Source organism: Oryza sativa, chromosome 11, assembly GCF_034140825.1.
Source record: "Oryza sativa Japonica Group chromosome 11, ASM3414082v1".
Taxonomy (NCBI): Eukaryota; Viridiplantae; Streptophyta; class Magnoliopsida; order Poales; family Poaceae; genus Oryza; species Oryza sativa.
The window spans coordinates 17,282,395-17,407,978 of record NC_089045.1 but is presented as its reverse complement, the minus strand read 5'-3'; the positions used below and the strand labels follow the sequence as shown (position 1 = coordinate 17,407,978).

Below are 125,584 nucleotides of genomic sequence, written 5' to 3'. Positions count from 1 at the left end.
TAACAAAGGAAAAGGTTCACACCACCCGGTGACATTCGAAAATAAATGCACAGTTAAAATAAATAGAGAATTTAAATATAGAATCAACATGCTCAAAGGATTGTGTTTAGGATCTGTGTGACTTGCCTTGCAATAATCGGTCTTCAATTAATCTTCTTGAACACTTCCGACGCACTCACGAACCTTCGCAACGACGGAAACGACAAGCTAACACGCAAAACGAAGAAAAAGACTAAGAAAAACCAAATAAACAGTACAAAACAAGCATAAACAGTACATGTGGATATTTTTAACATGTAGATTTTGATTTTAGATGAATTTAGCAACTTGAACCACTCGAATCCGAGTTACGATGATTTAGTTATGAATTTCCGAAGTTTAATCGATTTTCATCTAATAAAGAAAACCTAGAAAAAGGGATTTATGACGTCATCACTGACGTCATCATCGCCGGCCATGGCACGGTTGTCACGACCACCGGCAAAAGAGGGCTCGGTTGGGCCATCCGAGGACACCTACGCGTAGAGGACGACGACGCGAACTCACCGGTGCAAAGAACAACGACGGACGACGACGAACGACGGCCGGCGACGAGGTTCAATGGCGGCACGGTTCGGCTTGACGGCGGCGATGGCGCTCCGGTGGTCTTCGGCGGCTGCGAAGGGGCGGACGGGGTTCCTCTCCTCCGTGCGCACCCGACGACGGCGACGGACGGCAGCGGCGACGGCTACCGCGGCAGCGCAACGCGGCCGGAGGATCGCCGGCAACGGCGGCGGCTAGAGCAAGGCGGCGGCGGCTCTACGGGCGACGGGGGAGCTCGGGAGTTGGGGCAAACGAAAGAGGACGACCAGGGGATGCTATTTATAGGCTTGGATTGAAGAGATCGGACTCCAACCGAGAGGAATCGAAGCCGGAAAAACCGAGGGTTAGTTGGAGAGATAAACTCGAAAACGAATTCGATTCCGCGTTGATTTCTTCGGGATAAAGTCCGATTCTTGGGGGAAAAGATAGAGGAGGATAAGAGGAATATTTCCCCTCAACTAATTTTGCAAGCGGAGCATGGGATGCGGCGGATTTGGTGGAGGAAGCGGCGTCGGCTAGAGCACAGGACGGCAGCTCGGGCTTCTGTCCAAGCTTGAAGATGAACAGTATACGGGACGCAATTAGACTTTCGTCTTGGGCTGGCTGAAAAACAAAGGAAAGAAAGAAAGAGAAGGGGAGCTCGGCTGGGCCGACTTGGGCTGCACAGCACGCGCGCGAAGGAGAGAGATGTTGGGCTGAAATCAGCCCAACGGCTTAGGAGAGGATTTAACAACTTTCCAATTAAAATAATCACTGAAATGATCTTTGAATTGTTAAAAATACTTCCAATGCTCAAATAGTTTCAAGAAAAATCCTGAAAATACTTGGACACTCAAAGTACTTAAAAAAATTATAAGCAGACCATTTAATGATTAATTTAATATGTGAATAATTACTGAAATGTTCTTTGTATGGTTAAAATTAAGAGTTGAGCTCCGAAAAATCCGAAAAAATTCCAGAGAATATAATTAACCATGGAGAATTTAATAGAAATTAAATCCAGCCATGCTTTTTATTTAGAAAATTTTATTTCCCACATTTAACTTCTCTTGTAAATTAATGAACATTTAATATAACTTCTAATAATAATTTATTAAATAATTTATAAATCCTGAAACGAAAATCAGGATGTGACAGGAGGGGAGTGAGAATGACATGTTGGGCCCACGCGGACCCCTCCATTTTAATTATTTTTTGTTGTAACTGACATGTGGGCCTACAATTTTTATTATTTTCCAGATCACATTGCCACGTCTTTGCCACGTTGGATGAAGACTTAGTTAAAGGAGCCACGTAGGCATCACGTCAACCAAAACCGGGGTCAGCACTACCGAGGGATCTCGTTTGCACTAGTTTTGTAAATTGGGGATGTGTTGTTTCCGGTTTTTTGGTTCAAGGATGAAAATCGTATTCGGTGTAAGTTAAGGGACCTCGAATAAACTTATTCCTTTTGGGTACATGACATCTCATATCGGTGTTTGCTGTGTCGGCCTTATGCCAGCATCCTGCATCATTATTGGTGTTACTTCTGTTATTATTGATATGTCTGTTGAAAGTTGGAACCATGTATTTATTGTATCTCTCTGTATCCTCTTTGATGAACTAATGGTTTGTGTACATTTCTGAATTCTTATTTATAGCCTTATGGTCCAGCTTCAGACATCTGAGACTGATAGCTCAGTCAATAAATTCAGACAACTCATCTCACCTCGTGAATTGTGCAGTAATTTAGATAGTTTAAGCATTATGGATATGATTTCGTTACTAGAGGTGTAATAGCGTGTTACATCGGGTATATTATATAGGGTATCGTATGGGATGTTCGGGCACTAATAAAAAAACTAATTATAAAATCTGCCAGTAGTCCGCGAGAAAAATTTATTAAGCCTAATTAATCCGTCATTAATAAATGTTTTACTGTAGCACCACATTGTCAAATCATGGAGCAATTAGGCTTAAAAGATTTGTCTCACAAATTAGTCACAATCTATACAATTAGTTATTTTTCAGCCTGTATTTAATACTTCATACATGTGTTCAAACGTTCGATGTGATAGGGTAAAATATTTTAGGGTGGGATTTAAACAGGCCCATAATCTAACTTTTTTATTATTATGAACAAAACAAGGACCATAATTGAGGTACAAAATGTGCCTTTTTTTCTCTTTTACTTATATCATCAAAAATATATTTTCTCACATTATCCTTATATCATCGCAAACCATCCTTTTTCCATTATTTTGTGTTCTAACATGCCAAAATCATTTTGTATTTACCTTCTCGATATTCGATAGACATGGAAGTATTATTTGTATTCGTCTTCGTCCTTCATTATAATGTTCACATTATGGCTTACTTTTCCATAGTGAGAACTATTCACAGTCCAGAAATTATACAGAGGCCAATTTGAGTATTTCTGTACCAACTATTTGCCTTAATATTTATGTGCTATTAATGAAGCACCGATATGATAGGTTCTCTAGTTACGAGTGTATATTTAGTACTCCTGTATGTTGATTATTTCATTTGGCAATTTTCAGGTAATTATAAATCATCTGCATAAGCAGTGTTATCCCCCGACCAGTGATTGACCCGGTCAGGTCTTCGGTTGAACCGTAGGTTTTCTTTGCATACGTTCATTCAGGGATTATGGGCTTGCTTACTTTGACGTTACTACCAATCCTATTAAATTTTGATATGAGTAAATTGCATATTCACGGTACATCAACTTAGTAAGTTGGTGCAATTTAGTGAAGGAATTTGAGAAATAAGCATGCTATGACAACAACATGCTAAGTGGATGCAACGTAGTACAACAACTTAATAAATGAGTTTATGGGTACGACTATTTGAAAGGTGGGTGTGATTTTGATGCAATAACTTGAGAAGTGGTGTAAAAACTTAATTATGTATTTTTGGCTATATGTAAACAGTTTTTACTTACCCAGTTGTTAATAAACTTATGTAGATTTGTACAAGCATATTTTCTTTGTCATTCTAGTAACTAAAAGTCTGAGTAAAAAAATTTAAAAGTAAAAAAAATTACTGTGTAGAAATTTTCTAGTTGATATTTGAGATGGTAAAAAAAAATCTAAATCAATGGTGCAAATTAGGTGAACAATATATTCTTACAGATTACATCAAACATTATAAGATTAATTATATCTACGGAATTGCTATGTGATGACATATTAACATCGTGAAAAAACTTACATAGCACTCATTAACCAAGGTAGCACATATCTAGCCAAGTTATTGCACCAAAATATTAAATTATCAAATTCTTGTATTAAAGTGCACCCACTTGCTAAGTTATTGCACTTTAGACGTCACATTCTTCTTGTCCTAAATAGAACCCACGTATCAACGTGTTGTACTGTGGGTGTAATTTACTCTTTTGATAAAGTAAAAAACTGAACTTATACATATATAGCAATGCTATCTTACCAATATTTGGTAACTTTACGGCTTACTCGGTTTGGAGGAATTTGAATCCATAGGAATAGGAAAAATGAAGGAATATAAATGTTTGTACACATCAATCTATTGGAATTTTTCTAAGAGATTTGACTGGATGGAATAATTCTTATGTTTCCTCTATATAACTTGTAGAAAAGGAATTTTTTTTCTTTGGTTTTCTTATACTTCAATCATATAAATTGAATGACACTCATAAGAATTGATCTTTAGGAATCCAAATTCTTTGTTTTTCCTCCAAAACGAACAAGCCCTTACAAGATTTCACTATTGAAAATTCCCTCAAATTGTAAGGTTTTAAACTAAACATATCCAACAGTATTAAAATTTGATAATGTACAAATGTGGCAAATTTTAGTAGGGTAAAAAGTGGCTACAAAGTTAACAAGCCCTTATATATGATTGGTTGGTTGTATCACGTGGGTCAGAAAAGACTAGGTAGTTCTATGGGTTTTCGCTGGTCTAAATCGACTCGACTCCAGAGATATTCCCTTCGTCCTAAAAAAACTCAACTTCTGGAATTTGAGTTTTATCTCATAAAAAATCAACTTCTAACACTCTATCTACTCTCAGCATATAAAACGACAAGTTTTATCCCTTAAATACCCTATACCTACCTATCACTATTACTACTTTTTCTAATAATGATAGGTATTTTGGTCATTTTTACTCTCCACTACTTTCTTAGGATTATAGGGTTTGATATTTTGTGGGACTGAGGGAGAAGTCTAATAGCCTGGACTGAACAGGTGAAGGTGTTAGGTCTGGCCAAATCGTGGTCCTAGCGTTTCGAGTGACTTGAAACGATAATTTACTCGTTATTCTTTAAAATGATTTTCAAATTACTAAACTGTTATTGTGTGAAAAAAATTATATAGAAATTTCTTTAAAAATTATATTAATCTAATTTTAAGTTTGTAATAACTAATATTTGATTAAAATTATACGCTAATGACTTATCTAGTTTTTTCTCAGCCAACACTGCTGGAGAGATGCACATCTCTCCCAGTTCGTAACCCCCTTTATTCCCGGGTAACGAACCGGAAGAAAAAATCCGGGATTAAAAATGGATTTTTAGTCCCGGTTGGAGACTCCAACCGGGAGTAAAAATAAAAGCGCCACGTAGCGCTTTCTCTTTCTCTTTTCTTTTTTTATTTTTTTTGCTACTTTCATATTGATTTTGCACTGAAGTCAATAATAAATTCATCCACACAGACAAAATCATTCAACATCACAGATTCATTTGTAACTTCATAGAAATATCTGAAAATCATCCACAAATTTACATCACAAAATCATCCACAAATCCACAAATCCGTCAGCGGCCGCCTCCCATCCGCGCCGCCTTCTCCCTGCGCCCGCCGCCTCTACCACCGCGCCGTCGCCACGCGGGGCCGCTGTCACCCGCCACGCACAGGCCGCCGCCTCCCTCTACCGCTACGCGGGCTGCCGTCGCCCACCACGGTCACCGCCTGCTGCTGCTCACCCCGCCGGGCGCGGCCCTACCGCCGCTGGCCGCCTGCCCGCTGCCGCGGATGACAGGAGGGGAGGGGACGAGAGGAGGAAGGGATCTGAGGTGTTGGAGGCTCTCAAATCCAATCTTATCTAGATATTTTGGTGAGGAGGAAAGTCTCGTCTGGGACTTAACCGAACAAATATGGTAGAGAAATATTTACTCACGGTTAGAGTTACCAGCCGGAACTAAAGATGGATTTTCAGTCCCGGGAGTAAAGATCTAAATAATCTTTAATCCCGGTTGGTAGTACCAACTGGGACTAAAGTGGTGATCTTTAGTCTCGGTTGGTATCAACCGGGACTAAAGCTCCTCGGCCCCCTGACAGGGGATGAATCAGGACTAAATATCATCTTTAGTTTTTAACCAGGACTAAATATCAAAAAAATTTAAACCGGGACTGAAGAACACCAACCGGGATTAAAGATCAATTTTTCTTTAACTGGGACTAAAAACATTTTTTGTTAGAACCAAAACTATTATGAAAATCAGCCGACCCAGTAAAGATCACTTCTCCTGTAGTGCAAAATGCTAAGTAGAACTTACCCTAATAACACAATACACCAGTACTGTACAAGGTTAAAAGACCCATAAAATTGTCCTGAATTACATGAAAAATAATAAAAGTGAACAGCGATCAATATTTATGCGTATAATATGATATTTAACAAGTTAGTATCTGAATGCATTTACTTTCGGCTGCAAAATGCAAATTACAAGTTGCTTTTAGAAGAAGCTTGCACATATATTTTCACGCCAAAATTGGAAGTTTGGTTGAAATTGGAATGATGTGACGAAAAAGTTGAAAGTTTGTGTGTGTAAGAAAGTTTTGATGTGATGGAAAAGTTGGAAGATCGAAGAAAAATTTTGGAACTAAACTCGGCCTTATATAGACTTTACGCCTTTACTTGCCAGGAAAATGCTCTCTGTTGTACCTGGGCACATTTTATAGGTGTATGCTATAAAATTGTGCACATCTTATGAGTGTGTTAAGTTCACGCTAAAATTGGAAATTTGGTTGAAATTGAAACGACGTGATGAAAAAGTTAAAAGTTTATGTATGTAGAAAAGTTTTATGTGACGAAAAAGTTAAAAATTTGAAGAAAAAGTTTGGAAATAAACTCGGCCTAGGTATCTACATATGTGAAAGCAACAAGCTTTCTCAAAAAGCCAGGTCATGTGAATAATAATAGCCTTAGGATGAGAGTAGGAATAAAATTGGACCGTTGGATCCATTTGTGTTATACCAATCACACATCAGGAAAGTTCCAGATTAATAGGTCCTATGCATCGATCGGTGTATATACATATAGTTTCATATGGTAGTAGTGAAAGCAAAACTAGTATAGATGGAGAGCACCAGCAGCTCGTCTCATTGACCCGCAACTACAGAAATCCATCCACCGTAGTGCCAATTCTATTAGGCCCTGTTTAGTTCAAAAATAAAAAATTTTATGCTACCATATCGAATAAATTGGACACATGCATGGATTATTAAATGTAGGCAAAAAAAACCAATTACACAAATTACGTGTAAATTGCGAGATGAATCTTTTAAGTCTTATTCTGCCATGATTTGACAATATGATTCAACAGTAAACATTTGCTATTGATGGATTAATTAGGCTTAATAAATTCGTCTCGCAGTTTCCTAACGGAATCTCTACGTTTAATACTTCAAATGTGTGTCCGTATATCCGATGTGACAACCAAACCCAAAAATTTTCCCCAGTTAAACAAGGCCCTACTCCCTTCATCTCAAAATATAGCTACCTTTAATATATATAATTTATCCTACTTCACATATTCCTTCATCTCAACCAACTACAACCATTTTCTATTTAATTTCATCATATACTTCTTTATCTTAATCAACCATAACCTTCACAGTTTCTATCAAAAACAAAAATAAAACACAACCCTCCCATTTAATTTTATTGCCCTCTCCTTAATCCCTTCAAAAAAACATAAAGGTATCTACTCTCTATCTACAAATATAAGCATCACAAATGTTTAAAATTTATTCAAAAATATAAGGATTTATATAATAACTTACCTTCAATCTAACCTCCCATTAAAGAAAAAATATCTTACTCTCGACTATTTTCTCAACTCCTATCATTTCTCGGTAAAGGGATATAAAGTTTTATATGATCGAACATAATCTTTCTTAAACAATATAAAAATCCTTATATTTGAAAACAGAGAGAATAGTCTCACAAAAATTATCCTGTAATTATCAAGATCAGTCGTCAACTCCTATATGCTGGTTATGCCAGCGCTCAGGGTCGCGCGAAGCGGGACTGGGTGGCTAGTTTAGGTGCTTCTAGCTGCAACAACAAAAAATGCGAACGCTAGCTGCAACAAAATCACTGCAATGAAAGTAAATCTCTGATACCGATTTCTGGGTCTAGGCTCTTGTTTTTCATTAGGCGCGTGGCACCCTACAAATTTAGTTAGAGCTCACTCAAAAACTGCCATGTGTGATGGGTGAAGTATTCGCATCGAAAGAGATCGGGAAAAAAAACGTAAACGTTTGCCTGCGTGCGTGTGCGGGATGGGCTTTGCATCTAGCTAGACTGTGCGACCTTGGGCCTGGGCCTGGCCCTGGCGCCCCACGGCCTTTTCTGCAATATGTACCGCAGTCCGCAGTACTGGTGCATGGCCTCTTCACGCAGCGGTAAGCATGTTCGTTCAAAAGAAAAGGGAAGAAAAACAGCGTGAAGGACTGAAGTGTATAGAGCCAGTATAGAACAAAATAATAGTAATAAAAAGAAAAGGAGAAAAACTAAAAATAATAGGATTATGCAATCAACTACAATTACTCAAATGAGGGAAAGTCACTTCATGTTAGCATCATGTGTTTCTAGAAAATTAGAAAAAATAGTGAAATTAAATGGAAAAAAATATAGCAGCAGCAAGGATTGTGTTAGGACAATCGAAAGCCTCCAAATAAATACAATCTAGAATGTTTACTTCAAACGAGGAAAATACCTAAAATTCTATAGAATGGAAAGAATAAAAAGTGAAATTAGATGAACAGATGTATTCTCTGTTAACCGACAAGTTCAGCACTACTTTCCTATTAATTCAGAGCATTTTGTTTTTCCTTTATTAATCCTCACCTTATACTTTTTCTGGATGCTAGGAATCCATTTATTTTGGAACATGGGTAAGTAACGACAATAATTTTGCTATATTTTTTGTTTGTGAAACACAATGTAGATGATATACACACGAGCACCTTTTAAGACTAGGCCGTCAGACATATATTTGGATTGATAAAGATCGGTAGGTTGCCTATCATTGAAACAACAAATAGTGGTAAAATGTAAGAACTCGTTCTAAGTCTATAAGTCTATTGACCTGAACCTGTATAGGCACGGAACCTAACCAGCTGAGCTGCATTAGAATAGCTGGATATATAAAAACAAGATAAGTATCTTTACCATGTCGATGTCCCTTTCTCTAAATAAAACCAGTATAAATAAACAGGTAACCGAAGACACATTATATGTATTTCGGACTAATTATACAAACTATATGACTTGCAAGTTTATAACAATCGCGTTGAATATTAATAAAAACACATTTTTTTCACTAATATATATGATCTTTAATTATTTCTTAACGTAAATATTCCGTTCAGCATGATAAGACCACAAATTAGGATAATTTTACTATTCTAACTTTCTTTTACAAACATAAAATTTGAAAAAAAAATTAAATAATCATTTTAAACCTATTATTTCTAAAAGAAAATATACACATGCTATAAACTAGCTAGCGTGCCAACGGGCACGCTCATTTTCTAGTGTTTTCCTAAATGTAGAACTGGTGTAACAGAAAGCAGTTTTTATAGAGCGCTGTAGTTCTTTAAAATTGTAGCAATGCCATACTGGAATTTTTGCAGGGTGGAGTTGTAGCTGGGTCAATGTTGCCTGCATAGTGCATTTAATACAGTCCACTACTGATCAGTACTTTGCCAGGAACATCAATGCATCTGCATCTACCAGTTCGGAATATGCACGTAAGTTTCCGGTACACACCTCGTACGCAACTAGCAAATATCATACTTCCTCCGTTTTATAATGTAAGTTATTCTAGCATTTTTCATATTTATATTGATGTTAATAAATTTATCTAGATATATATGTCTAGATTCATTAACATATAGAATGACTTACATTATGAAACGGAGGGAGTATAAAATTTTAGAAAAAAACACACATATTTCCACTAATATATATATCTAGATGTGAAATCTTATCTTCAAATTCATTATGTTTTAGCCTTAAAAAGACAAAATTATGACATTTTTACCCTCAAAATTATCAGATTTTTCACAAATATAATGAATTTGAATAGTAGGAGATTTTACAAATATGTGTAATACTATTAGACGTAAATGTCTATTTTTTTATAAATTTTTTATGACATTTACTAGTTGGTGTTAATGAATCGTGAAAAGGAAGTTTGTATGCATAAGATATGTCCCCTAACTAGTTCTCTTTAGGTGTTGATATGATACTCCCTCCGTCCTAAAATATAAGAACCTTGTACTGGATGGGACACATCCTAATACAACGAAACTGGACAGGAGTATGTCCAGATTCGTCGTATTAGGATGTGTCCCATCTAATATAAGGTTGCTACATTTTAGGACGGAGGGAGTATATAATATCTCTCTCCCTTGATGTTATCACGAACTCCTACATGACTTATAATGGATGTGCTCACTTGAAATCAAGATTTCTAACTTTTCACTGCCCTTTCTCAAGACAGAAAAAATGGAAGAGCAGAGGCCCAAGGCCAGCGAGAACAAGCCTGTGATGACAGAATGAGCATCTCCTGAAACAGCATTTGATGCTTAAGGGTGTGTTTAGTTCACGCTAAAATTAGAAGTTTGGTTGAAATTGAAACGATGTGATGAAAAAATTGAAATTTTATGTGTAAAAAAGTTTTGATGTGATAAGAAAATTGAAAGTTTAAAAAAAAGTTTGGAACTAAACTCGGCCAAACGAACTTTCGCTAGCTTAAAACGAAAGCTTCCTGAGATTTTTCATGCACGGTATAGTGTCCCTTTCTAGCCTGTAGAATTTTGGATGCTCTGGTTGAACGTGCACCGACTGTTGCTGTTACAGTGAGATGGATTGGATCCCTCAGCTACCTATGAATCCCTGATCCTCTCTGATCAATGAGAGATGCATATGATTGAGAGCCTTTTTTCCAGACATCATCCTGTTCCTGGTTGGTGCATCCGTACCAGGGGTGGGGTGCCACTGCCATGGTGTTCATCTCTCATTTTCTCTCCCATCTCTTAGATATAAGATATAGATTTTATCTCAATTTATGTTAACATGATTTTAAGCAGTTAAACATCATATTTCGTAGAAGATGTTGTTTTAAAATATTAGATAATTATATTTTTTAAGTTTAAAATAATTATAACTTAATCAATAATATGCTAATGGTTTTTTCGTTTTACGTGTCCATATAGGGTCGAAGCAGGCCACAAGTATCCAGAGATTCTAGAGGAGGAGGCAGGAAAGCGGAAAAGTGAGTTTTTAGGCCGGCTCCTCGTCCGTCTCGATCCGTTGCATGGAAGAATGGCATCCTAAGCCTTCTAATTCGATGCATTGTTGCATGGCATCATTTGGCCTGAGATTTGTGTGTTTGCTGCCATGTGTGGTGATGTCGCTGTCGTTTTCGACGAGGCCACGTTGCATGTGAAGAGGTAGTGAAGCTCAAGCTGAAGGGTTCTTGGTTTGTTTGGCTGGCTGGTGTTATGGGTTTGTTGGAATTGTGCCATGTTTTGGGTACTGTTTTTCTTGCAAGCGAAGTTGGAGAGCTGGATTGATAGGTGAAATACTTAAAGAACTGTGGCCCTGAGGTATCAGTCCTGCTAGTTTCTTCAGATTCAGAAACAATTCTCCTCTGCTACTGTTCAAATGTGAATAAATGTGGTAGAAACAAGAAGATTATATTACCTGCCAGCACCAAATGAGATGGCCCATGATGGTGTCCTCTCTTTCAATTCACCAAGAGATGTTTAGAGACCTGAGGCCTTGTTTAGTTCGCAAAAAGAAAACTTATAGACGTCACATCAGACGTTTAACCGGATATCGGAAGGGGTTTTCGGACACGAATGAAAAAACTAATTTCATAACTCGCCTGGAAACCGCGAGACGAATTTATTAAGTATAATTAATCCGTCATTTACACATGTTGGAAGGGGTTTTCGGACACGAATGAAAAAACTAATTTCATAACTCGTCTGGAAACCGTGAGATGAATTTATTAAGTCTAATTAATCTGTCATTTACACATGTAGGTTACTGTAGCACTTATGGCTAATCATGGGCTAATTAGGTTTAAAAGATTCGTCTCGTGATTTTCTATGGAAACTGTGCAATTATTATTTTTTAATCTATATTTAGTGCTTCATGTATGTGTCCAAAGATTCGATGTGATGTTTTTGGAAAAAAAAAATTTAAAACTGGCCTGAGTATTGATTTTTAGTTGCTGAATGACCACACATCATCAGGACATCTCTACCCAACAATGTAGGTAGTAAACAAATACTATCAAAGCTGTTTGGTCAGGTAAATCATTAGGTTGGTTAAGTCTCCATTACACATAACTGAACTTGTTGATTGATTGGTGATGCAGCTGAACAGTCAGGTCATCACTAGCCTACTACCACCCACGTCCTAAAATACAAACATTCTTAGATGAGCACGGATGTTAAAAAAAATACGTAGAAATGATTAGAGAAACAATATAATTGGTTGAAAAGAAAAAAAATAGATAAAAACAATTAAATGGCTAATGGTTATGATTTATCGAGAGAAGAAGTAAATAAAAGAAATAGCTCTATTTTAAAATAGCACACTGTACTACAATAACTATATTTTGAGATAACTATATGCGTTTAGTTTCCCCCTATTCCTAACTTTTCATCACATCATATCACATAAAAACTTTCCTACAAACATAAACTTTCACAAATTTTTTTAAACTCTCAACTTTCTTCGAACTTCCAACCTTTTTTAGAAACTAAACACACCCGAAATGAACCAACAGGTTATTGAGACATTTGTCAGTTGGGTCTACGGTTAGGCACACCTCCAGGATCACTGCATCTGTAGTTGCATTATTGAAGCTGCAGGGAACAGTGTGTGTGCGTCAGTGGTCACACAGGCAGGAGAAGCCGTGGGAACGGATACATGTAGCACACCATACGGCCGGCCCCATAATTAGAGGGACTTGTGCCTCTGCCAACTGACGTGTGGGCTCACGAGGGTGGGTCCCACGTGACAGTGACACATGTCCATCTTTACTCTACGTCGGAGGAACTGCTTCCCAATACGGCCATGCATTTTGGTTGGTCTCTTCAGGAAATGGAGCATTGCTATATGTTTGTAAGTTGCCTGCTGGTCCTGCTATTGGCATTGTGAAGACACTGTTTTAGACATTTCCTTTTTCTTGCTCATAGATCTGATCTGGGGTTTATGGTGAGTTGGTGACAGTACATACAAACCAAAAAAAAACAAGAAGAAGAAATACATGGATAAAGGTTTTAACATTATCAAATTTCGGTAGGGTAAAAGAACTACCCGACCTCGACGAAGTGTAACACATTGTGAGGCGCTAACTGTTGCCGACATGTGCTCGAAATCTTCACTGATCTAAGTTCAATTATTTGCTTTGATATTGACCTTTTTGGCGGAAAACAAAAAGGTTAGAGGCAGAGGGTACAAATCTATAAAAGCGAGTACTACTGATTAGCGACGAAATTCAGAAAAACAAGAGTCTTAGAGCACCCACAATGATAAATTAAAGTGCTCTCTATAAAATATATACATCTCAGCAATAGACTAGATTAATAGTAAACCACCTCAATAGTATGTCTACATGGGTATCTATAACTCTCTAATGTATTGTCTCGTTTTTCTCTATAGACTATCTCCAGGTTAGTAGATAGCTTTGTTCTCTCTCTTCATTTAATCTCTTCCAAGTAGAAAAATATGCTGATATGAATCTCTTGTAGAGAGCCTATAAATAACCATTACGGGTGACCTTATCAATTATCACCCTACTCTGTGTACTCCAAATCGGCAGGTACTGATCACCGTGATCTCTGGGAAATGAAATTTGACAACATGTAACCCTATAACCACTAACCTTTTGCCTTTTGGTTGCACGGCTCTAGGCCTTTTTGACAATGCTAGGGAAATTTTAATGCAGAGTTATGGCAGCATTATGGGCTTGATTAGTTGGTGTTAATTCGTCTTTGTTGTTCTGTCCAAGTTGTTCTTGCATAAGGTAGTTGAGGAATGAGGATTGGAATGAGGAACAATTTGGCCAAGCAAAAAGCTTCTGATGACTTTTTTTTTCTTTTTCTCTGCTTTTATATTTTGGAGCGTCTCTGTTACTACTACTGTACCATGGCAGTACATTGAAGTGACACACTCTCTCTCTCAGACAGACAGGTGATGTACCTTGACAGTGTAATGACACGCGGTAAGTGACTTTGTTGACTGTAATTTTTTCCTCCGTGAGTTAATAGCACCTTTAGGCCATGTCGAAACTGACATACTGAATTCTAAGAGCGTTCACAGAGCGTCACCCACTTTCACTGTTCCTCAAATACCACCTAGATTAGGAACACTATTAGCCACACCCTTCGCAGTGCAGGTTTATTGTCGCGGGTCCCACCATCTCTCTCAAGTTCCTTCTTTTCGCCTCCGCCAGGGGTCCCACCATCTCTCTCCTTCCTTCTTTTCGCCCCTCTTTTCGCCTTCCCCTAGCGGAGGAAGCGAGGCTAACGTAGCGACGCTGGTACCGGCAACGGGCAGCGGCGCACGAGCAGAAGATGACAGGAGCTCGGCAGCGCTGTAGGTATCGGCGGCGGCGCAGCCCAAGCGGCGCCAGCGATGGCGGGAGCTCGGCGGCACACGAGCGAAGGACGACACGCGGGAGCTCGACGGCGCTACGAACGAGAGATGGCAGGAACTCGGCGGGGCGGATCTGGCCTCCTCTTCCTCCGGCGCCAACAGCGAGGTTAGGTGCCGCCGCCACCGCCTCCTCTTCCTCTGGCGCCGCCCCATCAAGCTCACCAAATCCGGCCTCAAGTTCACCGGATCTGGCGAGTGGCACCATTTTGGGGGCTCGGCGCGGTTTGCTCGGGGCGGTGGCCTCGCCGGTGACCGAGAGGAGGAGAACGTTGGAGGGGAATAGCATCATGGCAGCGCGCGAAACCACGGAGCGACGAGGCGATGACCTCCACAACGCCGCGCCCCCGCCTTTCTCCCCGTGCCGCATACCTCGATTCCAGCGAAGTTCGTGTGACCAGTTTTGGCTCCGCGGCTGGCTGACGTGTCGTCGAATATTCGGTTCTCGGCAACAAGGCTGAACGACACATCCTCCCACTGTGAACGCCCTAAGAGAAACTGAACCGTATAAATTACTGAAAATATGTCTGAATGCTTTACATGAGAAATATAAGAAAATTAACAATTTTGGTAGCAGTCTCTAATGGGTAGTAGAATCAATCTTAGTCCTATTTTCTAGATATATGGTACATATCTATCTACACTGCCATATCACCTAACAGTAGTAAAATAGTTTATTTATGCTGGCACTAATAGCCATAAATCAATGGTTTAAATTGTTTCTACTAATGATAATAATAAATATTTGGCAGTGCTTCAAAGAAGATTATAGATTTGTAGAAAGGAGTGATCTTCTTGGCCTCCTTAGGAACACAAACCTTACCAAAAAAAAATTGCAGGACTTTCACATGGATTAGTTCAATCCTGTAAGAACTAAGAGAAAATTCATGTGCTACAAAGGATCCATTGAAACAGTCCCTAGAATATTCGCCATTGAATTCCTCCATTTTTTTCTAGGATATTCTTATGCTAAAGAAAACCTAATTCATAAACATGCACGTGATTGGCATCTTGCAAACACTACATAACCGCATAATGATAGGAAGTTAGGGTTAGTGTTAGGGTCAAGGAGGTGGAGGGGGGAGGGCCTGAGGGGAAAGCTGGGAGGTGGAAGTGGTGGATCGAGCTTAGAAGCATGGCATGGGAGATGGCGCACAAGTGGTAGGCAGTCGGTGTCAGGAAGGGTGGGAGGCGAGGCGGTGGTAATGGCGATGGCGATGCCACCAAAGCCTTGGGTCGGTCGCACGTGGGGGGCAAAGCGAGTCAACAGGTAGGGGAGGAGGCCGACCAGGCAGAGCCGTGCCGACACATTGATGCTTTTCGACGCCAGCAAGGCCAGGCGGTGATGGTGGAGGAATAGGAAATCGAAGCTAATTTGTGTTTGGATAACACGAGAGAAGGAGCAGAGGGAGTTCGTCAGAGATATCTTCGCCATTCCCATTGTCCCTGTCACCACAGAAAACAGTGTGTAAAGAAGATAAGGCAGAGAGAGGAGTAGGGGCTAATGGATTGGGCTATCGCAACGTGTTCGCGGTCTACGAACACCCGCCATTAGACTTACCTTTATTGAAACCATGGGATACTAGCAAACACTAAATACCATTAATTACTATAAGTACGTAAAACATCTTGCTTTAGAGCGTTTTGACGAACTGTCAGAAACATTTTGGCGGCTTATCAGTTGGGCCCATTTGTCTGTCTCAGTTGGTAAAAGTACTCCCGTAATAGTGTCTGTACTTTGTACTGGTCCACAGTAATAGCATTCATTGTAGTTGTAGTTCACACATGGAGCTTCAGACCAAAAAAAAAATAGTTTACAAGAATTAAATAAGTCTCGTCTTATGAAGTGCTGTAATTCGGGCGCCAATGCAGAAGTTATAAAGCAGACATAGAAAAAAATTGCAATTATTTCATTGAAAATAAAGATTTGCAATCTTTTGGAACTCGAAACGGAAAGGACCATTTAAAATTTGGACTTCAAATGGGTGGTAGGAGTAGAACGTTTTGACCTTTGAACGACGAAGTCTTGTCGTGAAGGGATTGCGTACAAGAGCTTCGTGGCCTTTGAGCTACGCAATTCCTACTGCTGAATGAAGGCAAACCTCGAAGTCCTGAACAAGAGCAAAGGAAAACCAAAATCAGTTACTCTGATGTCTAAAATAGTAATCCCTCCGGCCATGAAAATAAGACGTATTTAATTTATTTTATTTCGTTTGGACGAGACGTGGACCAATTATAAAAAACATAATCTTAAATAATTCTAAATAATGACATTATTTTTATGCAACAAAAATTATGTCCATTTAAAGTAATTATTAATCAAAGCCTAATCGTAACAATGTTTTAAATAGCGGAATAAGACATTTAGCGGTTAGTTTTCTCAAACAGATATAGCAGCTTAATTGTACATGAGAGCAAATAGCTAGAACCATTTACAAATGGCTATAGCCGGAGAGATTGTAACAACACAAAATACACCTCTATAATTTTCAACGGAGTGAGTATCCGACATCGTGCAAATTCTTGAAATTTACAACTTCCTGTTAAATTCGAACAATGTGGAGATTTTCGGCTACAGTGGAATTTCTTACATGTACTCGGGGTAACCTTAAATCCGAAAATCCCAAAAGATTCAAACCATGGTGGAGCCAACCATTTGTAATCCTTATTATTACTAGTAGTATTATATTTCCGTATAATTACACATGGCGCGAACCCGTGCCACTGCCACACCCTCCCGCCAAATCACCACAAAACCCACCCGCACACAGCCACTCTCTCTCATCTCATCATCATCATCAAATTTGCCTCTCTTTTTTACTCCTCTTCATCTCTTTCCCCCTCCATGCCAAAGATCGCCACTGTGCGACACCACATGGCACCACGCCGCAACGCGCCATGCTGCCTCCACTGATTGCGTGCGCGTCCAGGCCAAGCTCCGTGGCACCCATGGCCGCGCCTAGGTAGCAGCTACTAGCCGACGAAGCCAAGCCACGCCCCACCGAGCGAAGAAGACGACAATGGTGGCGCCGCGCCAGTGCGCCGACAGTGGCGGCGATGGCGGTGATGATGGCGACCTCCTCGAACGCGACGCGCCGCTGCGGCTGGCGCTGTCCGTGCTCCACGACCTGCTCGGCGTGGCCGCCTTCGCCGCGTCCCACCCGCTCCACGCCGCGTACGCGCTCTTCTTCGCGCGCCACCTCCTCGCGCTCGCCTGCTTCTTCTCCCCGCTCCTCGCCACCACCGCGCTCCTCCTCGCCGTCCTCGTCACCGTCGCCCCCTGCGCCGGCGCCCGCCGCGGGGGGGACTCGCCGCCGGAGCCGTGCTCGCTCGGGTGGACCTTCGGCATTGCCGTCGGCGCGCTCCGCGCCGAGCTCAGGCCGGACCCGGACGGCGCTGGCGGTGGCGCCGTCGCGCTCCTTGCCCAGCTCTGCTCCTTCGTCCTCGGCCCCGGCGACGCCGCCTCCGTGCTCCGCGTCGGCGAGATCATGGGTGAGCTCTGCGACACCGGCGATTCTTGCCTCATTCTAGAACACAAGCCAGCCGTGCTGTTCGACCACACCGAGCTCGAGCTCCCATGGCATCAGGCCGCCATTGACGCCCAAATCTCCATGGATCAAGAGGTTCTTGACGAGATCAAGGACGGAATCGAGGAGAAGAAGGTCGTTCTCGAGGATCTAAACCAGCTAAGTGCTCCGCATTTTTCTTCAGAGAATTGTTCATCGAGGAGCGACACGTCGGTGCAAGACATTCAGCGACAGAGCTTTGGTTCGTCATCAGATGGCGATGGGTTCAGTGATGGCGTTGAGGAGAAGAGACTGGAGTGTGACCCTGTCTCAGTGGAGATCAAGAAATGCGAGCCTCCCGCGAAATCGCTTTCTTCGGTTTCTCGGAGAATCTTGCAGTGGGAGGCGCAGGCTTCTGGCAATTTCAAGAAAGTTCTTGATGAAATGGAGGAGAATTCGGTGGATTTCAGTTTGGAGAAAGCCTCGTTCCTGGATTTCAAGGAATGCAACAAATTGGATGGTGGAGCTTACACTGAAAAATGCGAAGTTGAAGAAATTGCTTCTGTTGCAGAGTCTGGCATGCACCAAGAAGAACAAGTATTCAAGGATGTGAAAGAATGCGTGCAATCTGAAGCTGAAACCTGCACTGAGAAATGCAGCAAGGACCAGCAATCTGAAGAAAGCGTAGTGGTGGTTCAGTCTGAAGAAGAATGGCAAGAAGAGAACCTCAAAATTGTTCTTCCTGAGCCAGAAATGCAAGATCAGGAGTACAAAGATGTGGAACCTGTCAAAGAATTGCAGGATCAGGAGTACAAATTTCTGCAACCTGAAGAAGAAGAAGAACAGCAAGAACAAGATTCTGAAAATGATGCACAACCTGAAGAACAGTTACAAGAGCAAGATTGTGACAATGGCGTGCAACCTGAAGAAGAAGAAGAATCGCAGGAGCACGAGATGCGACTGCAAGAATCGCACGATGATCAGGAGGAGGAGTTCAAGGACGCGGCGGACCAAGAATCTCCAAGGGAGGATCCCCTCCGGCCGTCGACGTCGATCGCGCGGCGGGTGCACTCGCGGACGTCGTCGGAGCACCTCCTCGTCGTCGGCGAGGGGTCGCCGCGGAAGGAGAAGGAGTGGAAGCGGACGTTGGCGTGCAAGCTCTACGAGGAACGGATGCAGCTCAAGCTCCGCCGCGACCGCGCCGTCGTCGAGTCGTCCAGCGACAACATGGACATGCTCTGGGAGGCCTACGAGGTCGGCGGCGGCGGCGGCGGCGCCACCTCCACCAAGGGCGGCGCCAGCAAGGCGAAACGCAAGCAAGAACGAGCCACCGTCGAACGCAAGCAAGAACACGCGACCGCCGACGAGGAAGACGACGACGACGACGGCGACGAGGAGGAAGGCTCGGTGAGGCAGCTCTGCTGCCTCCAGGCTCTCAAGTTCTCGACGAGGAAGATGAGCTTCGGCGGCGGCGGCGGCAAGCCGAGCCTGGCCAAGATCTCCAAGGTGCTGAGGAGGGTGGCCGCGTTGTCGAGGTCCGGATCGCGGCGAAGCACCAAAGGTTGAAGAAGAAGAAGAAGAAGAAGAAGAAACACCAGCAATGGCGATGAATCCATCCAATCCACCATGGACTCAATGCGTTGCATCAACCAGCAATGGATTGCTCACTGTATTTGTGCTCCTTTTTAATTGCTCGAATTTTTCTTCTTTTTCTTTTTCTTTTTCTTTTTCTTTTTTGAAGTTTGTGTAGATATATGATATATGTGTACCCAATGGTTTCAGAGAGATTGGGTCTGGTAATTACAGGGCTGTCACTCTGGCATGCTCAATGTAATAAAGCTTAATTGGGTGTGTGTTACTTTTGTTAGCTTTGTGTAAATTTCTCCATGGGAGGGACTATGGGTAAGGCTTTGGTGTCTAGTTCAGATTTCAAGGAGGCAAAAGGCAGGCTATGCATCATTTCTTTCTTTGCTTTCTGTGCTCAACTGATATATATACATATATAAATTCTGAAAACAAGAATGGCCAATCTTGCTCATATGATTTATGCAGATTCAGTGCCATTTCAACGCAAAGATTTTTAACATCCTAAATGAAAATCCACATATTTTTGACCCGACTTCTCAAATAGCAAATGCGCTCCTGATTGATCACTTTGTTTTTATATAGTTCAAATGTTTTATATCACCGGACTATACCATCAAACAAAGCCAATAAGTTTTTTTTTACTTTAGATAAAAAAGTATATCCTTGAAAACCGATTCTAAGAATATAGTACAATTGCATGTAATACCAAATTCGTACAAAAGCATCATATACTATTACTAATATACTAATAGTGAAGCCAATTGGAACGTACGAAGATAACCAGTACTGAGTTAGGCTTTATTTTTTTTGGTTATTGAAAATTATCATCGTGGCAACACCATGTTGATCACTTTTGAGTTACAATATCTGGGTTCATCCTGAATTCTTACAGTCTTAACACAATGGCAGTGACAATTATCTGAAACACAGAGGGAGTGGCAAAATGGCATTGTTTGCTAGTAGAACAAAACTCTGAAGGCAGCATTTGCTGTCACTTCTCATTGCTCCTTGCATCCCCTCAGCTCTGCATGTCTCACAGTTGCAATAATTCAAGGGCAGCAAAAGGGTACAAGGAAGGGACCAAGCTTTGGTTCTTCATCCTCCCTAATCTTTTGTGCATCACTGTGTGTCCTCCTTTTCGGAAGCACCTCTCTGTTGCAATTGAAGGCTTTTTCTTTATCATCATCCAGGCCCATCCTCTCTCTCTCTCTCAGCCTCAGAAGTGAGTGAGCTCTCTGTTCCCGCTGACACTGGACACTGCTGGCCCTGGGCAGCAGCTCAGCATGCTCCTCCTGCAAACATTATCAGTGGTGTTGGGCTTTTACGACACCTGTTGCTAATCTGCATTTTGCACGAGTTGTGCCGCTTCCAAGGCTCCAATTACAAAATCATGTCAATTTTATTAGGAACTATAATGTTATCCATTTGATTGATTGAGTCCACATATCAATCATAAAAAGAGGGCAAAGTTACAGTTTTATATTAAAATCATTAAATATATGATCCGTATTTTAGAATGTAATAGTTCTTTACCTACTAGCATTACTATTTTTTCCTCTTTATATATCTTTTGCAAGAGCCGGCGCCGCATGGGAGGTTACAATGGTCCATTGTATCCCATGCATTGTAATTATCTTCTCTATATTAATCATTGCCGGTTGATATGCCCTTGTTTTTTTAAGGTTGACATGCCCTTGTTTTTTGTAAGGATTTTTCACATAAAAAATGTGTCTCCATTGTGCATCTGCTTTCATAACAAAAATTGTTTGTTATTGTTGTAGTTTTGTGGATATTAAGTTAGAATTACACTTAAGTATTATTTTTGATAAAATGTTTGTAGTTTTGTGAATTTTGCACACTTGACAACTCCCTGTCACACGTGCGCATGAATAAACCCTCGTTGGGGCGCCTACATGCCCTAATTGTAGTCTCGTAGATAATCTACACCGAGCTTATATAAGTAACACAAGGCACGTATAAATAAGATGGAGATGATGTTGAGATGTTAAGTGCAGAGAAAGTTAGAATGATTTTTCCGTGTGGTCTTAAGTTGGAGGATTGGTGGAACCCTATTTGTGTTCTCTCTTTCACAATGGTTCGCCATGGTATTAGTGCAATTTAATGCCTCTATAAAATCTATCCTCTCTCTTCTTTGACATTAAAAATGCTGTCAATTTGTATTTTATACGTAGTGATATCTTGCGGCCTCATCTTTTCGCTTATGCTTATATTTATCAGTCAAAATTTGAATTTTCAACCATAATTTTTCAACCTTTATTGTATTGCACTGGTAACTAGAATATGGCATACAATAAGTTCTGAAAAATGCAAAGCTGTTTGTTGGATCTATTAAGGACACCCTATATATATTGTAGAACCAGTACCCTATAAAGGTGGCTGGCCTTAGGATGGTCGTAGTATTTTTGCATAAATAGGATGAGTAAAAGAGATTATTGCTGGAATTATTGGTGTACCTTGCGGTACATGATTATTGTAGGCTATATCTACTGTCGACGTAAGGTCAGACCAATCATGCATGTTGTTGTTCACATAGAAGCAGCTTGCTGAATGCAAACTTGGCCTGTGCATGCGTGTCCTAGCTTGCATAGGAACAGCAGGTCTACACACATGTACAGTCAGGGAAAAGTGCATGGATGCTCAAAAGTTGATATCTGTCTGTCCGTCATCGTGTAATTTTGACAGAGTTGACTTTTTTTAAAACTTTGACCATTGGTAACTTTGACCCTCGTATAATGCCGTGTTTAGTTTGTGTGCCAATTTTTTTAAATATACGGACACACATTTGAAGTATTAAACATAGACTAATAACAAAAACAAATTACAGATTCCGCCTGTAAACTGCGAGACGATTTTATTAAGCCTAATTAATCCGTTATTAGCAAATGTTTACAGTAGCATCACATTGTCAAATCATGGTATAATTAGGCTCAAAAGATTCGTCTCGCAATTTACATGTAAACTGTGCAATTAATTTTTTTCGTCCACATTTAATGCTCCATGTATATGTCCAAACTTTTGATGTGTCGGAATTTTTAGAAGTTTGAAGGAAACTGAACACTGTCTAAGGCCCCGTTTGGCACAGCTCCAGCTCCCAACTCCAACTTACCTAGAATTGGAGCTGTGCCAAATGGTACATATTCTTTATTTTTCAGAGTGGAGCTAGCAGAGTTGCTCCATAAATTTGTACTACGGGGGTGGAGCTAGGTTTGTGCTGCTCCACAACTCGACTACACCCCAAAAGACCCACAACACTTTAATTTTTCAATGTATTTACACAAAAATACCACTGAACTACCCCTCTACACACCTCTCCCTCGTTCTCTCTCTTCCACATCTTCCTCCCGACCACTCTCTCTTCCTCCGTCTTCCTCCCGACGCGGCGACCGGCGGAGGGCTATGGTGGCGGCGTCCGCGGGCGCGCGTCAGAGTGGTGAAGCGGCACACGGCGGCAGCAGCCAGCAGGTCGCGGTGACGGGGACGCACAGGGTCACAGGTGGCGGCGGCGCGCGAGGTCGCAGGCGGCGGCGGCCCAGGCGGCGGCGGCCCGGGCGGCGGCGCGCGAGGTCACAGGCGGCACGACGTCGGAGGTGTGCCGGCTGACCGGCTGCGGCGCGAGTGCGGAGCGACGTCGGCGGCGTGTGGAAGGACCGGTGGCGGCGTGCGTGCGGCAGGGGCGCCACAAGGTGTTCGATAAAATGTCGATAAGGGAGGTCGTGGCGTGGAGCTGACAAATCTAGCCAAACACTTTGACACCAACCTCAGCTTCTATTGGATCCAGCTGTTGGTATTTCTTACGATCACAGATAAATCCGCAAGCGCACAGAATACCGCTGTAGCACTTCACCTTCGGGTGACCCAAAAAAGATATCGAACTCAGGGAACGTGTGTAATCTACCTAAGGCTAAGACTATCCAAGGACAACAACTGATGGTAGGTAGGCTAGGCTAGAGATGACTTTCTATGAGTTTTAATTATCTAAACTAAGCAAAGGTAATTTTTCAACTGATGGTAGGTAGGCTAGGTTAGAGAGGATTTTCTATGAGTTTTAATTATCTAAGCTAAGCAAAGGTAATTTCCTATTTGTTGCTTCGGGTGCCGACCCCTGCTAGTCTGCTAGCATTGTTTCGGCTATAGCTCTATGATGTATCCGAACGTGGAGGATTAGGATTACTTGGACGGGATTCAGGGCTGTCACCACCTGCCGCCTACCTCTGACAAATCTGTGGGATACACAACAAACAAAGGTATCTCTAACCTAGACACCATGTCTAAGTTATTAATTACTACTCTAATATTTGCGCAGGAACTTCCTTCTCTATCCGGAGTCCTAGTACGAGAGCACTTAGTATGAATACTAAACAATGAACCCGCAAAGATGGAAATATATCTTACTCAGACTAAATAATTAAATAACATAAGAAAGGAACACGAATGCTTACTTTATAGAAGTTCTCCGAACCTAGAGCAGAGTGTACCGACAGCTCCGGTACTCCTCCAGAATTCCTCCTAGGAAGCTACACTCGTTGAGGTAGAAGTCGGATGAGCGCTAAACTTCCGGGCACTCCTCCAGAGCTTCCCCTCACTCTCTACCTTATTCTAATGTACAAAAGATACAATAGAGCCTCTTGTAATTCAGCTCAAAGTTGTGTGTCTTGGAATGAAAGTGCAGACCTCCTTATATAGGCTCCAAATGACGGTTAGGGGTATGGGAAATGACCAAAACACCCTGCAACTGCCATAGGGGAGGAATCCAAGCCGTCCACGTGGAAGCAGACGGTGAAAGGTCGCATAACGGGTTTGGCCGAACTGGTTGGTTCGGCCGAACCCAAAAAGTGTCCTCCCGGCCTCTCCTTTGGCTGGTAGGTTGCTTAATGGGCCTCTAATAACCTGCACTATGTTTTGGCCCAATTCTAAATGGTTTTTATTGACTTATGGGGCCTCTAATCCGTGTAAACGTGTCTTGGATGTGCAGAGGTGCATTTTGTCGTATGACGGATGTGTTTTCACCTCAAATTACCTGCATACACATATTGCACCAACACTAGTGGTAATGATTAGTAATAATACCTACCACTAAGTTGGATACCATGTTTTATTTCATTATATATATGCAGGTATTGACGGTCAGATATTATGATTTAAGGACCGTCAACAACACCCCCACACTTAACCTTTGCTCATCCCGAGTGAAGGCTATGGACTCTACAATAGAGTTATGACTTCCTTACTAACAATCATGCAAACAAATTATTCAAAGTCATACCTGTACTTGTGGATCTTTGTAGTGTCTACCATGCAGTCCTGGGCAATTGAGAAATGGAACAATCTTGATTCAAGTCACCCTAACTTTTCAGGAAGAACAACTTGGGGTTTTTTTCAAGTAAGACGAATATTATAACTTTGCTTTGCTCCTCCATTGATTCTCTCGATCACTCAAAGTGTATGATTCCTCACAAAGGCATATGATTGTGCCTTTTCTTTTCCTACCATCTAATAAGGCTTATGTGGAGTTCAGGGTATGGAAAAGAGTAGAGCATTGCTTGCATCACATATATTGCAAAGTAAAATAATGGATCCACGGAAATACAAGACATACTTTCTGGTCAAGAATGTGCATGTGTATGTGTATGGTAAATTTGTGAGTGGAAAAAGGAAAATGAAAATAACTCCTTTTGTATGCCTCCTCCTCCATTTATTTTCTCTTTTGAAATTTGGGAGAGTGCATGGCTATCTTTTTTTTTCTTTTTTTTTTCTCATCATCATGCTCCATACTTGTATGAGCACTTTTTTTTCATAGCCATGCCCCTCTCTCTCTCTCTTTTTTTTAAAGAACTTTGGAGGAAGAGGCACAAATGACATGGAGTATTTATTTTGTGGACTATGGATGAAATGAATGACAAATGAGGAATGCTAACTTCCAGTGTATAAGTCAAGCATATGTGCGTGTATGTGGGGTGTGTGTGATCTTGACCATGAAAGTATGAAAAGCATTTCACTAGGGTCACAAAACTTGACAACGCTTTATGAAATGACAAGCAGCGTATGTAGCAAGCTAATCATGAATGATCAACCTATGGCTCTAATAGGAATAAAAAGATCAATGAGGAATTTAGCATCATTATATGTTTTTTTTTCTTTTTATAAAATTCCCAAGTGTACAACATGAAGAGCAAGATTTCTATCATCAGACTATATCACATTCATCAATTACCTTGATAGCATGGGATCCCTATTGGATTTGTCACTACAAGAAACAAGTAATGAGCAAAGAATAATAGGCATGCATGTTATTTTCAGGGAGACCATGAACTCTAATTGTACCATCCCTAGCTTGAGTTTAATTATCTTCGATATTTTAGAATTGATAATCAAATTAAACTCAAGATAGAATGGATGTCCCGAGGAAATTGTGCAAACCTGAGCCCTGTATAAAACAGAGAACGATTCATGATAGAGGTGGTTCAGTTGAACTGGAGGTTCGACTGTCCCCTCATTGGTTCTGACTGCATCAATTCCCCTTGTGTGGTTCGTCATGGCTGATCACTCCTAGGGTGATCTTGCTTTGGTTTCGGCGTTGATGTGCAAGATCACCCCCACACATGTCTTTGTACCTGGGGCTCTTTATTGGACACAAAAAAGAAAAACAAAGACGAGTGAAGCAAAAAGGACTCACTTGGTTGGAAGACCAAGGAGCCACATTTATTTATTTTGTTTTATTTTCTTGTATTTTCTTTTTTTATGGCAACGATGGATTTGGCAGGATGAAAACATGGGATGAGGATGCACAAGTTGTTGAGGATTCTTATCAGATAGGTCTTACCAAGCTTTGAACCTCAATTGAATGCAAACTGTTTTTCATATGTTCTGCTTGGTTCCATGTGCATCTCTTTCCCATGGACAAAGGAGCGTGATATAAGTGTTTGAAGTTATTGTACACTGCTCCTTGATTGTCATTTTATTTCCTGCAAAAGGTTAGTGGACAAAAAAAAAATACTCGAAGCACTACAAAGATTTTATCATAGCCTCAAGATTAATTGTTCATATCCATGCTAAAATGAAATTAGATTTAAAACTTAAGAAGCATGGATCCCACAAGTTTGCCAAGATTTTATTTTATTTTGAGAGACAGTCCTTTTATTCTGAAACATTTTTTTTTCAAATTTTTATTATTCACCAAATTTTCATTTAAGCACAACTCATACATGGCTGAGGTAAATTTGCATGATCATGCTAAATGAGCAATTAGTAATATACGCACCGTGCACCTTGATAGGTGATATGTGTCTCCTTTGCATGTTAGCAATTGATTTGTTCCCGGCCCTGACCTACCTCTATTGTGAATTGAACTTGAGGACTCACCCATCAATTTGAAAACTTTCCTGCAGGGGTTAGTCCACAGAAGATATATATCCAATGTCTATGAACAAATTAACTATGAGAGTTCATTAATCAAACTCGACTCCATGTCTAATTTGATTAAAGTAGACTAGTTTAACCTAAGCACCATGCTTAATTTAAAAAGCCTATGGATGTCTCGCGAAAACACCCAAAACAGAGCATACGCAAAAAGACATAAGAAACATAACCATGTATACTCAAGTCTCATTCAAAGAGAGATAAGTATGAGTAAAAGATGTGGTGAATTTTTCTGCCTTTCGTATACCTGAGTGCACTTACTGCCAACATGATGTGTATGTTGAAATCTCTGGAGCGGTGGTATGGCCACATATGATTGTTGATTTCTCCTCCACCTCAATGCAGATTGTACCGGAGGAAGGCGCTTTGACCATACCAACTCAGGCAAGCAGTTTGGTCATGCACACACCTCGGGTGCAAGAACCTTATGCCTTGAAGGCGTGATTCGTTGGCACAGAGACGTAGGATGCATCTATTTCTGGGCAAATATGCAAGTGCCAACTAGAGTGGAGCAGCAAACACCTAGAAAAGAAGAGGGCATCTCCTCTTGCCTACATGCGTGTAGGTGTTGCGGGAGCGAGAAGTTGTGCACAGCTAGCTAGGAGTGGATAAAGTCTAAACCAAGGTGGCACATGAGCTTGAGAGAGGGACTGGGAGTAGGCAGCATGATTGCTACTAGCGAGGTGTATCGCCATATTTCAAAGACACGCACATAATGCGGTCTTTGATCCAAATGCAGCTCGTCAGCTCTCTTGCTCTTTTCTTCTTCTCCCATTTTTTCTTCTTCTTTTCTTCTGTCTCTCTTTTCTCCTCCTTTGTTTTATTATCTTTTTTTAGCAAGCTAGGACTAACACCAACTTCAAACTAAGATGGCCCTAGTTGATGGAACTCGTCATGAAAAGCTCGTCGACCTTCCCCCCCACACTTGGACTTTTGTGTCGCAAGACATCAAAACCAAGTGTGTGATGTCGGATTCTCCTATAGAGTGTGTTCCAATACCAAGGATCACCAAAGTGTACAGTTGATGTAGCTACCGTGTTCTTAGGCATTGCATGACCCTCGTTCTTAATCTCAATCTGAAATGATTAGTGACCAAGAATACCCGAAGGTGCATATTATCCTAAGAACTGGTTCTTGCTTTTATTATTAAGGAAACTTACCATGATAATCCAGGGTATCTCCTGACAGTGCTTTGTTTATGGTCAAAAGCTTGACCATCGGAACATCGCTCTGCAAGATTAGTGCCACAAACAAGTACGAGATTTGCAGTATTATGATAAATATAAGCATCCACAACCATCCTTCTAAACATGTTAGAAATGAGAACCGAAAGGTGGTTGTGGTCCTCAAACAGGGAAGTGGTACTAATCAAACAGGACTCTGGGGATTTCTTAAGCGAGCATGAATTAAGGGGAATTTCAAAATAAAAACTTTCATGCTCATATGTGGAATGTTTTCTCTCGTCCTCCAGAGTCGATGTCTCAAGCTTGTCCGTGGCCTGAAGGTTCTCCTTCACAACTGATGCATCGTGCAAGAATCGGGTTGTTTCTTGGTGATAAACAAGAAAAACGTTCTGAGGGCCAGAGGGACAAGGCTTAGGCTTGATCGAGGGTGATGAGAGTCGTTCAGTTTCATGAAGATGGGAAATAGGTCCAGAAGAAACGAACGAAGATACAAACATCACCTCCTCGAACGGCTCATTCTTGGGATGAGCCTTCTTTTCGCTGGAATAATTCAGGGTATTCTCATAATTTTCATAAAGATCACCCCTGAATTGGAATGGAATTTCCGGGGAATGAATTTCTTCTTCCTCCGGCTCCAGCGACTGGAATGAGGATTCGACAGTTGAGTCGGGTTTCGACTCCATGTGCAGAGGATCCTCATGGATAATCTCGATCTCCGGGATGGCTTCGCTTTGGCCGAAAGAATCGTTCTCTAAGATCAAATCTAAGAGTTCTCTTCCTTCGGCAGTTGTCTTGTGTGCGAACGATCCTCCGGGGGAAATATCGAGATTTGCGGCAGACTCCTTATCTAACCCGTATCGAAAATGTTGTAACAACACATGATCGGGTAGAGACAAGTCTGGGCCAGACTGAGTTAACAGTGAAAACCTGGCCCAAGCTGCACCGAGAGATTCCTTCTCGTTCTGTCAGAACGAAAGGATGTCTAATCGAAGATTGATTACACGGGTTAATGGAAAGAAAGCAAGGCAGAATCTACACTTAAGCTCCTCCCATTTACCGTGGAATTTCTTGACAGACAAAGTGTACCATTGTTTCGCTTCATCTCTAAGAGAAAAAGGAAACAACTTCCACTTTAGAGTTTCATGTGTCATGCCTACGATGGATAGACATGAACACACTAGCTCAAAGTCCCGAAGATGGAGGTACGGGTTTTCACCAACACTACCAGAGAAGGTTTGATCTCGAATGATGGCTATAAGGCCAGGACTGATTTCGTAGCCATCAGAAAGGATTGGTTTTGAAGAACAGGACGGCTCACAAAGATCAGCCCGAGGAGCAGAAAGGTTTTGAATTGCGGGTTGCTCCATCAAGGAAAGGAATAAGAGAAGAAGAAATAAAAATAAAGATACGAGTATGACCTAGACTCGGATAAATTAGCAACCGTTCCCCGGCAACGGCGCCAGAAATGCTTGTTGGTATTTCTTACGATCATAGATAAATCCGCAAGCGCACGGAATACCGCTGTAGCACTTCACCTTCGGGTGACCCCAAAAGGATATCGAACTCAGGGAACGTGTGTAATCTACCTAATTATCTAAGCTAAGCAAAGGTAATTTCCTATCTGTTGCTTCGGGCGCCGACCCCTGCTAGTCTGCTAGCATTGTTTCGGCTATAGCTCTATGATGTATCCGAACGTGGAGAATTACTTGGACGGGATTCAAGGCTGTCACCACCTGCCGCCTACATCTGACAAATCCATGGGATACACAACAAACAAAGGTAATCTCTAACCTAGACAACACGTCTAAGTTATTAATTACTACTCTAATACTTGCACAAGAACTTCCTTCTCTATCCAGAGTCCTAGTACTAGAGCACTTAGTATGAATACTAAACAATGAACCCGCAAAGATGGAAATATATCTTACTCAGACTAAATAATTAAATAACATAAGAAAGGAACACGAATGCTTACTTTATAGAAGAAGTTCTCCGAACCCGGAGCAGAGTGTACCGACAGCTCCGGTACTCCTCCAGAATTCCTCCTAGGAAGCTACACTCGTTGAGGTAGAAGTCGGATGAGCGCCAAACTTCCGGGCACTCCTCCGGTGCTTCTCCCCACTCTCTACCTTATTCTAATGTACAAAAGATACAATAGAGCCTCTTGTAATTCAACTCAAAGTTGTGTGTCTTGGAATAAGAGTGAAGACCTCCTTATATAAGCTCCAAATGATGGTTAGGGGTATGGGAAATGACCAAAACACCCTGCAACCGCCATAGAGGAGGAATCCAAGCCATCCACGTGGAAGCAGACGGTGAACGGCCGCATAACGGGTTTGGCCGAACCCAAAAAGTGTCCTCCCGGCCTCTCCTTTGGCCGGTAGGTTGCTTAATGGGCCCCCAATAACCTGCACTATGTTTTGGCCCAATTCTAAATGGTTTTTATTGGCTTATGGAGCCTCTAATCCGTGTAAACGTGTCCTGGATATGCAGAGGTGCATTTTGTCATATCACGGATGTGTTTTCACCTCAAATTACCTGCATACACATATTTCACCAACACTAGTGGAAATGATTAGTAATAATACCTACCACTAAGTTGGATACCATGTTTTATTTCATTATATGCAAGTACTGACGGTCATATATTATGATTTAAGGACCGTCAACACCAGCTCCCACTGGAGTTGGAGTTTGGAGCACTACCGAACGGGGCCTAAGTAAGGTTTGTGTATATAGCTATACCGCTATATCGTGCAACAGACTTCAACAATTATATTTAAAATATTCGTAACCTCATTAATAAAATTTAGCTATAAAGTTTGGATGCAAATATATAGTGTGGTGGTAGCTGGTAAGTATCTTTTTTTGTAAAAAGAAATGGTGATAAGTATATCTGAGAATGGAAAAGTGCCCCTTTTCATTTAGAATTCATGTTTGATAGTGAAAGTTGCTCAAAAAAATCTGGCAAAGATTTTTTTTTTAAGATAATGGAATGAAACATCCCGGCCTTTGCTCAAAAGAGCTACATCCCATTATTACAAGAGTAGCACACTAAAAGAGCTTAGTCCAAAATAAAGCAAATATACCAACCACGAATAAAAGAAAAGCAAACAAGACAAAGAGAACTACTCGAGTCTGTTGGTGAATCTCTAGCCATGGTTGGCGAAAAGTTGCATAACCGTCGTCTCAAGATTACGACATGCAACATTCAAGAACTCTCCATCTTCCTCACACTTTTGCAGTTGAGCCCACAGCCGAAGCCAATATGTTGCTCTGAAAATTACCTGCATATAGGAAACAGATGATGATTTATCAAAAACTCTATCATTCCTACTCAAACACAGAGCCCAACATAAAGCAGAGGCACCAACAAGTATCAGTTTACTCTTTTTCTTGTCCACCCCCAAAGCCAACCATAAAAAATATCAGATATGCTTCTAGGAAGGTATAATCCAAAAGAAAACTGAACAGCTCTCCAAATAAACTTCGCATAATGACAATCTATGAACAAATGATGAATAGTCTCATTTTTCATACAGAAACTGCATCTTAAACTCCCATTAAAATTCCTTCTTGCTAGATTATGTTTAGTTAACACAACTCCCTTTAGCAAGTACCACATAAAGATCTTAATCTTTAACGGCATCTTAAGCTTCCAAATGAACTTATTTCTATCAATGTAACCGTTATTTATTAAATGTAAGTACATTGATCTAACCGAGAACTGACCATTCTGATGATAATTCCATCTAAAACAATCAGAAGAATCATCCAACTGGATATGAGCAATAGAAGCACACAATTCATACCAACATGTTAGATTATGTCCAACTAAAGCTCTCCTAAAGAAAACATTAAGCGGAACAGAGCCCATAACACTTGCAATAGAAGCAGTTTTCCTTCTGACAATAGCCTATAAAGATGGATATTTATCTCTGAAGGCCCTATTCCCTAGCCATTTATCCTCCCAAAATCTTGTTTGTTCCCTATTATTCACAATCCAAGAACCCATACTTAAAAAAGTATTTTTGACATTCATGAGTCCCTACCAAAAATGAGAATCACCTTGTTTTCTGTCAACTTGTGTTATAGACTTATTATAAAGATACTTTCTCTTCAATAAATCTTGCCAAACACCATTCTCATTAATTAACTTGTATAACCATTTACTCAAGAGACATTTCTTTTGAATCTCTAAATTATGAACACCCAAATCGCCCTGGTCTTTGGGTTGACAAATTATATCTCATCTAGTTAATCTTTACTTTTTTCTTATGATCATCCCCTTGCCAAAAGAAACGTGATCTAAAATAATTAATCTTTTGAAGAACCCCTTTCGGTATCTAAAAGAATGATATTATAAACATAGCTAAACTTGAAAGGACTGAATTGATCAAAACCAATCTACCCCCGACAGACAAAAGTTTACCTTTCCAACTACTAAGTTTTTTTTCTCAATTCTTTGCTCAATAACTTTCCAATCTTTGTTACTCAACTTCCTAAAATGCATTGAAATCCCAAGATATTTAAAAAGAAAAAACCCCAGCTTACAACGAAAAATACTAGAATATCGATCATAACACTCATTTGCCTGGCCAAAACAAAATAACTCAATTTTATGAAAGTTAATTTTCAAGCCAGATAAATTCTCAAACACAAATAAGATCAATTTTAGATTCTTTGCTTGTTGTAAATCTTGCTCCAAGAAAATGATAGTATCATCTGCATATTGCAACATAGACAAACCATCATATACTAAATGAGGGATTACCCCATTAAGAAAATCACTATCTTTAGCCCTTTTAATTAGCAAAGCTAACATATCAGCTACTATGTTAAAGAGAATTGGTGATAAAGGATCCCCTTGTCTAAGACCTTTATGTGTTTGAAAGTTGTCACCAATTTGATCCTTAGCTTTAATACCAGCATGTCCCCCTTGGATAAAAGAGGATATCCACTCACACCATTTGGGAGAGAAACCCTTCATCCTCAAAGTCTGTTGAACAAATGACCATTTTATCTTATCATATGCTTTCTCAAAATCAATGTTAAAAATTACTCCACTCATATTTGTACGATGCAATTCATGTAATGTCTCATACAAAATAACCACACCTGCATGATGTTTCTCCCAGGAATAAAAGCAAAGATGGTGGCATAACATATTTTTTGAGACCCTCTAGCGTGCACGTATGTGCGATGCGTGTAGCATAATAACCCTCTAATGCCGTTATGTCAAAGTCCATTTCTTTATGTAATTTAAGCAAAGTCCATTTTTTTTACTCTTGTATAAAAAACGGCTTTGTAGTTTATGGTGAAAAATGGAATTTAAGCGACGTTCAATGAGTTAAAACGGACTCTACCATTAATTAGTTTTGTGATTGTGCTAGTGTTTTAAGGAGGGTCTAAACAGAGGAATTTTTATCCTAAGTAGAGGCTTAAAAAAGGATGGTTACTATTAACACATTTAAGCGCTGTCAGATTTGGGGCAATCTATGTATTCGATTATTTTTCAATTGTAATTAATTAATTATTTAGTGTTCGTAAGCCGGACTGTGCAAACATGCATATTAAACTAAACCGGTTAGATTTCTTATATTGAAACTTATGTGCTTAAATTTAAGTACTAGATTTAACACTGATGCTTTCATGTACAACTAATCATTTTTCATTCTTTCCGTGTTTGCCGACGTAGCCATCGATAATGAAACATCTCCGATGACTTTATTAATCTCAAAATATCCCGGATTAATCTCTTGGAGGAGTTTCTATAGGTAGAGCGTACATGTGTATATTGAGTTTCCACAGGTAGAGCGTGCATAGGTATATTAATTAGTGTGTGTTTTTCTGTATATGGAAGCATATGCGTCTGTAAAAAGATATTAAGCATTTAACAAACGCTTTGCAGGTAGAGGACAGAAAAGATTGATAGCCCAGCCCAGCGTCGCCACTGGGCCCTTTGGTACCATTTCATGACTCGGCCGATCTGCTAGGAGGTTCGTCCGTTCGTGAATGGAATAAGTTCATCTGAGATCTGTAAACTTGTCGACGAATCCGATTTTCGTCCTTCAACCAGAAAACCAGATACAACGCGTCTCTCAATTGTTAAAACCAGTGTAAATGAGGTCCCTCGGCGGTTTTTACTGACGTGACGCCTACGTTGCTAATTTGACTCGGTCTTCATTTGACGTGGCATTGACGTGGCGTTTATGTGACAATTCGATCTGCAAGACAGCAAAGGTAGCCAGTAGCCATGTACATAATTTTTTAAACAAAAATCTTCTCGAGGAAGTGATATGTTGATCCCAACGATAACTCCTTTCTCCTTCTCCTCTCAGAACCCTCTCCGATCCCTCCTCGTCTCCGGTGGTTCGCCGCCGGCGATGGGGGAAGAGAGGTTGGGGGCTCCTTTTCTTTGTAGATCCGTCGTCGGACTTGTCCTGTGTGTCAAATTTTCTTGTAGTTGAGAGTTTCCTTTGGTGCTCGAGGTTGTAGTCGACGCTAGTCGTCCTCATCATAGCGCCATCGCGACTGCCTCCGGTGGTTTTGCCGGAGTTTGCTCACCATGTCTCTACCTTTCTTGCTGCTATCGTCAATTGGGTCATAGTCAGATCGGATCAAGGGTTGGTAACGCCGACCATATTGTCCCTCTCCGGCATGCAAGAATTAAAGGTGGCAACCATAGCACGCTTCTACGTTGAAAAAACTGCAGTAATGAAGCTTCTACCTCCAATGTTTGGAGGCCCCAGCTATGGCTCAGCTCCTAGGCTGATCCAGGTGTGTTGCTTTCTCTTTTTATCTCTGAGACTCTGACAGTGTATTTCTGTGGTAAGGCTGAGTTCCATCAGGTTTGCCAAAGCCAAAACCTCGTTGAGGGATTGAGCCAAGGCAAAATCTGGTGCAGCTTTGCTATGGGCAATCAAGTCATCTTTGACGACAGATCCAGCAAGGCATGCATGGAGGACTTGATTGCTTTTCTTGTACTAGCCTAGAGCCCGTACGTTGCAATGGAAAATAAATTGAGTTTCTAGCTTATTAAATCAATTAATAAAACACTTATTTAGTCTAAGTAATAATATGATTTTTCTTATTGAACAAGTAGGTGATTTTGAAATTTGGAGTGAGTCAATAGGGAAATAGGGAAGTACTCGCTAAAATGTGGTGTAACACTATAGATTGTGGGACCCACATGTTAGTGGTAGGAGCGGTGATGTTAAGTGTACAGATTTTCTATAGTCGTTTGCTAAATTCAGGACTTTTATGTATGTTCTCTGTACCCAAAAGGGAAAGAGATTCTGTGACTTAACTGCTGTGCAGTTGAGTCACTGACGTGTGGGCCATAGCAAAGTAGGACCCACATATCAGTGACTCAACTGCATGTCAGAGGATCTGCTTCCACCCAAAAGGGGTTGTCCTGTAAGATTGGCTATACGAGCCCAGTCCTTTTAATAAACTAGTAATCGTGCACGTGCAAGGCACCTTGGGAGAAAACAACACTTGCAAAAGTCTGTTCACACACTTAAGTTAGAAATATTTCTAGAGCATGTTTCCACACTGAATTTAAATATATTTCAAGTGCATGTTCAGACAATAACTTGGATTTTGTAAGTACATATCTACTAAGTCCATTATAGAATCAAATAGTTTGTGTACATTGTATAATACCAGTTCAGTATGAACTTGTATAGATCAGATAATACATATTGAGGTAACACTCACATGTATGAATTTGTAAATACTAATAGCTAAGCCCCAAACATTAAGAAGGGACCGTATAAAATATATGCAGACTGTGAGTTTAGGTGAAAAGGAAGAAAAAATAAAATGTAATTTCCATGACTGATATACCAACAAAATTTTTGAGTATGGATGACCATGGATGATTGATCCAGAATATGCAGTTCAGCAGAGAAAAGCATATATCTTTATTTTGATGTACATGCATTATCTAACAATCTTGAGTGGAGTTTGCTTTGTGCAAGAATGGATGTCTGGCAATGGCATGACAAGATTGTGCTCGATCGATATGATTGGATAGTTCTACATCTGCATTTCTTGAATCTGATTCTGCTTTCGCTTCAGACTAACAGGTCATGAATCACGTCTAAAATAGCTTATTTGGCTGATCAAGTTCAATGAAAAAAACTTAAGAAACGTCAAAACCCCCAACTGCATGTTGTGCACCAAATGTCAGATCTGAACATCAGTTTGAAGTCAAAATAAATGGATTCTATTCGGGTTTCAGTTAAGCACCTGATGTCAACATATCCTACCTCTGCTTCTCTGCAGAGTTCTTCAAGCCAGCGAAAAGATGACAGAGTCATCCATTGGTAAGCTGCAGTCATCGCATCAACACATTCAGCTGGAGAACCAGATACGAGGGCTTGAGATCCAAATATAAAAACACCAGTGCATCCCTAGCCATGACGTTGTCACTTAGTCGACAAGCAAAGGGCCTCCATACTCAAATTTGATCAATTAATATTAGAAAGTACATTTCATCAAGAATTCGCTACATTCCGTAACAGCCATCCTATCCATTGCATCAAAATATCATTAATAGAAACATACAAACTGATAGATAACAGCTTTGACTTATATATTTAATTAAACAGTGCATATTCTATACCAACGGCAGCAAACCATAAAATTGAGCTTAAATTGGTTATACGTTGATAATAAAGAATATGGTTTAATTGATACCTACATCCAACAACCATGAATACAGTACTTACATGACAAAATTTGCATCAACAAGGAGCATATGAGCTAACTAACAATTTGTATTGATGAAAATTGTATATATCTACAAAACAAAACATTTAGAACAATCCATGCACACAAACTTTTATAGAAGTATTTCTGAAAGTAATGACCTTCTTAATATCAGATGATTCACATTGCTAGTGTTCACATTGAAAAGTATTTCAGAAAGCAGAGAGGAAGAAATTAACTCACATATTGTTGGCAAGGTAGACATTAGTGTTGTCGAAGAAGCCGACAAAGCCGCCGCGGCCTGGGCCATCATCGAGGGTAGTAAATTTGTGGAAGAACTCGTCGAGGGCACACCAAGCTTCTCCACCTCCAAATCATGTTGTGAAGGCGGTGGCCGGTGCGTGGATCTGCTGCAGAGGAGCGATGCGACGGCTGTGTCCAATGCACGTCTTGCGGAACTTGCTCCTATCTTGAGACCTATTCAGCACATGGATGGTTTCAACCGATGACCTGAAAATACAATAATATAACCAAAGCAACAAAGAATTAGATCCAATATATATTAGGTAAAGATGATTAGCAAAGAAACCCAGATGAATTTATTAACCTGCTAGTAAATTTAGGCAGCTTCGATAGTTGGCAACGGAAAGGTCATGAGGCAAAGGCGAGCGATGATGCCCATCAAGCTGTGCGAGATGGCGGATCGATGATGTCAGCAGCCTCATTTGCAGAACTGGCCGGATTCGGAATGGCGGAGCCGTGGAGGCGATCTAATCTTCTCTGCCTGAGGTGGAGCGGCACGGTGCCAGCATCGACCGTCGGGGAAAGAGCAAGTGCGCGGAGGCGGCGATGTGATCGAGCACCATGGGAAGACCTTCCTGCTAAGTAGCCGTGACGAAGGCGGGAGGTGAAAGCATAGTCGCTGTCAACGTAATGTAGCAGCTCCAAGTCCTCTGTGTTCAGATGGGAGTCAGGAATCAACAAGGAAGTACTGCTCACCATTCAATGGTAAAAAATGGACCAAAAAATGAATCCCATCTTACCCACATCCAATGGGAATATAGTATCTACAAATGGGAATATAATCATGAGCATAAAGTTTGATTGTTTTATTCTGACTTTGTGTGTTCCAATTCATACTGCAAGCTGCCGTTATGTCATGCAATAACTCGCAGCAAAACTCTTGCTAGAAGGCTGGCAAATAAGCAATGACAGAACCTTTCTCCAGATGTTCAATTTCAGACACATGGTCCCCTTTAAAAAAATTTAGAAACATTGCTGTCCAAGGATATAAAATTCATATAGAAGACGATGCCAAATTCAGAAAAACAAATACAGTGGAGAATAAACCCGCACCCAACAATTATCCATCTACCTATCCACTAAAACAAGTATATGATATTTGCTACCGGCTTTCAGTCAATTACCTCATCTCTCAAATGACATGCTTTGAACTATCCCTCAACTCCAGTGTATTTTGTTAAAATCATGTGATTCTTCAATTATATATCGAGTGCAAAATTTCAGTATGCAGCATTCTATTTACTAATTGGCATTTTTTTTATCGATCTGTATATTTTATTGGCATTAAAATTTCATCCATTGAGATATGAGGTACATAACTGTTCGTGACCATACTGTTCATCATCGTGAGATGAACAAAAGTTCATCGTTTGAGAGATGAGATACATAACGGTATGAAATTGATACAAGAGAAGATTTCCATGACTCACCTTGGAGAGAGCGGAGAGCACAAACGATTCTGATGGACCATGTTGGGGATCGTGAGTAGAGGAGGAACGATGGATGACGACCTGGCAGTGAGTGGCGAAGGGGTGGCGTGATGGGACGATCGGCGGGGGCTCGGTCACCGTGACCCCGAATTGGCGGTCAGGAATCGATGGTGGTCGCGATGGCAACGGCCGTGAGGAGATCGGCTATGGCGTCTGAAGGGGAGAGCAGAAGAACCGCGGGCGTGGAGAGGGAGATTGCGGAAGGGGAGAGCGGAGGAACCGTGGGTGTGGAGAGGGAGATCACGGAAGGGGAGAGGGGAGGAACCGCAGGCGTGGACGGCGATGTGGCAACACCCGATCTAGGGGAATAACGGCAAATCGCGGGGGGCGGCGGCAATGTCGCAGGGGTGTCAGCACTGGCGAGGTGTGGGTGTGGATGGGCGCGTCGGTGATGCGGGCCAGCAGGAGCGGCGCAGCGATAGAGGAGCAAGAGCGGCTCAGCGGCGGCGGAAGGAGGAGGAGGCGCAGCGGCGGTTCTGGGTGACTTTTTTTTTTTTTTGGCGAGGAGAGGGATTGAGAAGCGCTAATTGCAGGGTTAATCCGGCGCTAATTGTAATCGCGGTATTAATTGCACCTAACAACTCGTGCTTTTTATATTAGTCTATAAATCAACGGCAATTTTCTAATTTTTCATTAACTAGTAAGGGAACCCGCGTATTGCGCGGGCATGTATTTCAGGATGCGTTTGAAAAATTTAGATGGGCGAAATATCAACAGGATGATAACTGCCATGTTTCAAAAGTACTATTTCTACATAATTTTTCTAAACTATTTGTTAGCTTTTAAAAAATATATATTTAATTCATTCGTATAAATAGTTATCTATCATCTGTATAAATACCAACCATGTTTCAAAAGTAAATATTTAGATTGTTTGGAAACTTGTCGGACAAATAATTAAACGTAAACTAAAAAGTAAAATGTTTTGTCTTGTTTAATTGAATGTTTGGTAGCCTTTTTTAACAAATCCTAAATAACTATTATTATTAGTAAACATGCTTTCCTTATTTGTACCATCAAGTTAGTTCTCTTTTTTGTTGGTTCAGATTCATACAAGCTGAGAGGGGAGGGGACGGCTAGTGTTCTGTTGTGCCCATGTGAGAGGAGGGCGAAGTGGAGGGGGTGTTTTGTTCAAAATGATTTAAGTGAAAATCGATGATCCTGTTTCTTTTATCAAAATTTCTAATATCCTTTTTTTCTAAATTTTAAGATGTAGCACATGACAGCTTAAGATTTTCTCTAAAATTATATATATTGGTTAAAAATAATGGATCCACCTATTAAGTACAAATTGATGGTCACATGTCTTTTCTTACAATTTGTAAGGTTTTATTTTTAATTAAGACATAACACGTGATGCCTTAAGTGTGCTACAGAAGATGTACATTGATTTGAGGTGATATAATACTTGTCGACGTTTGATGTCGCGATTCCGGTATTTGCATAGTATGGGGATCGTTGGTGCTAGGGTATACGCGAGACTGAGGTAAAAGAGACGGAGACGATGATTTTTATACAGGTTCGGGCCCCTGAATTGTCAGGTAATAACCCTATATCCTGTTGGCCGAAGCCGGTATTGCTCTTATTCACCATAATCACACCAGTACAATATTTGGGGTAGCCTATCTAACTGTTGTCGACATAGCGGTCTGAAGGTCTGACTCGTAGTCGACAACAGGGTAGCCTTCCTCCTCGAGTTCGTGCCCGGCGAGATCAGAGACAGCGCAATGTCTCTCCTATCAGTATCCGGAGACACCGTAGGGGACTAGCCGTGCCTATCCCTGAAGTCGATATCCGGCGTCTTGTCTTGACGTATGTTGGCTTCTGTTGTTCTGTAGATTGTGGTGGGTGTTGATTGTCTATGTTGATCGTCTCCCCCTCCTAGGGGGCCTTATATTTATACCCATAGGTGTCCCCTTGTCTAAGTAAAATTAGGGAAACCAATATGGATACAATCCGAGTAGTCCTTGTAGTTTACATGTAGAACTCTGGTTGTCTTTCCTTATCCGGAACTCCTCCTATATTCGCAGGTTATTTCCGTATAGGACATGGTATGTGGTGGGTCCTGCCGAGATTTAGTCAACTACTATTAGGTATGTGGTATCCATAATCCTGACAGTAGCCCCCGACTTCAATGCAAATGAACGAATTCATATTCTCAACCACGCGCAGACTTTGGAGTAACTGTTATCGAGCTCATGTGACCGTTCTCGATGAGTTCAGAGATAACGTTAGACTTCCTTTATCAACCTCGTGCGGGCACCTAAAGGGTTTGTCTGAGTCAATCTCTGATGTCAACTAAGAAAGTAGAGAGCATACGACTAAGTCTCCCGTCTTGCTGTAATCGAGAATTTGGATTGAAGTCAAGAAATTTTATCTCGGCGGGTACACCATCTCTTCATTCCGTACTCCTTGTCGAGATCCACCAACCGTTCTCGAGTAATCGAGTAGGCGTAGAGTCTGCGACGGAGCCTTGTCAACATTTGTCGTACTCGCCTTAGTCAATCTTGGTGTAGAACCATAGAGACATGGAGTCTTCGATAATGTCGAATAGAATTTTCCAATGTTTTGTATATGAGCGTCTACCGACTTCGATCAGTCAGTTTGTTAAGTTATACACTCTCCCTAGCCCCCAGCCTTGTCATCGGAGAATCGTTCTCGGATAATGAGGCTCTTGGACCTTTGACCTGCCTCGGTTGAACAAGCACTGATCCTAGCCCCCAGCCATGAAGTTGGAAAATCTATTTCCGATTACACGGCTTGGTTAATACGCACGGCGAGAACTCTTACACGACTAGATCTTACATGGTCTTTCGTCTCTGAAGAATCCGACAAGGCCTTATCCGCTCTGGGCGTCCCCAACCAAAGTTCCCTTAGGTTCCTCGGAGGCCTTGTCAGGACGACGTAAAGGGACATTAGGATAGGTTTCAACGCTAGGTGTCTTTGTGGTAAGGGATCTCTGGGTAAAACACTTGGCGATACTGTGCACCTGATATCAACTTTGTTGAAGTAGAGGTAATGGGAGAATCGCTACACCTCTGGTCAAGAACCAGGTAGTAGTCGTAACTCAACCACTAGAAGTAAATGTACGAGAGATCGCTACGATTGACTAGTTGAGAACCAGTGAGTAGGTATCTCTCGATCATTTGAAGTCGTAGTACGAGGACCGCTGCGTTATTGCTGTAGTCATACCTCGACCATCTGAGGTTGCACCAATGGAAGCGTTAGAGTTGGTTTATTACATGTGCATCTCATGTGGCCAGCATGACTCACACACCCAACTAGTAGCATATCCGGATGTCCGTTCGCAATCATGTCGGGTGATCAAACCGACAACGTTCACAAGGAATTATCCGTTAACAACTTTTTCTCAAATAGTCCAGCCATGGCCGGTGCTATGAGATAGGTCATCGGTCTTCGTTGGTAGGTTGGGCACGACGACTCTGCATTTGTCGAGATCGTCCTCGATAATGCGGTGTACTTGACCACAACCTACTCGAGTGCTCAATTGTTCCTGCAAAATATTTTCTAGAAGACAAGATATATAGCAGATAATATCGAGTATGTACTCAAAAAACTGCATGGATCTTCTAGCATTATCAGGATATAACGAGCAGATTAAATATCAGGGCATTATGTAAACCGTAAATAAGCATGATATATACATAGGAAAATAGAGCGAGCCCCCAGCATTAAACCGTTGTCGATTTAACATCGGGGACACTTGCACAATATATATTGTATAAAAAACATGCTTTAGGTAATTAAACATAATAAATTATAGATCTGACAATGCTGTATGATCTGAATAGGTATGATAAATTGCAGATAAAATATTGTGTACCTTTGTAGATACATGCCGGATGTATCTATGAAATTAGTAGATCAATTTAAAAAACCAATCTATCAATTACCTTGTCACGTACTCGTTCGATATCATGCGATCTGACATCTTTTGGTACGTCGCGTATCTTGAGGCTTGGTCGATCTCGAGAGATCGAATTGTTGATGACGATGGTTCCGATCTCGTCGGGAGATGTACTTAGACAGGTTGGATCTCCCCACAGCTAAAGTCGTCGAGTAGCTTGTTGTCGGAGAGTCCATCTCTTAAACCCATCTCGTCGAAATCCTGAAGCACCAAAATCCCCCTACCTGGTGCGCCACTGTCGACGTTTGATGTCGCGATTCCAGTATTTGCATAGTATGGGGATCGTTGGTGCTAGGGTATACGCGAGACTGAGGTAAAAGAGACGGAGACGATGATTTTTATACAGGTTCGGGCCCCTGAATTGTCAGATAATAACCCTACATCCTGTTGGCCGAAGCCGATATTGCTCTTATTCACCATAATCACACCAGTACAATATTTGGGGTAGCCTATCTAACTGTTGTCGACATGACGGTCTGAAGGTCTGACTCGTAGTCAACAACAGGGTAGCCTTCCTCCTCGAGTTCGTGCCCGGCGAGATCAGAGACAGCGCAATGTCTTTCCTATCAATATCCAGAGACACCGTAGGGGACTAGCCGTGCCTATCCCTGAAGTCGATATCCGGCGTCTTGTCTTGGCGTATGTTGGCTTCTGTTGTTCCGTAGATTGTGGAGGGTGTTGATTGTCTCTGTTGATTGTCTCCCCTCCTCCTAGAGGGGGCCTTATATTTATACCCATAGGTGTCCTCTTGTCCAAGTATAACTAGGGAAACCAATATGGATACAATCCGAGTAGTTCTTGTCGTTTCCATGTAGAACTCTGGTTGTCTTTCCTTATCCGGAACTCCTCCTATATTCGCAGGTTATTTCCGTATAGGACATGGTATGTGGTGGGTCCTGTCGAGATTTAGTCAACAATACTTATTGTCATTTTTTACAAAGCTCTGTTTTTTTATATTTGGTTAGCATGCAAAGGATAGGTGTGTATGCTCAAATTGTGTATTTCTTTATTTTTGTAAAGTGAAATATGAGTGATATGGATCTTGAATTATTTATTTAATTATAAATAAAATAACAATTCAAATAAACTAAAAATCAAATATAACATAAGAATCATAATTATTTAGCTTTCCAATTATTGATCATTTTTATATTATGTTGTTAATTAGTTAAAAATTATAAGACAGATGAGTTGAGTGAGAGAGGAGATGAAGAGAAAGTCAAATGGGACAAAATATGAACACTACAAATCTACTAATTTTATTATTGATTTATTATACTATCCGAATGGGAGAAGTAATTTTTTTGGAACAATAGTCAGTGTTATTAGGTTTACTTTACTTTTGTCATTACTTTATTGTGAACTTATATACAATGATAAAACATATATCATTATTTTTCATAATTTTATAATTGTTTGAATGACATGCAAAAGTCAGAAAATATAACCCCAAATATGGGTCTTTAAATGTAAAATAATCAAAAGACATAAGAAAAATATTACTTGTATGATTTAGGGGATCCCATGATTTATGGTATAGCTGCTTATTTTTTAGCATAACTCTTGCTTTCTAACTAAATATTTTGGGAACATTACTCATAGTTATTTTTATTTTACGTTTATGATTGTAGATATCATTTAATTATTATGAAGTGTATAATATTGTTATTATTTCATATTTTTACAATTTATTGAATGGCATGCAAAAGTCTAAAATTATAATCCAAAATGACATCTTTTCCTCAAAGTTAAATTATTGTGGAAATTTGGTCTTTAGCTGAAGATTTAATCATAAATAATTTTAAAGATATAAGCGGATAAATATTAGTTGTTTGATTTAGGTGTTATAATTGCTGAATTATTTAATAAAAAAATTTTTTTTTCAAACTCTAATAATAGGATAATAAATATGTAAAAAATATGAAGAAATCGAGGGAAGTATGGGTGGAAGTACGTACTATCCTATAAAAGAAACGTATGTAACGTACAGGCCCATGGTATACCCCGGTTTGGGGTTAGGTAGGATTTTTCTTTAGATAAACCTATTGTTGGAAAATAAGGGTCCACCTAACTTAATGAAAATCAGTGGATAGATATTTTGTTTTTTCTTAGAAATTTTATAAATTTATATAATTTATTATAGTACCACGTGGCGGTTTATGAGCGTCTGTAGGATGCCACGTGGCGGTATAGGAGTATCGGTTGCCATGGCTACTTACGGGACAATGGTGTAGGTGGAAGGATTTGTTTAAATTGATCTGGCGGATGAAAATAGTGGGTCCACCGACTTAAGTTAAAATCATGGGATAAATATTTTGTTTGTTCTTAGAATTTCTTGGAATTTCTCTATTTTTTAGAGTGCCATGTGGTGGCTTGAGAGTGTTTGTAAAGAATAAATGGATTAAACGGGCTAGGGTATTTCAACTCTTTATGTGGTACTATGTTTGAACGACTTGCAAAGGGTCAAAATAAAATGAATGCAATTTTTACAAGTGCAATTATAGTCAACAGGTGTATCAAATTTTAATTTGTGATTTTAATCATGCATAAATAACGTAATGATACAAATAGAACGTATAATTAAAAGTTAAAAGATGTTATGATTATTTAAAGTATCCAAAATATTTCTTATAAAGAATAGCCAAATTTGGTCTGTTAGAAATTAAAGAAACATTCGTAAAGAGAAAAACGGAGAGGAGGTACATACCAATGTGCAAACCGCACACACCCTGCATCCACGGGAAGAGGGACACCTTTTATTATTAAGAAAGAGAAAAAAATGTAATCCAATGGATTGGAGTGGTGAGTCTATTATATTTAGTGAAAATCAAAGGCTATTTGTTTCTTTTTTCTTAGAATTCCTAAATTTTATTCTAATTTATTAGAGCCGCACGTGACGCTATAGAGCGTTTATATGGGTGGCATGTGGCGGTTTAGGAGCGTTTATAGGAAGTATAATAGATTTTTAGTATATAATAGATAGATTGGATATCATCAATATAATTTGGGACGTGTTTGTAGAATTATTTAAGGTGACATAATATATGTTGTCAACTTTTTATAATTAAAATATTTCCTGGTTATATTTTGTTGCGATGCAAAGAATATGGCCCATATATAGAACAATATGAATCAACAATATGGACATTGTTTAATTATAAATATAACAACAATAAAAAGTAAAACATGTGACTTAAATTTAACACTGAAATTAGAGATTGGGAAAGGGAGTACGTACAAACCTACCGGAGGAAATTAGGTAACGTACTGGGAGGGGAGGTGGGGACAGGTGTTTATTAGACCTAATGTTGGAAATATTGACCCCACCAATTTAAAGAAAAATTATTCGTTATATTTTAGAGTGCCACTTGACGGCTTAAGAGTTTTTTAGGACGCCACGTGGTGGTTTAGGAGCGTTTCTGAAAAGTTTAATGAAAGTTTAATGTACTTTATATAATAGATAGATTTATTAATAATAACTAATACTGTATTGTTTAAACTAAATTATTAGTAATTCGTTTGGACGATTTATCAAAATATGACCAACAAGTCCACGCTTGCTGGTGCAGCCAGACCAGCAATACACGACCAGACGAGAATTATAGAAAGAAAAACCTATTGCATTGATGGCACAGCGCGGAAGAAATCATTCGACCTAGGGTTGGGGATTGCCGGCACATTGCCCTCTCCCCCTTACACATAGATCCTGCCGCCCCTCCGACCCCTCCCCCTCCCCTTCCCCCTCCCCCCGCGCAAGGATTTGCTGGCGGTTTCATGCAAGGACGATGATGATGAGGATGACGGCAGCGGCAACGTTGTCATTTGGATTCCAGGGTTAGGGTTTTGATTTTTGGAATTTCTTTTTGCGATTTTTCCTTTAAGCAATCAGACCGCTTACGCGTTAGCATTAAAAAACCGATTTTCGCATGCACTTGTTCTACACGCATGCAAAATTTTTATTTTCACAGATACATACGGGTCACCCTCCCGCATGTAAAAATTTGTTTTTATGCAAGGAAGAATCTTTTACATAGTAGTGAAGTTTGTAATCAAATAATTTTTTTATCACAACTTCCCTGAACACCTTTGTGAGGTACACGGTACCCGGGTATCCAACGATAAGCTTTGGGCCGCACCTCATGGGGTGGGTCGAGTGTCCTAGGCCCATGCGACGTACTTGTAAATAAAGAAAGAGAGATTCCCTAGATAAGATATAAATCTTAGGGATCCTGCATATCTTTTATAGATATAGAATAGAGAGATTTGTAGATACTTTTCTTGTAACCCTCCCCCTCATCCTATATAAGAGGGGGCAGGGGTCCCGAGAGAGGAGGTCGGATCATCTCCACAACCCGACATATCTCCTCTTCTTGGCTTCTCAGTTCATTTTTCCACATAGGTACAGAGAAAAACACACTGGATATAGGACACTGGATATAGGGTATTATCTCTTTCCAAGGACCTGAACCATCATAAACACCTACGTCACCATCTCTGTTTAATTTTGCGCACCCCATTAAATATATTGTCAGTCATAAAAATCGACCACCTTGCTAATGGCCTTATATGGTCAAGCGATCCCACGGTGAGGTAAGAATATTTTATTTTATAGCATAGACCAGAAAGAGAGAAGAAACAGAAAAAAAAAAACGTCCGAGCGGTTAGGTAGCAGCGGTGAGCACACGCGGCAGTCCTCTCGTACAGAAGCCGCACTACTGTGTCAGAACAGCTCCATCTTTATAAAGTCAGGAGAACTATGCCAAAGTCCTTGCCAACGTCTCCGTGCACTGGATTTAATAATAAATTAAAAATATGCGTCTATAATAAATTAGAGATATCGGTTTAAAAACCAGACCGGTAGTATTGGTGATGGTTTTTCTTTAGAACATCACTAATGTATATGGCAAAATAATCCATATAGATGGGTTCTATCTAAGTATACTTTACCTATAGCAATCCTTACAATATATATAGACACAAGGTATCATTAGTAGAAAAAAAGAGATGAGTCGAGATAGATAATATTATTTATTTTCATATGGATAGTCCATATGTATGTAAGTATTTTTTTTGTTATTTTTTCTATATAGACTAGTTGCACAATAGTAGTAAGTGGTATATAGAATGATGATTCAAATGCAAAAGTAAGATAATATGACTTTATGAGAGAAGAAAATTAGGAAGATAGTTTGGACCATATATTAATCATCTAAGAGTTAAAAACAATTGAAGTGATATGGATCTTCCTTTTCTCATTCTCAGCTGCGCTACGGTGTTCTCCCCTAGAACCGTTTGAGAGGAAGATTGGCAAGGTCAAAGGGGTGAATATATAACTCTGGAGTCTCACGTAAACTGGTTTTCAGAAGTGCTGGGAGTGCAAACTCGTCCTCATCAAGCAAAAGCAGGGTGAACAATCGAATGAGGCCATTCCGCCAATGGTTGATCGATTTGATGGTCTTCAACCCCTTACTTCTCTCTCCACAAGTGGTTGGGGGTGTTGTTGTGTTTGCTTGTTTATCCATCGGCGTAGGTGCCTTCTCCTATCTTATTATACGACTCTCGTCTTTTATTTTATCTTCTCTTGTTCGTTAAGTTTATATATCTATTGTTATTTGGGTTTCCTTCTATAAGTTGACAGGTGACAGGGTTTTATTTGTCTTTATCTTTACCTATGTTGGTATTTCTTAACGACATTACTAGAAATATAATTACCAGCAATGGCGCAGAAACACTCGTGGTATATTATGGTTACAATTTCATCTGCAAGCGTGCGGATATACAATTATATCATTTCACCTAAAAGTATTCCAAGGGTATCGTATGTGTTTAATCCCGAGAGAAAATTATAATAGAGAGAACCGAGCTAATATTTATATGTTACTTGTAATAATCAAAGTCTAGGCATGGGTCAGTTTAATTCAAAGGGTAGGGTGACACGAATCAGAAGCATTCACTATTCTCATACATACTAATTCTAGGCCAAGTGGAAAAAATATGAAAAAAAATCATTTCCTATACTTCTAATATACATACACACTTTAGTCGATATTATCTACTACCTCCGTCCCAAATTAGTGGTCACTTTGACTTTTTTATGCAACGTTTGACCATTCGTCTTATTTGAAAAATTAGTGCAAATATAAAAAATGATAAGTCATACTTAAAGTACTTTTGATAATAAAGAAAGTCATAAATAAAATAAATAATAATTCTATAATTTTTTGAATAAGACGAATGATCAAAAGTTACAAACAAAATCAAAGCGACAAGTATTTGGGACGGAGGTAGTACTATATGATTATATAGCCAATACCCCTTACGATGCCATCCTGGTATTTCGAGATACCACCCCTGGTTGCCGAGTTCCTTGCGACAACCCGTCATGGTCATCCAACCAGGGCTAAATACGGAGAAGTACCCTCCCCAGGAAAGTAACTTAGGATTATATACACACGCGGTGGAATACCCGTACTGAGTTGTCACCATCAACGGCCCATCTTGACGTATCCACAGCATATAACCGCAAATAATGATATTCAATAGCCTATGCACCTCGCTTATCTACCAAATACTACTCTACAATCACCGTCGTGACTCAAGAGTATTCATATAAATGAACATTATACCCACACCATTGCATCTCCCGAGTAAGCTAGCTAGACAATTATATCTCGAATAATATCTTATAAAGTCGGTACTCAAATAATCACAGTGAAGTAAAGTACTGTAAATATATTGAGAAGAATATTCTATAAATAGTACAAGTCTTACAAAAGAAAGAAAAGCTACTAGAGCCATACCCGAACTCTTCCGAAGACTCCGGGGACTGAAGATTCTATCCTATTTCTATTCCACTATGCTCTAGAGACTATACTAAACTTGAGAGAATGTATGAAGCTTCTTGCTTGAGATGTGTCTTGAAATAGAGGGAGTGAGGGCCTTTTATAGGCTGGTAATGACATTTATGGCGGTTGGAAAGGTCGGTAGTACCCTCCAACCACCATAGGGAAGCAATCCAGACCATCCAGCCAAACCCTGCATCGGATGGCGTTACGGCTGGTTCGGCCGAACCCTGGGCTGGCCCAATCGGCCCAAACTTTGGCAGGCGGCCTCCTCTTCCGCTCCTCTCCGCAGACTTGTGAATTTTGGTCTTCCTGGGTCTTGTAAATTTGGTGTTCTCAGCCCATTTGTCTTCAAGTCTGATTCTCGACAGCGTAGGATTGATCTATTGTATGGTTTTGCTATCGAATCTCCTCTATTTATGTTTATTCTCTGCAAGAGGTTAGAAATCCTAGTTCTAGTGGAATATATCTTATTTTGACACAATATGCATTGCAAGCATGACTTAGTTCTCCTTTATTTTGGTAATATTGACGGGCGAAACTGATCGCTAACGACCGTAAGCAATCTAAAAGATTAAAATCTGCTTCCAACCAAAAATTAGTTCGTCCGTCCAAAATTTTCCATACATCGTGCATACGTGTCCAATCCGGCCCCATGCTCCCTTCCTCTCCCGCGGCTTTCTGCTGGCGCCTCCCCTCCCTGTTGCCCCATTGTCCCAGCACTCCTATCCTCCCGTGCGCCCCCTCCCTTCTAGCAGCTATCTCCTCCCAGTGCGCCACTCTTCTCCCGACCCTCCATCCCTTCTCGCCAGTGCGTCCTCCCGAAGCACACTGGCTTCAGCGCTAGGGAAGATGATGAATATTGTTAGTTGATTTCTGTTTGTCTTTCGTTCCTCCCTCGTGTTAACTAAAACGGAACCCCCCTCACTCGGAAACACATTTTGACACATTCATCTGGCCGTGTTCACTATCAGAGATCGTTGTTGTTGTTTTCCGGGGACCACTTCATTGCCACTCGTGTTCTTGCTATCGTTGTCAACCGCAGCGTGTTCAAGGAAAACGGAATCCCCTCATCTCGGAACGCGTTTTGACACACTCACCTGTCCGTGTTCACCACCAGAGCTCGTCAAGTTGCTGTTTCTCTACCGGGACCATGTCGTTGGCTCCCGCATTCCCATTGTTTTGGTAATTCAGTTTTCTTCGATGCCAACAATAGCACGTCCAAGGAAAAAGGAATCACCTCATTCACGAACGTGTTTTAACGCACTCACCCGGCCGTGTTCACCACTAGAGCTCGTTGTTGGCGTTTCTAATCCTGTTAGGACCACATCGTTGTTGGTCGCGTTTCTGTTGTTTTGGTTTTCTTTGTTGCCAACCACCGCTATCTATGGACGAGTCACATCGTGGAACACATCCGGACACTTTCCTCGCTACCGTTTGGTGAATTGGAAAATTTTAATATATGTCAAAGAAACGAGTACCCGTTCAAAATTAATATTTCATCTATGGGCTAAAATAAGTTTTTTCAATTTCTAGCTAAATTTAGTTTTCAGTTGTTTTTCTATTTACAGTATTTGTTTTACTATTTGATCCAATAAAAATTATTGAAACTTATATTTTTCCTTCGCATTGAATTATTTATAGCTATATGAATAAAAGGGGACTTTAGCATTATATTAATAATTCCGGTCAAAATTATTTGTAGTGTCATGTTGTTATTTCTATGATTATATTTCCTTTATTATTTATGCTCAGTTGTAATATATGGTTTAGGATTTTTATTTATGTTGATGAATGTTATTTAGGACATGTTGCAACGGGAGGCATTACGCTAGTCTCTTCTACTACTTAAAAAATAAAAAGTGTTTCCGTCGTCCGTCAAAATAAAAAAACAGCGAAAAAAATATCCGATTCCCAAAGTGGCGAAAAAGCCAAAAAAAAAACACGCTATAGATCCAATTCCTCCTAAAACGGCAAAATATAAAAAAAAAATCATATTCCTATAAAAGGGGAACAGAAGTGGTGAAAAAGGAAAAGAAAAACATAGGTCTGATTTTCCATAAATTGGAGAAAGCAATAAAAAAATCCGATTCCTATAAAAGGAGAAAAGAAAAAAATCGTAAAAAATAAAAAAAATAGAAAAGGTCGGACTCCCTAAGAAAGTGGCAAAAAAAAAGGTGAGAAAAAAAAAGTAAAAAGGGCGGAAAAAAGGCGCGGCAAAAAAAAATCCGATTTCTATTCGTTTTAATAGTCATTATCATCTCTTCTCTATCTCTAATCTAATATAATCTAACTATTTAAAAAGGAAGTCAGAAAAAATGTGCGAGAAAATAAAAACGCGTGAGAAAAAGTTAGAAAAAAGAGCAAAAGAAAACACGATAGAAAAAATTTTCCGTTGTCCATAAAAAAAGCGCGGGAAAAAAATATTTCCATTGCCTGTAAAAAAAAGCAAAAAAAACATGCGAGGAAAAAACTGATAGAAAAAAGGGAAAAAACGCGCCATTTCTAAAAAATGGTTTGAAAATACCGCACAAGAAAAAAAAACATCGGTCATAAAAAAAACAAGTTGCTCTTGAAAAAACTGTAAAGAAAATGCTAAATTGATGGACGCTTGGGGTCGGATATGATCCATCATTTTTTTTTCATCTCCTACCTACCTAGCTTTTGTTTCTTTATCTATTCTCCTGTATTGAAAACCCTACATATTCTGTAGGCAATTATTAGACTATTTTTTAAGTATAGCTACTATTTTGGATAACATATTATATGAAAATAATATTAAAAAATAAACATATTTTAATTGTTATTTAGAGAAAAGTACAAAATAACTCTATTTTGTCTAGAATTGACCATGCGAGGCACTGTAGGATTTGATTGATCTTATTATTGGTTGCAAGAATGACATTGGAAGAGTATTTTAAATTATATGCATGGTGTCATATAAATAATCCAATTATTTTAGGTAAAGCAAAGCATCGGTAAAGTTGTCATCATCAAGGTTGGGCCATTACATTGAAGATGTTCTAATTTTCTGATTGTTTTAGCTATAAACAATCTATATAAATATTATCATTGATATGGTTATGCATGAAAAACGTATATTGTAATTAGAATTGTTTCACCCGTTGCAAATGTACGGGCATTTTTGCTAGTAAGTAAAAAAAAAAGAACAGCAAAAATGTCCGAGCGGTTAGGTAGGAGCAGCGAGCACGAGTCAGTCCTGTGTCCGAACAGAAGCCGCAGTACTGTGTCCGAACAGCTCCATCTCCCTTTTAAAGTCGCGAGAACCAATGCCAAAGTCCTCGCCAACCGTCTCCGTTCACTGCCCTCGATTGCAATCCACGTTCGTCGTGAGTGACGATGGGAAGCGCCGGTGCGGCGCCGGTGGCGACGGCGGCCGGCGGCGGCGGTGGAGACGGAGACCTGCACGTGGTGATGTTCCCGTTCCTGGCGTTCGGCCACATCAGCCCGTTCGCGCAGCTGGCGCGGAAGATGGCCGGCGTCGGCGCCGGGGTGCGCGTCACGTTCCTGTCGGCGGCGGCCAACGTGCCCCGCGTCGAGGCCATGCTGGGCGGCACCGGCGGCACGTCCACCGTGGCGGCGCTCGAGCTGCCGCGCGTGCCGGGGCTCCCCGAGGGCGCGGAGAGCACGGCGGAGGTGTCGGCGGACGGTGCCGAGCTGCTCAAGCTCGCCGTCGACGGCACGCGGCCGCAGGTGGAGGCGCTGCTGGCGAGGCTCCACCCGGACGTCGTGCTGTTCGACTTCGCCACGCCGTGGGTCGTCGACGTCGCCAGGCCGCTCGGCGTCAAGGCAGCGCTCTTCTCCGTGTTCGCCGCGGTCTCCGGCGCGTACGTCATGGCCCCCGCGCGCCGCCGCCTCCCCGGGCCGGGGCGCCCGACCGTCGACGACCTCGCGTCGGCGCCGGAGGGGTTCCCGCCGTCGTCGCCGCTCGCCACCGTGCCGGCCTACCAGGCCGCCGACTTCAGCTACGTGTTCGAGAGCTTCCACGGCATGCCGTGCGTGTACGACCGCGTCGCCGCATGCCACAACGCCTGCGACGCCCTGGTCATCAAGACCTGCGCCGAGATGGAAGGCCCCTACATCGACTACATCGCGGCGGAGCACGGCAAGCCGGTGCTCGTGACGGGGCCCATCGTGCCGGAGCCGCCGCGAGGCGAGCTGGAGGAGCGGTGGGCGACGTGGCTCTCCTCCTTCCCGGACAACTCCGTCGTGTTCGCCTCCTTCGGCAGCGAGACCTTCCTGCTGCACGCCGCCGCGACGGAGCTCCTCCTCGGACTAGAGGCCACCGCCCTGCCGTTCCTCGCAGTGCTCAACTTCCCCAAGGGCACGGACGCCGAGGCGGAGCTGAGGAAGCTCACGCCGCCGGGGTTGGAGGAGAGGGTGAAGGGGAGAGGGATCCTGCACACCGGGTGGGTGCAGCAGCAGCACATCCTGCGCCACCGCAGCGTGGGCTGCTTCGTCAACCACTCCGGGCTCAGCTCCGTCGTGGAGGGGCTCGTCGCCGGCTGCCGCCTCGTGCTGCTGCCGATGAAGGGCGACCAGTACCTCAACGCCGCGCTGTTCGCGCGCGAGCTCCGCGTGGGCACCGAGGTCGCGCGCCGCGCCCGCGACGGGTGGTTCGGGCGTGAGGACGTGCGCGACGCGCTGGCGGCGGCGTTCGCCGGAGGAGAAGACGGCGGCGGCGAGGAGAAGAAATGGCGGGAGTTCTTGATGGACGACGCCGTGCAGAGGAGGTTCGTGCGGGAGTTCGTGGCGGAGCTGAGAAGGCTCAAGGGCTGAAAACGGAACGTCACGCGTCGTTAATCAGATCGACAGCTGTCACAACTCTGAAGAAAATCGGACTCTGTTCTGAAGACTGTGAAGAGAAGGAATCAACGGCTGTGATTGCTTGATACTGCATCGCGGTTCTCGCTCTAGGGAGTACTACATCCGTCATAAAATAAAATAAGTGCAGTTTTGCACTGGTTATATCCAACGTCTGACTTAACGTCTTATTTATAAAAATTATTTTTATGATTAGTACATATCACTGTGTAATACTGTGCTACATCATACTTTTGTCATTTTCTCAAACTGTCCGCCGCATATCGCATATATAGATGGCCACAGGACCCGTCCGGCACGGCACAGCCCGGCCCAAGCACGCGCTAGGTACGGCCCACCAGTGATCGGGCCGGCACGGTACGGTCGGCACTTCGTGCCGGGCAGTGCCGGCCCAGGCATGGCCCATTCGCATATAAGTGCTTCTCGCAGCTGCAACCTGGAACTTGTATCGATGATGATTTGAAACCTAAAACCTACTCTCTCCGGGTTGATAATACTTATTATTTTACATAGGAGTTAGGTCAAACTTTAGTATCTTTGATTATAAATCATTTTTATAATATTTATCTTTCAAATACAGTGACTACATATATAAATTAGTTTTAAAAAAATACTTTAATAAAATCACATATTTGTTAAAAATTTTACACATATTAAAATAAAAAATAATGGTTAATTTTTTTTAAGACCATGCTCATGTCCAAAACGATAATTATTATCAACCCGGAGTGAGTACTACTTTATTCTTTGTCTTGCGGTGATTAATTTCCTACCTGCATAGTTTTCCTTCTATTTAATTACGCCCGCCTTTCACAGTGCGAGTACATGTCGACTAGCCCTAGCGCGCCAATTTGGATTTACGCTGATGTGTTGACTCCGCGCGAGCTCCTGCTGAGCCGCAACGCATTCTTCGACCGCCTCGACGGCACGTGGCGTGAAAACTCGAACCACGCCTGTGCTGTTGTAACATCCTAAAAATAATTATTTTCTAATTCAGCACCTTAATAACCTTCTAAACCTAGGAGAATAATTAGAGTAACCTCCTCAAACTAACCAACATTTAATTTCTATTGTGTTTTTTATTTAAAAATATATTTGGCTAAATTGATGAATTTTGTGATTGAATTTTATTTTCGAATTTCAAAACTTTTTTAGACTAAAATTCCTTTATTTAATTTAATTGAAAAACTTTTTACTTGTATGAATTATGGTCTAAGAAATCCTCTGATATTGCCCTTGAACTTCAACCACCGTAATTCTGATTTCATTCGAATTAATCCTTAACCAAAACCTTGGATCTAGAGTTATCTCTAATTCTCCTCTATCCAATTTTTTTATATAAATATTCCAATAGTCAATTCCTATCTAGTCTGTAATTTAATTTCTATAGCTTGACTCCAACCTTGGCAGAAGAATAATATTTTTAGAATAATTGCAAGAAAATATATTTTATCCTCCCATCCCAAATCCAAAACCTCATTTAGCCCATAATTAATTCTCTAAATATTCCACTCCCTCCATTTTCCTTCCACATACTCAAAAGTATATCCAAAATTAAGAGCCACATCGTTTTCGGGCCTTGAGCGTTACAAATGGTATCAGAGCCGACCAATACAACTATACATATATATGAACATGTATGCGGGCATACGTTGCATACGAGATGATACCGAAGTGTCATGGTTGGCATCGTGTCACGGACAGAAATTCGCTTACTCGAATTTCAAGCAGAATGTGTATTAAATCTCTATCTAGATCCACGTTTTACAAAAATAACAAAATAAATCTCACAAATGCAACGGAAAAAATGAATAAACAAGACTTAATCTTCACGACCAAAAGCATAGCTTCCACCATAAACCACATGCAATCTTCGACGTCCAGAACAAGATAAAAAAATTTGGTTTATTTTGCTGTTTCAGTAGCCTTATTGCTTGTATTTCTTGTATGCTTTGTTGTCGTTTAGATTCCGTCAGTTCCGGAGATCCAATTTATTTCCAAGTGGTTGCCGAGATTCAGTCAGCTCAAGAGCAAGGCAAGTCATACATACATCATTGATCATGTTGAGTCTATTTTACAAAATCCCCTACTTTCTATTAAATTGCATTGTTTTAGAATGTCATGTGGGATGGATGCCTATCGTACTCAGCATGTTGAATATCTTATGCCATTGATAACTTGAGTTATAATTGACTAGGTGATTGGTTTAGGAATGCTTAGCCATACTTAGATCAATTAGCTCACAATGGGATTCATTATAATTTAGTCCTTAATTGTATGATGATGTACCACCATGGTTACGGTTTAATTAAACTAAAATATGCTTTAATGGTGGGTTGTGGGTACATGCATGATTTTGGAAGTCGTACCCATGACAATTAAGGACCGGTTCTCGGGAATCCATGGAAGATATACTCGTTCTTATCACATGCCAGCATGGGCTCCAGGCTTAATCTAGAGTATAACTTAACCTAGCTAACATACCATGGCAAGGGTAGAGGCGATTGTGCGGTTCAGACCTAGATAATTGTCTCTGTTGTTTCCGGATTTACCTAGGCACGAGAGGGGATTGCCCGACTTGGCATAAGGAGGGGGTGAAACCTGAGATGGGTATGTTTGGTTAGGGAGAGTTATATGATGGGTTTTGTCACGATTTCCCCCTTTGCAGTATCGTGGCGGTACTTCAGGGCATGTGATGAGGACATCACTCCTTCAGATACATACAACAATCCTCCACCGGTCATTCAAGGACCAATAACAAGAGCTCGTGCGCGACAATTGAATTTAGAGGTGAGCTCGTTCCTATATTCTTCTTTATATGATTTTGAGAATAGATTGCTACCTAATGAATATATTGTGATTAGGAATAAAGGAGAGGACAAGGACTTAGAGAGGGACTTAGAGGCATGGAGGATCATCAAGGACGTCCAAGTCAATATGGAGGCCCAAACCAGGTCGACTTCGAGTACGATTCAGAGTCCAGGACCAGTCTGCACTAAAACAGGCGCCCAAGTCGCATATGTGCACGGATTGGGGCGTTCCTTATATGGATGGAAAACTTAGAACATAACCTTTCCAATGGTTCTGGTCCCACGTTCAAATTCTTTCCAAGTCAACGGGAATCGACCGAACAATTTAACGTCCATAATCTATTCCGGTGCTGCGTCATCGTATTTGGGCGTTTAGGCCGTGTATCGTGTTGGAACCCATTAGGGTTGCGTCAAGGGTTGTTTACACGACCCTAAATTCTATATATCAATACCCGTCGTCATATTTAGGGTTTGGGTTTTGCTTAGATTATTCTGTCAAGAACAGTTTCGCCGCTAGATCGGTTTGTAAGACCCCAACTCGTGAGCTTTATCATTTATTTGCAATTTTGGTTGTATTCTTCTTTGTTCTTGTTTGTGTTCTTCGATTCGCAAACAGGGATTTGCCTTCTCGGCGAGGTCATCCGTGTTTCAACACGGGTGATAACCAGAGGAGACGTGGTGCTGCGATTGCGGGGCTCAAGAGCGTGTTTGTTTAGAAGCCGGATCGAACTGTGTCGTGACTCCGTCCAAATCGACTACCTATTAGAACCTTTCGGAAGATCGGGAACCCTAGTCAACATCAGCATGGTAACATGTGTGGAATCATGTCTTGTGGGTAAAGTTGTACACCTCTGATCAGAGGTAAAACTATTCGAATAGCCGTGCTTGCGGTTATTGGGTGGTCAACCAGTTCACCGTGATTAGTCCCACTATAATAATATGACTTATAGAACTGGTGTAGTTCAGGTGGTTTGGTTGGACCTGTTGCAACGTGGATTTAGCGTTGGACAATGATGATTTAATACTACTTAATTATACACTGTTTTTACTCATTCAAAATAATGATTTATAAATGTTGCTTTTATTGCAAATATCCAATGAGCCACTCCTTTGAGAATACCTTGCATCATACCTTCCCGTTGGTATGACTTGTTGAGTACAGTGGTTGGTACTCAGTCTTGTTTTATCCCCCCCACCCCCACCCACCCAGAGGCAGAAATTGGTTCAGATGATGAGTTCTCTGAGGATTGAGCTTGTTCCGGACGTCAAGGATTGCCTGTAGTTTATGGAGGAAGCTATACTTTTGGTCGTGAAGATTAAGTCTTGTTTATTTGCTTTTTCCGTTGCATTTTTTAGATTTATTTTATTACTTTTGTAAGACGTGGCTGGCCCTGGACAGATATTTAATACACATTCTGCTTAAAATTCAGGTTAGCAATTTCTGGGCGTGACACATCGTCTGCAACCGAAGGAGGAAGACACGCGACGCGGAAGGTGTAGCGCGCACAGGAGCAGGCGACGCGAGCACGGGCGCCTAACAGCGGCCGTGTCGGACAGCTACACTCCTAGCCAATGATAAGTTTAATTGAGATTGGATTGTTATCTCCACATTTTCCTCATTATTTGTTAGGCATTAAGTTAGATTTGTAAGCCTATTTACAGGGCATTTGGGATTGAAATCAGCTTGCAAGATTCCACTTTGTTTCCCATCTCTTTCTCTGTTTTCTCATCTCTTCTTCTGTGCCACTACCACGGGTCGCCGATCTTCTAATTAAGTTGCCGAAACCTCAGCCACCGATTACTCACTCCTACCCCATTAGATCATACACCGGAGCTCGTAACAACCAAGCTCCAAGACCATGGTGTCAGAAGATCTCTCCATCCACAAACAACCCATTCTCAAACCCACCGACTCGCCCACCAAGCTCCAAGACCAAATGTCAGAAGGTTCCAGGGATGTGATCATTGTTGGCTTCCAAGCACGATCTAGCTGATCTCAGTCGGACCGTTGCGGTGGCCACATCACGCATCACATCCCTGGAACAACTCCAGGGCACGATGTCATCATCGTCGCCACAGATCGCACCTTGTTTGGGCGGCAGTGGCATCCTGGGTACGCCTGCCGTGACGGGCCAATCGCCGCCATTGGTGACAGGACCACAGGATACGGGCAGCGCTACCAGCGTTCCTCGTTTCTACAAATTGGAGTTCCCCAAGTATGATGACAAGGACGATCCGCTCAACAGGTTCAACCACTGTGAGCAATTCTTCTGTGGCCAGAAGACGCATGACAGTGATCGTGTTGGGTTGGCAACGTACCACCTCGCCGACAACGCACAGGAATGGTACTTTCACTATGAAATTCACAAGGGGCCTCCGACGTGGGATGAGTTCAAAGACCTCTGCCATGGCCAATTCGGTCCACCGATCCACTGCAACTCGCTCGGTGAACTGAAGCGGCTGATGCAGACATCCACGGTGGCTGCCTACCAGACCATGTTCTTGACGCTCGCATGCTAAATGTCTGAAGCCCTCTCCGACCAGCAGTAAATCTAGCTATTCACGGCGGGTTTACATGATGAACTGGCGATCGATGTCGAGCTCGACCAGCCTGATGAGTCTACGCCACGGACGAGCCTCGCATGTCCCTGAACAAGCTCTCCGGCGTTGACGGCGCTAACACCCCTGGTTCGGCCAAACCCTGGCTAAGCCCCCTGACAGCACCTTTCATATGGGTCACTGCCTGGTGGGTCCTCATGTCGTTTTGGGGTGTTTGGACGAAGTTGAGGCGGTTCACCTCCTGGTGTGTGCTCTTTGATCCATGTACTCTTCTCCTCATTGGTTGGAATTATGTTCTCTTATTTGTGTTTTCTCTTAATTTGCACAAGTAATCACTTGCATACAAATACTCACCAATAATTATGGAATTGGTTAGTACGTAATAAATCCATACCGCTAGATTTGGTGGTAGACTTTGGTAAAATTTATGCAGGAATTGATGGTCAAATTTGGTAGTTGAGGACCGTCAACAGCGACGATGGTTACGATATATAGGAGTAACATATTTTGGTCGGGTCATTTCTCCCAGACCCCAATTCGTCGATGTCTTCCTCATCGGAAAATTCGTAGCAGCAGTGTCTTGATGTAGATTGGGACGATGACGATTCTGATTTGAAGTGGAGCATAATTCGGTCAGGTCATATCTCCTAGGTCTGAAGACGTCGAAGATTTTTTGTTCAGAAGATTCGCCTTTTGGACCCATCTCGTCGAAACCTTGAAGCACCAAATCCCCCTACAGTATTTGTAGAGTATGGGGATTGTAAGTGACAGGGTATACGCGAGATCGAGGTAAAAGAGACGGGAGATAGTGACTTTTATATAGGTTCAGATCCCTTAACTGATGAGTAATTTCCCTACTCCTATTGGCTGAAGTTGGTGTTGCCGTTTATATATCAATATCACATAAGTATAACATTGGGGATGCCTTAATCTAGTCCCGATCAGCCTAGCGGCATAGAACTCTCACATGTGGTCGGCGGCTAGTGTATTCTGCCTTCTCGAATATCATTCGGCGAGATTGAAATTGTATTGTATTGGCTTGTCTAGATCCGTATTTGCTTTTGTTCGCCTCCCATGTGTGTCCCCTCTCCTACTAGGAGGTCTTGTATTAGGAAAACAAGTATGGATACGATAAGAGTAGTCCTTGTCGTGCTTAAGTAGGACTTTTTTTCTCTTTCTTTATTCGGAACACCTTTCGTATATGATGCATGATTGCATATAAAATTTGGTATATGGTGGGTCCTGTCGAGCCTAACAAAAAATATTAGTGATGTCTTATTTATAACACCGACACTTTTCAAGATCGATTGGCAATTTCATTGAAGCTTGATTCTTTATTCTTCTGCAAATGAGAATGAATTGCCTTGTGTATATTGAGTCTGCAAGACGTTAGCTTGAAGCAAAGATATATAGCGGGAAACACGCATTTGGATGAGTCTGCAAAATACATTTGCATGGGCAAGTTACTAATACTCTTACAAGGGACAAACCAGGGTTCTTTCTGAAATACTTCGGCCCTATCACATTTAGGATCCAATGCGTTACTTTTGCGTGATGTGTTCTCACCTGCACGTAATAATTAGCATGACCAAAGGTGTTCATACATTACTACGTATATGTACTAGAATATGTCATTTCACCTAAACTGATAGCTACATGCTAATTGTCTATCTAACATGCGCTAACGGCATTGGATAGCAAAAAAATGGAGTAAATATTTATGGATGGTTTAATTTCTGAAAGATCATTTCACCTAAAATTGACATATATAACTTCTCTAATCTCTATATGTCAATTTTATGGATGGTTTAATGTCATATTTAAACATATTGACATATAACTTCACCTAAACATTATGCAAGCAATAATGTGATAATGATGTGAAAATATTGTTTAGCTATTGCTTGCATGTTAATTTTAAAAATACATTAGAAATGATATGTCATATTGACATAATATTTAAAATACGATGATGTGACATACTTGTATATGATTTAAAATACTCTAGATAATAATATATTGCTTGTGGGTGATGATATGACATACTTACATGTTGAGTTTTAGGAGAGTAGTGAGCATCAACTTTATAGTAACTAGCAAAAATACCCGTGCGTTGCAACGGGCGAAAAACAATCCAATATCAATATACACTTTTTATGCATAACCATGTCAATGATAATGTCTGTATAGATCGTTACAGTTAAGACATATCATAAGAAAAATTAGAACATCTTTAATGTAATTGTGGATGCTTGCTTTACCCAAAAGAATTGGATTATTCATGTGGTAGCATATAGTCTAAAATACTCTTTCAATCTCAGTCTTGCAACCAGTAATAAGATCAATCAAATCTTACACTGCCTCGCATGGTCAAGTCTACACAAAATAAAGCCACCGTGTACTCTCCAAATAACAATTAAAAATATGTGTATTTTTTTAATATTATTTTTATATAATATGTTATCAGGAAAAGTAGCTATACTTAACAAAATAGTCTGATAATCGTGATGTGTAGGGCCTCCAATACAGAAGAATAGATGAGGAAACAAAAACCACTCCATCAATTTTAATTTTATCTCGTTGTAAAAAAAAAAGACAAGCAAGACTAAGATTCGGACGTCAGAACATTCAACCAACGACGCTTCGAAAAAACCAAATCGACATGATAGACGATGGATTACACAACGTTAGGAATCTTTTTTTTTTCTGGAATCGAACGTTTTTCTTTTCAAATCAGACATTTTATTGGCATTGCACGATGCCGAACCATTTTTTTTATAAAAAGTGGTTTTTCTCACGTTGAGTCAGACTGCTTTTTTTGAGCGGTTTTTTATTTCTCGCGTTGAGTCATATGGTTTTCTCTAACTTTTTTTTTAAAGAAACAGTCGGTTTTATTTTTCGCGCTAAGTCGGACGGTTTCTCAAACCGTTGCGGGTTTTTTCTCGCGTTGAGTCCGATTGTTTCTTTGATCCGGTATTTTTATAAACGGTTTTTTTTCCTTATGGTTTTTTCGAAGCGGCTTGTTTTTATAAACTAAGTTATTTTTTCTTCCGTTGTTTTCTCCAACCATTTTTAAGAAATGGCACGTTTTTTATGACAGAGCCTTGTTATTATTCTCTCACTCGCTACGTGTGCAGTTTATTTATCCAATTATTTTATTCCTAAAGGTGAGCCACAAGCTTAAGGTCAATCTTAATATTCAATGCCTCATGGTTAAGTCTCACAATGTATAAGGTTCATCATAAGGAACTCTATGGGTCTTTTAAGACCCACATTGTAGACAGGGGCAGAGCTAGAATGAAATTGGAAAGATTATGGGTACCGCATACCCATATGGCATGTATATCCGATTGGTTATAGTAGATAGCTTATATAGATAGAATATGTTTAGAAAAGGACTCGTGTATTATGTTAACTTGAATATAAGGAAGTATCCCGTAGTCCGTAAGGTATATGGGTTGTCCATTGTAATCTCTGCTCCTCCCCCTATATAAGGAGGGGTCCGGGGCTCCTAGGGACATGACTTTTCTCCCAGATTGTCAGATCAATAATACACTCAGTGGAATAAATCCTCAGACAGGAGTAGGGTATTACTTTTCATTGAGAAGGCCTGAACTTGTATAAACATTTATCTTCTAACCCATCCACTTTTCAAGCTTGATTGGCACCCCTTTTAGTATTGCCGAAATCTTGTTTCGACGGAAATGGAGAAGGGTGCCTCTTGCTTAATTTACTCTGCTTTAGATCAAGTTTAAGTTGATACGGGTGTCTAAGTTTATATTAGGGGTGCACACATGGTTAAAATTGGTGAGGTATAGCTAAAAAATTTTCTTGACTGGTTCCTGTGCAACCCGGCACCCACTCCTATACTCTACTGTGCACCCACTCCTATACTCTACCTCCGTCCCTGATTGTGGGTGTCTCAAGTAGCGAGCATCAACTTTATAGTAATATTGGATTTGCCAAGCAAACATTGACCCGGCCCATTAAATGTGTGCTAATTATTGATTTAGCCGTGCCCTTAATATAGGAGAATGCCCAGCATCGGTTGACCGGGGGAGGTGGGAAAATCGGTCCCTCCCCCTCCCCCACGTGCTCATCTGTTGGACCCACCCACTTGTCCCTCTCCTTTTTCCAAAAAGATGTTTCACCTAGTGTATTTACAATGTTTCACTATTTATATATCTAATGTTGCAGTGAATTAAAATATTTTTTACAACAAAAAAACCCACATATTTTGGAAACCCTCTATTAAGGGAATTTGGTTTATTTTTTGTTCCACCAAAAATGTTTCACTATGTTTAATTTGGTTTTTTTCCACCAAAAATGTGATCTGAAACATTTTTTCGCTATTTGCTGAAACATTATTTTTATATAAGGTGAAACAACACCCGATTTAAACGATTGAGACATTTTCAATCTACTTAGTGAAACAATTCCGATATACCTGGTGGAACATAATGCAATATTTAAAAATAATAATTCAATAATAAGCTATTTTTTTCATCGGAATATATTCATGTGTGATCTTGTTTTGAAGATTTAATTACAACGAATTTAATGGTGCAATCGGATTATAATTTATATAAATAATTTAAGAGAAAAATCAGTTTAAAATAATTTTGCATTTAAATCGACGCCCGATTTTAATCCCCTTCCATCGGGCGCGAAACCGGAGTCGCGTCCCGTAATATGGTAATGGGATACAAATACTTCTCACTGAAAAGCAATCCCCAACTAAGAATGGCCGGTGTGGATGCCACGGCCGCCGGCGGCGACGAGGCCGGCGAAACGTTGCACGTAGCGTTGTTCCCGTTCCTTGCGTTCGGCCACATCAACCCGTTCGTGCAGCTGGCCCGTAGCCTCCTTACCGTCCGTGGGGTGCGTGTCACGTTCCTGTGATCCTGTCGGCGCCTCGGCGGCGGCCAACGTGGCCCACGTCGAGGCCATGCTGCCCGCGGCCGTCGCCGTCGCGGCACTGCATCTTATATGAAGACAAGAGCACGACGTGGGGAACTCACCGAGGTGTGGCGCGACGATGGACGACGACGGAAGACGGAAGACGGCCGACGGCGAGGCAGAGGCGGCGACGTTGAGTAATTTCTCCGTAATTCCTTCCTCTTCAATTCCCCCTAATTTCCCCCTTGAGTAGCGCCCTCAATCGCCCGGAACGGCCGCGCCATCCCCGGCCACCTTCCATGGCAGCCGTCCGCCTTTCTTGGCGCCGTTCCGCCCTCTCCCGTGCCCGGCTAGCTCCCCTCCGCTATAAAATGGGATCCCCTTCCACCGTTCTCTCGTTTTAGCCTCCTCCCGCGTCTCCCCGTGGTCGCACCGCCTCTTCCCACCGCCCTCCTCTCTCTCCCGTGCCGCCGGCCACTTCCAGCCGCCTCCCCCTCCTCGCCCGTGCACCGGTAGGCCGTGTCGTCGCCATCCTCGGCATCGCAACCGCCTCCTCTCCCCCAGCCTGCCCTCCGTTTCGCACGGTGACCACCGGAGGCGCGTCCTCGTCGACGTCCAGTGGCGTCGCCGCCACTACACCGCCTCCGGCCGCCTCGGCTGCCGCGCCTGAGCCTCGGTCGGCCGTGCCGTCGCCTCCCTCAGCTCCGCGGCGTCGTCCTCATCCCCGGCCTTACCATCTCCTCGCCCGAATTTCGCCCGAACGCCGTCGTCCGCGCCGCCCCTCCCTCGTTCTCGTCGGCACCCACTCCGGCAGCCCCTTCCGCCTAGCCAGTGCGCCGGCCGACGTCGCCGTCTCCACCTTCGGCATTGCAGTGGCAAGGTTATCCTCGGCGTCGCCTCCCCCTCCTCCCCTACCGCGCCGGTCGTCCTCGCCAACGTCTCCTCCGGTCGGCCGTTCCTCTCCGTCGGCTCGTCGTCCCATGGCGCCGCCTCCGTCGTCGGCAATGCAGTGGCGCGTTCCACGCCGTTCTCGTCTCCGTGCAGCTGCTGCCGGCTGCCCTTGTCGTCCTCTCGTCGTTCCCGCTCGTCGTCGGCCCTCCCTTCGTCAAGCCGTGCTCGTTCGTCGCCCGCGTTTCGTCAAGAGTGCGTCGCAGCCCTGTCGCCGTCTTCGTCCTTGGCTCCGCGTCGTCAAGCGTTGCGCCGGCTGCGTCTCGCCTTCGTCCAAGGATCGCCGCCAAAGTGTTGTCCATTCGTCTCCATCGTTTCCGTCCGTCTCCGCCGAGCCATTCGTCGTCGTCGTTCCCACGCCTCGTCGCGTGGTGGTAAGGGTCCGTCCTCCCACTGCCCCGTCCTCGTCCTTTCGGTGTTGCCCCGTGCCCGTTGTGCGGTTGTCGACCCCGGTACCCATGTATCGGTGTCGGTAGTCGTTCGTATGTGCGTGTGGTGACCGTGTTAGTGTGCCCGCTCGGTAGCCGCGTGGTTTCCACGTGTGCAGCCCGCGTGGTGTCTAGTGGAGTACGTTTGTCGGCCACTCACCTCGGTTGACACACGGGGTCCGCTTCTGTTGACCCGTGGACCGTCTCTGTGTACCCGGTCTACCGTGGTCCCTTAGGTTGACATGTGGGGTCCGCATGTCAACAGCACAGCCTTCCTGTCTTTTCCAGGATAGCGCTTACACATGTTTTATAGTTGCAAAGCCTAATTATAATAATCCGCAAATCTCCATATAACAACATTAAACTTCGAATGACCATATCTTGGTCATACGAACCCCGAATCGACCCGTTCAAGTCTTTTAATGTTTGTTATAACCTAAAGAACCCTATGCTTTCTTTTTATATACTGTTATTGCTTCTTTATAGGCTTGTAGCTTTGCTTGTGTGCTTCGTGTAGCTTCTTTCGTTCCGGAGGTTCCCGAAGCGTGGCTCGTGGTCGTCGCCGAAGGTTCAGAAGGCCGTTCTCTCTGAGCAAGGCAAGTCGCATCATCCTTGAGCATATTGAATCCCAGTTTATAAAATTATTTTGATTTAAATTATTGCATTATCGCTTTATTTAAATTCCCGCGTTATCACTGTTTTTAGTAATACCTATTAATCCTTGTTATAGCCTTATCATTACTATTGTTTATTATCACCTCGCTTACCCTAGGAAAACAAAACCCCAACTAGTGGGTACTGTATTAATGGTTCCACTAGTATGAATTTAGGTAGATGCTTCGCTGATTAATTATGCCACACTAGATGGTTTTATAACTGATTAATTAGTTCTCATATCATTTGGACATTATGGAATGGTTGGCTTGTGATGGAATTGAACACACACCTCCCCCTCTATTCAAACTCCTAAATGGTTGTAGGCTGGGCTCGAGGTGCATGGTTTTGCTAGGAGCACCTCGGCCACCATAAGGACCGGTCTTCGGGCCTCTGTTGCAAAGCACTACCGTACTAACCATATGTCTAATGGGTAAGGCTTAACTCGGTGCTCAGTCTAGTCCTGAACAAAAGGACACGGATAGAGATGGATGAAGTCGTTGAGACGATGGATATCTCTGAGGCAAATGAAGGCTACGTGAGCTGCGGCTTGGTAATCGAGATGTCTAGACAAATGAATGCTACACGGGTCGGTGCCCGTTAGTCGAGATGCCATGGCACTAGACTAGTACGCGGGTGGTCTCACCCCTATGTGTGTGGCGCACCCGGTCTAGATCCTGTTGCTAGGGGCTCAATCCTGGCCTGCCTATCTAGGATACTGGCCGTAGGCAGGGTTGGGTCGGTACTTTTGTTCACGGCTAGGATGGGTGAAGGGTTATGTCACATGTTTACGACGAGTTCCAAGGCCATGGAATGTGGAGTAAAGATATGTCTTGTGGGTAAAGATGTACACCTCTGATCAGAGTAAATCTATTCGAATAGCCGCGCCCTTGGTTATGGGCAAGCCTAGCAATGTACCCAAGTTAGTTGTTTAATTCTTAAAACTTGCTTAACAACTAAAATGTGGAATGGTTGGCCTGGGTTGGCTTGGGACGAGTTGGGACCAGGTCAGGTTGCCAGTTCGGTCTGAATCATCGTAGGCCTTGGGTTAAGGCAGGTTCATGTGGGTTCACGGCCTTGATTAATAATATTGTGTAGCTCTAGGATCGTGTTTACAAAATAGCTTTGGGCAACTAAGTGACTTTTAAATGCTGTTTACTGCCAAACTTAACCCCTATTATTATCCCCTTGTACCCCCTTGCATTAATCATGCATCTCCTGGTGTGGCTTGCTAAGTACTGTGGTTGTACTCATTCTTGCTCTATCTTTCCCCCCTTCAGTAAGAGAAGCTTTGGAGAAGAAGTCCTAGGTGGAGTCATGGCTTATACCCCAGTTGAGCGCCTGTGAACATGGAGTCGTAGGCTCGCTAGTCCGCTGCTGTTTATTTTTGTTTGTCAGGCCTGAAGTGCCTTTGTAATAATGTAAATATTATCAATATAATAAATATGTACTTTTTGTATCATATTTGTTTGGTGTATCCCGGCTTTTCCTGGGACGGGTATTAATACACTAGTGTTCTGGAAAAGGTATTTTTCCGGGCGCGACAAGGCTGTGACTAAGAATGGAGGCATGACAGTCATTGAAAACTTGAAGAACGACTTGATCCGACAACGCACTATAACGGGATGATACGTTTTCAGGCCCTGGGGCGTTACCCCTACGTATGCACAAGAGCCGCAACAGAAGCTAAATAGTGCGATCAGAGAAGTCGTGAAAAAATAGGTCTTGAAACTCCTACACGCTGGGATAATATATTTTATGCCGTATAGAGAGTGGGTTAGCCTGGTGCAGGTTGTGCGTAAGAAGGGAGGCATGGCGGTCATTCAAAACTCGAAGAATGAATTGATTCGATGACGCATTGTTACGGGATGAAGGATGTGCATTGATTACAGAAAGCTCAACAAAGCTACAAAGAAAGACCATTTCCCGCTACCTTTCATTGATGAGATGCTGGATTAGCTAGGAAATCATCAAATTCCCATCTATGCCGATGATCAAAGCAAGACAATGTTTACATGTCCGTCGGGTCCCAGAACTAATTACTTGGATCCGACTATGATTAATGTATCAATCCCTGGATCAGTAAATATTGATACATACAATATAACTGGTTCTTAATTGCATACATTAAAGTTCTACAATACTAAGGGTTTTACAATAATAGGTACTCACCTAATTAATTAACTAGAATTAATACACAGCGGAAGTTTATATACATTCTGACTAGAGAGGTATAACCTTTAGGGATTTTCTAAATTATCAGGGTCATCGTAGTAATAGTCATAGGGGTCCTCCTCTTGACCCAAATCTGAAAAAGGGCTATAAGAGCAAGAATGAGTATTGACAATACTCAGCAAGTTATCATGGAAATATGTTATGCATTGGCATATAATGGGGTTCTTTGTGAAAAGCATTAATAAACAATCTAGAAGAGTTATAGCAAGAATTTATAAATATATATATAGACTTTAAATTTCTAACCAGGGTAACATATGAGTCCTGGTACTCAATTCCATGAGTACGGCTATTCGAATAGTTTCAAAGATATTCTACTGCAGTAGATGTACGCTTTACCCGCAATCCACAACTTGCTGATAATCATCGGCTATAGTCATGGCCCAATATTAAGTTATTAACAATTGTGGCACCTATTCCATGAACTTATATCCTCATATGCTCTGAACGTATTGTTAACAGCAGCAAGAGGAGTTCTGGCGTTCCCGAGATATTTAAGGGGAACTAATCGTATGACACCACGTCATCTCGATTAGGGTTTAGAAATATACCATATAATTTATACTCGAGTATCACAAACCATTTACCTGTACATGGTAATGGTTAAAAGTTGCCTTTCGCTGCTATAGTTGCCTCCTGCGCGAGGACTTAAAAATAAGAACCACTATACAGAGGTGCCATATTGTTAATTAACATAATAACTAGGTCTATCCCCATTCTAGAAACTGTGGTCGTACCCGTTCGTTCGACATAAGTACCTGGTAAAAACTATATCGATCGAGACAGTACTAGCCACCCAGAAATCAACCAAACCTTACGTACTGTCCCAATCTAAGTTTAAGGAATTTTAAGCAGATTGTAAGCAAAGTAAGCAATACTAAATTATCTGGGTTTCTATGGTTGAATTATGCATATAAAATAGAATATTGAAAAGAATGCTATAAATAAATAATTTGTAAAATATAGGCTTAAATGATCAAAAGGTATATGGTAACTTGCCTTGCTCGATGTCCTGAGATTGATTGCTATTATCTAGTGTGTCAAAAGATTCCTCAAGACCTAGGGTTAGACATATAAAATTCAAATTCAAAAGGAATTCAGATACAATCCAAAAATAAGAAAAATAGGGAAAATAAAATAAAATAGAAAAATAACAAAATGGGTCTCAAAAGATAGAGAATGATTTTAGAAGAATATTGGTCCAAGTTTCAATGGAATTGGACCTATATTTTCAAAGATATGGGTTTCTAAAGTTTGAAAATCAATTAAATGTGAAATGGCACGGTGTGCGGGTCCCACCTGTCAGTCTCTCTCTCTCTCTCTCTCTTCTCTTCTTCTACCTCCAGCCGATCCCTATTTACGGCTGGCGGTGCTAGGATTGGCGATTGCGGCGGTGATGGAGGAGAAGAGGGGTTGCGGCCGAGGATGGGAGGGAGCTAGGGTACTCCGGCGACGGTGAGCGGCGGCGGAGGGGTTAATTTGGTATGTGGTTGAGCTAGCGGCTAGGGCGGCGGTGGCATAGTTAAGCCGTGAAGGTGATCAGGGTTATGTGAGTTAGACATGGCTCGGGGAGGGGTTCTAGAGCATCTATCAGGTACCTAGAAGGGTTTAAGCAGCTTGCCGACCTTCGGCAAGGTGTGGAATATATTTGCCGACGAGCTCCTCCATTGGCGGTGGCCGTGCTCACGTCGGCAGCCCAGAGGGTGGCATGGTAGAGCAAACCAATTGCTAAAATAGAATCTAGGGAGTACATAGATGGTTAAAACGAAAGAACTCACCGAGATCGGTTGAAACGACGGGTTGCGGCCGGAAAAACTTTGTGGCGGCGAAGAACAGAGCAGCGCGGGGGCGGCGGTGCTCGGCTTGGTACGGCGAGGTAAAACTCGACGCAGAGCTTCGGTTAGGATCTAGTATGCTAAAACATGGTAGGATATAGGTGTTCTAAGGGGTATATAAGGTGGAGGATGGATGGAGGGGTGTGGAGTCGATCGCGCACAAGGTGTTCGATCGACGGACGAGGGTGGTTGATGGAATGGATTGGTGAAACAGAGCTTCGGAGTTGCGGGGCTATGGTTATTGATGATCGATGATGGACAAGGAAAGGGTTGGGGTCCTATTTATAGGGCCAGGGGAAGTGGATGAGTTCGGACGCCATCATCGCCATGGATGAGCTCAAGGATTGGATATGTCAAAGGTGGCAGAGGCTGTGAGAGGGTGGCCAAGGTCAATATGAGTGGCGGGAGGCCACGTTTGAATACTTACCAGCGAAGGATTGGCTTGACCGCGAGTAGAAACGGCTGGCGACGTGTTGGCGCCAATCCGGGCGTGACGCGCAGCGGTAGTGAGGGTTAAAACGGTCGGCTTGGGGGTGAATGGCTTGAATTGAGAGAGGGGAAACCACCTTCTATCTTCAATTCAACCGTGTGGCAAGAATTGGCGCGATTCACCCTGGGTAGAATCAAAATCGGACTCGGCGGCGGCTTTGGACGGGAACGCACGGCATCGAGCGGCGATTTCTTGCGGCGGAGGTCATCCCGGCTTTGTCGTCGTCAAGATTGGTGCGGCGGCGGCGGCCTGAGGGCGTCGGACGGGCGACGACACGCCAAGGCAATCGGGCACGCGCGACGGGTCCCGAGGCCGACGCGCGGCGGCTCGGCGCGCGGCAAGGTAGGAAGCCAGGCAGCGCGCGAGAAGGGGAGGAGAAGGCCAACTAAACCATGGTTTTTGAGTGGGATGTGGTCCCCAAGGATCCAACATAGACTTTGCAAAAGATTGGGTAGAGATTGGGCTGAGTTAGCTGGGCTAGGCATTTCATCGAGCTCCTTGTGTGCGATGAACAGTGAAATTCAACAATTTTGAATATTTTCCTTGAGAAGATTTGAATTTAAACTATGAATTTGGAAAGGTTTCACTATGGTTTGGAGTATAGCAAATCCTTACTAATATTAGGGTAAATTAAGGAAATAATCTAAAGATTGAAATTTGAGAGAATTTGCTCAAATTTAGTAAGGTTCGGAATAAAGGGTATAATTAGGGTAAATTAGTAGGGTTCTAAAGAAGTAATACTTGAACCACTTAGGAATCAAATAGATTTTTAAAACACACTAAATTAATCAAAAGCCAGCATGATGCAGTCAAATTTTAGTTTTAAAATTTGAGGATGTTACAATGTCCTTACGGAATGTACGCATACCAGCGGATGTCGTTCGGTTGTGTAATGCACCCGTGTCGTTCCAACGGTGTATGATGTCTATCTTCTCCGACATGATTGAGGAAATCATGGAAATCATCATGGATGACTTATCCATCTATAGAAAGAGTTTTGATCAATGCTTGGAGAACCTGGACAAAGTCTTGCAGCGGTGTCATGAAGAGGACTTGGTGCTTAACTAGGAAAAGTGTCATTTCATGGTTCAGAACTAGTAAAAGTGCCACTTCGTGAAAAGGATTTTGTGCTTAACTAGGAATAGTGCTCGAACATCGAGTCTCCGAAAAAGCAGTACAGGAGTACAAAGTTAGAATTGTGGTAATCCAACAACTCCGACCTCCTATAATGTTAAAGGGGTCCGTAGTTTCCTGGGTCATGCGGGGTTTTATTGTCGGTTCATTAATCATTTTTCTTTAGTAGCTAGACCCCTCACCAGCTTGCCAGCTAAGGATGCTCCCTTTAACTTTGATGATTAGTGCTTAAAATCTTTTAGTTACCTAAAAGACTCTGGCTTACAACTCTATAATGTATCCGAATGTTAAGGATTAGGAAAGAGGGACAGGGTTGTCATCACCTACCGCCTACCCCTACAACCCGTGGAGCACACAACAAACAAATGTAACCTCCAGCCTAGACACAATGTATATGCTATTGATTACTACTCTAATCTCGGTACCAACTTAAGACTAAAGTACTCTACCTAAGTAGAGCAATGAATCCGCAACTATGAGAAAATATCTTACTTAAATAAGAAGAGTAAATACAACAAAGAAGTCATGAATGCTTACTTATATGAAGACAAGTTTGGAGAAGAGTGCCGACAAACCTTGCACTTCCCCAGGAGAAGAATGCCGACAGCCCAGCCTGGCACTTCTCCAGACATTCTCTTATTTACTCCCTACTCTAAGAACTAGCTAAGTAGATCTTCACCTTTGGAATGTAGCAATGATTTATATCTTGGTGTGTGTTGAGAGTAAGGAATGGAGGCCTATTTATAATGTGGAGGTGATTTGAGAGAATATTCCTCCTCCAACTCCTTTCAAGCCACAGCATGTCCTCAAACCGACATTCTATAGCGGTTACTCACCGTGAGCCTTGCACCAACGTCTCCAGGAGAGAGATAATTGATGCTATGTGGAAATTGTGATAGAGGGGAGCCACCCCTCATTCGACCGAACCCTGGCTAAGCCCCCTCGCGCCGCCTTTTATCTGGGTCACTGCCTGGTAGGTCCACGTGACGGTTTGGGGTGTTTGGACGACGTTGAGGCGGTTCACCTCCTGGTGTGGGCCCTTTGATTCATGTACTCTTCTCTCATTGGCTGGAATTTGTTTTCTCTTACTTGCGTTTTCTCTTAATTTCCACAAGTATTCACCCGCATACAAATATTCACCAACACTTGTGGAAGTGGTTTGTAATAAACCCCTACCGCTAGATTTAGTGGTAGACTATGGTAAAATTTATGCATGAATTGATGGTCAAATTTGGTAGTTAAGGACCGTAAACAGCGATGATGGTTACGAAATATTGTAATAAACCCCAAGTCGTCGATTCTTTGTCATCGGAAAATCCATAGCAGCGGTGTCATGATAAAGATTGGGATAATGATGATTCCGATTTGAAGTGGTGTGTAATTCAGTCGAGTCATATCTCCTAGGTCTGAAGTCGTCGAAGATTTTTTGTTCACGCGATTCGCCTCTTGGACCCATCTCATCGAAACCTTGAAGCACCATATCCCCCTACCTGGCACGCCACTTTCGACGGGCTATAGCCGCCTACGGTATTTGTAGAATATGGAAATTGTTAGTGACATGGTATACGCGAGATTGAGGTAAAAGAGGCAGGAGATGGGGACTTTTATACAGGTTCGGACCACGTAACTAATGGGTAATAGCCCTACTCCTATCGGCTGAAGCCGGTGTTGCCTTTTATATATCAATATCACACGAGTACAATATTGGAGAGGACTTAATCTAGTCCCGGTCAGCTTAGCAACATAGAACTCTCACATGTGGTCGGCGGCTAGTGTATTCTGCCTCCTCGAATATCACACGGCGAGATTGAAATTGTATTGTGTGGCTTGCCTAGATCCGTATTGGTTTTTTCTTCGCCTCCCGTGTGTGTCGTCTCTCCTACTGGGGGTCTTGTATTTATACCCTCAGGTGTCCTCTTGTCTATGTAGAATTAGATAACCAAGTATGGATACGATAAGAGTGGTGCTTGTCGTGCTCAAGTAGGACTTTGCTTCTCTTTCCTTATTCGGAACACCGTCCGTAGGTGAGGTATGATTTCATGTAAGACTTGTATATGGTGGGTCTCGCCGAGCCAAAAAAAATATTAATGATGTCTTATCTATAACATTCACTTTTCAAGATTGAACGAAATTTTAATGAAGCTTGATTCTTTATTCTTCTGCAAATGCGAATGAATTGCCTTGTATATATTGAGTCTGCAAGATGTTAGCTTGAAGCAAAGGTATATAGCGGGAAACACGCATGTGGATAAGTCTGCAAAATACATTTGCATGCGCAAGTTACTAATACTCTTACAAGAACAACCAGGATTCTTTCTGAAATACTTTGGCCCTATCATATTTAGGACCCAATGCGTTACTTTTGTACGCTGTGTTATCACTGCACGTAATAATTAGCAACAAAAGGCGTTCATACAGTATATGTACTAGAGTATGTCATTTCACCTAAACTGATAGCTACATGCTAATTGTGTATATCTAACATGCGCTGACGGCATTGGATAGCAAAAAAGTGGAAGAAATATTTATGGATGGTTTAATTTCTGAAAGATCATTTCACCTAAAATTGACAGATAACTTCTCTAATATCTATAATATATATTTAAATAATGTGAAAATAATGATTTGATATTGCTTGCATGTTAATTTTAAAAATACAACAAAATTGTTAATGATATGTGCTAATTATTGATTTAGCCATGCGCCATCCGCGTATATATAGATGGTAATGGGGTACAAATGCTTCACACTGAAAAGCAGTCCCGAACTAAGCATGGCCGGTGTGGATGCCACGGCCGCCGGCGGCGACGAGGCCGGCGAAACGTTGCACGTAGTGTTGTTCCCGTTCCTTGCCTTCGGCCACATCAACCCGTTCGCGCAGCTGGCCCGTAGCCTCCTCGCCGTCGGTGGGGTGCGTGTCACGTTCCTGTCGGCGGCGGCCAACGTGGCCCACGTCGAGACTCGAGACCATGCTGCCTGCGGACGGCCGTCGCCGTCGTGGCACTGCATCTGCCGCGCGTTCCGGGGCTCCCCGAGGGCACAGAGAGCACGGCGGAGGTCGACGCGGACGGCGCCGAGCTGCTCAAGCTCGCCCTCGACGGCACGCGGCCGCAGGTGGAGGCGCTGCTCGCGAGGCTCCGCCCGGACGTCGTGCTCTTCGACTTCGTCACGCCGTGGGTCGCCGACGCTGCCAGGCGTCTCGGCGTCAGGTCGGCGCGGTTCTCGATCTTCCCCGCGGTCTCCGGCGCGTACTTCATGGCCCACGGGCGCGGCCTCTACGGCGCGCGCCCGACCGCCGAGGAGCTCGCGTCGGCGCCCGAGGGGTTCCCGCCGTCGTCGCCGCTCTCCACGGTGCCGACCTACCAGGCCGCCCACTTCACCCACATTTTCACCAGCTTCCACGGCATGCCGAGCACGCATGACCGCTCCGTCGCCTGCCACAACGCCTGCGACGCGCTCGTCATCAGGACCTGCCACGAGATGGAAGGCCCCTACATCGACTACATCGCGGCGCAGTATGGCAAGCCGGTGCTCGCCACGGGGCCACTGGTGCCGGAGCCACCGCGAGGCGAGCTGGAGGAGAGGTTCGCGACGTGGCTCTCCTCCTTCCCGGACAAGGCCGTCGTCTTCGCCTTGGACAAATATAGAATAATCTGCATGGAACCATGGACAAATATAGAATAATCTGCATGGCAAAAAGTATTGTTTTTGGACATGGTACTCACATGGTATTTGTTATTGTAAACGATGCTGATGCCATGGATCAAGTTCTGCAAGTAAATGGAGATCACAACCATAATGCCTTTCCTTTTAATCTCAACTTTGATGCCGATGAGGAAGACCTACAAATACATCCAGGTAAGTCATTTAACCGACATGAATATTAGACTTAAAAAAAATGATAAAATGTGGTTTTACCCAAAGGATCATTGAAGAATAATATTATTTATCTGAAACCATGTTTTAAATTAGAAGTTAGTAATATTATATCATGCCAACTACCTACAATAGTACGTCTAGCCATGTCATTGGTTGTATTAGTTGCAATAACAATTAAGGATTGTAAATTAGACATTTCAGCACATAGTAAATCACAAATAATAATGAGATTGACCAATAAATACATTGATATGGTGTATTTACATACAATTGTCATGTCAATTGGTTCACTACCACAGCAATCTGAAAGAAAGCACATAAACTAAATTGTGTCAATGTCTCTCTGTCGCACTTAGATCTAATATGTATGGTTAAATCATATTACAAATAAAACCACGTGGTGAACCTAAAAAGTTGTGCCATAATTTTGCAAGAATGTTGATACATGACAATAAAATATTAAAATTCTGAATTGATACAGATGACTAACCTTATAATTGTTGTTGTAGACATGCAAGAGTACGGCGTGTATGCGGGTGATGTGGAAGTTGTTTTCGAACAAGAGGAGTTGGATGATTCAGGTTAGGAAGATGAACATCAAAACAAAAATCTGACCAAAATACAAAGACAACATATATATGCTGCATTTGCTGGAAAAACTAACAATGGAACCCTAAGAAAAAAATGTTACTTCCTCCGTTTCATATTATAAGACTTTCTAGCATTGTCTATATTCATATATATATTAATGAATCTAGAAATATATATATATGCGCCTGGATTCATTAACATCTATATGAATGTGGACAATGCTAGAAAGTCTTATAACCTGAAACAGAGGTAGTACAACTGAAGTTACAGCAATGTTTAATGTGAAAAGGGCTAGAGTGCAAGCTATTTGGCGAAGAGTGAAGCAATGTCTTGCCCACGGAATACCAATCGATGTAAGGTCTAGGAAAAAAAAGAATTGTGGTTGCAAAAAGAATGAAATCAACATGACAGATGTTGCTAATGTTCCCTTGCAACTAAGGGGCACTTTACGGTCATTTGCATCAGCCTCTGGTATACCAAAGAGCATGTTGCATAGGATGTTGAAAGAAGTGCTGCTAAGATGTCACTCAAACACACTAAAGCCATTGTTGAAGGAAGAGAATAAACCATCAAGGCTGCGGTGGTGTCTTTCCATGTTAGATTGGCATACTTTGCCAAATGAACCCAAGTTCATTGATATGCGAAACACTGTACACATAGATAAAAAATGGTTCAATACAACTAAAAGGACAAGAACCATTTACATGGTCCATTGGGAGGATGATCCATACAGACCTGTCCAAAACAAAAATTCTATTGATAAAATGATGTTCTTGGCAGCAGTTGCTAGGCCTAGATACAATGAAGAAGGTATCTGCACTTTTGACGGCAAGATAGGCTTGTGGCCTTTCACCAGAAAGGTACCATAACCTCTTCATATATGCATTTTTACTTAGTGATTTTATCTAAATTAATTGTTAATCTAACTTGATTATTGTACTACTTAGGAACCACCGCAAAGGACAAGTCATAATAGACCAAGGGGGACTCTAGTCACCAAGACAATCAAGGTTGATCGAGATACCGTAAGGTCATTTCTAATTGCTAAACTCCTACCAGCTATAATAGCAAGTTGGCCTCGAGAAGAAACACACAACAGTATATGGATTTAGTAGGATAATGCTCCTTCTCATGTCCTAGTGGATGATCCTCGATTTGCCTATGCAGTTTCCCAAAAGGGTTTGACATCCGACTCATGCATCAGCCTCCTAATTCCCCATATATGAATGCACTAGATCTTGGGTTTTTTGCGTCTCTACAATCATTAACATATAGAAGGATATCCAGGAATATGGATGACCTAATAGATAATGCTGAGCATCAGGCCTATGATGAGAACAAGCTAAATAGGGTGTTCCTAACATTGCAATCTTGCTTGTTAGAGGTTATGAAAGCTAATGGTGGAAATGGATACGAGATCCCTCATATGGGTAAAGAGAGGCTAGAGCGTCTAGACATTCTCCCTAATACCCTTAGTTGTGGTTTTGAGCTATATAATAAGGTAAGAACAGCATTAGCCAACCAAGTGCAGTAAATCATGCAATATGGTAAAGCACTATCCTGGTTTCAACTTTTGGTTAAATGTCAGGTTGTATATATGATAAGTTAAGATCAGTGTTACGCAAGTAAATGCAACAAACCATGTAATGTGAGAAGTTTTATGATGGTTTCAGCTTTTGAAATATGTAATATGGGAAGTTTATCATGGTTTCATATTTTGGGCAGTTTTCAGGTTGTATATATGACGATGTAATATCAGCATTAGGAGTAAATCATGTCATGTGGGAAGCTGTATCATTCTTGAGTTTCATAAGCATTGCATGCATCATCGTCATATTGTTTGTAATGTTAGAAACATCATATTAATTTCATTTACCACAATAAACGATCATATTTTAAAATAATTTTGCAGGATACCATTCATCACCACTCATGTACTACCATAATTACACATGCTTCCATATACAATACCAAAAGTCCAAACACTTCAAGATACTATGTTAGGCCATCATTCATAACCACCAAACCAGCATAAAAGCAACACATAATTTAATCATTCATCTAAATTTTGTGCTCTTAAAACATTCCGGAAAATTCTTTACCGATTTTTCCAACGCATCTTGGTCTTGCATGAGTTCTTCTAGGCCGCTATGATTGTATAGATCTTGTGCATATCCCCCAATGACCATGCCAACATCATCGTCGCTATCCTTCATCTCCTTGGTGCTCCCCTCCTCACTAATCACATCCTTAGCTTTTCCACTCATATCCTCAATGTTGATTTGCCCGATGAGTGCCTTCTCAATAGGAGCTTGTGGTCGCTATCGTCTTCCAATATTGTCCTGGAAAGGATAAAACACAGTACCAATACAAGATGGGATCAGTTGTTAGAGACATGAACCTTGTCACACTTGAAAATTCACTAGTAATTTCTGAACTAATTTGTGCATAAAATCCTTGTCCAGGAATCAGCCGAGGTACACAAACTGACAATTTAATATACAAATCCGTCATAATAATAATATTACATACTTACAAAAGAAAAGAAAAACAACAGCGGATTAACGGTCTAGCGAAGCTCCGGCTCCACTCCCATAAGCAGCTCAACTGAGGTATAAGCTAAATGTCTGCTCCTTTTAGATCCTTTTTCTTCAACTAAGGTTTGATTAATTATTGCAAGGTGAGTACATGGAATACTCCGCAAGACACACAGCAAATATGCAAGTGCAAAAATATACCAAAGGATGGCATAATATAGGCTCATTTGCAAAAGCAGCATTTAGCAAACATTTAAGAATTGTAAAACAGTAGAGTAATTAATCATCAATATTAATCAACACTGAATAGCACACCCATGCTGCACAGGCCCAACCAAACCTTGACAACCAACCCTGGTCGTACAGATCAAACCTCCAAACTAGGAATAAGCCATTCCAAACCAGAAGCCAAATTAATTATCACATTATTATCATTAATGAGTAGTGTGGGACTAATCACGAAAAACATTGCTCAACTTGCCCATGACCACGGGCATAGCTATTCGAATAGTTTTACTCTGGCCAGAGATGTACTACTGTACCCACAAGACACAACCCATTGTCATGTCACCGTGTCCGCGCAGACACGTCACCATGGCGAGTGATTGTGACAAGACCCCTCGCATAACTCAACTCAAAGCAACGCACCTTTCCTGGATCATAATCACCTCCTCAATAACCAGAGGCATGAACTCCCCAGCGACCCCCACGGACTTCTCGCCGCTTCACAGTCTGGTGCACCACGGTGAGCCTTGCTACACAAAGTGTCCAGCCGTTGCCCATGCTAGCTTGTGGTTGGCACGGTTAATGTCTCACAACAGTAGCTCGCGAACCGGTCCTTGTCATGAGCACAACCATCAAAACCATATGCTTACAACTCACCATTAATCAAGTTTTAGTTGACAAGTAATTAATAACCAATCACGATTGACCATCGTGAGCTACCATTAAATATCCATCATTAAGTAATAGTGAAACATTAATCATCCCAATCATGTGCTAATGTTTCTAAGCATGGCTAAGCAATTATACTAATATCTAGTCGAACCAATATATAAAGTCCAACTAGTCAAATTATAGCCCAAGGTATCAAGAAATAGGATAATCAATGAAAATTGGCCATAGCAAAGGTATAAGTTCACACCACCCGATGACATTCGAAATTAAATGCACAGTTGAAATAAATAAAGAATTTAAATATAGGATCAACTTGCCTTGCAATAATCGGTCTTCAATTAGTCTTATTGAACACTTCCAACGCACTCACGAACCTTCGCAACGACGGAAACGACAAGCTAACACGCAAAATGAGGAAAAGGACTAATAAAAACCAAATAAACAGTACATAAAAAGTAAACAAACATGTAGATCATGATTTTAGATGAATTTAAAGACTTGAACGGCCTCATTCTGACTTCATATGAATTAGTCATAAATTTTACAGGATTTAATTCAATTAAACCTATTTAAAAAAGATTAAATAAATTTATAACACAATTTATATATAATTTTAATATATAGATCTTTATTTTATACACTTTTGCAACTTGAAACACATTAATCTGATTTACAATGAATTAGAAATGGATTTTTTAAGATTAATCTGATTTTAACCTTATACAGAAAAGGATTTATGATTTATGACACAATTAAGATTTATTTTTAGAAGGGAAAAGGGGCTTTATGACGTCAGCATGACATCATCACCGGCTGCGGCTTGGGACATCATGGTCGCCAGCGAATTTGGCAGAGAGGCGCAGCGGCTCGGACTCGGCCGAGCGGCTGGAGGAAGGAGAAGACCCCGACATGTGGGCCCCATATGTCGGCGGCTGAGAGAGAGGAGGAGGGGCGGCTTGGCCTGGGCTGACTTGGGCCGAGCGCACGTGACCGGGGATAAGAGAGGGAAGGCTGGGCCGACTTTCGGCCCAAAGCCAAAAGGGAGATTTTAAAAACCTTTTCTATTTAAATTTATTCATGGAATGCAATTCCATTTATTAAAAATACTTCCTTGGCTCAAATAAATCCCAAAAAATCCAGAAACTAAAGAAACAAGAGAAATATTTACCAAAGTTTTATCTAGACCATTTTTACATTGAGATTTATTAAACTAAACTTAGAGCTTTTCTTTTAGGATTTTAAGATCATTTATAATAACTCAATTTATAATTTAAGGATTTTTAAACAACCAAAACATTTAACAAAATTACATATAGATCATTTAATGATTAGTTTATTGATTAACTAATTACTGAAAAAATCTTTGTATTATTAAAATTAGTAATTGAGCTCTGAAAAAATCCGAGAAAATTCCAGATAGTATAATTAATTATGGAGAATTTAATAAAAATTAAATCCAGTCATGCTTTATATTTAGGGAATTTTATTTCCCACATTTAACTTCACTTGTAAATTAATGAACATTTAATATAAATTCTAATGATAATTTATTAAATAATTTATAAATCCTAAAACGAAAATCAGATGCGACAGACCCCCAACATATAAATAAAGTATTTCGATTTGTGATGTAAAGGTGAATCTATCACCGAATCAATCAATGTCTAAAATGTAGTAAAGACCAAAGGGACTGATCATGGCAATGATAGCTAAAAATCAGAGTACATCAGTGTGTGTGTATATATATATATGAGTAAATTCCCTGTGTACCCCTGAAAACTCACTCAGTCCCTTTCGTACCCCTGAAATTTACCCGATCTCTTCTATACCCCTGAAATTTTAACTTGATCCCTTCCATGCCCCTACCGTTACATTTTCCATTATTTCACTATTACATTTGGTTGCAAATGTCTTTTTTTGCCCTTGATGCTATAGGTTTGAATATAAGCTTAAAAGCGATTGAAAATTTTGTTTGAGTGCACAGTACGTGCATTTTATGAAACTAATGAGACTAAATAATTAGTGCAGAAAATTTTGACATAAATTTTGGAAATAAAAAAGGTAATAAATTAAAATTTTTATTTGAAATTTTAATAGGACAATGATTTTTTTTGATCGGGAGCATTCATAAAAAAATTATTATGAAAATTGGTTGTCCTATCTTTGTATGAATGATCCTTTTTTTTATTACTTTTTTTAAAAATAAATACACAATTTTTTATTTCATTATCTAAAAATATTTTTTGGGATAAATAATGCATCGCACAACAAACTCATAGCTATAATAGTCTCGTGTGAGAAGCTTTTACATTTTTAATAATGTAATTCATAAATTTCTATGTTCATCCAAAGGGTAAAATGGTCATTTTTATAGAAATTAGACGGTCAACTAACAATCAACTGACGGGAGGGGTATGGAAGGGATCAAAATCAAATTTTAGGGGTATATAAGAAAGTAAGCAAAATTCAGAGGCATAGAAGGGATTAGTTAAAATTTCAAGGGTATACAAGGGATTTTCTCTATATATATATATATATATATATATATATATATATATATATATATATATATATATATATATATATATATATATATATGTGTGTGTGTGTGTGTGTGTCCTAGTTAATGGATCAGAGCCAGGGACTTGTATTATAACCTTCGAAAAAGAGTTGCGCTCAATAAATGTTAAGCATCCATGCTATTTCTCGTATAACAACAGCAAGATTATCTAGTTAATTTTTTTTGCGGGGATTATCTAGTTAAGAATGGCAATATATGAAAAAGCTACTCCTAACTATTCGTGGGTGCAGTTGGACTGTTGGAGCAAGCTGAAGCTGTTCAGGGCAAGGTTTCAGAACTCCTTACTGATTATTCTACTCTTACTGTTACTAGTAGTTTTAAAATAAACAGGTCAAGCAAGCAACAGCCGCTAGCTAGTTAGCTGCAGCCAGCAGGGGTCCCAAATTAATCATGTCATGTCATGCACGAGGGAACAAAACAAGTGTGACAGGCTGCATTCATGGACACCAGTATACTCCTGTAAATTAGTTTCAGCTCAACTGAAAAAGAGAGGGCAACATGGTATAGTGACCTACAAAAATGAGGGGTGAAGTGAACCCAAAGACCGCCCATAGGCCACAACTTAACTAATATTTGTGGACATAGAGAGTATTATGGATTATCGAGGTAAGCTTTGTAAGTTACAATCTTCCCATGAATTCTTTGCCTACAATCAGTCATTTTTTTTAGAAAAAAAAACTTATCAATCTTCTAATATTTTTTCAGAGACCCTTCTAATATTTAACTCCACCTACTTTCTACTTTCTTAATACTTTCTAATATCAATTATCTCAATAAATTGGTAGAAACTCAACATATATAATTAATCGACACCGGAAACATAGATTGCTTTAAACATATATAATTAATCCCATATTAACATTGCAGGAGATTATATATACTCGTAATTATATGCAAGATAATACAATATTTGATGGAACATGAATGTTGAAATAACTGCTATAAAGAAAGCATGCCAACCGGCACGCTAATGTTCTAGTACTTACTATACCTAACAGTTATTTTCATACAAAAAATTAGGTATGCAACCACCCGCCGTGCATATGTGCTACATCCACCATTGAAAGCAGTTTTCAATGCCATTCAAAGCAGTTTTCATTGCATGAGAAGAACGTATTGGTGGCAGGGAGATGGAGCGGGAGATACCTTTGGTAGCAGAATGGATTGTCTACCTCATCGCCGCCAATGTCCCCAACTATTGGCGCCGGAATTAGAAAAGGAGGTTGGTAAGCCACCTTCTACGCTGCTGTCCCCTCCTGCATCAGATCCACGGGCGCTGCCACCTCCTTGTGCATCACATCCACTGCCTTGCAAACCTCCAATGCCTTTGCCGTATCCGAACCGCTTCCACCCCCCGCCGTCGCCACCACCTTGCAAAGCTCCGATACCGCTGCCGCATTCGAGCCGCCTCCAGGGGCGGATCCAACGTGGGTGCAGGGGGGACTCAAGTCCCCCCTACACCCACAAGACCCATGGATACCCCCGGAGCACCCCCCCCCCCCTCGATTTTTTCACCATGAATGATAAACTAAAGGTCTCTAAATGGCTGTAGATTGAAGAAACTGTGTAAGTGAGCCCCCCACCCCCCCTAAAATTTTTGTTCCTAGATCCGCCCCTGGCCACCTCCTACTGTAGCCTCTTGAATCAGAACCGCAAGCCGGCACGCCTTCTTCGCCTAAGCTCGCGTATCTTTAATCAAAACTATATTTTTTTCCGCCGCTTCCACGTAGGGGTGGGCATATAAACCGAGGGCCGAAAACCGACACCGAAAAAACCGAAACCGTAACCTAAAAAACCGAAGTCCCGGTCTTCGGTCACACGATCAGAAAGACCGAACTAACTTCAGTGAGTTCGGTCGTTAGGGCCAGCTAACCGAAGACCGAAAGTACCAGCATTGCACCAGGCCTCCAGCCCATTGATCCCTCGCCTCCAGCCTATTAATCCCTTGGCTAATCCCATCATCATCAGAACAGAAGTACACGACCAGGTCAACAAAATAAAGAAAAGAAAGAGTCAGATCTTATCCCCTCGATCTCGCCATCTCGGTAACTCCCTCGTCTCCATGACCCCACGCTGATGCCATGTTGCGCTGTTCCCGTATCCCGTCGAGGCGTTGTGACTGGCGGGGTTGGCGTGCGGCGGCGTTGCTGATGGCGACGACAACGGCGACATACGGCCGTGATCCAATCGGAGCATCCGACTTCGCCGCGCACGGGACCACGTCCCGCCCTCCGGGAGCCAGCTCGTCGATGTCGTTGTCCTCTCTTCCTCGAGCCAATCGTTGTCTTCTTCCCCACCGAGGCTCTGCACTGCTCGTGCCTGTTGAAGGGTTTCTTTCCACCCATGCCGCCGCGTGCCTCCGGTCTGCCCTCTGATGTCTTCTCCGCTGCTCTTCAGGGCTCCGACGCGGCGACGCGTGCCTCCCGGCTGCCGCCTGCCGTTCTCTCCGCCAGCTACCTAGGCTCCGGGCGCTACATGTAGTGTTTGGTCAAACTCGGTTGAGACCGAAGACCGACCCGAAAGCTCGGTTAACCGAATTGTCGGTTTCTGGATTTTTATGGACAACTTCGGTCATCTATTTTCAAAGACCGATCTTTTAAAAAAACCGAACTACCCGACCCGAACTTTCGGTTATAACCGATTGCCCAGCCCTACTTTCATGAACGTTGCTACCGAGCAAAATCCTTCCCACCGGAACTGTCTCCTTTATCGGATCTAAACCCTCGCAACTGTCTGCCACCACATCCGAGCGGCCGCATCCTGGTGAACGCAGAACATCGAAGGGAGAAGCGGGAGCGAGGGGAAGCGACGTGGAGCACGGAGGGGCGTGCGGGGAGGATCAGGAGGAAGGGAAGCTTGCGGCTTCGATTTGACATCTGGAGGTGCGGAGAACGAGAGAGAGACGAGAGGAATACGCGAGAGAGAGGAATACGCGAGAGAGAGGTGGCAATTCCGGGAAGGGGAAGAGATAAGGGCCTTGTTTGGATCCTCCGGGCTATTAAATAGCCCTCCGGAATCTTACGATTTAGGAGTATTAAACGTAAATTACTGACAAAACCCATTCCATAACCCCTAAGCTATTTTACGAGACGAATCTAACGATGTATATTAATCCATGGTTAACATATGATTATTGTAGCATCACTGTAGCAAATCGTGGATTAATATACCTCGTTAGATTCGTCTAGCAAAATAGCCCAGGGGTTATGGAATGGGTTTTGTCAGTAATCTATATTTAATACTCCTTAATAGCAAGATTCCGGAGGGCTATTTAATAGATCGGAGGATTCAAACAAGGCGAAGGTTTCTGTGGTGTGAGAGGAGAGAAAGGTTACCGCCCTCAGTACTATGGCCCACAGATAGATGCGATACATAAAATATCTAGTTTTTTAGGCTGGAATCGCTTCTTTGTGGGACAAATCCTCCCCTCCAGAAATCGCCTCTTTCTGGGACGGAGGGAGTAGTATAGTAGATTGTGTTCGCTACCACTAGTTGGGAACTTATCTCCAGCGCACGGAAAACAGAGCGATCCATTAGCGCGTGATTAATTAAGTATATGCTTTTTTTTCAAAAATGGATCAATATGATTTTTTAAGCAACTTTCGTATAGAAAACTTTTGCAAAAAACATACTGTTTAATAATTTGAAAAGTGTGCGCGCGGAACACGAGCGAGATGGGTTGGGAACCCATCCTACCGAACTATGCCTTAAAAAGAGTGCAAGAGTCAAAATTCAGATGAAGTAAGAATTACCAGAAATGGGAGGAAAAAAAACCCAAGGAACATACAAGAGCAAAAGGCGGCTTCTTACAAAGGGTGGAACTCTCAGGCTTTTTTTTCTGAGATAGAAGTAAAGTACATGGTTTAAGGTAACATCTCCAAAGGGGTTGGAGAATAACATCTGTTATGCTTCAACGTCTTGTCCTACCATGGAGATGTTATTCTCAACAGAAGCAGGCGCTGCGGCGGTCAGGTTTGCAGGTAGCTTGGGCAGCAGCAAGCCAGCAACAGCAGGCAACGGTGACGGGTTGGGCCGACGGTAGCAGCAAGCGGTTGTGCCTTGCGGCTTGGATGACAGCAACAACAGGCGGTTTGGGCGGCAATGGCGGCAGCATTAACAGGCTGTTTGGGCAGCAGCAACAAAGCCAACACATACTACATCACTAGCAGCAGGAACTGCTAGGAAGATTTTGTGACCTCGTAGCAATGTTCTGTTGTGTAGTCAGGGTTGTCAATTGCAAGATTTTGAATGAATCATATGATGTGTTAATCTTTCAATTTCATGGGAAGGGGTATTCTTGTCCTAATTTTCATAAAAACCAATCTTCTAATGGTGTTTATCTAAACTGTCAGTCCAATAGCAAGTATATTGAATTCCAACCATTTTGATGGCAAATATGCAATTACACTTTTTACAGTGGCAAATCCACGATACCGGTTCAAACTAGTGGCAAATATGCAATTGGCCCTTTTTTCCTTCCATTTCCGGTAATTCTGGTCAGAATATCTCCTTCATCGATATATATCCTCTACGTCTCTTTGATAGATGACATCATTGGCATCGCCATAACATTCGCCGTATTCAAAATATATAAATACCACTTATTTTGTTGTGACGTGTTTTATCATTAAATAAACTTTACACTTTAGCATATTTATATTAATTTTTTAATAAAACAAATAATCAAATGTTACTTTCGCCAGTTTATATTAAGAAACTAGACAACATAATTGACTTTCGCCAGTTTTACCATTTGCCGTATTCAAAATATTTATATAAATATCTCTTATTTTGTTGTGACATATTTTATCATTAAATAAACTTTTAAATATGATTTACACTTTACCGTATTTATATTTTTTAATAAAACGAACAGCCAAACATTATTTTTCAAAACCAACGTTGTCATCTACTATTAAAATAATTAATACAGAGCTAGTATAAGGCAAACTTCTTACCTTCTTTTTTTAAAAAAAAATAAAGAACAAATTCTGAATTATGACTGTAGCGACTAAACCGCGGACGGCTTGACACGAGCAGATGATTCACTTGAGCATTATGCTTTGTTCGTTCCTGGGAGACCTGGGAGATTGAGAGAGAACATCTCGTTTTCCACGCACACGTTTCCCAATATACTAAACCGTGTATTTTTTTGAAAAAAAATCTATAGGAAAGTTACTTTAAAAAATAATATTAATCTATTTTTAAAATTTAAAATAGTTAATACTCAACTAATCATGCGTTAATGGTCTCAATCCTCTTATCTCCTCTCAAACGCTCATATATGGGAGGAAGTGTGAATGGAAGTGTCATATAGTTGACTCACCCACTAGATCTCATTGCCAATAGTGATACTACATACTACTATATTACATAATACGTTAAAACGGTCAATGAGAATACCGAAAATACTTTAAATCGGTCTACTACTATACTTTATTGTGGAAAAAATCGGATGCTACTTATACTTTATGTGTTCTATTTTTTTCTCTTCACACCTACAGCCTAGTGTGTGCTTCTGCTCACACGTGCAACCTACCATGTGCCTTATGTGTAATAAAGGATAAAGTTTTATTACCAAGTTTTAAATACTTTTTTTCTTTTAAATTACTCATCTTTTCTTGAATCTATTTATACCATCGTACTAATTACAATTAAACTTCATAACAAGATCTAACATGATTATATCGTCAAAATAATATATATGTTTCGACCGTTCAAATTCGATGTTTCACGTGTGAAAAGAAAAGAGAATCTTTCAGTTGGAATCCAAATATGTTGCACATTGAATGTTTTAGTTGGAATCCAAATATGTTGGACATTTTTAATTTTTCATGTTATAATCAATTTTTATCTATTGTTGTACGTGGTGTTATGTGGATGTGACTTATTTTGATATTTTGTTGATTCATTTGTTAATGTTGCACCTTGTATTATTTGGATGTTTCAGTAAATATTAAGTGATGTTTCAATCGTTACACCCCGATGTTTCATATAGTATATAAAAATGTTTCAATTAACAATATTATCAATTGTTCTCATAATATGGTCATGCTTATAAAGATTTAAATTGAAGGGTGAAAATGAATAAAACGGCGTAATCGGATTGTAGATTGTATCAATCATTTAGAAAACTAGATTTAAAAAAAAAGTTTGCATAGAAGTGAGGCAACCCGACCCATGAGAGGAGAGAAAAATACAAGCTGCAGAGAATCATACCCCGATCCGTAGTTATCTCCTGAGAATACTAATGTCCACGAAACAACAACCCAAATTCAACCTAACACTATTTAGGAAAGACAGTCAATAAGCAACGAGATGCCATGCAGCCCAGGCAAAAAGGCGAAGAGACGCTACGGCAAAGAGATGATATTTGACCCATGCCATTTGAGATCAGATCGTAACTCCACCACTCCACCGGGCTAAGGTCGCACAAAAAATATGACATACTTTTCAGCAAAGCATTTCACTGCAGATTGATAGTATTAATTAATGCAGATAACAGGTTCAGTAGTTCTGACCACATCAGTTCTTTTTTTCCTGGATAGAACTTAACCATTTAACCAACTAAACGTGCACATGAACCCCCATCGGACTCCAAAATACTTACAACCAGCACGACATATAAAAGCAGAGCATACGTAGATACGGAGTAAGGATCTAAGCACCAAGACATCAGAGGCCTTGATGCCTTCTACTCAAAAGCCCACTGGTTCTCCCTGCGGATCTCCTCTTCCTCCTCAGGGGTGAAGTCGTTCTTGATGTTGAAGGTCTTGCGGATCTCCTCAGGAGTCTTCCCCTTGATCATGTCAGCAACAGTCTGGCAAGTAAGGTCCAGCAACCCCTTGATGTTGAGGTAGTTCGCGGCCTGTGGGATTTGAGAATCAAATAAACATGGTATAAGAAGCAGTAATCACTATGGCTAAAGCACAGATCAACATTCAGCCACAAAAGGAATACATAGTTCAACTTTGGAATATAAAAGAAAGCATAAATGTAGAAATGAGAACACTATGAACTGAAACAAATTACTTTAGCACATGATTGTGTAGCAAATCCAAATTAAAATGCAGAAATACTAGAAATGGGTACATGACACCGTGGGATGAGAAACAAACAACAAAGTTAGAAATAACAGATATATGTAAAAACTTCAAGAAAAAAGGCGAGTGTGTAGCAAATCCAAATTGAAATGCAGAAATACTAGAAATAGGTACGTGACACCGTGGGATGAGAAACAAACAACAAAGTTAGATCCGCAATAGTGGAGTACACAAATAAAACAGTGCATGTGAACAAATACGGCATTTTACAAAAAAGAAAAAAAAAAGGACCCTCCATAGAAAGAAGTTGGTATACAAACACTTGAGCAACAAGTTAAAACATGATACATTTTGTTTTGCAATAATTTAACATGCACTGATACCCCATAACCCGTCTCATTGTAAAATTGCAGTGTTGTTAATAGTCCACCACCATCAAGCAACTTAATTTAGATAGTAAATTCTTGTGACAATCAAAGAAAAAAATGAGACTGCCATCATTTCTCTTAGATCAAGAGAAGTGTTAACAATTCATGAAAAAAGAGCAGAAAGAATAAATGAACAAAATAACAGAACTGTTTACAATTCATGAACAAGAGCAGAGAGAATTTATGACCCCAAACTGTAGTATGCAATGAATTGATCAAGAGAAGAACGAATTTGTGATCACAAACTGTAGTATGCAATGAATTTATTACTGGATATCAAAGAAATATCACAGTGAAGATACAGAGACACAATTACTCAATGCCTGAAACATCATAAATTAGAGATACAGAACAAGTACTAAATCCCTTAAGATAATGCTTCACCATTTTAGCAATACAGTAGTCAATCATACATAAAAGATGCATCACAAGACTACATCAATGTAAGATCATTATCTGTAACAGCCCTAATTTCCTTATGAACATAATCATAAGGAGGCTGCATCAATGTAAGGACATAACAAAAGCAATTGACTTATGAACAGGAAAGAAAAACATTACAATCAGAAGGGAGAGAATTTATTACAACATAGAACTACAAACATATATCATGCTTGATATATGAATCTCAAATTCTTACCAACACGAAAGGAAATAATGTATAACAACAAACAGAAGGGAACAAATTTAAAGCTTGACCTAATCTACCAAATTGGCAAGCATGCATCTAAACAATCAATTTCATACTATATCATGCTTGTTATATAGAGAAGCACAAAATCCTTATGAACAGGGAAGGAATTGTGTAACAGTTAACAACAAAACAGAAGGGGACGAGTTTATTACAACATGGCACTAGAAACATATTTCATACTTCAAATATATACAATCGCAAAACTGCATAGCTCTTTATGTATTTCTTTAACTAAATGTTGTATTTAATAAAAACCCATGGTAGCAATACATCAACCGATCATACCAAAAAATCTGCAGAATATCAATTACCACATCTACGCAGTCCTGATTTACATAATTACCAGTATGAAACAAACAAATAGCAGGGCACATTTATCCAATCATATGGATACAATCATCGACCATACAGATGAGGATACAGAATCATACCGTTACCCCATCTGCACAAAGTACACTTGTTTTCCCTAATGATATTCACGCAACCATGATTTCCACAACTGACATGAATGAATGCGTGATGCATGGAAACCACATCCAACCCAGTAACAAACATACCGGATGAAATACATCCCAAAAAGCTTGGAACAGAATGCACCTCGAGCTATTGACCAAGAAAACAAATCCAGATCTAGCAATAACCGCAGATCTGAATCCCCATCAAGAAAAGGTAGGGGCGCGATGGGGGAGGGAGAGGGGGGGGCTTTTATACCAGGATGAGGTCGAAGAGGGTGGCCTGGTCGACCTTGACGAAGTCGGCGTCCCAGTTCTTGAGGTCCTCGCCGGAGGGCGGCGGCACGGCTGCGGCGGCGGACGCGGCGTCGTCGGCGGCCTTGGAGGCCGCGGCGGCCGCGGCGTGCACGTGCTTGTTGCAGTACTCGATGACCTTGGAGAGGATCTTGGAGTTGACGTTGGGGAGCGGGATGCCGTTGTCGGCGCAGTCGTCCTCGATCATGTGGCGGATCGTCTGCGACTCCATCGCCACCGCCTCCTCCACCTCGAACTCCTCCCCGTCGGAGCTCTTCAGGGTGATCATCTTCTTCTCTCCCTCAGCCGCCATCGATCGAGCCCTCCGAAATCGCTCGCGGTCTCGGTCGTCGCCGAGGAGGTGAATCGCACGAAACCCTAGCTTTCGCAGCGGCGGCGATGGGGATTGCGGCGAGATTGGGGGTTGGATTGGGGGTGGGTGGGGAGGTGGGGGATATTATTATATAGGAGAAATGGGAGGGCGAGGGCTGCGTGGGGACACGTGGAGGGCGGAGGAGCCGTCGGATGCGGAGGTGTGGACGGCCACGATTGGGTGTGATGGTCCGGGCCGCACGCTGGGTGGGGCCGGCCGAGCCCATAGAATCCGTTGCCGAATAAAAGAAGAAGAAGGGAAATAATACCACTCTATTTGTACTTGGAATAGGAATAATAGACTCCGTTTGATATTGTGCTTTTTTTTTGTACGTTTTACTAGGGTTGGGCAAATATTCCCCTTTTTTTTAACCTCTATATAGGCTGGAGATGGGTGGAATTATTGCATGAAAATTATACCGGTAAAATTGTGTTACGGAAATATGGGACAATAGGGCCAGAAATGGTAAGTAATAGAATTTGTTTTCATATTGTTTATTAATTGAGTAAATAATGAAAATTATTATAATTACATATTATTCTCTTTAGTGATAATAAAATATTTGATATTTAGAATAGGTTAGGGCGAACTTTTAAGGCTTATGTTATCAATAACTTCTCAAAGTGCATAGTTCTTAAAAAAAATGGTATAAGCATATTATATTAAAAAATATTAAATAACATTAAAAATTATTAGATGTAATATGAATTGATGGCCAAATTTCAAAACTTTGATGATATCTTCGTACCATCAAATATTTATGACCATAGAGAGTACAACTTAAAAGATTAAGGGTTTGTTCAGTTTGATGCTAGAATTAACCTTTCAACACCAAAATTTGGTAGGATTGAAGTGTGTGGGTTTTACTTGGTTTGCTACCAATGCCAAATATTCTTATATATTGTTATGTGCAAAAGTTTCTAGAAAATCACCAATTTTTTAGGATGGTAAGATATGGTAGATTATTTGGATGTCTTCAGAGTATATAGCTTAGTGGATGCTACGTAACATAAATAATAAGTACTTTTATAGCATAGTACTTGCAATTAGAGGGGAAATTTCAAATCCATCATCCATATAGACAATTATGGTTTGTTAAGATAGCCAAATCTGCATTAAATAAGTGGGGGAAAAGAATTATTACCTGCTGCGAAGTTCAGAACAGGCTTCTCTTCTCCCTTCATATAGGTCTCCTTGATCATTCATTAGGCATCGATTAAATCACGTACTGCGCTGTTGGGCTAGGGCAGAGAAATGACAGGAAATATGCTAGGTTGGCGCCAATACTTCACGCCTAGCGACGATGCGGAGAGCACAGAGAAGTGCATCCTCATTGTGGAAATAGGGAATGAGGTCATGTAACCGGTGGCAGGAGGAGAGCAAAGAAATATGGGTTGTAGGATACAACATGCCCCCAACGGTAGGGTTTTATGTAAAAAATGCTTAGCCAGTAGTTTTGTGATAGGTGTGCCTATTTACTCTTGAGAATAAGAATATGGGGATTGTGTCAATGACCAATTAGCACAATTTTGAGTAGGTCCTCTCCCAAAGATCCATTTTTTATGTGTGTTAAGCTAAAACAATATAATCACGATATTATTACAAAATTTTGCTAACATGCTTTTATCATACAAATTGTTCATATGTTCCCGTGCGAGGCAAGAAAAGAAGATATGGGGTCGAGCACCACTTAAGGCTGCGTTCGAGAGAAAAGGTTGGGAACTTCTCTTTCATACACGGAAAATGAGGTGGCTCATTAGCACATGATTAACTAAGTTTTAACTTAAATAAACTTGAAACCGGATTAATATAAGTTTTCAAAAACAATTTCACTTAAGTTTTTATTTTGCAAAAAAGTTGCATTGTTCAGTAGTTCGGAAAACGTGCTACGGAAAATGAGATATTAGAAGATGGAAACTTGTAGTTCCGAACGCAAACCTTAGGCAATGTCTGGCATTGCATTTTGGTAACTAATCCTCCAAGCAAAACAGAAGGACTCATTAGCACAAGTTTAATTAACTAAACAAACTTGAAAATAGATTAATATGATTTTTTAAAGCAACTTTCCTAATTTTTTTAATAGTTTAGCAATTTGAAAAATGTGCACACGAAAAACGAGGAAACATAAGTTAGGAAAAGGAGTATAGCACGCAAGTATATGACATGTTTAAGGAAATTCAGTCATTTAAAACTCAATATCAAATTACATTTTTAAAAAACTCAAGAATGAATAGTTATGTTTTGGTTGGTTCGGTCCGGTCTTTAGTCATAACCGAAATGTGTGGTAGTAAAATTGTAGCAACTTTTCTCTCTGCAGAACATATATGTTGACAATTAAATAGCACATATAACACATCAACTCATCAAGAGCATCAATCATAGTAATCTAGTATACTTAAACAATTGATCCCCACTAACTGTAATCAATACCAATTCTTTGTTCTCTGGTGTAATCAATAGTACCAATTTTTTGTTCTATGGTGCAGCCACATCATCTTACTTTATGCTAACCGTTGGATCTAACTTGTGTGTCTAGATTAGCTCCTAATCACCAAGTAGCAACCAGCCATATTTGATCTTCTGTTAATGTTAGACCAAGCCTAGCCCATCTACACTTCTTTACACCGGCCGGTTCCTCTTCTATTGTCATGCATGCATGCAACCATTACAACAGATGATCAATTGATCTCCTGAAACTGCCTTCTTTCCTCTTCTGAAACTGCCTTCTTTCCCCTATGTAATACTTCTGGTCATTAAGTGATCTTCAGAGATTGCAGTTACTTTTTCTATCTCTTAGACTATAAAAATAGTTAGACTATTGCATAAACTTCTCACTTCAAACCACATATTGCCCTCCGCTTTCCCTTCAATGTTAGTACATGTGTTCTTTGTCTGACTTTTATATTATATATGCATCAATTCGATCACACGATACCATTGATTTGGTGAGTTAGTCTCAGATTTTAAAGATGTTCTGTTTTTCTCCCCATTTGAGATTGCTCGTGGGTGTTTTTCTTTGGCAAATTGGTTGCTTGATTTTATTTTGTGCGGTTACTCATTTTGCTTAAGTGCAACACACTCTATCAAGTAGGTTTACATTTTGGTACGAACATTTGGGTCTGTCCCATGCAATTCATTTTAATTTTGAATTTACTATATTTTTCAACCATTCTTACATGTTTACAACGGTCAACGATATTATTATGGTAGTTTGCCTTTTACCGCATTAATGGCTAATGCACTAAACTTTGACAGGGAATTTTTTGTTTAATCTGTAATGATGTGGATATGAAAAGGATATATGAAAGGACAAGAATCAGCTAGCCCTAACGAAGAACATGGGTTATATAGATCACAGATTTGTTATCCACAATCAATTTTGTTTCTTTGGTACGGAGTATGTTTTTTCATTTAGTGTACAATATTGAGTGTTGTGGAGCATAATTAATATTTTTCCATATGTTCATCCTATAGTGCCGCAGCAACACACATGGCTTTTGACTAGATTTAACTTACAACTTAACACCGATCAAGATACATAATTAGGTCTATTTCCTAATGTCAATTAATCGAGAGTGCTAACCGAATTATAACCAAATTAATTTCGGTTGGTTGAAGAGCCTAACAAAAATTTCTGTCTATGAGCAAGTTTTATAGAAGAGGCAAATGCCACCCCTAATTTTATCCATGTAAGTTAAGTTGTAACTCCTACTCTCTCTTTTCTTCTCCCCTCCACCTTACCATATTAGTTTAGATAGCATATTACTTGCTCTAATAAGAGCATCTCCAACAAAATTGGCTATTTTTGTGGAAGAGGGTATTAACCTGTAGGCTGTAGGAGTCGGTGTGGATTGGGCGACGATGGCAGGGCTCTTGATGACGGTGGAAACCGGAGAGACGACGGTAGCATCGAGCGCTTGATCCGGGGCCAACAACTTTCAGTCTGGGGATGGCGGCGGCCACAACAGTGGACGATGGCGCGGCGATGGACAAGGGGCGTAGCAGATAGACGCCGGTGGCGGCGCGCAATAGGGTCATGCGTTGGATCTAGGAAGGGGGCGATGGCCGTGCGCTCAATCGCACACTAGATCTGGGAAGGGGGTGGTGGCCTCGTGCTCGATCTAGGAGCGCAGGGAGGGTGCTCGATCTGGGATGGAAAGACAATACATACAGGAAAGGAGAAAGGGGAAAATGTGTGGGGCCCATGCGTGGTAAGACAACTTTGTCATTTTGGTTGGCCAACTTTAGCTAACGCATAGAGGACTTTGGCCAGTCGGATGGTTTTCATCCGGTTGGCAAGTTTGTTGGATTAGGATTTTGATTCAAAAATATCAAAATTTAATTTGAAGAATGAGATAGCCACTCTGTTGGCTTCAAGTTTTAACCTTTATTTTTTTCACACCGCGGCCACACCGCGTCCGCAATGCCTCCATTTCTTCCTCCAACTCAAATAACCCAATAATACATATAGTCCCCAGCCCAGCCTGCTCCATCCGAAGGCCCAACCCCGCTCGCGCCAGATCCCCCCAAACCCAATCGATCCCCATCGATCACCGCGCTCCCCCCGGCGCCGCCGCGGCGAGAGGTAGGGTTTGCTCGACGACGCGAGGGGGAGCGACCACCGCCCGCGACCCGATAGGAGGGATGGCGGCGGCCGAGGGCGAGAAGAAGATGACCAGTTTTATCGCGAAGAGCTCCGGCGCCGAGGAGTTCGAGGCGGGGGCCATCCGCCGCGCGATCGAGGACGACTGCGACGACGACGACAGCGGCATCCTGCCCCCCGACGTCCTCTCCGGCGAGGGCCTCGATAACCGCGACGCCGGCTTCCCGGTAAAGCCTCCCCCCCCTTCCCCCTCCCCATTCGTGCCCTTCTCCTCGAATCCGAAGGGATTCGGATTCCCTTTCCCATCCCAAATTCGTGCCTCCCTTCTCGAAGGGATTCACAGATCTTGCTGGAATAGTTGCAGTCAGGTTTACGTAATAGCTCGAGGTGCATTCTCTTCGCAGCGCAGGGATGACTAGAAAGAGGGTGGGGGTTCGGTTGAGTTCTGTGGAAACCAAGACCAATTTCAGGGAACTGATATAACTGGATTTTTCCCCCCATTTTGGATGAAACTATGCTAATTGAATTCTTCGACTGAAAGATGCCCTGTTGGGGGGAACACTATATTGAGATGGTTTACATGTGTCATGGATTCTTGCTAGTTCTGAAAATTGCAGTTCAATATTCTTTGTATTAAAAGAAGGTGAAAGAAGAAGCATAGAATGGGAGGATCAGCTTTGAAGAACTGACCAGAAAAGAGTCAACAACCAGAAAAGGAAAGGGAGAAAAATTAAGAACGCTGCTATACATACGACGCTAGCGTTAGACTGATGTCCGACTCCGTTACGGCATCACCTGCGCATGTCAGATTCTATCACGGAGTGAGACATTTGCCGTCTGAGCCTTTCATTGTGGCCATGGTCGTACACAGTAGCCGGACAACAAGGTCATACGTATATCATTTTCAAAAAAGGAAACCAGGCTAAATCTCGTGACAGTGATTACTGATAAGACAACCTAAGAAACTTAATCAAGGGATTACAACATCCTGAAACACCACTCAGGATAGATAGATTTAAGAGTTTAGCCCCATGGGCGATTTACATGCATAATGCTAGAAAAGAGTGATCTAATTCTATGGATTGTTGCAATGCATTATCATTTCTGTATCTACATTTTGAAGAATATTTGCTACCTACACGTTATTGTTATCTCATCACAAGTCACATATGCAATACTCCTGCTTGTGTAGTGTTAGGAGTAGGTTACCAAATGCATAAAAAACGTTATTAACAAGTGAGCTGTGCATTTTAAGTTCATATCAAAGTATCAAACATTTATGCCTGTTTGTATCCCTGCTTTGAGCTATGCATGCTTTTCAATGGTTTAATTTTGTTTTTGATGAATCTTATAATGCCCTGTTTATTTGATTCTGAAATCTCACAGCCTTCACAAAGAAGCGCCTCCAAGATCACGGGAGATCGCGCGGCGGTGAACCCGGCAGCCGCTGATCCACCAATGCCCGTTCCAGGGTTGCACCATCATCCTAACATCCCCGCTGCAAACCGCCAGCTCCCTCCTGCCGCTAGACTACTGATCAACTGTGGCATCTTCCTCGTCGCCACTGCCGGGTCCTCCATAGTTTTCCACACTGCTGGAGACCCTTCCGCCATCGACGGTCCTGCATATGCCCTTGTTGCATTCTTCTTCGTCCTCCTCGGCTTGTGGTTTGTGCTGCTTGGACCCGTCGCCGGCCAGTTCCCTGGAGCCACGAGGGTCGCCGTTGCCATTGCGAAAGCGCTCAAGGGTTACCTGCTCGGCGGCGGCAATTGATCAAATATTTGATTCATTCTTTATATAGGTATAGCTTTGCTAGCTCACAGTAGTTTTCTGTTTGTTTGTATGTCGTGTCTATAGGCGTTGTAGCCCATAAACTCACTGTAAAGTGTGAAGTGTATATACGTGTTCTTGTAAGGCCCTGTTTCTTTCAGCTTAGGATTATTATAATCTAGATTATTGAGTTAGATTACTATAAGCTAGATTGCTATAATCTATAGTAGAATAAGCGGTTAGTTGTTTCTTTCCTAGCTTATTAGAGCCTAGATTATTGGGTTTTTAAGTCTAAATAGGGAGTGGGGTGGCATGGTGGATAATTTTTCACCCAATAATCTGGAAAAAGCTTACCTAAATGAGCTTATCAGATTATAATAAGCTGGGCTCTAGATTATAATAAGCTACTTCAATAAGTTGTTTGTTTCTTTCAGCCTACTCTCAATAATCTAGATTATAATAATCCTAAGTTGAAAGAAATAGGGCCTAATTACATCTGTACATGTCTGCTCTGTTCAATCCGACGTTTTGATAAATATTAGCTTTTCTGTTTCTCTTTTAATGTTCGGTTTCAATTATGGATACACACAGTTATTTAAAATTGGTAAAGATCGCTTTAACGTACATGTGTCTCGAAAGGGTAAGAGTGATAACTGATTATGTCAAGAAAAAAGTTGAAAAGAGAGATGATGCTACCAATGGTTTCTCTCCAAAGGGTAATACTGATTATGACAGTAACTTGATCCATCTGTAGATTGCATCAAGAGCTCAGGCCTGACCTTCAATTCAATTTGTGATTGGACAATTTGAAAGGGGGATCTTCGGTTTTAAATCATGAAATTCTCACAATTGTTGGTTCCTGGTTGATTTGTGATGTAGGGCAAGAGGACTAGGAATGATGGTGTTAGTCCTTCTCACAAGTTTATTGCAATCATAAGGAAAGTTATTTTCCCCTCAAAACAAAAAGGAAATAATTTTGATTTGATTGGAAGAAGTATAAGCCCAAAAGAAGATAACCCAATAAGTTCTTTACAGCAACACAATATATATTCTTTTTTAAAAAATTATCGAGTCTGTTGAAATTAGATTAGGACTGGAGTTTTCGTGTGAAATCTATCGAGTGAGGAAAAAAGAGGACCGGTATCGCCAGTGTGCCACCATTGATTTCAATGGATCTTACCAGGCCTAATCTAATTCCAAGAATTTCTTTGATTTCGATCGCCAGTCAATAGAATATAGGAGTAGTAGGAATGATCATAGTCTTGCAAGCACAACTGTTTTACCCATATCTTCACACTAGTAAACCATTGCTTTAAAATCCGAACCACTCCGCTCCACACAGTAAAATAAACTATGAAACCAAAAGCTAACAAACTCAGCATTTTTAATTCTCATCTGCTACTTCTTATAATATCAAGTTCTCAAGTTCACCACATAGGACCAATATTATTATGAATCTACTCCCTCCATCTTTAAATACAATTGTTTTTTACAATTTAAATTTGTCCAAAGCTACCTTTTACCATCTCAACCAATCACAACCATGTACCACTTCACTATACTTGTTTTCTTAATCTCCATATATACCTCTAAAGATAGCTATACTTTGGGATGGAGAAAATAGGGAAATGTCTCCTAGATCATATATCTACTAATTCTTTAGAGGAAAATTTGCAAAACTCACCCCATAAAATTACTTGAAGTTTTACGTTCCCCCACATAAATCATTTGTTGCAAAAACCTCCCTAATATACACATATTTAACCGAATCAATTTGTTTTCATAAATTGTGAGCAGTTAACGTGATCTTAATCAAAGCTAAGGCTGTGTTCGGCACTACACTTTCCTAAATTCTACTCCCTCATTATCCATGCACACGCTTTCCGAACTAATAAATGATACATTTTTTTACCAAAAAAAATCGTATAAGAAAGTTGCTTTTCAAGTTTTCATTAAATCACTTTTTAAGTTTTCAAGCTAATACTTAATTAATCATATGCTAATCTACCACTCCGTTTATGAGCTGGGGAAAGTTTCCTACCCCAAGAGAAAACAACCTAAATACTTTTAGGTACTGTTTGGCTAATGGGATAAGGAAATGATTTCCCACTCACCAAAAGACATCTTTAAATCATAACCATTCATTCTCTCTCTTCCATTTAATCCTAACCCTTCATTTATTTTCTAATCCCAATCTCCCCTTTATTTCCCATTATCTAAACACACCCTTAGGAGTATAATCTTGACTTTATTTTTTTTTGAGATTCCATAAATAAAATTGTTGATGAGAGATTAAACAATGTCGCACTTATTTTTGCTATGTACGGTAAAAAAATCGATGAAATATAAAGAATAAATCAAATACAAGTACCTCGATAAGATTGACTCAGCTAGCTTAGTCTGGGGGTACCTCTACAGTAGCAATAATAGCTGATTTGGTTAAGCCAGTGCGCACTGGGTGGTTGTTACATCAAAACTAAGTGGAGTGGTGGGCATTTGAAAAATAAATAAATTACAGGATGGAATGCCAAACTGATGGTCTTTATAACTTTCCATCATTGAAAATTTTGAACCGTGTGTTCAAACCAAGTAGAGTGGTGGGTATTTATAACAAAGTAAGGGTGTGTTTAGTTCACGCCAAAATTAGAAGTTTGGTTGAAATTGGAACGATGTGATGAAAAAGTTAGAAGTTTATATGTGTAGAAAAGTTTTGATGTGATATAAAAGTTGGAAGTTTGAAGAAAAAGTTTGTAACTAAACAAGGCATAAATTACATGGTGGAATGTAAAACTGATGGTTTTTATAGCTTTTTCCATCCTTCAAAAAGTTTGTGCCGTGTGTTTGGATTTCTCCCACAAGGGCTCTCGTGTCAAAATGTGCCGTGCCAGTGTGTGGGGGCAGGGGGTAGGCAGGCCACACCCACACCACCGAGTAGAGCGAGTGTACAGCCACCACGCGTGTCCACCCCTCGCACGAGAGTCTCTCCACCACTCGTCGCCGACTCGTGCGAGCGAGAGAGAAGCCGCTGACTGCACCGCACCGCACCGCACCGCACGCACCCCAAACGCTATCCAACTCTTATCCCCTTCGATCCCCCCTCAACCACGGCATGGCGGCCCTCCGCCCCCGCGCCGCCGCCGCCTCCGCCGCAGTCGCCCGCCCGGTCGCCGTACGCCGAGGCGGCGTCTCCTCCTCATCCCGCTGGAAGCTGCAGGTCCCCCCCCCCCACCTCCCGCCTCTCTACGTTCTCGGTTCCTCTCTTGCCCGTGATGTGTAAATCCACTAGGGGGGATGCGTGGAGTCTCGTGGTTCCTGCCTTCATTGATCGTTGGTGTTCATGGCGGATGATGATTATGATGATGATGACGTGGTATTTTATATTTAGGGGCGGTGCTTTGCATACCGGAGTGATTGATTTGAGATGAGGTGTAGCAAACGACCTCCTGCGCTGCAATTCTTCCCACTCTTGTTTTTGGAAGTTAGGAGCTTTGGTTACGACGTACCTGTACTGCCTAAATGAGAGGTTTTACTTCTCAAGTAGGCTGTTTCAAACTGGATTCGAGCTCTTTACTTAAACTGAGATGTGTGAAAGGAGATAAATTTCTAATGTCTGTTTCTATTAAGTTTTAGTGTTTCCTTGTTACTGCTCAATAGTAGTCTTAGTTTTTATAGCTTTAGAGTGTATGTTTATGTGAAGTAAAACTTATACTTTAGTTTCTCTTTTTTTTTTATTTGTCAGTTGTCGTCTTTCTTCTATCAGTATCCTATCCACTGCACCGTCAAAATTGTTTTCCAGACAAGATATTTCAAAAATTCACTAGTCCACAGCCACAACATGCATCTTTGATTCTTACCGAATTTAGTCTGATTTATTCATGCCCTCTGCATTAGTTTAATCTAGTTGTTGCATCATTGATTTGTGCGTGTGTTTCGCCTAGAATATTGTCATAACAATTGCTGCCCTATCAACTTTGCAACACAGGGAAGTATGTTGAATTGGAAATCTAAATGCAGTACCAGAAGTCCACGGACTACAGTTGCTGGTGCAAAGCCTGATGACTCTGAATTTGAAAGTGTCAATGCACCACTCGAGCCCCAAACGTGGGAAGGAAGCTTCTTGTGTGGTTTGTTGAAGAACCAGCCACAAGTACTCCCAGTTGCTGCGGCAAAGCAACTTCAAGAACTATCTAATCAAAGAAAGGACACCTTGATCCGCTGGGAACATAGCATCGGTTCTCCTGAGGACTGCCTTCACAGGTTAGTTACAAATGCCCTTTGTCAAAAGTGTTTAGTGGTCTCAGGAGGTCGACATGCTGCTATCCTTATTTTTTCCCCATTCAAGTTCTCTGTTATATTTCAAGCGTAAATTGTATTAATTAATTATTAAACAGACAACGTTGCACTTTTGTGATAGAATAAAAAACAGCATTCACTTAGAATGGCATTTTATTTTGTTGTGCTGATGAAGAACAACCAATTAGGTGATACCTCTTCAGTCCATAAGCTACCTGTTATTTGGACATATATGTTGGATTAGAAAATTTCTCAACTAATTACAGAAATAAAATATAGGTTGGGTTAATGAAATCATGTGAATATTGTAGATTGCAAGTGAGGCTTGAAATTATAAAAGCTAGCTTCAATGGTTAAATGATGGGAGACAACCTGGAGCTCTAACGTCATTTCTAGTCTTTTTAATATGAATCATATAGGAGCGTCACTTATAATATACTAGTAAATCTACATGGAAGAATATGGAGGGTCAGGTCTTTCTTTAATCCATTCTAGTTGATACTGCATCGATATTTTTGAGTCACAAGCTTCATTGTTAAAAACTTAAAATTTACCAAATCATTTCATGTAGCTAGCATAATTGTCACTGCAGGTGATCTATATTCGGCACTAAAAAGTCTATATTGTTTGCTCCTTTTATCTTTATATTGTATTTGCATCTGAATATTAATTGATTTGTTGGGACTTCTACAAATAGGAGGATTGCTGAAATGAAGGAGCATGAGTGCCAGACTGCTATTGAGGATATCATGTACACTTTGATTGTTTATAAATTTTTCAAGATTGAAGTTCCATTGGTTCCAAATCTATCAAAGCTTATCAGCAATAAAAGACTACAAATATGGCCACCAAGGGAGGCAGAACTAGAATCAATTCATGGACCTGAGGTGCTAGGTTTAATTAGGGAACACTTGACCAGTATTATCAGATGGGTACATAGAAATGGTCCCAAGATCAATCGCTCAACACTTAGAATCAAAAGAATGCAATTTAGTCGGATTTATTCTGCTTCAATAATGTACGGATACTTTCTGAAATCTGTCACTACAAGGCATCGTTTGGAGCTGATTCTTGCTCAGTCACAAGAATTTTGCCCACCAATTCAGTTTCTGAATGCACAATTTAATAGCACCCAGAAACAAGAACAGGAAGAGTCCATTGGAGGTTCTGCAGAAATATCATCTTCCTCAAAACCGAGTTCTGTTGTTGATCTGCATGACTTGAAGAGTTACATGATGGGCTTTGATCCAAAGACCTTGGAGTTATGCGCAAGGCTGCGCTCATGCGAAGCTTCTAATCTCATTGAGAAGCACAGTTGGGCACTGTTCAGAGAAAGCATGAAAGATTTCCTAGAGCCTGATGAGGCAGTGATACTCGATCCGTCATCCCTAAAGAGATTGTTGCTTGAAGCCATTGCATTTGGTTCCTTTCTTTGGGATGTTGAGGATTATGTTGACGAGATTTACAAGTTGCATGATAGCTGAAAAAAGTACATGCAGGAAACTCCTGATGCCTTGTAAATATTCTTGAATCTTGTATATATGATTAGATATTTAGCTTCTTATGCATGTAAATCTTCCTGTCAAAATTTTGCTATTTCTAGCATCCCAGATTGCCAGGGTGCTGAATGACTGCCGTAATTTGCTACTCCTATAAAGGTTTTGGTACGATTTCTGGAGCCAGGTACACCTCGTACTTGTAATTTGTGTTTTTTTCTCCAGGAATTCCTAACTGCCGCTATTCATTTTTTACATACGGAGTATAGTTTGCAGTCTTTTACATAAGTACTACTGTAAAACTGAAGCTTAACTCGATGTAATCGTTTGAAAGCTTGAAACATTTAATACTACTACCATGTTGTGACTCTCAGAGCACCTGATAACTTCAGTAGTGTTTGGATTGGACCCAGAAAATATGGAACTGACTGAACTCATGCCCAGAATTACACCAAGCAGCATCACTGCTGGCAATTGGACAATTTTCTCATTTGTGACCACATGAGCGACAGAGACTCGTGATGGCGTATGAGAGAAGGATGCTCTGCTGCTCCCCTGGTAACCACTGATTAGCAAATGGATGGTCCAGATCTGAGCCACCATGAACCCCACCACCCCTATGGTTCAATCATTCAACAAAATTGCACAAAACCAAGAATCTCAAATGAGTTTCCAAACATGTTCAGAGCTCCCCAAAGTCCAAATTAATGTGTCAAATGAGCTTCACAATAAAGAAAGAAAGAAATCGACCATGAATTTTTCCAAACATGTTCAGAACTCCCCAAGATCCAAAACCAATGGTAAATCTGAACTTATTTAGGCTGCGTTCGTTTCTCCAACAAGAGTTGGATGAAATTTTGGATACTCATGGCACGTTTTTTAAATTGCTAAATGGTGCGTTTCGTGGGAAAATTATATATATATAAAAATTGCTCTAAAATATTAGATTAATATATTTTTCAAGTTTGTAATAATTAAAACTTAATTAATCACACGTTATTATCACCTCGTTTTGCGTAAAACACTTAATCTTTATCTTTATCTACAGAGATTCAAACACCACCTTAGGTGATGTTCTTTTCTCCTGAAGATGAAGATTAAGTTTTTTACGCAAAACGATGTGGTATTAACGTATGATTGATTGAATTTTAATTATCACAAACTTTAAAAATAGATTAATATAATATTTTAGAGCAACTTTTAATATAAAGCTTTCGTATGAAACGCACCATTTAATAGTTTTTAAAAATATGTCACAAAAATCTTAATTTTCATCCAATTGAAGAAAAGAACGGGACCTGGTAAACCTGGGCCACTCTCCTTCGATATTTGCTCCTCCATTGAACAGCTCCAGAAAGGACACAATGGCAGGTGCCTACAACTGGCTGTCTGGCACTGCATTGAATGCACCTCCTCACTCACTCTCACACACACACACACACAAGAGAGGCTCTGCCTCTGCCTCCTCCTCCATCAAGGAAGGAGTACATCACAGGATACAGATCCAGACTCCAGAGCCCCATAGAGAGAGAAAATTCAGCTACTCCTAGATGAGACCCTGAGTGAGAGAAGAAGCAAAGAAACAACAACAAGAAGAAAGAGAGATCTCCCTCTTCCATCAACAATGCCACCACCATCAATCACCACCACCACCACCAAGCTGTTCTTGCTCCTCCTCCTCCTCCATGGAGGCCACTGCCTGAAGAGCTTGGACATGGCCATGGAGATGGAGATGGATTCAGAGGCTCACAGCAGGATGCTGTGGGAGTCCAGCAGCAGCAACGGCAGGAGGTACATCAGCTACGACGCCCTGAGGAGCGACGTGGTGCCGTGCTCGAGGCAGGGTGTCCCTTACTATAACTGCAGGATCATGACCACCGCCAACCCTTACACCCGGGGATGCGAGACCATCACCAGGTGCAGGGATGTGGATCCGTGATTACTACTGCACTGCCTGCTTGTTTTGCTGGATGATCTTGCCATGAGAGGAATTGCAGGAGTGGCTACCTGAGATGCAAATCTTGGTTTTTATTTTTTTTTTGTTTTTCTTTTACCCTCTCTTCTGTTCTTTCTTCTTCTTTATGTTCTGCATTTGCTGAATCATTGTAGGTGATTCATGGATGATTTACATGTTCAAAGATCTTATGAGTATGTATATGTAAGATCTGGTTGCAAGCTATAATATTATAAGGAAGCTTGGATCAGGGGAGGTGTGCTGCTTTGTGCTTGAAATTGTCGGCATTGATAAGATTTGATGCCATCAATTGACATGGAAATTGCTCCTTTTCTTCGTTTGTACAATTGTACTGGTATGTTAAAGTTGGTATACGCAATTGAGCACGTTGAATCTTTTCGGATGCTCATCGTTTCTTCAATTTTTTTTAATAGCTAGTCGTGTGATGAAACCTGGTTCGTTCTTGTTTAATAAAGATATTGCTTTGCAGTGTTTTCAGGGGAAAAAGACTCAAATTTCACCAATTCATTATTCATGGTGTGATTCCTCCTCTTTTTTCTTGGTGAGGAAATCATCAGTTTGTGTATCAACTTCCGAACATACTGAATTGTACAGAAGAGAAGGGTATAAGTCTGAATAAATTCAGAAAGCACTCTTAATAGATTATGACTGGCACTGTTGCTTCATAAATTCACACATCTACTTGAGTGTCTCAGTAACAAAACAATGAGCATTACTCCGAAGTGCTACTATGTTAGATATTGTAACTACAGACAAGAGATATCACATGAATTTGGATTTTTTTTTCGAGGGAGATTCTTTAAAGAACAGAGATTTTGGTGAGTTAAAAAAAAAAAGAAGAAGACCACATGCTGACCTGTAGTCAGCCACCAATCCTTAATGCAGAGATCACATGGATGCACCGACACAATCACACAAATGTCATCTACCCACATTTCTCCCACCGGCCTGCGCTGCACTCCCCAAATAGTGCCCTACTGCCCTGACAAGAAATTGACTGTTGCACAGTGTGTTTGTATCGCAGGTCAATGACGTTGGCATCGCCATGGCTAAAGTGATCCACATAGATAGACCCACGTAAAGAGATTTTAACTATAGCAATCTCCACAATGTATATAAATACAAGGTAGCATTAGGCCATCAGCAATGGGCACCTCCTCAACCCGTGTCTCTCCTCACGGCCGTCCGCCTCCCGTCGCTTTTTGAGGCTGATCTGTTCCCTAGCAGGGGAGCGCGGCGCCTCGCAGGGGACGCGGCTCCCTCCGCGCCTTGCCTACTTTTTCGTGGGGGGTCTGAGCCAGGCACTGCATTGAAGCGTGGGGAGCTCGTGGACATGGCGCCCTACCCCGATATTTCCCCTTGTACCCTCGCCCTCATCCACAGCCGGCGGCCGGCGACCTCCTCGTCCTCATCTGCCGCCGCTGTCGCCACCGGTGGCTCGCCGTTGACCACCTCGATGGGAGAGAGGGAGAGGGATAGGGAGAGGCAAATGACGGCAGTGAGAGGGAGAGAAGAAGACCAGATCTGGCCACATCTCGCTGTTGACCACCGCATCGGCATGCCAGATCCGCGCGTGGCTCCCCGTCGGTGACAGGCAGAGGAAGAGGGGTGGCGGCGCGGCACACAGCCTCCAGCGATGACCCCACGACGAGAGAGAGAGAGAGAGAGAGAGATGGATCCGGTGGTGGAGTAGGCGGCCCTCCTCGTCGCCCTCGCCGATTAAGCTCCGGCGGTAGCGGCGGCCTTTCTAATCTCCCTCGCACTCCGGCCACATCTGGCGAGGAAGAGTGGATGGCGAGCGGCGGCGGCGGGAGAGAGAGGAGAGAGAGGCGAGCAGCGGCGGGGGAGAGAGGAGGGAGGTGGTGGTGGCGGCGAGATGGGCGACGACGAAGCGAAAAGAAGCGAGAAGAGAGGGCGGAAGAAAAGAGAAGGAAAAGGAGAGTAGGCTGGCAGGAAGGGGTATTTGGGGATTTTTCATCTAGGGATACTTTGGGCCAAGACACCCATTGTGGGCTATAGTATCCTCACCGGGTTGCTTCAGATTTTGAGGAGCCCATCCAGGGGTATCTCCCAGTGTGAGCTGAGTTCCCCTACGAGTGTTCATAGTTAGTGACACTCTAGGAGTGGCTCACATTGTGGATGCTCTTAGGAGATGAGAGAGAAATAGAGATAGATAGTATTATTTATTTATGGGTAGTCCATATGCTTAATGGATATCTTTTGTTGTTTTCTCTATATGGACTAGTTACATAATGTTAATAGGTAGCTGAATAAAATATAATATTATCTATGGACTATATTTGCATCACATTGTGGATGCCTAACTGTCGAAGGTTTCGCTGGATTTTTGTTTCCCAGTTCATATGAAAGTTGAACCAATTTTCATGAAAACTGTTGGAAGAAGTTAGGAGTATTGTTCTTTTCAGCTATTTCACTGGATTAATTTTGTGGATTATCGTATTGCTTAGTTCTCTTGTTTTAAGCTATTTGTTAAGTATATTCATCAAAATATTTAATTTATACATATAATCATCTAGATAATCAACTGCAATAAAACCGGTCTTGGCTGGAGATGTAAATGAGCAACATGAATTAGAATTACAAGAACATTTCAATGGGGTAAAATATTTTTTATGTGAATATCTGTAAAATCAAAGGTGTTTTTTTGGTTATTATTCTATGATGAACAATTGGGCATTGGAGATTATTGGTTTTGTTATTTGGAATTTATTCACGAAGTGGTTTTTGGAAATATTTAGATTCACAGGTGATCGCAGGATTTATTATTTCATGTGACCGGTCAGACCGGGCTGTGCATGCCGGTCAGACCGGCGGTGGTCGAGCGGTCGGACCGGCCAGCTCACGGTCTGACCGACCGACGCTGTGTCGGTTTCGGTTTCGGGTTGTTTGTTTGGATATCCGTGATTATTTCATGATTATGGCTTCTAGATGGATACTATACGTATGTAATACTGTTGTTTGCTAACTCGATGCCTCGGGAGAGTATTTGCGGTGATGGACCGGGAGTCGGCTTGGGGATAAGACGACGTCTGTGGTGGTCAGAGATCATGCGAGATACTTAGGCTAGAGTTAATGCACGTGGTTGATGGAGATTCCATATGGCATACGATGGAGGTATTGTGTGCGTATGAGATGCGGAGTCGAATTTGGAAGGACTCCAAATTTGGTACGATTGGTTATGTAAAGTTTTTTTCTTGTACTAGAGGGTTTCCTAAGGTGTTTAGGACTCTTAGTATGAGTTTGGTTCGTGGGCTTTAGGCTGCCTACCTCGGGTATATATAGAGAGGGAGTGTGAGGCTTCCCGGTATCGCTTTAGAGAGCAATTGAGTTGAGTTTTGAGTTATGGTTTCGAGTTTAGTCGAAATTTTTGTAAGGAGTGCTGTTGGTGCACTTTGTAAACACAGAGAGAATCAATAAAGTCGTCATCTACTTTAAGAGTTCTTCGATTTGTGTTTCATCGGGTTTCGGCGGTCTAACCGGCGATCTACCGGCGGTCAGACCGGCGGCATACGGGCGGTCAGACCGGTGGCAGCGACAGGGGCGGCAGGCTTCTCGGCGGTTCGACCGATCGATCTACATCGGTCAGACCGACGTTCATCAGGCGGTCAGACCGGCGCAATACCTTCGGTCAGACCGCAATCCATCAACTTCGAGGATAACTTTTATTTCCGCTAAAAGTTTTCGGTTTTTGGGTATACCAACCATTCACCCCCCTCTGGTTGGCTTAGTTCTTGTGATTCGATCCTACAATATCATCACTATATGGCCATAAATTTGTGATTAGTAATAAAATTACTTCAGGTTCAACCGTTCAATGGTAGCAGAAGTGACTAAACAAGTTTGTTAAAGAGTCGCAAAACTGTCGCCTGTCGGACACTGGCGCGGCATGAGCTGGGGAGCCGTCTACACGCTTTGAAGGATTTTCAAAGAGAAATGGAAATGAAGTGACAGTAATATTTGTTTAGGATGTGTTTGGAACTACATGTTTTCAACTTCTATTTTCTTATTTTACACGTACACGTTTCCCGACCGTTTAATTGAGTGTATTTTTTAAAAATATTCTATAGGCAAGTTGCTTTAAAAATCGTATTTATAAAATTTCTCAAGCTTTTATAGCTAATACTTAAATAATCATGTACTAATGAGTCATCACGTTTTACGTGTGCAGGAGAGAAATTCCCAACCTTCTCTCTAGAAAGCACCCTTAATCCTTCTCCCAATAGTCTCGACCAATGAAGATCTAATCTCAAAGAAAACAACATGAATTCTACGTGGTTATTTGAAAGTACAGTGTACCCCTACAAAAGATGACACAAGCAGGTTCGACATCGCTAGAATATCTATTATGTTGTGATGAGAAAGCAAGTTTGATTGCCTATGTGAGTGCTCAGATTCTAATCTTGGTAGGTATCTGGTATATTTGGTGGGAGAAAATTGGTTCATGGTGAGAAGGTGCAAGAACCAACGAGGGCGGCAATGGCTATTGGTGTACTCCCCTAAACTATTGAAAAGCCAACCCGAGGAATATAGGCATTGCTAGATCGGGATGGTGTCAACCATAAGAGGGAATGGTTAAATTGAATGTAGATGCCATTGCCAGGAGATGTTCTTTGGGATGATAAAGTAGAGTACATAGCATTGGCAAATGATCGCATGGAGTATTACTGCGGAGATTCATGCCTTGAGGAATGGAATTTTACTAGCTAGAGGTCAACAAGTTGATCGAATCATCACTAAGTTAGATTGTATCGAAGTCATCACAATGATGCAAAATGGAGGGTTCTCGACGACAGCAGCTGCGGCGATCTATAATGAATGTGTGGTTCTTTCTGAAGCTTCTACATTGGTAACTCTTGTTTACTGTCCTAGAGAGGCTAATTTAGTTTCTCACGAGCTTGCTAGAGCAGCCTGGCTTAATCCACCATCTATTTGGTTGGAGGAGCCAGTAGCTTCAATTAAGCGGTTAGTGAGCGATGTAACTGCTCTTTGATCTAATAAAGTTATGAGAGTTTTCCTTTTCTAAAAAAGGACGGCACGTAAGGTAAAAAGGTTACGTGAAAAGCACATCAATGTTGTTGTGGTTGCAGCAGCGGTGCCACACGCTCCTCACAGCATGTGTGGGCACCGCCAGGCCAGACCGTCCTGTACAGCTAGTGTAATGGCTTTCTCCCTTTCCCTTCCATGGCGAGACCTAACGCCGCACAGAGATCCCTACACAATTAAACGCTAGTAGCCGCCAACGCGCGACGCGTACCGTCACGTTGCAATCTACAGCAGTCGGCGTATTGGCAATGCGCTGCACGACAGTGGCACATCCATGTACCCAACTCTGAAAAATTCCAGCATTTCTTTTTTTCGTAGCTTCGCACAGTTTGATAGTTTAGCAATCCCACAGAAAACACAAGGTAGGCAGAAATCAAACGGATTGATTATTGGCAAATACTTGACATTCCATGATTCCAAAAGGCACAGCTCCTAGAAATTAGAAACAAGAGGAGGAAAAAAACCGATGGGGGATGAGGTTGGCAACCAAACCAGAGGCAGCAGCAGGGTGGGGGAGAGAGCGTTTTATGAAACCTATCATCTCGATGGGCAGACAAAATCCGTAACACAGGGCCAGCTTGTGCCGAGGAAGAAGATGACGACGACGGCGGTCCACGAGAGCACAGCTGGTCGACGATTAGCGGCGGTAGGACCATGGTTTGTGTGTGTTTTTGTTTTCCTACTCCTTGTACTTCATGCTGTCGAGGGTGAAGCCGGGCATGTCGAAGGAGGTGGCGAACTTCTCGACCTCCAGCTTGAGGTTCTCGATGTCCTTGTTGTTCACCAGGCCCTTGGAGAAGTCCTTGAGGAGCTTGCCGTGCTCCTTCTGGATGTTGAGGCAGATGGTCACGGCCTGGTGGAGGAACTCGCCGATCTGCTCAAAGTCCTTCTCGACAAGACCCCTGGATGTCATCGCAGGAGTACCTGAAAACCAGCCAGAATCCGTCTGAGATACTTGCTTGTGCAAAGAAAGGTCCAGTAGTAGCACTTGTGTTCGATATAACTATCATCTATGGACAGAGGCTCTGTAGTGAAACATGGAGCGAAGCAATTCGCATCAGATTAATTCATGATTTTGCAGAGTTGTGTTTTGTAACCATGAATCAATTCCATAGCAATCAGCAAGATCCGGACTATAAGATGTTACTACATTAGCATGATAATATTTTCTGTGAAGGGGAATGCACTCACCAATGCGGACACCGCCAGGAGCCAATGCACTGCTGTCACCAAAGACAGCATTCTTGTTAAGTGTAATGCTGCAAAGGTCACACATCTTCTCAACCTTGTTGCCTACATGAGTAAACCAACATTAGGACAAGTTTAATAGCACTAATTAAAAATTAACAGCAATTATACTGAAGAATGCAAAAACAGTCTGCATACCAGTCAAGCCAAGAGGGCGAAGATCCCAGAGAACAAGGTGGTTCTCAGTTCCATCAGTCACCATTTTGTAGCCCTTGCTCATAAGATACTTGCCAATGGCGACAGCGTTGGCCTTGACCTGCTTTGCGTAGGCCTTGAATCCAGGTGTCATGGTTTGCTGCAGAGCAACAGCAAGGGCTGCAATCTGGTGGTTGTGAGGACCACCTTGCAGTGACGGGAACACTGCGAAGTTGATCTTGTCCTCGTAGTCATAGACAGCACCCTCAGGCTGGCCCTTCTTGGGAGGCTTAGGGCCCTTCCTGTAGAAGATCATGCCAGCTCTTGGTCCTCGGAGGGACTTGTGCGTGGTGGTGGTAACCACATCACAGTACTCAAAAGGATTTGCAGCTTCCTAAATAAATGAAACAAGCATATTTTAGAGACTATAGGACTAAAATTAACATTAATACATCATCATACAGTTCAGACATGCCAGACACCAAAGAAAAACAACCTGAATGAACAGTATATCTTATGATTTTGCCCTTTATATCCCAGCATCGGTGCACGTAATAAGAAATTGAGGAATATGTCAAACATGTATTCTTATGGCTAACAGGAATATCCACTCAGATAATTCTTTAGAGATCTGTTACCACTCAGCAAAAAAGCTATTGTTTCATAACAATGTTTATAAATATATAAGATGAAGCAAAACACAACTTGTCACAAATGAATATATTGTGCCCTATAACACCCAAAACAAACAAATTAGATGGGCGAGCGCAAAATAGCAAATTGATTGAAGACAACTAGGATTCCATTGTGTATCCACTATCAGAGTGCTCGGCAAGTTGCATGACCGAACACAGGAAAACAAATCCTCTACCACAGACTACCAGATCTATCATATTTAAAGAATTGCACTAAAGCACACTGAAAGACTCAAATTTTGTATCGAATTGCTAATAAACAAAACAAGCTAGAAGACAAAGAGACATACATCCTTCCAAGATTTGCCTATTCCAAACAACCCCAACACCCCTCACCCAATTTAGGTCCTTATAGATATATGTGTATAAAGCTAAAGTTACCACATAGTTTAATCACATACAACCACCAAACCCAACTAACCCAGTCCTTCCATCCGAAAATAGGGCAAAGATATGTCCAGATTCATAGTATTAGAATGTTTCTCGGCCGATACTAGATTGCTATATTTCGGGACCAAGGTGTAGATCCAATCAACCAAACCCCCCAGATCGGGCATCCAATTCACTCTAAAACCCAACTCGGGATTACTCACCATCCAGATCCCCAAATCCAACCTTTACAGCAGACAGCAACGAAGCAAATGCCGGCGGACAGAATTTTACCCCATTTCATTTTTCATTTCTGAAATGCAACAACTAATCGAGACGAGTTGGGGGTGGGAGGATTGGACTGGATAGGATTTTTATACCTGCGCGGCGACGAGGCCGCTGATGTGCGCCATGTCGCAGAGGAGCAGCGCCCCGACCTTGTCGGCGACGGCCCTGAGCTTGGCGTAGTCCCAGTCCCTCGGGTACGCGCTGCCGCCGCAGATGATGAGCTTGGGGCGGAAGTCGAGCGCCTTCTCCTCCAGCTTCTCGTAGTCGATGTACCCCGTGGCGGCGCTCACCTTGTAGGGGAGGCTCTCGAAGTAGATCGACGTCGCGGAGATCTTCTTCCCGCCCGCGGTGTAGTAGCCATGGGTGAGGTGGCCACCGGAGGGGAGGTCGAGCCCCATGATGCGGTCGTGCGGGTTGAGGAGCGCCGTGTAGGCGGCGAAGTTGGCCGGCGAGCCGGAGTAGGGCTGCACGTTGACGCCCCACGACGCGGCGTCGAGGCGGAACGCGGCGAGGGCGCGGTCGCGGCACAGGTTCTCGATCTCGTCGATGACGTCGTTCCCGCCGTAGTAGCGCGCCCCGGGCATCCCCTCGGAGTACTTGTTGGTGAGCGCGGAGCCGAGGGCCTCCATGACGGCGAAGGAGGTGAAGTTCTCCGAGGCGATGAGCTCGATGCCGCTCCGCTGCCGCCGCTTCTCCCGCTCGAGGAGGTCGTGGACGAGCGGGTCGGCCGCGGCGAGCGGGGTCAGCCCCCACGACGCGACGGAGTCCATGGCGGCGGCGGCGGCGGCTGCGGGTGATGCTGCGGCGAGGCGGCGGTGGTTGCGGCGGCGAGGCGGGAGGAGAGGGGAGTGGTGGGGAGGGGTGGAGAGGAGGGGATATATAGCGGAGGAGGAGAGGAGGGCGCGCGTGCACATGGATGTGGGTTGTGGGGTGGGAGGTTGGTGGTGGTGGGTGCGGGTGAGGTGTTCGACGGAATGCGTATGCGGCTCGCTCGGTCGGGGTTGGTACGGGTGCGGGTGCGAGCCAGACGATGTTTGGGTCGGGGATAAGGAGGCGTGGAGATTCGTGCGGAGATCTCTGCATCGGCTGAGGTGTCCGCCGTCAGCAGTGGTATTCGTATCCAACGTTTAACCGTCCGTCTTATTTAAAAAATTTATAGAAATTTTTTTTTAAAAAATAGTTACACATAAAGTGCTATTAATATTTTATTATCTAATAATAAAAAATACTAATCATAAAAAAATTTCAAGAAAGACGAACGGTCAAATGTTAGACATAAACGGTATAAAACTACATTTACTTTATGGAGGGAGTACATTTTGAGGCGTTTTTTTTTCTTCTTTTAATTTGTGTGTGTGTGTGTGTGTGTGGTGGCTAGCGGAGCAAACAACGCTACACAGGAGTTGGAGCAATGTATAGGGCATATGAAAAGAATGTAGTAATGTTGTTTTCTAAAGAAAAGAAATGTAATGTATGTGCAAGTGTACGTCTCTTTTGAACTTGGCATGTTAGCATGTGGATTTTCTTCTTTTTTTTTTCGAGGACATGAAATCACGTGGTTCTTACTCTAAAATATACTCACTCTGTTTCACGATGTAAGTCATGCTAGCATTTCTCACATTCATATAGTTGTTAATAATTCTAGATTTATTAACAACTATATGATTTATGTCTAAATTTATTAACAACTATATGAATATAGAAAATGATAGAATGACTTACATTGTGAAACGGAGGAAGTAGTTGATATGAAAGCGAGGGTGAAAAAGGTTTGCATAACTTTCTCTCTACGTATATTGAGGATAACTTTCATTTACCCCTCTCTCATTAAGCTTTTCAAGAGCTGAACTATTTGTTAGTCATTTTAAATGATGTGAATCTGTCTCATGATAGAGATGTCTGGGAATACATTTGGGGTAATTTGAAGTATTCTTCTCAGAAATCCTATGCTTTGAACTTTAATTAGAGCTATGCAGCCACCTTCTTATTTTCTCTGATTATGGTAGTGCAAGGCAATTTCGAAAGTTAAAGTCTTTGGGTGGTTGCTATTGATGAATAGACTAAATACAAAATATATGTTGGGTCATAAGCATTGTGCTCCTCCTGACTGTGATCTAAGTTATGTGCTCTTTCCAGTTAATTCTATGGAAGACTTGATCCATCTCTTTTTTCAATGCTCGTTTACACAGAATTGTTGGAATGTTCTTGGTATTTATTGGGATACTTCAATGAGCATGGAAAGTATGTCGCGCCATGCAAATTAATCCCTTTATCAGGGACAGTGCTTCATGGACAAATTTTTATATGGTACTTGGAATATTTGGAAATAAAGGAATGGTTTTATTTTTGAGCAAAAAATTCCTTCCTTGAATTCTTGGACGCAACTCTTAAAGGGTGACATCCTCCTTCTGCTGTTTAGAATTAAGGAGAGAGATAAGGATGTAATCTTGAATTGGATCAATTTTTTTGTAATTTTCTTTTTTATTTATTTTTAATCAAATCTTTCTACCAGCGGGGGCCTCCCGTGTTGTGCTCCTTTCAAAAAAAAAACAGAGATTGTTTCAGCAATTGAGCATATACAAGCAAAAATACCTAGTACTACCTCTGTCCCAACTAGCTACACACGGATACAGATGGATCAACAATTTTAAGATATGGAAGTACAAATATGATAGCCCAATAGAGACAACCGTGTAGATACATTATCTTTCAAGATAACGAAGCAAGGGGGTAGAGTCTCGTGGTACTAGCTATCGGTCTCAATGTTTCGAAGATTGTTTAAGGCAGATGTGCATTCTTTAAATTTTTTTTATAAAAATAATATGTGACAGGTTTATAATGAGCGATATAGACCATCAATAATTATGTATATCATGGTTTTCTAAGATTATATACTTTTTCATAGAGAATAAAAAAAAGTATGAATAACTAACTTAACGTGTGTAGATGTGTAAAACTAGACTAAAGCCAGCCATGCCAATGCTACTATACATTAGTTGTTTTTTTTAACCTATGGACAGTCAGCCATCGAGGTAGGCACGAGCATGAGCCACAGTGTCACGAGCCATGGAGAGGTAATAGGTGTGAGAGTATATATCAAGGGTAGAGCTAAAGTGTAATTATTAACGGGTCTAATGACCCAGTGAACTTCTATAAACTTTATGGTAAATCATTTAGTCACGGTTAAGAAAACAAGATTGACTCTATGGTACAACGTATACAACACAAGTGACCCTGGTGATTTTTTCCCCAAGATCCAACTTTGGTTGGTATGGTGTACAAATATTAAGGTGCATGGGAGCGGCAACGGATAAGGTAGATCTAGAAGATGACGAACTCACGCATACTTGTTGGCGGTACCCTTTATTGATATCCGGCCTTCAACAAATTCAATATCTACATCACATCTAGACCACATTATGGTTTACCCTCACCTTCACCCCCTGTGTTTTGTCGTACCATGCAAGCTCATATTTAGATGTGCTAGATTGTATGCTATGTTACTTTGAAACTCACGATTATAAAAATAGAGGTATACGTATGGGAAAAGAGCAATGCACTAGAATTTAGCACACATGAATTTGAAAGATGGATCATAGAAAAGTGAACTGGAACATTAGTGGATTATATACAGATGTGAGAGATAAAGACAGAAGATGCATATTGGACTTCTCAAAGGAAAAATAAAATAAGGTTTGAGCTCACATGTAAATTTCCTTTGGAATTGAGATATAGGATTGTAATCCAAAAGAATTTTTCAAACTACAGCAAGTTAGGAAGAAAATTCACAAGGACGAATCCTCCTTTGATATATTCCTATAGACTCATTTGTTGATCCTCAGTGAGCTTTGAGCAATGGTCTCAACGTGAATATATAGAAGTACCAGTGTACCACTAAAAATGCTGCATTCAGTTCACCTAAAAAAAAAGCTGCATTCAGTGTGTGCTATGTGTGCTAGCGGCTGCTCTGAGCTGCATACCAATTTCATGGAACATTTTGAAATGGTAACGACTCACAAAAGTCCTCTCTTTATATATTTAACCCCTAAATCATTTTAGCTCGATGATTAGACAAAAGCTTGGAGGTTCAATTAGTGGCCTCCTTGTTCTGCCTTTTTCCTTTCCTATCTATATTAAGAGACTTTGTTAATGACCCCTTCTCTAATCAAAATTAGCGGACTGTTTCCAGCTTAAACTACAAAAAAATGTGGACTTCTTTTAACACCTAACAGAAGCACTTGGTATATATCTTTCTCCCTTGTGATGGTTGTTGAGGTTGGTGAGCGAAAAGGACCCTTCATAATTGGCACGGTAAGTAGAGCCTGTAGAGGTTGTTCGTGTGGTCACCGTGTCATGCTACCAAGATCATTGGATCCAAGTTGCTTCTTAGTTTTTGTTGATATCAATATTAGTCTCTGTCCGTGAAGACATATCCATGCAAGGAACTGATTTGTGTGACATGTAAAAAACTAATTTCGAATCCTAATACAAGATAAGCCCCCGAGCTGCATAAGGGAGAGTTCGCAGACGAAGAAAATGAAGACCCAATTCTGTTTGCTAAAACCCTAAACCTAATCGTCCGATCGACTTGAACCGAGAAGAGGTTTGTGTAGCTATCTCATGCCTGGTGAAGACTCGAAGGCTATCGACATCAAGCTAAAAGCAGACAATTAGATCTTGATAGGGCCGGTGTCCTATTTCCCTTATGACACAACCAAAAGAAAAACTATAAGAGAAATAAGAAGAAAGAAGAGAGGAAGAACCGCAAATAGAATATATCAAACAGACGGCGAAGACGTGTCCTAGGAGTTGATTATTTGAAGATTATGCACGAAGCTTATATTTTTTCTTTCTGTTCTATGCCGCTAAAAAGAAAGATAATACCTATATGCTAATGAGTTTGTTTCTCCATCCTCACCAAGATAATAAGTGGCAAATAGCAATCTGGTAGCCCCTAATGAATTAGTGTAGGTAGCAAATTGCAGATTGCATATGCTATGATAGATTTAATTTTATGGCAATAATACATACCAAACCATTATCCGCCACCCAAAACGAATCTAACCCCGGTCAAGGTTTACAAAATGACATATATATTATCAAGATAAAAGAACACATGACATTATGTTTTTTCTATCATGCATAAGGAAACCTATATATCTAAGGCTCCATTCGGTAGTACAGGTTCCCAACTCCTCCTCCTCGTTTTCCACGCGCACGCTTTTCAAACTACTAAACGGTGCTTTTTTTGCAAAAAGTTTCTATACGAAAGTCGCTTAAAAAAATCATATTAATCTATTTTAAAAAAAATAAACTAAAATTTAATTAGTCACGTACTAAAACGCTGCTTCGTTTTGTGTGCCGGGGAGTGAGCCCTCACTCCCAAACAGAGCCTAAGTATAGTTAATGCTAATTCTCTCTCCTCTCATGAAGCCACATCGCATCAATTGCTTTAAGCCTTTGGAGATTCATCAAGGGTGTAAATTGCATCTCTTCATATCACCTCAATTGTGTTTAACCTTTTGACGATTTATCAAGGGTATAAATTACATCTATTCCCCCAAAAGGCACACCATACAACCCAATCATTTATAAACTATAGATAATTAATAAAGGTACAAAAATATATATAAACACATAAAAAAAATCGTATAGTAGGTAAGAAAAAAAATAGAACTCATATATATTATTATCACACAATTCTCCCTTAGCAACACGCGGGGTACCCATCTTGTATTATTTAAGCGCAGTAAGTCAATAGCGGTTGTAACAGTAGTTGCTAAGTGCTGTAGCTTCCACTAAGTTTGAATACACTATTTTTGTTCCCCTACTGCTAACCTTGGTCAACAGGTCCTAAAATGGTTATTAATCAGCTTAGGTTGAGTTTTTATCAGCATGACTTCCTCGTTTATCACGAGCATGTTCTTAACTGTTAAACGACATATTTTGTGAAAAAAAATTATTTAAAAGTATTTTAAAATATTAAATAAATCTATTTTCCAACATATAGTTAATACTTAATTATTCACGCCCAAATAATCCGTCCCATTTTATGTACAATTAAAAAGTTGAAGGTAACATTTGTTTTGAACACAACCTTACTCTGAGTTTCAATTAGCTTTATAAACTTTTTCAAAAAAAAACTTTTTATATGAAATTTATTTTTTAAATTTGTAATAGATAATATTCAATCAATCATATGCTAATAGTTTTCTTATTTTACGTGTCATTAAAAAGCTCAAACGTTGAGCCTATTCGAATAAGGTTGCATTCTGACACTTGGTTTTTGAAAGTCGAAATGGGGTGATTAGTGTCAATGTTTGATGTCGCGATTCCAGTATTTGCATAGTATGGGGATCATTGGTACCAGGATATATGCGAGATTGTAGTAAAAGAGACGGGGACGAGGAATTTTATACAGGTTCGGACCCCTGAATTGTCAGGTAATAGCCCTAAATCCTGTTGGCCGAAGCCGGTATTGATCTTATTCACCATAATCACACCTGTACAATATTTGGGGTAGCCTATCTAACTGTTGTCGATATGGCGGTCTGAAGCTCTGACTCGTAGTCGACAACAGGGTAGTCTTCCTCCTTGAGTTCGTGTCCGGCGAGATCAGAGACAATGCTAGATCCTTACGGCCGGCCTCTGTAGGTATTGAATAGGGTCGATCCAGGCATATCTTTGATGTCGATATCCGGCAGCTCGTCTTGGCGTATGTTGGCTTGTATTGGCTTCTGGCTTTGTGGCGTCTATGTTGATTGTCCGTCTCCCCTCTCCTCCTATAGGGCCTTGTATTTATACCCATAGGTGTCCCCTTGTCCAAGTAGAACTAGGGAAACCAATATGGATACAATCCGAGTAGTCCTTGTCGTTTTCATGTAGAACTCTATTCATCCTTCCTTATGCGGAACTCCTCCTATATCCGAAGGTTGTATCCGTATAAGACATGGTATGTGGTGGGTCCTGCTGAGATTTAGTCAACTACTATTAGGTATGTGGTATCCATAACCCTGACAATTAGTGTGATTAATTCGGTATTAACTAACATAAACTTTAAGGTGGTAGCACTGTGGCAGGGAGCAGGAGCTAGAGCCAAAGAGGAAACCTCTATGCCATGAGTTAGGACATCTACACCTTCCCACCACCGTCTCGCCCTCCTGCCCACGGCCATCTTCATCATCGCAGGCTCATCTGTGCGCTTAGATCTGACTCGACTGCTTGACCTCAACGGGCAGCCACATCCAATGCCTCCCTTCATGCGGACAAGTGGGCGAGATCGACCTCGACAGGGCTCGCCGGGTGCCACTGCCACAACCCCTTCCCGCAGAGCTCGAACTCAATGGGGTGGTGCCAGCATGTGCGTGGTACTCAAGCTCGAGCAAGGCGTGTTCCAAATCTGCTACCGCCTAGGCTTCGGTGGAATGGTGGATGCGGTAGCTCAAGGTTGAGTTCGATGGGGCTCACTGACCACCGTTGTCATGTTCCCTCCATCACGCCACACTGGAGCCAGGAGTCACCATCAACTCGCTGTGCACTACCGGTACCTCGACCCAATGGTAGATGTGGTGTAGAGGCAAGGGTGGTTGTCATCCTGCTACCCTCATTGCACTATAGTCCATCCATGCTGCTGCCTATTGCTGCCACCATCGCTCAGCGGCTAGTATTAGCAGTCATCGAGCTCAACATCCTCGTCACTATGGAGAATAGGGGGGGAGGGCTAGCTAGCCAGGGGAGGAAAGGGTGAAGAGGGAGGGGAGAGAGAAAAGAGGAAGAGAACGGATGACATGTGGGCCCTATGCTGGGACTAACATGTGGGCTCCACATATTTTTTATTTTTTATTGAAATCGATAATGCATGTGGGTCCCATTTATTTTATTTTTACTTTTTTGTTGATTGTGACTTCACATAAGTGCCACGTTAGCCGTTACATAGGATAAATACTGTGTCAACGTGCCACATCATCGAAAACGACCGTTAATACTGCCGAGGGAGTTATTTTGCACATGTTTTAATAGTTGGAGGAGTAGTTGTGTGGTTTGGAGATATAGGGATAAGATTCGAGCTATAGTTGAGGGAGTCAAGTTGGCTATAGTTGAGGGAGTCAAGTTGGACTTTTTCCTATCTCTGGTATAGTTCAACTTCCACCTGAAATGAAGGCTCAAATTAGAGCTGAAAGCCACATTCTTTGCTGGCCTATGGGCCGCACTCTCAGCACTCGTGGATCTTAGCCCATCATACCCTTGGAGATGCACTTAAAAATCCACGGGAATTTATTATTGGAAATCATCTCCAACCAAGAAAGGTAGTGTGAAGACCATATGCAAGTTTCAGTTTGGCAAAAAAATGACAGCGAAGTGTTGGAATATCCGGGCACCTTTCACTGTCCCAACTCGGTAGGCGTACTGCATATTCCTGTGGTTGGTGAAGAACAGATCCAAGGCAGCGTATATATATAAAAATTTCTTCACAAAAAGAAAAGATTCAGTGATCTGACTGAACCAACCAACCAAATGAGAGAGACATGCTTTGCCAGTAGAAAGGAAAAGAGGAGAAAAACTGAGCCGTCAGAGCAGAATCCACCAACCCCCCATGGTGTGCATGCCTGAACTAATGGCGACTTAATTTGGTGGTAGCTCAGCTAGCTGCAACCAGGTTGACTGATCTGCAGATCTTGCCAACCAATACTATACTTGATGGCAACTAATTTCTACTAATTAGTAAAGTGAGAGTGAGTGAGTTAGTGAGAGGAGCAAGGAAAGATGGACGATGGATGGCAAGGGAAAATGGAAGAATATATATAATATCATTGCCGACGACATGCTTTCTACGCGTGATCTCATCGATCGATCGGTCGGTCAGTCGGTGGGCCGAGCAAAATGATCGAGTTGATGTGTGCCTGCCTGCCTCCGCCTCCATGTGGTCGGTGGTTAATTTGGGATCAGAAATGCTATGGTGTAAATTAAATACTCCCTCCGTTTCGTTTTATTTGACACCGTTAACTTTTTAGCACATGTTTTACCGTTCGTCTTATTCAAAAACTTTTGTGAAATATGTAAAATTATATGTATGCATAAAAGTATATTTAACAATGAATCAAATGTTAGGAAAAGAATTAATAATTATTTGAAATTTTTAATAAGACGAGCAGTCAAACATGTACTAAAAAGTTAACGGTATCAAATAAAACGAAACGAAGGGAGTATGTCTATATTTCCATCTCATCGAATCGATCAGGTTACATTCCATTGACTTGAATGAAGTTTGCTTTTCTACCCGATTGAACAGCAATTTGATAGGTGCTGGCCGTTCCTGACGTTTTGGAGCCTGGACTGTATTGATACACACATGAGTTCACTTTCCATTGCTACTATAACCAATTCTTCACTTACTGATTAGCATATTCTTCATGTAGGTTTCGGGCTCTATCTCTTTTGATTTTGTGTGCAAGAGTGCTTTAGAGATCGGCAAGATTTATTTCCAACAAACTAGGTTTCACGCGTTAATGACTCACAAACAAAGAGAACAACGAAACTCTACCTAATTTAAATGTTATATGAAATTATAACAAGCTGTCTATTCAAATGATTTGATCGTATTACAAATAAACATCGGCTTTCTTATCTCCAATTTTCCTCTAAGTCAATTTGATTATCAATCATTACCCGTATTTGACACTGGCACACTGCCAACAGCTATCTATCTATAATGTACTCTTTCCATCCTAATATTCTAGGATTTTAGCTGAATGAGATATCTGTTCTCTAGATTTATATTATTAGAATATGGCATTGTTCTTTTGTCCAATAAAAGTTGGATTAAATTTTGGATACTCGTGGCACGTTTTTCAAACTGCTAAACACTACGTTTCGTGCGAAAACTTTCTATATGAAAGTTGTTCTAAAATATTATATTAATCTATTTTTTAAATCTGGAATAATTAAAACTCAATTAATCACACGTTATTACAACCTCGTTTTGCGTGAAACACTTTGGGTGTGTTTGAGGAGAAGGGGATTGAGGAGATTGGGAAGATACGCAAAACGAGGTGAGCCATTAGCTCATGATTAATTAAGTATTAACTATTTTAAATTTCAAAAATGGATTAATATGATTTTTAAAGCAACTTTCCTATAGAAATTTTTTATAAAAAATACACCGTTTAGTAGTTTAAAAAGCGTGCGCGTGGAAAACGAGACTCAATCCCCCCTATCTCCCCAGAACTAACAGAGCCTTAATCTTCATTAGACATTCAAACACCACCTATATATCTCATTCAAACATAATCTCTTCTGTTTTGATAGGCCCGCTTTTAGGCCAATAACTTGGCCTAGCCCAAGCCCACCAGACCCAAGCCTAGGTCTAGGCTTCCTAGCTACAAACCATCTTATCATTAGTAAAACCTTCTACCTCCGTCCAAAATATAAAATATAAGAAGTTTTAAAGTTGAACACGGTTAATAAAAAAAATAGATATAATCAAATGGTGAAAAGTTGTTATTGGTTAAGAAGTAAATTTATGTGAGAAAAAAGTAAATAGTGGAGAGTTGCGATTGGTTAGAAAGAGAATGTTACCGAAGAAGTTATATTTTAGGATGGATGAAGAATTAATTATTCTACCTTTTCATCCCAAACTAAATTCCTATACTTAATTAGCTCTTGCTAGTCCAGAGCAAAACGATTTATCCTCCTGACAAAGTGTAGCTAAAACAAAAATGCCCATGTTTGGCACGCCCTAATCAACGAGTTAACATGTGATAGTGCTAGTGCTAGCTTAGCCTTTAAAAGATGATGGGGGCCCCACTCTCACTGTCCCAGTTGAATCGGTAGGTGTACACTCTCGTGTGGTTGGTGAAGAAATATGCTTTGTATCTTTGCGAGGCCAAACAATATATCTGCATTTTTAATGTGAGACCAAATTAAGTGGACTAGCCTCTATTTTTTTTCTTAAGATTATAATTTAGAAGTGGACAAGTACCGGGGAGTTTGGCTGCATGCACCAACCATGAACCGACGGCGACGTTGCCCCCACGACTCCATAAAAAGAGAAAGGGAAAGATGGGCAGCCACCGGCGGGTGGGCGCTTCTCCACCACCAACCCCACAAATTATCGTGGAAATTATCCGTGAAATCGGACTCAATGGCTTAAGAAAAAAAATTATGACGGACGATGAGCCTGGTGTACGTGTGGTGTGGATCGTGTGATCCTACGTGCGCCGTCGGCGTCAATCAATGGCGGCTAGGCTCCGTCCCATAAAAAAACAATCTAATACGGTATGTGACAAATCTTAGTACTGATTAGAAGATTTATGGTATTAAAATGTGTTGCATCTTTTATTGGATTTGTTTTTTTATGGGATGGAGAGAATAGTTGAGCAGCCTTATATATACGTGCCGTGCAATATTTGTTTTCTGTCAAAAACAAACTTGTGCAATGTTTCATATAGACATAAGATACGGGATAAAGTAGAGAAGATATTACTATCTTTGTCCTAAAATATTATAATCTAGAATGAAA

The 125,584-nt window shown here is 41.5% G+C and overlaps 8 protein-coding genes, 2 long non-coding RNA genes and 1 pseudogene across 12 annotated transcripts in view; 7 read left to right on the top strand and 4 right to left on the bottom strand.

Moving 5' to 3' along the window:
- Positions 1–1,161, bottom strand: part of LOC136353862 (uncharacterized) — a 2,355-nt gene extending 1,194 nt beyond the window's left edge. The window contains exons 1-2 of the long non-coding RNA XR_010737336.1: positions 547–1,161; positions 1–207 (exon numbers count right to left, since the gene is read on the bottom strand). The exon at positions 1–207 is cut by the window's left edge and continues 1,194 nt beyond it. This is a non-coding gene — a long non-coding RNA (uncharacterized lncRNA). The remainder of the gene's footprint in view (positions 208–546) is intronic.
- Positions 1,162–17,358: 16,197 nt separating this feature from the next.
- Positions 17,359–19,902, top strand: LOC4350464 (uncharacterized). Its single transcript, XM_015760404.3, has one exon. The coding sequence runs from the start codon at positions 17,550–17,552 to the stop codon at positions 19,599–19,601; it is 2,052 nt and encodes a 683-aa protein (XP_015615890.1). The 5' UTR covers positions 17,359–17,549; the 3' UTR covers positions 19,602–19,902.
- A 15,939-nt stretch (positions 19,903–35,841) lies between these two features.
- On the bottom strand, positions 35,842–39,236 carry LOC9269434 (uncharacterized). 2 transcript variants are annotated; one of them, XR_010737916.1, is made up of 5 exons: positions 38,695–39,236; positions 37,569–37,914; positions 37,205–37,471; positions 36,500–36,663; positions 35,842–36,415 (listed from the first exon to the last, which is right to left on the bottom strand). It is a non-coding gene; the product is annotated as an uncharacterized lncRNA (long non-coding RNA). The 2 variants fall into 2 exon arrangements; XR_010737915.1 differs by having other exon boundaries at positions 36,500–36,581.
- Positions 39,237–52,800: 13,564 nt separating this feature from the next.
- Positions 52,801–54,569, top strand: LOC4350462 (anthocyanidin-3-O-glucoside rhamnosyltransferase). The gene has a single exon (XM_015761097.3). It carries the CDS (start codon positions 52,885–52,887, stop codon positions 54,322–54,324), a length of 1,440 nt encoding a protein of 479 aa, XP_015616583.1. The 5' UTR covers positions 52,801–52,884; the 3' UTR covers positions 54,325–54,569.
- Positions 54,570–59,237: 4,668 nt separating this feature from the next.
- On the top strand, positions 59,238–59,699 carry LOC136354177 (uncharacterized). Its single transcript, XM_066305854.1, has one exon. The coding sequence runs from the start codon at positions 59,238–59,240 to the stop codon at positions 59,697–59,699; it is 462 nt and encodes a 153-aa protein (XP_066161951.1).
- Positions 59,700–75,106: 15,407 nt separating this feature from the next.
- LOC4350461 (anthocyanidin-3-O-glucoside rhamnosyltransferase-like) lies at positions 75,107–76,175 on the top strand (annotated as a pseudogene).
- Positions 76,176–89,296: 13,121 nt separating this feature from the next.
- Positions 89,297–92,188, bottom strand: LOC9270098 (SKP1-like protein 1). Its single transcript, NM_001424308.1, has 2 exons — positions 91,723–92,188; positions 89,297–89,714 (listed from the first exon to the last, which is right to left on the bottom strand). The coding sequence occupies exons 1-2, from the start codon at positions 92,068–92,070 to the stop codon at positions 89,541–89,543; spliced, it is 522 nt and encodes a 173-aa protein (NP_001411237.1). The 5' UTR covers positions 92,071–92,188; the 3' UTR covers positions 89,297–89,540.
- Positions 92,189–96,625: 4,437 nt separating this feature from the next.
- Positions 96,626–99,057, top strand: LOC4350459 (uncharacterized). Its single transcript, XM_015760161.3, has 2 exons — positions 96,626–96,960; positions 98,120–99,057. Exons 1-2 carry the CDS (start codon positions 96,775–96,777, stop codon positions 98,504–98,506), a joined length of 573 nt encoding a protein of 190 aa, XP_015615647.1. The 5' UTR covers positions 96,626–96,774; the 3' UTR covers positions 98,507–99,057.
- A 2,494-nt stretch (positions 99,058–101,551) lies between these two features.
- On the top strand, positions 101,552–104,478 carry LOC4350458 (UV-B-induced protein At3g17800, chloroplastic). Of its 2 annotated transcripts, none has more exons than XM_015759706.3 (3): positions 101,552–101,717; positions 102,486–102,760; positions 103,494–104,478. In XM_015759706.3, exons 1-3 carry the CDS (start codon positions 101,613–101,615, stop codon positions 104,278–104,280), a joined length of 1,167 nt encoding a protein of 388 aa, XP_015615192.1. In that variant the 5' UTR covers positions 101,552–101,612; the 3' UTR covers positions 104,281–104,478. The 2 variants fall into 2 exon arrangements, with proteins under 2 accessions (XP_015615192.1, XP_015615194.1); XM_015759708.3 differs by having other exon boundaries at positions 101,552–101,929.
- A 1,290-nt stretch (positions 104,479–105,768) lies between these two features.
- LOC4350457 (rapid alkalinization factor 23) lies at positions 105,769–106,496 on the top strand. The gene has a single exon (XM_015760560.3). The coding sequence runs from the start codon at positions 105,917–105,919 to the stop codon at positions 106,229–106,231; it is 315 nt and encodes a 104-aa protein (XP_015616046.1). The 5' UTR covers positions 105,769–105,916; the 3' UTR covers positions 106,232–106,496.
- Positions 106,497–111,694: 5,198 nt separating this feature from the next.
- Positions 111,695–115,086, bottom strand: LOC4350456 (serine hydroxymethyltransferase 4). The gene is made up of 4 exons (XM_015761639.3): positions 114,159–115,086; positions 112,718–113,108; positions 112,523–112,624; positions 111,695–112,255 (listed from the first exon to the last, which is right to left on the bottom strand). The coding sequence occupies exons 1-4, from the start codon at positions 114,978–114,980 to the stop codon at positions 112,011–112,013; spliced, it is 1,560 nt and encodes a 519-aa protein (XP_015617125.2). The 5' UTR covers positions 114,981–115,086; the 3' UTR covers positions 111,695–112,010.
- Positions 115,087–125,584: the final 10,498 nt, after the last annotated feature.

Excerpts from the sequence above, each read along its gene's own strand:
- LOC4350464 (XM_015760404.3), top strand. The coding sequence starts at position 17,550 with ATGGTGGCGCCGCGCCAGTGCGCCGACAGTGGCGGCGATGGCGGTGAT.
- LOC4350462 (XM_015761097.3), top strand. The coding sequence starts at position 52,885 with ATGGGAAGCGCCGGTGCGGCGCCGGTGGCGACGGCGGCCGGCGGCGGC.
- LOC136354177 (XM_066305854.1), top strand. The coding sequence starts at position 59,238 with ATGTCATCATCGTCGCCACAGATCGCACCTTGTTTGGGCGGCAGTGGC.
- LOC9270098 (NM_001424308.1), bottom strand. The coding sequence starts at position 92,070 with ATGGCGGCTGAGGGAGAGAAGAAGATGATCACCCTGAAGAGCTCCGAC. Across the intron at positions 89,715-91,722 it reads CCCTCTTCGACCTCATCCTG|GCCGCGAACTACCTCAACAT; the intron begins GTATAAAAGCCC and ends CAAATCCCACAG.
- LOC4350459 (XM_015760161.3), top strand. The coding sequence starts at position 96,775 with ATGGCGGCGGCCGAGGGCGAGAAGAAGATGACCAGTTTTATCGCGAAG. Across the intron at positions 96,961-98,119 it reads ACCGCGACGCCGGCTTCCCG|CCTTCACAAAGAAGCGCCTC; the intron begins GTAAAGCCTCCC and ends GAAATCTCACAG.
- LOC4350458 (XM_015759706.3), top strand. The coding sequence starts at position 101,613 with ATGGCGGCCCTCCGCCCCCGCGCCGCCGCCGCCTCCGCCGCAGTCGCC. Across the intron at positions 101,718-102,485 it reads CATCCCGCTGGAAGCTGCAG|GGAAGTATGTTGAATTGGAA; the intron begins GTCCCCCCCCCC and ends TTTGCAACACAG. Across the intron at positions 102,761-103,493 it reads CCTGAGGACTGCCTTCACAG|GAGGATTGCTGAAATGAAGG; the intron begins GTTAGTTACAAA and ends TTCTACAAATAG.
- LOC4350457 (XM_015760560.3), top strand. The coding sequence starts at position 105,917 with ATGCCACCACCATCAATCACCACCACCACCACCAAGCTGTTCTTGCTC.
- LOC4350456 (XM_015761639.3), bottom strand. The coding sequence starts at position 114,980 with ATGTGCACGCGCGCCCTCCTCTCCTCCTCCGCTATATATCCCCTCCTC. Across the intron at positions 112,625-112,717 it reads TCGCCCTCTTGGCTTGACTG|GCAACAAGGTTGAGAAGATG; the intron begins GTATGCAGACTG and ends TTACTCATGTAG. Across the intron at positions 112,256-112,522 it reads TCCTGGCGGTGTCCGCATTG|GTACTCCTGCGATGACATCC; the intron begins GTGAGTGCATTC and ends GCTGGTTTTCAG.